Here is a 128,026-nt window from a genome sequence, read left to right as displayed (position 1 = left end):
GTGTTTTTTCCACCTTTAAAGTGGTATTATTGTATTTGATAAAGATAAGCGTTGTCTTACAATTTTTGGTGTGTATTTGTGTATTGAATCATGTTACAGCGAGCAGCGTCTGTGCGGTCGTAAACTGGGCTTGTATTTAATCAGCAGCTGAAGTCATGAATTGCAGGTGCTTCAAAAGCAAACCTCAGAACAGGAAGAAGCTCAAATTTTGGTTGGTGCATTGTACATGAAGTAAAGAATCAATGTACAAATTTTAAACTTCCAAGAGCCTCCAAGAACATGTTAATTTTCAACTGTCAGTGGTTGAGTTTTTTGCTTAAGACTTAATGACTTTTCCAAACTTAGAATTTAACCTTAAAATATCGTTAAAATGTGAACTATAATTACATGTCAAACTCTACATGCGTTGGAAATTTGAGGTGAAATGGTGTCATTTTTGTGTAAAATATTGAATCTAACTTTGTTGTCTCATTAAAGTAAGGAGTATTTTTTGCAGAGAAAAAAAATTGCCACGTGTCCGTCTTTCATACCCGAAATAGTGTACAATAATATGTAGATTAAAATGCCGTAGGTTAATTTCATGGACGTCTTATGTGAAGATGATGAAATACTGGATTATTTGAAGGCCCAAATGTTTCTCAGAATTATCAGTATAATTAGCCTTAAATGTGCCAAATACTGAGAACAGACATTGCAATTAACGATGTGAAAAACATGCCTGTACGTATATTTAAAATTTAGATTAGGCTTACACGTAGCTGGATGTACCTTATCAGATACACAGGTATACAGACAAAATGCCACAATACATGCAAAATTAAAACATGCATGATTAAATTGTGATCTTCATTTGTTTCGGTATATGTCTAAATTGCCAAACATACACACCTATAAATTGTCAATTCTACTCAGCCATTCATGAATGAATTACAATACTTACATGTACAAGTCTGAATTGTCAGAGGTGTGCAGGTAAATTACCAATTTTATGCAGGTATCCCTGAATAAATATGCCATGTTCATGAGTATCGGGATATGGCTGATTGTTCAAACATATGTGGAAAATTAATTGTCAATTTACACAGGTATGCAGGAATAAATTGTGATATCCATGTGTGCATGGCTGAATTGTCAAATACTACATATGTGGCCATTAAATTAACAATTTTACACAGGTATGCATACATAAGTTGTGATATTCACATGTATACTGGTATGTGGCTGAATTTCGCGAACACATGCACCTATAAATTTTTCAATCAATTTTTCACAGGTATGCACAAATAAATTGTGATATTCAGGTGTACACTGGTATGTGTCTGAATTTGCTGAACATACAGCATGCTCCTGTGAATTGTCAATTTTACACAGGTATGCACAAATACATTGTGATATTCATGTGTACAGACAAATTGTTATTTTTACACAGGTATGCATGAATAAACTATAATATATCCAAATGCATCTGGCTGAATTGTCAAAGAAGTATGCAGAAAAATTGCTAGTTTTACACAGGTGCATGTAATGTTATATGTACAGGTGTACGCATGAATAAATTGTCATGTTTATGAGGATTGAATTAAAGTCTGTGTGTATTGGTAAAATACATATAAGCCATATTTAAATGTCTGTATACATGCATAAGCCTAAAATGCCATATCTAACTTTGTGTCTTATCTGCTATACTGTCATGTTTATTTGTGTACTATACGTCATATACATGATTAAATTGCCGTATACTTGTATGTGTGCAATTGGTAAATTGCTATATATGTATGTGTGTACAGTGGATAAATTGCCTTATACATGTATGTGTACAATTGGTAAATTGCCATATACGTATATGTGTACAGAGGATAAATTGCCTTATACATGTATGTGTGCAATTGGTAAATTGCCATGTACGTATATGTGTACAGTGGATAAATTGCCTTATGCATGTATGTGTGCAATTGGTAAATTGCCATGTACGTATATGTGTACAGTGGATAAATTGCCTTATGCATGTATGTGTGCAATTGGTAAATTGCCATATACGTATATGTGTACAGTGGATAAATTGCCTTATGCATGTATGTGTGCAATTGGTAAATTGCCATATACGTATATGTGTACAGTGGATAAATTGCCTTATACATGTATGTGTGCAATTGGTAAATTGCCATATACGTATATGTGTACAGTGGATAAATTGCCTTATACATGTATGTGTACAATTGGTAAATTGCCATATACGTATATGTGTGCAGTGGATAAATTGCCTTATGCATGTATGTGTGCAATTGGTAAATTGCCATATACATGTATGTGTACAGTGGATAAATTGCCTTATGTATATATGTGTACAATTGGTAAATTGCCATGTAGGTATATGTGTACAGTGGATAAATTGCCTTATGCATGTATGTGTGCAATTGGTAAATTGCCATGTACGTATATGTGTACAGTGGATAAATTGCCTTATGCATGTATGTGTGCAATTGGTAAATTGCCATATACGTATATGTGTACAGTGGATAAATTGCCTTATGCATGTATGTGTGCAATTGGTAAATTGCCATATACGTATATGTGTACAGTGGATAAATTGCCTTATACATGTATGTGTGCAATTGGTAAATTGCCATATACATATATGTGTACAGTGGATAAATTGCCTTATACATGTATGTGTGCAATTGGTAATTTGCCATATACATGTATGTGTGCAATTGGTAAATTGCCATATACGTGTATGTGTACAATTGGTAAATTGCAACATATACATATATGTGTATGGTGGATAAATTGCCTTATACTTGTATGTGTACAGTTAGTAAATTGCCATATACATGTATGTGTGCAAATTGCCATATGGAAATAAGTGTTTACATACTTCCGTAAATTCACAATTTTAAACTTGTAGGCGTATATGTGGTGCTTTGGTAAATTATCTGATTTTAATTCATACACCTGATCAGTTTGCCATATAGAAGTACATGTACCTGTATTAGTAATTGTCGTTTTTAAACATTTGAGTATATAAACCTGTAGATAACCATATTTACAGTTTCACATTTGTACAACGTATGTGTGATGTTTTTTTACAACCTATATAATTATATGCGCTTTATGTTGATCTTGGTGAGGAATCTCCTTATTTTATTCACTGAACTTTCTGAAAAATGCTCTGTAAGAGTAAATATTTCATTTTCTCATAGTTTGATCTGTAGTAGTGTTTTTTGGATTCTGCTGTTGCTCAAGTCATACTGTCATCACTCAGTCTTCTTTTTTCTTGCCTTTTCTTTTTTTTTTAATTTACTGACCCTTATAATATGGCCAGTTGATATTCAATCAAATTCTTCCCATTCCTCAATTTTCATTTATTTTCTTTTTTCCTTTTTTTAAAATTCTCATTAAAGCAAGAAGTATGACTCAATATAACTGTCAATATATGTGAATGTAATATTTACCTGACATTATTTATTCATGGGATTTGTGAGTGACGTCTGATGTGGACAGAAACCTTTCTGAGTTAATCAGCCTCTGATGAGTGACATCACAGGTTCAAATCCAGCCCCTGCTGATTTGACTGTGGCTTTAAGTCAGGAGGTTTATGACGAATACCAGACAAATGATGGTTTCTTAATGACTTAACCAAAAGTCTGTTGTCTAAGTGATGCTATAATGTATTATGTTATTAGTGTTATTTTCCTGTTAGTCCTATGAAAGCTTTGTGTTGAATTCATAGGATGTGTGCTATATTTAACAGAATAATCTGCTATAATAACAGAATACATTCAGCTTGCTATTATGGAACAGATTGTGTTTATCTTGTGCGCCATTTTGATGCTTCGGCATAAGTATTATTATAAAATACCATACAAGAAGTGTTCTTATTCCTTCCAAAAGGCTTTCTTTGTCACTAACATGATTTGTAAAAGTGTTGTAAAGGATAATAAATAATATCCTTGAAGTAATAAAGATGTCAGAATTGAAACTAGAAATGCATGTTTGTATGCAAATTGATTGGGGACTTGAAGAATTTGAAAAAAAAAACTTGAAAAAGGTCTTGAAAAATTGTACAAGTCTTTATTTCATGGCACCTTATTATTTATATAAGACTTAACTCACGCTGTACTTGTGTAAAATTATTTGGAATTTTGTTGTTTTTAATATTAAGTATAATTTTAACTCTTGTCCGTTTTTAAACATGGAAGCGTATGACACTTATTTAACCTTTGGTATATGCTGTTAACTTGAAGATGTGTCCCAGTACATCAGCACTCATTTACCATTTTTGTCATTCGCTTCAGGTTATGTCCTCCTGGTAAATTACGCATGTAAATTTTGTTTTTCTGCTCTTACTAATAGATCTTATTGTCCCAATTTTAAAACACAGTTCTAAAGTCAGTCAATTGTAGATGCGTCAGTGTCAAATTGTGCCCATTTGATAACAGCTATTGATATTCTATTACTGTTTATTTTGCTAAACTCGGATTAACATTCAGTATTTTGATTTCCGCATAAGTTTTGGTTTTTGTTCCAGTGTTTTGTTTCAAAAACTGTTTTCACGGATCATTATACTATATGACGACAGCTATTATTTTCTTTGCATGAAAGTTTCTTCTTGTCCCCATGTCAAAGAATTCATTTAACTTGTATACAGAGATGTACTACTTATGAAGAAAACAAAAACGGGCATCATACTTGTAGAAAGTAATAAAAGCATTAAGAGAAATAAGAACAATTGTCTTTGTCCTTGTTACATTTCATCGAATATCGTAAATAATTAAACACGAAGGAGTGAATGGTTTGTGGCCATATATGAAACCCTGTTGTTGGTGATGTCGTTGGACTAAATTACTGTTACTGGGGGTATTTCTTGGAGATTTGTACAGGCATCGTATATATTGAAGTCTTCAAAGTGGGCCTTTAGCTTACGATGAAAGATCTATATATTGATGGGATCTTGAAGTGTCTGAAAACAAGACAGTTTATCGACGTATTGGCTGTTTTATCTTAATATTGTGCTTTTTTTCAAGCTTAAAGAGTTGATCGCCAGGATGCAAAGACGGCTGAACGACTCTAACACCTCGACCCTGTCGAATTTCAAAGAGCATCCTTTCGATTTGTGCGCCTTCATATTTAATTTTGATTTAGAAGATAAAGCTACGTTGGCTGGGGTGATTAGTTTCAGGGCTTTAGAATGTATAAATTTGTCCGTCTACACAGAATAATGCCATCAAAATGAACTTGGGCAAATATCTTGCAAACCTGCGAAAAGATTGAAGAATTGCAGTATGAGCAAAGCGAGCGTTGTAGACCTTTATTACACAGAATGTATATAAGCTGTCAGCCTTAGCAATCGTCGCTATGTCAATGGATACATTCGCTACTTTATTCTGAATTACAAGTTCATATTAATCCATATTAAGCTGCTGTAGCAGTGTCCTCGATCCATTTTTTGTGGGACTTCAAGCACTTTTACATCTGCCAAGTTCGACAAAAGCGTTGTTCGAATATGGCGCCAGGATTGCTAAGTTGCTTTAGATTTAAGTCAATCTTATTTTCAAAAGAGATTATATACTGGACTACAACTGTGTCTCAGTGTAGGATTTTTTTTATTTTGATAAAGCATGTAGCATGAACTTTCATGACAAAATCCAAAATTAGTATGTGAGTTCAAATCTAAATTCAGAAACCCAATATAGAACAACTTACGACAACCACCTCAAAGAATGGTACTTGTTGCTGCCATGAACACCCAATGGCTCCTTGTCGTCATTTAACTGAAATAATGTTAAGTACGACGTTAAACCCCAGGTATGCATGTACATAAGTACATACTTACGACTTTGTCTGCTTGTATAAGGAATGAATGGTTAGGGTTTAACGCCACACTGGCAGTATTAGACATATCGCGTATATAGTTTTTACTTTTGACATGAGAATGGTAATATCCAAAACTGGAACAATAAAGGGCACATGACGCTTTTGAAACCAGTTGAAAAAAAAACGTGAAAATTCGAAAACACACATCACTATAATTCTTCAACTTTTTCGCATGTTTTCAAGGTGTTTATTCAAGCAAATTCTGAGTGTATTGCTCTGAGTAGACTGGTAAGATTTTACCTTTTGCGAAACCCTGAAACTGGCCAATCAAACCACAGTAGTTTTGTCAACAAAATCAAATTAATAAAATTGCACTGAAAGTTGCTCTTTTTGTATGCAAAAAGGTTGAGGAATTAGAGTAAATATAGGCTGTATATACCATCCTGATATGTATAAAAATATCTTCAAAACATTTTACAACAACAACTCTGTTAAATAATTGAAATAGCGTGCACTGACCAGAAATTCCACCAAACATCAATTCACATAGTTACGAAAGAAGCCGAATGAAGCATAGAAAAAAAATCGGTGTCAGTATATTGTGACTGGGTGGGTGTCGTCTGGTGTCTTTGGCATGATATTTCAGTGGCGACAGCACTTTGTCGGCATGGACTCTGTCATAAGGAGACACTGTACATTTACACACACCTAAAGACCCCTCGTCGTAATATGAAAAATTGCTAAGTACGACATTAAACCCCATTCATTCAAAAAAAAAAAAACCCGATGGTTATGCCCTCACAATATGTCTCAAAAGAGAGGGGACTTTTCTGTTGACTTCGCCCACATGACTGAGCTGTAAGTTAGTCGCCTTTTATGTCAAACTTGCCTAGAGGGGTGAGGCTCTGTTCCTTTCATCCAGGACACTCAGAGGGTGGGTTGATAGGTCCCTTTATAAGGAAGTACACACATAATACGGTTGGGTGTGTCGAGTTAGATTAGCTAAGAATGGAACAGGCCGCTTGCTTGTGGCTATAGACTGCTGTGATTTCGCTAACAGAAAACATTACATTCCCCCAATCCATCTTTGCCTGCTTTGTCAGATTTTGTCAGAATCCTGGTTATGAAATGACAAGTCCATGACGTCATCGACAAAGTAATTTGAAATGTAAACCGCGTATATGCGCACATTTTACTTCGCTAAATTCAGAAGCAACCATAATACACTTTGTATGTTTCATCAAAGATATTTGTCATAGGTCTTGACCACAGGCCCTTGTAAAGATCCAACAGGTCAAATCATACTACTAGGGCTATATGCATATACACTACACAGATAGCACGCGGTCGCTGTGAGTTCAAATCCACCTCATGCTGGCTTCCTCTCCGACCGTAAGTGGGAAGGTTTGTCAGCAGTCTGTGGACGGTCGTGGGTTTCCGCCGGGCTCTGGACGCCGTCGTATAAGTGAAATATTCACCAATCAAAAATAAATAAATAAATAAATAAATAAATAAATAAATACACAGATAGCAGTATCTAGGCGACGAAACATTCGTGTACCAGCTATCAACCAAAATGGACGCTCCTGGTCAGTAATCGCTAGGCCAACTCCCAAAACGATGTTTTAAAGATATACTTGTCGGGTTCTAGATTATGCTGACACTGGACAACCAGTCCTGTTTCCTTGCTCTAACCACTCTGTGATGAGCACCAAGCGAGGCAGCAACAAGCCTATGTTTTGACCCGACCCGGGTTTCATACCAAATCTTCGAGGCTTCGCTCCAACCATAAGGCCACCGAATCGGTCACCTATATCTTAAAGCAGTTATTGACCACAATCCAGCGGTTTTCTACTACATGACAGGGTGGTTTCCTCCCTTCCATAAAACTGACTGCTTTATCCCTTATTAGCTGGAATATTCTTGGATATTGCCTTTAACCCTAATCAGCATGGTAAATCTTAAAATCACATAAAATATCTGTTCTCATACAGTTCTTAGGAATTTGGGAATCTGTGTGTTGACTAGCGTTGTTTTCGACATTAACCCTCGTGTTAATTCAATGTGCTGTCTCACTGGCAACGCCAGCCCAAAAACACCAGGCGTGAGCCCGAACAGCAAGGAAAGTCTTTCCTTTGTATTTACTGATTGCCTCTGAAGCGAAAGGAAGTATTACAAAAGTAGCAGATTATGATAGGCTTAGAACATGAGGCATGAAGAATTTGAGAGCTGGGTGGGAAAATTCCAGATAACGCCAAACTGAAAATTTATTTGATTGGTGTTTTCCTCCGTACTCAAGAATATTTCACTTATGCGACGGCGGCCAGCATTATGATGGGAGGAAACCCGATGAAGCCTTAGGAAAAACCACGACCATCCGTAGGTTTTTGCTAGACCTTCAAACGTATAGAGAATTGTTTTAGAAATCGATCTTGTTAAAATTAAATTGGTTAAATATTGCCTCTTTGGGCTGTCAAGTGCTATAGGAAAATTCTGACATAACAACTGACCATTGACAACTGAGGAGCCTCCTTGGCCCAGTCGTTACCGTGCTAGAGCAGCACAATGTCCCAGGAGCCTTTCACCTTTTTTCACTTATACCATAGCGGTAGGTGGAAGAAACTGGATTGCTCGAGGTAAACCTCCGACTCTTGGCAAGTTATCGACGAACTATTCCACATGTGCAGAAAGAAAAGCACGAGTACCTACTTGTATATTAGCAATTACGCATAGCGTTTGTTCGTCTTCAGCTGGACACATTATTCTTCAGGCAAACCAATCACTTATGTTTAACAGGGTGATATGTAAAGGCTATCTACCTCAGGGCTGGAGGGAATTTCCCTTTGGTCTAGTGGTAGAAGCGTAAACTCCAAACCCAGAGAGCGCTGGTAAGCCTGTCACATATGTGGTATTCAAAACTAACGTTTCGCTTTCATATAACCAGTATCAATGCTAGACTGTTTAGATTTAGCATTCCAACCTTAAATGTCTTTCTGTCTGTCTGTCTTTTGGCCTGTCTGTCTGTCGGTCAGTCGATCGGCCAGTCCGTTTTTCGGTCGGCATGTATGTCTGTTGATCTGTCGTCTATCTGTTTGTGTAACGTTATCGATTTCAATGGGGATGTCGCATCTATTGCAAATTTCGCTTGTTTTATATATGCCAGAAACTGATGTAATGCAAGAGTGTAGACACATGTACAGCTATAATGGTGTGTTTTCCTATAAAGGAGAAGAAAACATCAAAACGATGCCAAAGTCAAATAACAGAACGTGAAAACTTATTTGCAAATATGGTCTTTAATATTTTTTGTCGATTATTTTTTTTTCAGGGGGAAAGGATACATGTATATGAAACTATTTTTATATCATGGGTACTTGAAATCACCTCTTGGAATATATAGTCTTTGCAAAATATTGTCCTAAATAGAGGCGTGATGCATGTCTAATACATTTATTTGAATGAAGCGTGGTGTTTATGTCCAAACACATGGATTTAATATGAATGATGATAATATTTATGAATATGTCAAAAATATAAATATGATCAAAATCCAGGTTGAAAACATTTGCAGTCGAAAAGGCCAAATTCTAGTGCAGATGTATTTATTAAACATGTGATACATCTTCATTTATAACATTATTACACATTACATTAAGAGGTGGCCCCAAGTACCCACCATACAAAGATTATTTTCAAATGCATTTTTCTCTTTGAAGACAAATCGAAAAAAATATTTTAGACCACATTAACTAACTTTTCCCACTCTTTCATCTGAATTATATGTAATTTTTATGTTTCCTCCACACAAAGATTATTTTCAAATGCATTTTTCTCTTTAAAGGCAAGTCGAAAAAATATTTTAGACCACATTAACTAACTTTTCCCACTCTTTCATCTGAATTATATGTAATCTTTATGTTTCCTCCATACAAAGATTATTTTCAAATGCATTTTTCTCTTTAAAGGCAAATCGAAAAAATATTTTAGACCACATTAACTAACTTTTCCCACTCTTTCATCTGAATTATATGTAATCTTTATGTTTCCTCCACCTTTAAAGATATGACTCGGGTTTCCTGGCAGGCCTTAATGCGCACTGCTGTGTAGGGTAATTTAACGTTGGTGTGCGTAGGACTGTATGCGGAGATAAGCAGAGTTTTACAGTGTAATAAAATAAGCTGTTAAACTGTTTTCGCGTAAACACTGTACAAAACGATGTATACCGCAGATTACGTCTCAGTTTATTGCCTTTGTCTGTACTTACGTGTATATGATGTTCGTGGTATAACCTGTAAACAGTGTAACAGAACAGGCTGGTAATCTGTTTTCGCATCAACACTGCTAAATATGACATATACGATGGATTGCGTACTTGTAATTTCCTATGTGAGCTTTATAAAGTATAATAAAATAGGATTAAACTGGCACCCGTGGCCAAGGGGGAATAATCCTGGGGTCTCGTACCATCGGTCGCTGTGAGTTCAAGTCCCGCTCATACTGGCTTTCTCTCCGACCACACGTCTGTCAGCAACCTGTGAATGATCGTGGGTTTTCCCCGTTCCTCACCCACTTTTCCTCGATAATGATGGCCGCTGTCGTATAGGTGATATAAACGCTGTTCATTGTGATATACCGATAGACGATTTATTTCTAAGTCTCTTGCTTTCGTTTGTACTGCCGTATATGTCACGTTGGTGGTATGAGTAAGTAGTTTTACCTGGCAGACTTTACAATAAGGAAATTACATCAGCTTAAATTGCACAATAAATTAGGGTGTAGGGTGTCATTATAGAAGAAATGTGAAGGGTATCGTGTAAAGACTGTAAAATACTAACGTGTATTACAGAATCATCCTAATGTTTGTATTTATTTATTTGATAGGTGTATTACGCCGTGCTCAAGAATATTTCACTTATAGGACGGCGGAAAGGAAACCGGGCAGAGCCCGGGGGAAACCCACGACCATCCGCAGGTTGCTGAAGGACCTTCCTACTTACGGACGGAGAGGCAGCCAGCGTGAGCTGGACTTGAACTCACAGCGACAGCATTGGTGAGAGACTCCTCGGTCAGCAATGAGACGCCTTACCGAAGGCAAGTAATCCGCCCCCGCCTGAGTCATTATACTGACTCAACCAGTAGTTGCACTATCCGCTTCATGCTGTACGACAAGCGAGGAAGTTGGAACCTCTTTTAAAGTCTTAAGTGTGGTCTTAAGACTGACCCTGGATCTACCGCTCCCGAAGCGGACGCTCTACCAAATGTGCTATCAGGGCCGGTTCGAGTAACGGATCGATTTGCCCTGTGAAATAAACGACACACAGATAGAAGCCTATACTTACATTACGCCATAAGAAAAATATTATCGTATTTTTGTAAGCTACACATCCGGTAAGTTACAGACACAGATTACAGCGTCTTTTCCCACAGGGCTTGTGTTCGAGGAAGAATGTCATCAACCACTCTCAGTTGGCGGAAAAGAGATAATGAGAATCTTTAAGTCACAGTCACGTGACAGGCTTGCAACTGTGATGGCTAGATTTGAACGGTATGGGTTTGACTGTCAGAGAAGAGAATAACGAGAGAAGATGAGCGTGTAGAGGTAAGTACATCTAACGTTGATATCTGCCGTTCATAATTCCACTCTAAATATGATCTATGATTGTTGGTTTATTAGTTTGTTCATGGAACCACCTTGGCGAGGTGATTAGCGTGCAAGCACAGAACATTAACCCAGAAGCCTCTGACCAATGTATCAATGGATCGCTGTGAGTTCAAATCTAGCTCATACTGGCCTCCTCCTCGGTCTCTGAATTAAAGGTATTTTAGCCAGCAATCTGTTGATGATCGTGGGTTTCTTCCAGGTTCTGCCCATTTTCCTCCCGCCATAATTCTAGCCGCCATCATATATATGAAAACCTTTTTAAGTAAGGCGTAAAACACCAATAAAATAAACAAATAATTATTTATGTAAATTTTGTCTCACGTGCAACGCCATTTTGGGTCATATCACAACGGATTCCCGTTATCTCTGACGGGTTCCAAGCAACACCTATATATATTTAATATATGATACTGCCTCACCGGCGGAAGCACCATGCCAAAAGACACCAAACATGACACCCAACATTTAAATCAGGTTTAAACTTGAAATTCTTACGAAGTCACACATTCCTTGGTTAAACTTAATAGCATGGCGGGACGCTTTCGATTTTCTCAGTCGGCGCGATTTTGCGTACGTTGAACTGCGATATCTCGGTTAAGCAACATCACAAAAATAAAACAGTTTGCTATTTGAACTTTATGTGTGATAAAATTTATCGATGCATATTTACATAAGGTCTAGTGTTGTCTTCTCTTCTATATACAGCTTTTATAGTCACGTGGTGAACTAACCAAACAAGGTGGGAGTGAGTGCTTAGGGTTTAACGTCGTACTTTACAATTTTTCAGTCATATGATGACGAAGGAATCCTTAGAGTGCATGTGATGTGCCTCCTTGTTGTAGGACGGATTTCAACCGCTCTTTTATCTAGTGCTGCTTCACTGAGACGCCTTACCGAAGGCATGTAAGCCCGAGCCATTATACTGATATGGGACAACCAGTAGTTGGACTATTCCCTTCATGCTGATCGCCAAGCGAAGAAGAATAAAAAAAGGAATCGATACATGTAAAACAGTATGACGTTTTTGAGTTCAGCTATCAATATAGGTTAGACTAATTTAAATATCATATTGTTGACATGAATAACCACTTTGCTAAGATAATTAATAATATAAATGCCCGAAGATGTAGTCGTCTTTCTGAATGTACGCGCAAATATGATGTAATATTGTCATTTAACAGCATAGCATGTGACACTGATAAACCTGAACATAAAAACATATGACATTGACAAACCTGAACACAAAAACACGTGACGTTGATAAACCTGAACACAAAAACACGTGACGTTGATAAACCTGAACCCAAAAACACCCGTGTAGTATGAACATAAACTTGTGTTCTTTCCAACAAAAGTCTTGTTTCAAATAAAGAACACTGCAATCCATACCAAGAGATTTAGACTTAAGTGAGACTTAGTCTTAACTTACGGTTGGCACTAATATTCCTGAATTTAGAATTAAACTTACGAAAGTCATGAAAGTTGACGACAATTAGTATTAAAATAAAAGTATCCTTAAAATGAGTCAAAAGTTCAGTGCCGCAAGCTTGTTTTGAAGATAAGGCTACGTCTGACTTAAGCTTAAGATAGCTTCGTGATCCTGCGGCCAGGATCATTACATACCATATCAAGAACATTGTACTTCATACCAAGAACTTTGCATACCACAAACCAAGAACTTTGCATACCACAAATCAAGAACTTTACATACCATAAACCAAGAACTTTGCATACCATAAATCATGACCTTTGCATACCATAAAGCAAGAACTTTGCATACCACAAACCAAGAACTTTGCATACCACAAACCAGGACCTTTGCACACCACAAACCAAGAACTTTGCATACCACAAACCAAGAACTTTACATACCATAAACCAAGAACTTTGCATACCATAAACCATGACCTTTGCATATCATAAACCAGGAACTTTGCATACCACAAACCAAGAACTTTACATACTATAAACCAGGAACTTTGAATACCACAAACCAAGAACTTTGCATACCACAAACCAGGAACTTTGAATACCACAAACCAAGAACTTTGCATACCATAAACCAAGAACTTTGCATACCACAAACCAGGAACTTTGCATACCATAAACCAAGAACTTTGCATACCACAAACCAAGAACTTTACATACTTTAAACCAGGAACTTTGAATACCACAAGCCAAGAACTTTGCATACCACAAACCAAGAACTTTACATACCATAAACCAAGAACTTTGCATACCATAAATCATGACCTTTGCATACCATAAAGCAAGAAATTTGCATACCACAAACCAAGAACTTTGCATACCACAAACCAAGAATTTTGCACAACATAAAGCAGAAAGTTTGCATACCACAAACCAGGAACTTTGTATACCACAAACCTGAAAGTTTGCATACCACAAACCAAAAGCGCTTCATAGCGCATTCATAGAACATTCCTTGTATATCATAACAGGAACAGTGAACGGTATATTACGTCAAGATCACTATGTTTCGCGTCAAGAATTATAACCGTCAAGCCTTAATTCTCCGATAAGAATACACTCTCAAAACTCTTTTGTGCTAACTACTTATTTCTTCCGGACCTGTCAAGGTGGATCGTATAGCGATAATACTCTATAATAATCTGTATATTATATCATATCATATTCAACTACGTCGTACTCAAGGCTGTCATAGCTGCTCTGAGTCAATCATCACCTTACTTTTGGGTCACATGACAAAAGTACTGGAGGTGAAAACAAAGCCATTTTAACCCAGGTGAGATAGACTTTGAAGACAGTTTTAACATAACAAATGAAAAATGTAGCTTTTACATAAGAAATTCTTTCTGATAAAGTAATCATGTATTTAGTCTTCAGATAGAATGATTTTAATGCCCTGTAATACTTTAAACTTTAGGAATCAACAAAAATTCGTCCATTTAGCTCTATGCTAATTATCACCTCATTGCGAGGAACCCAGGTGCTCGAAATTGTGAATTTGATGCACATGATGGCGAACTTCTTTACTGGGAAGCCAGGCTGGACTCATTGCCGAATCGAACGCGTCACCGTTTGTCCGAAACACCAATCATGTAAATCCGCTCAACACATGTACATGTATACCTACGCTCCGTGAAGTAAATAGTTTCGTTTCAAGCTTGACATTGATATGGGTTGAATTTTTAATCTGTTAAATTTAACAGAGAATGTGTTGCCTGGGTAATGCTAGAATGTGTTCTATTATTGCAGCAGATTATTCTGTTAAGTATAACACACATTAATTAATTAAACACAATTAATTCAGCATAAATATTCTATTACACTAACAGGTTATGTTGGATTATGTTGAATTATGGCATTATAGAATTACAGAATGTATTCCAACATCTCTCAGTCGGAAATAATGTTATGACGAAAATAGTGTTGAAAGCGACGTCAAATCTCAGGTTAAGAGAAATAAACTATCAATTTATCCAACTCTCGCCACATATGAGATAGTGAGGTACTTTCAGACTGCCGCCCTATATGTGGGGCCTCCCTGGCTCAGTTGGTTAGCGGGCTAGCGCAGCGTAATGACCCAAGAGCCTCTCACCAATGCATTCACTATGAGTTCAAGTACAGCTCATGCTGGCTTCCTCTCCGGAGGTACATGGGAAGGTCAGCCAGCAACCTACGGATGGTCGTAGGTTTCCCCCCGGGCTCTGCCCGGTTTCGTCGTATAAGTGGAATATTCTTGAGTACGGCGTAAAACACCAATCAAATAAATAAATAAATAAATATATAAGTGTGAAAAATCCTTGAGCATGGCGTTGAACATTGGTCAAATAAATAAATTTATCACATAATTTCTCCATGTCGGAAAAAGCTATAACAGTAATACATAAATTTCGAGGCCAGATATTTTTCTTGGCACGTGATGCCCTCGTATGTATGTATATAATTCCTTTTAGCTTTACTTTGTGTAATTTATCTTGTCTTGCCTTGAAGATACTCACAATCAGTTCAGCTAAATGTAAATGACTGTATGTATTTCGTACAGCTTATTGCTGTATATCACAGCAAGTTAAAACGCGTTTATTTGTTATAACGATTAAAGGGAAAGAAATTAACCCTAAAATTATTCCACTGCATGACCTTATTCTTAGCTTAAAGTAGGGTTTTTAATATCAAATTTGCTCTTTCATGAGTAGCTAGAGATCAGAAGAGTCCAATCAAGCCCAACATGCAGTAAAAACACGTGACATTTAATTCTGTCAACAAAAGTGCGTATATTTTCAGATTAAGTCTGTTGTGGCCTTTCTGCACAACTTCACATTATTTTGACAGTTTTGTCCGGGGCAGTTTATACCAGTTAGACAGGAGATCCGCTGAATTGAACCCGGTCTTGGACAGAGCATTTGTATATCCCCCACCGACGCTCCGAATAACTTCGGGCCTTGTGGACAAGGTACGGTCCAGCATGTTCACACCTGGGCATTTGATCAGTCTATAACATTAGTTAAAGACCACGTGTCCTTCCACTGGCTAATAAAAATACAAATACAACGATAAAATACCTTTTCTCTTGCACGTTAGTAAAGGAAATTGAAATAAAACAATAAACAACTATTTTACATTAGTAAATGAGCAACATGCAAAAATACAGATATATAATGTTTTGACATTAAGTTAAAACCTAGTACAAATACGAATAGCATCCGTTTACAACAGTAAATAGACAAAATACAAATACAAAAATACATCATTTTTTCGCGCTGCATGACGAACTAACAAACTAGTTTACCGACATATTATCATTTTACACTGGCGAATGTAAGTCATTAGAACACAGTAATGAGAAAATAAATACCGGAACTGAAGCATTTTACAAATATAAATACAGAAAAATACAAAAACAAAATAAGATTCTGAAACAATCTGTAGACACGTACCAAAATACAATTGTACAATTCAATACAATACAATAAAATACAATGCAGTGCATATGTGGTACATCATTGACACAAATTGTTTGATTTTTATGAACTTCCTACATTAAAATGCATTTACTCACTGAGCCAGAGACATTTCCTTATTCCAATGATTTGGCAGAGGTATAAATATCAGATTGATAAAAACAGATTAGACAACTAACGGCCCAGATTTTAGCTTTCAATTTTTTAATGTAGGTAGACACATTTCCCTATAGGCATACTATCCCACAACGTATGGATTTGTTTTTTGTATGTAAATGACGCGGTGGGACCAATGGTAAATGGCTTTTGCCTTCTGGGCTATTTGACAACGTATTTCCTTGATGATAAAACTGAACATGTCACAAACCGGAAATCATTACTCGGAAGAACAATATACACCGTACACATTATTCAAACGACAGCTACAATGTGTCTATATTAAACTGATAAACAATATATCATGTTTTGATTTGCTGCATCGGATATCTGAGTCTCCAAATGATCATCAATCATGCCTGGCACAATGAGGTATAATGCTATTAATGTGATCGAAGTCTCGTTTTTCAGGCCAAATACATAGCAGATATATTTATTTATTTATTTATCTAATTTATGTTAATCGATAAATTTGATAACTTTTCACTTATGCCATGCATGGCGAGAACAAATTGGAAACCGGAATGCCAGGGTTAAACCACCGACCTCTGGCAAGTTCCTGACGATATTTTCTAAATGCGACTCACAGATAGTCCATATCGGAAGACTACAGTGGTATTCAATGAACATCATATAGACTGCTCAGAGGATTCCACGAGCGTCGTCGACTGCTTATTGCCACCAAGGCCCGATAAGCAATATAGAGGCTGGGAAGTCTGATACTACCCTGTCCAAGGCCGGGTTTGAACCCGCACCTCTTGTGTACCATAGTGATTGAACAGCAAGTATCTTAACCATGCACCCCGAAGTCGTAGTGGGCTAAACTTCCGTGCGGTATAGTTCCAGTTTGCTTCTTTTCCTTTTTTAAGTTTGTGGGCGTAGTTGAGTTCATTTATTTGATCAAGAGGGAGCCAATTTGAAAACAGCACATTTCATGATGGTAACATATTGCAATCTAACCCAAAGTGTTAACGACTGAGGTTACACAGGCTATTGGTATTTTGGGGGAGCCATCTAGAGGTAGTCATCTGAAACTCTGTGCCCTGCCCTTTCATGAAATTTAGCGATTTCAAATACATGTTATGTCCATCCTCTTGAAACGCCCTGTATATTCTCCGCAAAACAAGACGCATCGAGACCATTATCAGGCATTGTTACAGCTGTCGTTCTCTTCCCTTTAATAATGCGTGTTGTGTAATAAAATGTGTTGTGTGATCAGTACTGCGTGGCCATCATGGTCGTGTTTGCCCCTCACACCCATTTATCTTAGAAGCAAGCGAAATAATGCAGAAAACAACAATGTAAACATCATAAAAATAGATCCGTGCCCGAGACCCTTGTATATTTGACCCGACCCGATCGAGAAAGAGAACACGAAGAACCACCGACATGGACACTCAGAAATTCTTCATTGATGCATGATCTTAACCATCTCCTTTCGAACACTTTTTCTTCTTTTTCTTTTACAAAAGTTTTTTATTTCCCCATTTTACATATATTGTGGAGAGTAGATATTACTAACTTTTGTACCTCTCAGCAAGTTTAAAATGTGGACACCTCCGAGAAAACGTTAGGAAACATTTCCATCGTTTAGAAAAAAAAACCTTCCACCGAGGGTAAAACCTTTCCACCCTGGAGAAGAGTCATGTCACCCCACCGAGAAAACCTTTTTACCGCGGAGAAAAAATTTTCCACAGCGGAAAAAACATTTCCACCCGGGAGAAAACTTTCCACATCGGAGAAAATCTCCCCATCCCAGAAAAAAAACCTTTCCATGCCTGAGAAAAACTTTTCCAAGGCTAAGAAAAACCCTTCCACCGCGAGAAAACCTTTCGACCACGGAGAAAGCCTTTCCACTCTGAAGAAGACCCTTTCCACCCCTTCCACGACATGTCAGTACCACATATCCTTGTTGGCTCATTACTATAGATAATAATTAACGTCAAATGACCTGATTTACTAATCACGATACTATTTGCAGACGAAGAACAGGTGCACATACGGTTGGCAAATCGATTGTGTATATAAATAATAAAGGCTCTTAAAGTACAGGTGTGGCCTATTTCGAGTCACAGTCCGGTGATGGCTCGCGGAGGTAAACATCTGTAATTTGACGTCAGTACTATCAACATAAAACCGCGCGTCGTATTACCTACATGCAGACTGACGCAGTATGTCATGAACCCTATAAGGTTTCCGACATGTACGGATTTCAAAGTTTATAACATTTCAATAGCAGCAACACTATCCCCAAATGTGGCCATCACGAAACGCGCCACAATGATGCGATTGCGGCATTAGAGGAGAAGATTGCATGTAGCAACAGTGATCTTACGAGGCGATGTTGTCCACAGGCGTGCATTTTTTTAAAATGCGCATGCGTCATTTATAAAGTACCCAGCTAATTCGCGCCATATTATGTGATATGGGCACTCTTCGTCCGTTGCCTCTTGTCTGGCCTGTATTTGTACTTTACACACCATAGATATGAGTTTTTGCGAGCATAGGTGTTATTTGGGGGAGTGGAAAAGGAACGGTGTGTCGCATAGTACAGTTGTCGCCATGATACCCAAGGAAAAACACATAGCCAGTTTTTCAATGTGTGTGATTAGGTATATAAGGCTTCATCATGCTTGGGCTACAACTCCTGTTGCTTTGCCTGTGCAGTTTTAATTTTGGTGGATGCATGTACCTGTACATATACAATGGTGACGTTTTGTCGAATCATATTTCTTTATACCTACACGTGGTTGCCATAGCATCATGGCAGCCAAGAATGGTTTATTCACTAGGTAATTAGACATGGCTGTTTTTTTGGAGGATACATATATCTGTACATGTACATACACAGAGAGTTGACGAAGTGTCATGCCATACGTTTATCTATTACAGCGGTTGCCATGGTAACGAGGTTGTCGCCTCCCACTCACCCCACCTTCCCACGTGCATATCAGGCTCAGTACAATTCGTCAGAACTCATAAAGCTCTATCCCCGATGCTCATACTAGTATTCATCAAGACGCAACCGGCATTCTTTTGTACATTTCAGACTACAGTGTAGATCTGAGATCTGTTTCATTCTTCCCAGCTTATAGCTTTCAGAATTACAGATGTGTACTCTTCAATTCATTGAACGGGAACTCTTTTCGAGTGTATGTTATTCCCGTATAAGAAGGTGATATAAATAAAGAATTACTTTTAACGATAATGGGGAACCAGTTTTCGTCGCATATACAGTTTTGACACTTTCAGAGTAGCGCAGGCGACAAGACCGCGTTCCAGGTCAAGTTGGTGAGATGAATCAGAGTTGTTACTGTGGAAGCTAAGCTCCGAACATAGCCGTCCAACCTCAGAGCTAGTTTCAGAGAATATTTGTATTTGTATAATCTTTGTACATCCGTGAAGTCCGTGTTTACACCTATAATATTAATGAGACTAACGGACTTGTGTACCTGGTGTAATGAGTCAAGTCGCGTACTCTTCCACGCACACACGCAAACACATAGCCAAATACAGAGAGGCACGTAAAACAAATATATTCAAAAAAGTGCAGACCTTCGTAGAGTGCAATACCATCGTGCAATTAACTGCAAATAAAAAGCTTTCGACCCAATTCCAGATATAGAGCATGTATACAAGAGGCTAGGAGCACGGTTGACGGGGGGGGGGGGGGGACAAAACTGGGTTTTTTTTACTACAATAAAAAACATTAATACAAAAACGTTATGTATACGTTAAATATAAGTCAGTCACGATGAATACAACTTAAAACAGTTCTAATTATCAGGCTCTTTCTTTGCATATGCCGTACGTGGGAAGGTCTGGAAGCAAACTGCTGATGGTTATGGGTTTCTCCCCTGGCTCTGCCCGGTTTCCTCGTACCATAATGCTGGCCGCCGTCATATAACTGAAATATTCTTGAGTATGGCGTATAATACCAATCAAATAAATAAATAAATAAATTCTTTGCATATGTTATTTGACTGGGATTATCCTATCTGATCTCTGCGATGTGTTCAGTGTTACAAGGTACTAAATTCGAGCTTGATAACACTGACCATACTGTACAGTAGAGCAAACGGAAGTGCATGGAGTAATCCATTGTCAGCGGATTACGTCCCGACTGATAAGCCTGGGGCGTGTCTATCCCATGTATGAACCAAATTCTAAACCTTTACTTTGTAAAAATATGTATTTATCGGTTTATCGGTGAATTTATTTATTTATTTATTTGATTGAATATTAAAGAATATTTCACGACGGTGACCAGCATTATGGTTCGAGGGAAACCGGACAGAGCCCAGGGAAGTGTTATATGTATATATGTACAACATATCAATGTGTAGAACTTGTGTTGTTACGTGTCACTAACGGAAAGCAATTTTGGTATGGCTGATTTTACTACACACAGCCAAGTACAGGCGACTGGCTAAAAAAGATATACCATAGTGTGCGCTGCGTCAAGCAGTTTTACACATGGCTCTGTGTAAAACTCTGTTACCTATTTTGGTCGGTCGGTCAAATTTTAGGCGTCCTACCTTGTAACATGGGTAACTCATTTAACGAGGGCATGCACTTGAGAGCAAGACAACATCGCAACGTTTTGTTGAATGTTGAAGCTATTGTCATGGCAAGATGCCTGGTATCAGGAAATCGTCCCAAGGGGCATTTGCAGTATATGTCCCCTCGGGAACCGCAATGTCGGTTTCCATCACTGTTTGTGAATCGCACGCGTCGCCGTTTGCGTCATTCGTTGGCGGATCAGATGTCTTTGTCCAGTTATGGTATGCATGCATGTACGTTATACAATAACTTATATAACGATGTACATATATATGTACGTCAATAACTTGCCAAAGATCGACGGTCGACGGTTTACCCACACACTGACCGCAGTCGTAAAGGTGAAAAAGTCTTGAGCGCTGCGTTTGGCAACAACCAGTTATATAAAGAGACCTAAAACTCATAAAGAGCTTGTTTGGTCCAGTGTGGTATATACAATGAAGATATCATTAGATATCAAGTGACAGGACAATATGCATGTAGGCCTGTAAAATTCCAGTAATATCATTTTCCAAACTTTTCAGTTTCCTTGATCTTGATGTGTAAGTAGACACAGCTGGTCAAGTGATCTAGATCACATAAAAGCCGCTTAACATATCAAGGATCGAACAGACTACAAATTTTAAGGGTTAAACGATTTATTAAGGAAGTAGGCCAATATGTTCTTTTGAAATGTATTTGTTTACAGACACACATATGTGTACAAAAAAAGAAAAGTTGCTTTTGTGATCACAAAAACCTCTCCAAAAAAACAATGTCATCAGCGCAGATGGTCAAATTTCCTGTCTTAGGAAATCGATCGCAAATATCTTGATCGAGTGTCTGTGAGCGCACTGGTACATTGTGACATAGCAAGGTACGAGTATCAGTCCTCAGCTCGGCACGCCCGTCTACGTAGGTTCAGGGTTAGTCAGTCGTCCAGCATGAATCGGTAAAACAGTCATATCTTAGATGGCTATAACGTGATATGAGGGCAAGCCATGTTGACGGGAATTTAAACCTACGGCACTTGGTTCTTTTAGGTAAGATGTTACTTTTTTATTCTATGAGAAAGAAGGGAGGAGCGCCTTTTCGATTTTTGACTTTGTACTACCATTGTCTGTGGTCTGAACATTATTATAACAAGTTGTACAGGATAGGTTGTTTGTTTTAGGTGACAAAAGGGCGAGACCAATAATTAAAGGGGGTTGGGGCGACGGTATCATTGCACCCCATCCACCCATCCCCACCTCCTCTCCTTTAGGGTAATAATTATTAGCCTGGAACAATTGAACAATTATAAAAATACACGGCCAGTTGGATAAAAAACATAATGTAGGCCAGCATACATATTATTGGTTTTGGAATACCTTGATCTATGTATACATATTGTGAGTTGCGGATTTGATATGTATTGTTTTAATTTCTCATTTTTACACACCGAAAATTACTGCCTGGGTTTGTATAGATCCCGGGTCGTGGATATCTTGTATAAGTGTAAAAGTGAAGAATTTTAGACACAGAAGTTTAACAAGACATAAATAGGCGTAAAAGTTACAAATTTGTGCTGTGTACTTTAAACATTCTATCTCTCTCTCTCTCTCTGAATGTGTGGACAATGGTATAAAACAGTTTCAACAAAAGATATGCATGCGTAAGAGTGTACAAAGCGGTATCAAACCCGGATCCGGGCATACCAAAAACTTTAAAAATAGTACTTGTTACTGTCTAGCATGGCACTCAACAATGTGAGGTTAGAGCAAGGAAACAGGACTGGTTGGTCCGGTGTCGGTATAATACGACTGGGTGGGGATGTCATGCGTGGTGTCTTCGGCGTGACACGTCAGTGGGGCAGCACATTGGCGGCATGGACTCGCGCTGCCACAAGTAGGCACAGTTTATGTACACACACCTAATGACTCCTCGTCGTTATATGACTGACAAATTGTTAAGTACGACGTAAAATCCAAACAATACATACATACATACATACATACATACATACATACATACATACATACATACATACATACATACATACATACATACATACATACATACAAAGTTGTACGCTGCAGTAAAGACAGACGTTAGTGTGTACTAATTTGTACACAATTAGTTCAGACAGACTGACAGACACAGTGGTGTACAAATTCGTACGCAGTATTTTAGACGATCTTTACAGGTGTAAGATGTGTAATTGCATGTACACGTAAGTTTTAACTTTACATACGAATAGAAATTTAATATTGTTATTTACCTTGATATCCATGGAAGACGGCGGCAAACCATTCCGCTTTTACCTTGATGACGTCATGGCATTAATAGAAACGTCATCATGCTCTTGAGGTAGCCTACATATTGGTGGCATTCGGCTATATGTAAATGGTTCATTATGTAGATCATCTGTTTTGATAGTTTTGAGGACCGGTGTGAAATGGCCCAGATGTTCTGTTTTGGAAAAATATTCTTACATTTACAGGTCAGGTTCAAGCTGGCTTCCCGATATTTGCTATCATTCTATTTACCCTGGCACATACTTGTATATGGCATGTTCTTGAGAGGCGCGTAATAACATACACTCTGTGATGTTCAGTGTATATTATACAGTAAGTTCATATGGTGGATACACAGTGGGTTAGCACGCCAGAGCGGCGCAACGACCAACTCATACTAGCTCCCTCCCCGGCCGTGCGTTGGAAGGTCTGTCATTACCCTCCGGATGGTCGTGGGTTTCTCTGTCCGGTTTCCTCCCACCATAATTTTGGCCCCTGTCGTATAAGCGAACAACGTAAAACACCAATGAAATAAATAAATAAATGAATTTGGACAAAGGGTGGGGGTGGGGGGGGGGGGGGGATAAGATGGGCCGAGGTCGTTAGCACGCCAGCACAGCGCAATGAATTGGAAGGCTCTCACAAGATCAGCTCGTGCTGTCCTCCCCGTGCCCTTTGGCCGAACTTCCTCCAATCATAATTCTCTACGCCCTCATATAAGTGAAATATTCTTGAGTATGTATGACATAGAACACGACAGCGGCCAGCATTGTGATAGGGGGAAACCAAGCAGGGCCGGGGGGCATCCTACGACCATCCGCAGGATGTTGACAGACCTCTTTGACTGATTGCTTGCCTTTAAACTTTAAGTGGTGGCATGACACCAGCAGGATGGCGGCTGGGAGTGGTTTTCTTCTACGTGTATAATGCAAAATGGCCGTGACAGCTATCTGGATTTCTCTGCCATTCAACTTTATCCATACAAACACCTTATCAGTACTGTCAACAGATAGCATGCAGACTTGGACAGTGGTATGACATCAGGGCCCGGTTGTTCAAACCTGGTTTAAGATTTAATACCAGATTTAACTTTAAGCCAAGCCTTCAGTTTTGTACTTAGCGTAATATAAATTGCGTACCAGTATATTAAATACGAACTAAAACTGCCGTTGTTGTACTTTGAGTTTGGAAATCTGCATTGGCTGCTGAGATTGGCTAAAATTTTAAGTGTAAAATATGACGTCATACCAATTTATATACTTTCGAACAACTGGGCCCAGTTGTTCAAATCTGTCTCAAAACTTAATACCAGATTTAACTTTAAGCCAAGTCTTCAGTTTTGTGCCCTGCATAAAACTTATTGTGTAATAGTATATTAAATATGAACTAAATCCACTGCTGTTCCATTTGGCCTCCATTTGATTGCTGGGTTTTGTTTGGATAGTAAATATGTACTAGTAAATAATACCAGTATTATCTAATACACTATTGAACAACCGGACCCTGGGCCCAGCGATTGCTTTCTTAGCTATGTGCATAAATCTAAATAGCTGTTTGGCCTGTAACCATCGTCTGTTTCCAGTCGCTAATATTGCCGATTATTCTAGCCTATTTTTTTTAGAGAGTCGCGTATATTTAGGTGTCTGCAAAATCTGTCATACACGCTACCAAACTTGCCTTTTGTCAGTGTCACGTAACAACTCAAGCTCTACACATTGATACGTTGGACGTCCATGTTATTACAAAGAAAATGCAGTTAGAATACTTTTTCTAATTCATAATGGCAAAGTCCATAGGCCTAGTTTTGACACCAAGAACTCATTTCCTCTTGTGACGTCATAATTATCCAAAAACAGGTTGCAATCTTGACAATGGGCGTGGAGAGTAATTTGCTTTACAATAGCTGCACCAACATGCGGTTTGAACAAACTCCACGCAGTAACACAGCCTACACTACTGTCTCTGCGCATAACTAGATCGCTTTAATTTCCTAACATCCATTTCTGAAAGTATACTGCCGTGAGATCATATGCTACATTAGATAAAGTAAAATTCATTTATCATGGTTATATTATATTATCTTAAAAAGTGCTACCTCAAATACGGCAGTTTCAGAAACAGGGTTTAAAGTAAAGTCGACGGCAGTTAAGGTAACCTTTGTCACCCTGCTTCAAAACATGTTGAATAACAGGGTTGGCTTTTCATCTAAAAAACATTTCAGGAACATGGTTATCTGGTATATTGTTACTCTCCAGCATTCTCTTATTTTTGTAAAAAGTATTATTTATCTGAATATTTGGACACGTTTCGAACAGTATGTAAACTTATTTTCTTCATGACATTAACTGACGACTGTTACAGCGGTATGTACCTGTACAGAAAACGTGCTATTGTCAGTCCGGAGGCATGGACCTCAATGGCCTATTTTTTATTTTTATTTCTTTGTTGTGGGGTTAATGTTGCTTTCAATATTATTTCGATTATATCCCGAAAGCGTGTCCTTGCATTGACACCGTCAAGCAATGCCTACATATTCATAGCGCTGCCTCACTTAAATACCATGTTGAATTCACCAGACCTGATAATCCACCCTGTCACAGTGTATATTGAAAAAATGTTTATGAAATAGGATTACATCACAGTATTTTTAGTAATTCTTCACCTTTTTATGTCTATTAAATTGGAATTAACAGCAGGTATTCATTTTTAAGCATTTACATAAAGATTTGGAATAAAACCATAAATGAGCATGTGAATTGATAAGGTACTGGTCTTCATCGGTTAGGTGTGACCATTTGCCAACTATCACACTGTTTTTAATCTCTGATTTTAATCTCTATGTTGTTGTCTTTTTGTAATAATTCAATGCTACCTCACTGGCACAACGCATACTGACCACGCACAACAAACAGTCACGCTTGGCCAATATTAGCTTATCATTTAGCTCTTGGTAATAGTGAGAAGTATGGCTAGAGGTTTTAGACACTGTCATCAATGTATTTAATCTTAATCCAGTTGAACATAAAACTATACCGTAGTCATTATTTACATGCTTCATTTTTGGTTAATCTGGAATAGCGAGTCGTAAAGCGCTATCTCTATAAGGTAGCTTTAGGCCGTCTTTTCGTATCTGATATTGATTCAGTCCATGAAATTTTAACATGTTTTTCACATTTCACATTGATTCACAACATTTTATAAAGCCTGGTCAATATGACGCTCATACTTTTTAATAGCTAGGTCTGCCATAGTTAGACAGGGTATTTTCAGCACGAAAAATAAACAAAGAAATGTTCAAGGTACATGTAGTATTGATCCTTGCTGACTCGAAGGTTATTTATTTATATATAACATCAGTTGTGTCACTTAACGCTTGCCTGCATGCCAAATCGCTGCAAGCATGTTATAGGCTCACGTAGCCTGCCCGATAGGGCAGCTACTTTTTCTCGTTACCCATTTTCGCCTTTACAAATAGATTCAACTGGTAATGTCCGATGGATTCCGTGCGATACATCCAGTACGAGAAGCCGGGTACAGGACAGTTTGTATTTTTCACGTCAAATCCGTTGCTAACGAGAAGCTGCAAATTTGTCACCGTTTTCTAACGAACATTGCTCCGAAAAATCCAAACAAAGGTAAAACTACCGGTTCTCTGTCATCTGATCGCTATAGGTTGTATGACTATAGCTCAATTGAATTGAACATTGAGGCTTGTTGGATTTCAACAATATTTCGACTCGGGAATGGATTTATACTCACGGGAATGGTAATAAAGGTCCTTTTCTCTTTATTGCACACCAGCAATTGGCGTGTCCAGCCGTTTCAAAGTCGATTTAAATGCCAACTTCGTCCCGCAAAGTGCCTTGCGGAATGGACCTACAGGGCTTTTTAACTCAACGACTAAACGTTGAGGCAATTATTAAATTATAAAGCGAAAAGAACGGGAGTTCGACTTGGAAGTTTGTAATAGGTTAGGTATCCCGTAAAATGTCAGTGCCGCTCATTCATGCACTTTGGTAAATGGCGGTTCTCAAAAACATCGAAAACATAATTTGTGTAGTTTAATAACGACTGTGTTCTGAGTACTGCTAAACTGTATTCTGTTATTATGCTCAAATGTACACCGTGGGATTTACGTGATACTTGAAGAGCTAACCCAATTATCTCCGTTCTGTAAGGTGTCCTTCACATTATTTTAATAATTCCGTCTGATTTCTCTAAGGACTGAAGTAAAACTTTTAAAAAAATTTTAGTCACATGACCACGATATTCTGTTTTTGAAGCACATTATTCTGTTAATTATATTTATTTATTAATTTGGTTGGTGTTTTACGCCGTACTCAAGAATATTTCACTTATACGAAGGCAGTCAGCATTGTGGTGGGTGGAAACCGGGCAGACCTTCCCACATACTGCCGGAGAGGAGGCCAGCATGAGCTGGACGTGAACTCACAGCGACTGCATTGGTGAGAGATTCATGGGTCATTACGCTGCGCTAGCGCGCTAACCAACTAAGCCACGGAGGCCCCCTGTTAATTATAGCACACATATTCTATTACTTCAGCACAATGATGTGACTGTACTAACAGGACATTATTTAAATATGACACAGTATTACACGCTGCAATAACAGAATACAGTCTAACTTCACTTAAACAGTAGACTTTCTGTCAAAATCAAATGGTTAGTTTGTTTAGTGTTAAAGATAGGATTTCAAAACTTTCACTGAGCGAACCGACTAACAAACAGAAGGAGGAACAGAGCTTCTTGTTGCAGCTAAAAATGGCAATGATTGATCGATAGACCGAGGCCCGTTAGCAGAATTCGATATTTTTAGCACTTTCTGCTGATTTACAGAAATTCAAAGGACTTCATAATGAAACGTATCATTATGAACAAAGAATCTGAAGTATGTGTAGAAAGAAATTAACGCAGAAAACAAAACATTTTACACAAAACTGATCAATTTAACTGAAAACAGCGAAAAACGTTTTTTTCGCGGTGTAAACTTTTTCTTGGCAAGGTGTGCGTTTTCTCCGAGGTGAAAACGTTTTCTCTGCGGTGACACTTAGCCTTGATCTGAGACATTGGCCATCTGGGATGCTGAGTCTAATGCTTCAGATCATGCCTAAGTGTCACGTGGGTTTCCACAGCTGAGAAAACATTTCCACCGCGGAGAAAATGTTTTCGCCGTTTTACACTGTTTTTCCGAAGTTTATAGCTGAATGGATCATTTTTGTTCAAAATAGTTTTGGGTGTGTTAATTCCCTTTTCCATAAAACTCTTTGTTCCTGATAATAAGCTTTCATTAGAAAAACCTTGAACCATGGTAAATCAAGAAAAATTTCCAAAATTTCGAATGACACTAACAGGACCACCTTACTGCACCAATCGTGCAGGCAGGTACTTCTGCCATCATGCAGCATTGCCTGATGCTATAACTCAGCTAAGGAGATATTACTGGTTCAGCAAAGTGGCAGACAACCACACAATGGCGTCTCAGTTTACAAAGTCCACATTTCGAATTTGTCGATCGCACATATATTTCTTAACCAAATCACGCACGCGCATTGATTTCGCCTAGAGGCTCGAGACTTCTTACGTCATATACTCCAACGCAGGCACGTGATAGTTGTACCCTGCGCACAAGAGGACAATTCATACAAAAACACTGACAGTTGGCCAGATGCTAGCAAACACTTGATCGACCGACAGTGTTCGTAACAGTCAAATGACTGTGTACTTAATAGACAAATGACTTTGTCCATGTAGCTCAGGACATGATATAAATGATGGTATCAATGATGGCACAATGCTAGTCTTATTCCTCACAAATTCCTTACAAATGTAGACAGTGTTTATATTTTTATTGTATTTTTTAAGTAAATTTGTTTTGAACATTGCAAATTATCTTTGCTCTCGTTGGTTAAGCTGCGGCTTTAAATTAAGAAGTCTGTCAGTAACCTTGCGAAGGGTGGTGGTTTACACCGGGTCGTCTGCTTTTCCCTGCCGCTTTCTTTGATTACTATTTAAAGGCATACTAAAAAACAATTGATTTTTGCGATGACGGTCAGTTTTATGGGTGAACTAAACTGGGGTGTCCGGGCTAAACCATCGGATTTTGGCACGTTAGTGACGTTCTTTATCATATGTGATATAAAGATATGCACGTCATCTTGGTGGGACTGTGCATTCGGTGACACAAGTGCAGTTACGTGCCCATAGTCACCAAGGATCCGCGAACAGTGAAGACTTAGAATCTACACTACCACGGTCAAAAACTGGATTTCATTGGCGTGAGTGACTGTCAAATTCTACACCGATAAATCTAAACGCCGGGTTATATATAAGTGACATATAGTTGGGTAAAATGTTGTTTTTTTCTGAAGTGCTTACCAAAGGCGTGGCACAGTAGACTACTGTCACATCTATTCCAGAAAGCATTGCGCATGTCATTAAAATAGACATGTTCGTCCAGGCTCTGCCCGGTTTCCTCCCACCATAACGCTGACCGCCGTCGTATAAGTGAGATATTCTTGAGTACGACGTAAAACACCAATCAAATAAATAAATAAGATAGACATGTTCTAGAGATAAGCTGTATGTATGTATAGGAAATGGTGATAAGCTATGATAATTTAAGCTTCTCATCAGTTCGAAATATAGGCCTACACATATGTAATGGTCTCATAAATTCAATGCCGTGATTATATACCAAAAGTTTGTGGAATAATCTGCGGATTAATGCGTGTAATCTCATCTGTGTGTCGACAACGTATAAAGAGTAGTGGGTCACCTCGACAACGTTCTGGCGGACTTGGTAATTTTCTTTCCTCCGCCATTGAAATCACACAAAAGAGAATTCCCCTAGAGGCCTATGATCTCGGAATCCTGTATTATTAAATATTACTGGAATAAATGATTTCATTTCCTGAGCGGATAAATCTGTGGTAATGTGTGTAATCCATCTTACAAGTCGGAAATTATGTTCTACAGCTCTAACGGCATTACAGATTAATGAACTTGAAAGATATTTGTATACGTGAATACGAATGATTCATCATTGTCACGTGCGTGGATTTATATCGTGTGAGCGAACCTCTTGAGCAAAGTACGAGACAGATGGAATGATTTTGGTCCCATCGGTAAAGCAAGTACTCGTACATTGCACACGCAGATTGGACAGGAAATCTTACTACCTTAAAAGAGGAAGTTGTAACTTCCTCGCTTGGCGTCCATTGTGAAGGGGATAGTGCAACGACTGCCTGACCCGTACCAGTGTTATTGCTCGGGTGGGGTGGCTTACGGTAGTGGTACATGCGGAACTTAATTTATGGACCTCTTTATGTCACCTTATTTCTGCTCTTTTATTTGGAAAACTGCAAGGTGGTGGGGAATCGTTGGGAATGTGTGGATTTGTAAACATCACCTTATTGATTCTTGTTCGATTGGTAAAAATCCAAGTCGTTGGTAAATTTGAAACTTTTGTGAACATTTATACGTCAGCTTATGTATCCTTATTTATATGGCAAACTGCAAGTTGGTGATAAATTTAAAACTGTACTGACTTGTTTAAATCAGTTTATTTATGTTTTGTTTATCAAGGCAAATTGGTGTTGTATCTAAAACTGTAGTAACTATAGTTTGCGTTTACGTGGTAAATGTGAATATCGAAACGCCGATTTCTTTACCTTACTTTATTTATCTTCTTTTACTTGGCAAACTGCGAGTTCATTGTAAATATGAAAAATTATGACTGTTTTAGGTTTTGATTTATTTATTTATTTATTTGATTTGTGTTTTACGCCGTACTCAAGAATATTTCACTTATACGACGGCGGCCAACATTATGGTGGGAGGGCCCGGTGGAAACCCACGACCATCCGCAGGTTCCCCACATACCCATTGTAATTCATGATAACACTTATTTAATGCAAGACAGCCTATATAATTACTCACACAAAAGGTGTTTTGCCAAAGAAAAACAAGAACCACAAAGAATAGAGCTCTTGCTTGATGTGCAACCTGTTTTCCGTGGTGACATCGTTAGTTCATTTTACTATGAAGGATGCCTGACTTACTTTAGAAATACGGATTTTAAATTTGTCAAAATATGACAAAGTTGATAACATTATAAGGTTTATTTTTACATATGAAGACAAACGTTAACCAAAACGAAACTTTCACAGCGCGTGGAAATACACACACAAAAATTTCAGTAAAAATATTTTTCTGGTTAACGTTTTATGGCCATGTAACTTTTATTGATGATTCGACAAAGTTTTATACTTTTGAATTTGAAATTCACATAATTGTGGTGGGATTTTGAAATTTACAGTTTCTTATCGTACCTCTCTGGTGCCGATTTTCCGCCATACCGTACCAGGTCCTTTATGTGTGAATGTGTACAGACTTTCGATAAATACTTTAGAGCTTCTAAACCATGGCATCTAATTTGATTGGTGTTATACGCCACCGTGGAATCTAATTTGATAGGTGTTATACGCCACCGTGGAATCTGATTTGATTGGTGTTATACGCCACCGTGGAATCTGATTTGATTGATGTTTTACGCCACCGTGGAATCTGATTTGATTGGTGTTATACGCCACCGTGAAATCTGATTTGATTGGTGTTATACGCCACCGTGGAATCTGATTTGATAGGTGTTATACGCCACCGTGGAATCTGATTTGATTGGTGTTATACGCCACCGTGAAATCTGATTTGATTGGTGTTATACGCCACCGTGGAATCTAATTTGATAGGTGTTATACGCCACCGTGGAATCTGATTTGATTGGTGTTATACGCCACCGTGAAATCTGATTTGATTGGTGTTATACGCCACCGTGGAATCTGGCCACAGACCCCCATTAATTTTCCATAAGCGACAATGTTAACGTCTAGCGCTGTAGCTCAGTCCCAAACATTCCGTGGCCAATAAGCTTTGGTGCATACCTGGCCCAACCTGTGAGAAACAAGCCATAAAAATCTTGACATAGGTTGACCGTCAAAATCTGGACCTTTCCATGCCGGCAGCTGGGAGGCGTGCCTAGCAACGCCAAGGAGACGTCACACGCAGCCTCATCACTACCTCACACCTTGTGTCCTCTCGCCCAGAATTTCAAACTTTCACCAATAAAGCACATACCTCCTCAAAGTTTAGACAGTTTCCAGCATTTTAATACCAAGCATGCACCTGTACACCAAACATGGCCGCCTGGGAGCAAAAAAAGACTTTATGCCCTAAAATACACAGAACTACAATCGTAAAACGGAAGTTGTAATGGGGGTCTGTGTCCATCTGATTTGATTCGTGTTTTACACCACCATGGAATCTGATTTGATTGGTGTTTTACGCCGCCATGGAATCTGAAGCAAGTATTATATTGTAATGCTTTAATATTCGTAAATTTATGATGTCAAGCATTTATTTTTTTATCTTATTTTTCATCTCTGTTATATACCCTATTGACGTCTGCTAAATATACACAGAAACTAGTAATCCTTGTACATTTCGTTTGTTCCAGACACACGATGTCAAAGGGAGAGAAGTCAACTGCGTTGTACAGACCAATTCTGAGCGAATCGAAAAACGTGTGCGGGATAAGAAATCTCAATGAATTCTACGAGTGGATACGAGGAAGCCACACCCCGACATTTTCTTTGGTCACCTATAGAGATCACCCGATTCGTACTTCTCATCTCCGCTGGTTGCACTATCGTCCTGTTCAACACACTCATCATCATCCTTATCGCCAAGTACCGGAAGCTGCGCACATGGACGAACTGCTTGCTTCTGAGCATGGCCGTGGCGGACCTCCTTGTCGGAGTTCTGAGCATCCCCACACATCTGATCGCTGACGTCAGCTTACTTGGCAAGCACATCATGTGGTGTATCGTCCTTAATATACCGACTGTGATAATCCCCACGGCCTCCATAATGTCTCTAATTGCCGCCAGTGTTGAGCGTCTGCTCGCCATCGCGTCCCCGCTTCGCTACCCTCTGTGGATTTCTCGAAGACGGATTCTGATAACAGTTATTTTCATTTGGGTGTATTCGGTAACGCTTGGATTGTTGCCTGTTTTTGGTTGGAACAACATCGAAGAACGCCGAAAAACAAATCACCCTCTACGGGACTGTAATTTTGCGGCCGTCATGTCGGGGCATTACACTGGCCTCTTTATCGCCGGAAACATATTTCCGGGCATGGTTTTTCTACTTTGCTTGAACATTAAACTCTTCATCATTGTCAAGTCTCAGCGCAGTAAAGCGCCTTCCATTGGAAATATTTCTCGTTCGGGCAGCGTGGCGGGATTAAACGACGGAAGGCAAGCACCGCATGTTCCTCAAACTCCAGTTCAAAGAAGCAGACGAGTGGTATTCATTCTCCTCGTGATATGTCACGTGACCATTCTGTGCTACATACCAGTGTGCGTAGCGTTCGTGGTGGACTACCAGTGGTTTACTGTGACCACAATTACGGAATGGCGGGCACCTTACATCCTCTACGCAATTGGAACCTTTCTTGGCGCCATTAACTCTCTTGTAAACCCGGTCATTCTCGGTTTTGCAAACAGAGAAATCAGGAAACACTTGAAACTCATGTGTAGGCTGAACCTGACGAAATCGGACTCGTCCAACTCTATGTCCCTCATTATGTGCAGTGCAAACCGGCAACTCTCTTAGCAGTACATGTAACAGCGATTTTCAGTTAGTGTATAATTACGAGCTCAAGGCTGGTCAGAGCGACATGCATGTATTTCTCGAAACTGTGAAAGCTTACCCATATCAGTTCAGTTCTAGAAGTGAAAGGTATACCCTAATTCTTCTATTTTTGGGACATCTGGTCCTTCCTTTTTAACCAATATACATGTAATTGCGGCGTGAATATTTAGTTTCTTTATTTTCACAAGGTTAATCTAATGACCAACATCTTCATATCTTTACTTTTGCAAAAAAAAAAAAAAAACAACAAAAAAACAAAAAAAAAAACTGGGAGAGTGACAAACTTCTGTCCTAAAAATTAGAAGAATCAGGGTAAGTCTCATGTTTTGTTCTCCAATCTGGCAACCGTCCAAGATAAAACCATATAAAAAACACTCCAATGTTATCGTTTGAGGGACTAATCCTGTCTATTAATATTAAAATTGTTAAGAAGAAATGTGGCGGATCAAGGTGATTGCATTTTATTTTGGGCTATGAATGCTTTAATAATGCCAGCGAATCATCAGCTTCATGTTAGATTATTTGTGTAATAGACAGTTTAAGACTCGCATATCACGAAGCGCTGCTTCACAAATTCGTTCAAAGAGTAAACACATGTATGTATGTATGCTTGGGGTATTTTTGTCGTACGGCGACAAAGAGTTATTAGCTTTGTGTACATATACTGTGTCTTTATTGTGGCAGGGCGTCCGTACCGCCAAAGGGCGGTACTTTACTGAAGTATCATACCGAAGACACCAGACATGACGTCCCACCCTGTCGCAAACCACCCAGTCATATACTGATACCAAGCAAACCAGTCACGTTTTGTTGTTCTAACCTCACCGCGCCAGGCGAGGCAACAACATGGAACATTTTTAAAGTCTTTGGTATGACCCGATCCGGGTTTGATCCCGGATCTCCCGACGTGGAGGATGACTCTCTAACCATTGGGCTACACAATTAAACGGTAAACGGTAATGTAGGATTTTATAACGCAATAAACGACAGTTTAGCTAAAAATATATATTTCTATTTAATATAGCTAAAAACAAAGGATTCGTCAGGTAATAAAACTTATTAACTTTAGTGTTTACGATCTTTATTAAATTTAATCTGGATTAAAGTTCATTTCATCTTGTATAGTGCATCAGATTGATATTCATCAATTTTATTTGTCTGATTTACAAAAGTTTTATTGTTTTCAGTTATACGATGGAGGTCGGTTTTACACTCCTAAAATTATCTGTTTCATAGAAAGATTTTTGTCTGGGTGATGCTAGAATGCATTCTTTTATTATATGTAATAATCTGTTAAATTTAACATCCTATTAGCCTAATATAAATAGATGTGCTATATTTAATGAATGCTGTGCTGCATCAAGAAAATACATTATCGTATCACTCAGACAAAAGGTTTTCTGTTAAATTTAACAGATTATTGATTATTTATTTTTTTTTTTTTGAGAGCATGAATGAAAGAAGCCACCGGGGTTCACGAGGAAAACCACTCACCTTTGTCAGTTTACTGGCTATCGTTTGCTCGTATGCTCGTATCAAAGAAACTTATGCTATATAAATAGCTTTGGATGAGCCAGTCTGGATACAGCATCGCCTAAGCTGAGCCAAACAACGCCTATTAAACATATTCTTAGCGCACACCTCAAATTCCAGGCCGAAACACCCGTTTTCCAAACAGATCCATTTAACGATTCTGTTATCATGCTCGCCTGACGACCAGTATTGTCACTATTTGGTGCCAGCGTACATGTAGATGCATGTAGGCCTACACACATGTACTATAGGTCTACAGGTTCTGTGCCTTGCATGACAGTAAGCTTCATTACGTTGCATTGGTCGAAGGTATATTTTACACAATTGCTGGCTTAACAAGCATTATAATATGATAGTGGAATGGAAAGCTGGTGTTTTGATTTTAAATCGGAAATGTTCTCCGGGTATGAATATGCAGAAGTAGCCTACATAAATATTTTGTATACGACGATTGGCTCGGGATAAATGGCGCCGTGTCACCTCGTACTATATGACCGTCAAGCATCATCTAGGCTAACCTGCCCTTACTGTGCACCTATACAGCAGCCCGAGTGCCGTTTCGTTTACACAGTGTAACAGATATTCAAAGATTGAATCCTTGTTTCTAATTATAATCATAAGCGCCCTCTTATTCACCCTGTCCTACCTCAAGAAGCAAAGCCAAGTAATCATTATTTGGCTGTTGCTAGAGCTTCAGGCGTTATTATGACCTCATACTCTCTGCGTTGCATTACTATGACGTCACAATCCCTCCATGTTCTCATCAGGGTCTCGCGAATTTCAACGTTGAAACGTCATTATTATAGATACGTCATAATGGGTAAGGGCGTTACCTGGCATCCATCTTGAACATAGAGTGGCGAGCCAGTGGACAGCAGTTAAGAGCCGTTCGTGTTTAGATTATATAGGCCTACCTGTCTCATACGAAATCGGCTCACTGAATTGTCACTGAGAAAGCCAGGTATGTTTATGGTTTCAAAACTTTGATTTATCATCTTCAGATGAGAGTTAGCCTTTACGCAGTTAATTTCTTGATCATGGGTTGGCCGTCGCACCACGAAATGTGAGACAGTACAACAACAACGTGTATGTTACAGCATGTCCACATATAAGAAGGCTTGCGTCTAGGTACAGCCTGAAATATGTTATTTACATTGCAGCAGTATTCAACCTTACAGCCAGCTGAGCGGCTGCATGGTGAGTATTTAGGTGTCGAAACAGACATTCGTTTACCAGTCGAAATATAGACGTAATAGTCAATAATTACAAGACCATTTTCCAATACAACGTTCAATACAATGCACCAAAGATCTTTAAAAAAAGGTGATGATGGAAAGAGAGAAGGAATGTTATAGGCACATCCCACATTCCACATATCGTGACATTCTGCACGTCATCTCATCACGAAAGAACTAAACAAGTATCGAACTCGTGTACCACATACATTTCCTCATACCATAAATTATGGTATGAGGAAACTGGGCATTGCCCGGAGGAAACCCACGACCATGCGCAGGTTGCTGGTAGACCCTCCCACGCAGACGTTTTATGTAATATCCTTGACACACCAGTTTTTGCATTTATAAACTTTGGTGTTGACTGAAATCTTCCTGTCCAGTTTACGTGCAACTAATCGTATTGGACCGTATATTGCAAATCGTTTTGGTGTAGACGCTCTTCTACTGTCTCTTTTACTCAATGGAGTCGAACAACTGGTATTATCAAAAACAACGCCATCGTATATTGCACGACGAGTGTGCCTATAGACAGAAAATGGAAGCACGCACCTGTGATTTGATCAATCTGTGTTTTTACTCTGTTGCGTTAACGCAATCGCTAGTTTCCCGCAGATCGATTTGACGAGCAAAATTATAGAAAACTGAACTCTACCACCTTGTGTAGGCCAATCATATCGTATGATTACCTTTATACTAGATAAACGCTGTTCCACAATAATCTGAAAGTGCGTCAACCCAAATCACTGTAACATTCTCCCGGATGATGTGAACTCTGGTTTATGCCATTTCTGTTCCTGGTTCTCCCGGGTGATGTTAATTCTGGTTTGAGTCATTGTGTTCATAGTTCTCCACTCAAAGGCGTTTACGATCCATTCGCTGAACTTCCAAAAACACAATCTATTACAGAGTAATAAACGTTAAATCATGAAGACGGCTTTGATTCAAACCACTTTAACCAGGAATGCATGGTTGCCTGGTTGGACCCATTTTGCGTCTCTGCGATACGTTGTCACCGGTGTCAAACCTAACCTTCAGATGAAACGAGTTTTGTGGAAATGTACTCATTACCATAGTGACACACAAAGTGCGCACATTTTCAATTACCAGGAATGATTCATTGTCGACCACATGCTGTTTTCACTCCGTTATACTTTATCTGTGCTGCTAAGTTGGCTTTTATAGGAAAGCAAATTTTGTGGAAATGTACACCGGTGCTCGTTGTGAGAGCGGCAACACAATGTGTGCAAATTGCGTCAGAAGTACACAAGAACGGATTTTCTAACTTTTTACAAAATATTCGTTCAATTCAGCTGGAATAAAGACTTCTTCGCAGAAAGGGCTGAACGTAAAATAAATTGCCTTCCTCTCCAACGTGGGACGGTCTGCCAACAAACTGGAGATGGTCGAGGGTTTTCCCCCGGGATCTGCCCAGTTTCCTCTCACCATGATACTGGCCGCCGTCGAATAAGTGAAATATTCTTAAGTACGGCGGAAAACACCATTCAAATAAATAGATAAGTCAAACAAATTGCAATGAACAGCACTGCGTTTTTCTTTTCTGCTTAAAGCATTGTACTAGGGGGCATGTAATTTGTTACTTTTTAAGCATTTACATGAACGGTTAGAATAAAACCCTAACTGGGGTAAAATGACAAAAGGCCGTATTTCGCCGGTTATACCTGTGACCATTTAGCCAATCATCACAACTCTGGTTTTACTCTCTACGCTGCAAGTCATTTACACTTATAGTCTCTAACACAAACCTACCTGAATAGATTACTGTGACCTAACATCATTTGCACGTAGCCTTGAAAGATTACCGTAGAATTTACCATACACTCCACCCATTAGTAAATATGATTCCACAAAAGCCATTGTAAACAGCGATTTGCGCAGTTTGTCAAGGACTTTCAGTTAACATTAGTTAGGTCTGTTGACCTAAAGACAACAAAATTGCAATGATTAAATAACCACCTTAAATAGCTCTGAGCGATTTTAAGTAGGAACTCTCTGAACCATAAATTTAACTAGCTATCCCTTAATTTTTTTGCAAGAACCCAGGTGTAAACAAACTTTGTGTCATGATAAACGTACAGAAGCCGCAGCTGCAGAGTCTTTGCAATATATATATGATGAAAGAGTGAGTGAGTGCTTGGGGTTTAAAGTTGTACTCAACAATTTTTCAGTCATATGACGACGAAGAAATCAACCAGTCGTTGCACTATCCCCTCCATGCTGAACGCCAAGCGAGGAAGTTACAACTTCCTCTTTTAAAGTCTTAGGTGTGACTCGATCAAGGATTGATGCTGGATCTACTGGTCCAGAAGCGGATATATGATAAAAGATTTACAGCACAAGATGAAAGCAGGAGCAGCGACGACCGTGTGGAAATTGGCAAATTAGACAGTTGACCGATGAAATCCTATTATCAGTTTACCTCGTTAGGGTCTTATTCTAACTGTTCATATAAATGCTTAATACTAAATTACACGCTCTCTAGCAACATGGCTTAAGCAGAATTAGGTAGAAAACAATGCAGTGGTACTAATTGCAATACATTAGACGTCACTGATCTAAAATTGTCAGGGTTTGCGCACCACTTCTGTCCAAAAACAACCCTAATCGGCGGAACTAACAGACACTATAAGGGCCGGTTTTATACACCGTACACTCACAAAATTAATCTGAGAATTTTAACAGAGAGTCGGTTGTCTGAGTGATGCTAAAATGTACTCTGTTATTATAACATAACACTGTGTCATGTTCAACATAATATCCCCTTAGTCTAATAGAATCTTTATGTTGAATTAATAGAATATATTTAACAGAATAATCTGCTGCAATAGCAGAATACATTCTAGCATCATTCTCAGACAACAGACATTGGTAAAATTAACGGATAAATTTTTTTAGAAGTAGAGGTAGCTAAACGCGTCCTTGATTGTCAGACCAAGCAGCACTAAGGTATAAAGCTACCTACAGTTTGTGAAACCGCTCGTGAAGCACCAGTAATAGATTAGAAAACAAGTTGCCACGATCCCAACAGTAGCTCTAAGGCCAAAGAAAAAACAAGCAGCAGTCTTTACAATGCCAAGGTTTCGACCGCTAAAACATCCATCTGTCAAAATGGACCGGTTTCACACACCGTGTACAGCCCAGTTTACCTGTCCATAATTACCATGGCAACTTTCACAAAACTTCGTAAGTCAGATTTCCTGTAACTTCTTTTTTTTTCAAAAGACTGTATCTAGGTTATACTACCTTAAGGCGACGTCAGTTACAAAAAAAAAGTGATTTACTAAGTTTTATGAAAGTGGACCTAGAACTTGTCGCTACTAGATGAGATTAATCAGATTGCCGCAATAGGAAACAATACATGTTTGACCACTAGCTTGTGAAACATTTGAATATCGAAATGCTCTCTTTACAAACCGTTGTGACTCAAGTCTGATGACACAGCGTTATATGTGGGAATTGAGAAAAGCCATTATGGACTGACAGAATTCATTTTTGATTTTTATAGAACAAGACATATTTTCATTGTCTGAATTCGTTTTGTGCCATCGACGCATCTCATACTTTGTCATCATGTTGATGAAGCCTCACAAATCAATCAAACCTCACTCACCCGAATCCTTGTGGACGGCCCTAATATCTGTAAAGCCGTTTCACTCTCCAAATGAGATTTATCGCGGTGTTGGTGATATTACACAGTGGAATAAATGTTTTTGTGCATCAACGACATTTATATGATCTATTTATTTTGTTTTACAGGACGATGACGCAATGAGACAATGCTGTTCTGAAATATGTCAATAGGTCGATGAGAGAGTAGAGAACATTGTTTCGAGTAAAATACAAGTTGATGAGCCTACACCGTAAAGGTGCATTGTTTGATACACCCGAGCACTAACATTTGTCTTTGGTGAAGAGCGGTTCAGAACCAGTGTCGAAGGCAAGTTTACCGTCGATTCCGACAAATTCAAGCTTTTATACACTTCCGGAACAATTCCATTTTCAAGATCAGTCCGGAGAAGTGGACACAGTTGACCTCGCGGCACGAAACACATCCACTACAGCCCTGACCTTTGACCTCTGGCAGTTTAGCCGTTCTCTTTGAAGATTTTATGACGTCTTCGGGACTTCGTCAAGAACAGAAGTTGTGATTGGAGAAGAGGATGGAGAGTGAATGGCACGTAATAGCTAGGCTACAGTCATCGAACATCGCACGAGGTTTCAGCAAGTCATGGCGGAGGCTAGTGGAGAAAATGCCCGAACAACGCTTCTCCATTTTGCACTTCTTGGAACGGATATTCATGGCCTGGAAGCGAACGAGCTGGCGGAACGACGAGCTGGAGAACGTGAAGGCCATCAATGACGTGTACCGACTTGGCTGCTCCGTTGTTGTTGTAGTGGTATTGTATGTCCGTCTCCTTTCGCGGGTGATCTACTCTCTGGTCTACCTCCTCATCTGTTTTCTGATTGCCGTGGAGAACGTTTTGTCTCTCCTCGAGACAGTTCCAGTCTACACCCTGGAGTCGATTCTCTACGCTTTCAGAGTCAGCATTTTCTACACCGCCGAACATTTCATTGCGGTCCTCTTTATCCTGTCTTACATCAGCGTCATTTATAGAGATGACCTCTCGGAGATGAAAGAAGTCTTCCTTAGGTTTGCCGGATTATGGTACGCTCCGCAAAACATTGATTCCCAACCCGCCAAATCCGAACACAGCAGATGTATAATTTGCCTGGAAAACCGCAAAGAGGTGGCGCTTCAGCCGTGTGGACACGCGCAGTTTTGCAAGACCTGCACGCGTCGCCTGACGTCGACGTCGAAGCAATGCCCGGTGTGTAGAAAGGACATCAGACAGACAATGAATATTTACATTTGAAAATTGTAAAATCTTAAGTCCTAACGAAAACTTAACGATGAGTATTAAAAATTGTTTAGGATAAGTCTGGTTGCTTTAACTATAGTTATGTTGACGGCTCCCGGCAATCCCAGATTTGTACAGGATGAACAATTTTGCATGAATTGCAAACGATATCTGTATTAATGTTTCCTATACACATCAAGATAAAACGGCATGTCTGTGTACAGATGGATTAAATGTTTCCTTCAGCTGATTTATTGTCTTCAGAGTTTGATATTTTACATATACATATATACCGTAAGTTTAGAGAAGAAATCGATTTCGAATTCCTTATGTCCTAAACAGTCACCAAATGCACATAGGCCTATATCCATATGCCAGAAAAAAATATTAAAAATTGATAACCATATTAATTTGTAATTATTCAAATGTTCTGAACGTACACGTATTTTAACACAGATCCTTAAATACAGAAAATAGACACTTTCCATGGAAATTCCAACAACTTCATTTAAAATTTCAACATGTTTGTACAATCCATGGTTTACCGAGAAATATCCTTACAAATGCCTGAACTCCCAAACCCATTTCAGTCTATCATGCCTAATCACCGCCTTGTCCCTCTGGATGGATTTTAAACATCCACTAAGAAAGAATATTGTGAATCTATTCGTATACAAGCTGTCAACCAATAAGGACGTTCAAGGAGCCCGTTTTCGCAAAGCGCACGTAACGTTACGTGTGCTTTGTGAAACGGGCCCCAGGTCAATAATCGTAAGGTCAATTCTCAAAACGACGTATAACACAAACCACAAAAAAACTAAGAAAGTATATGAAGTACGAAAATAGGACGGAATAATGAAAAAAGAAGCAGTCAACAGTTTTCAGTGATGTTTGAATGACGTAAGGTATGTGCTAGGTGACTAAGTGAAATCAGTGTTAAAGCCGTGTACCATGCTAGAATGTCATTTGTCGATAACAAAGTATGTATCTCTGTTGCGCGTTGCAAATGTTCATGTATCCAACGTGGCGATCTAATTCAACACGGTGAATATATTGCCCCTAGCCCCGGGTTAAGCGGAATTTGACGCAATCATGAAGCAGACCGCCAGATATTCTGGACGCTCTGATGCTCATGGACTACGGGGAGCTTCCAGACCGAATGACGGAGGACACCGAATGACGAAGGACAAAACCATATGGGCACATAATGCGCGGTACTTAATATTCAGAAAACGAATTGAGAATGGCATCACAAAGTATGAAACTGATATTATCAAGAATAAAATTGACATCACATGTTCCCCTTTCTGCATTATTGTAAACCAAACATTACCATGGTGAATAGAAATGAATAAAGTTCAATGAAACAAATTCGTAGGCATCAATGCGCCGAAACAGACATTTGTAGACCAGCCGTCAACCAAGTTGGACGTTCCGGACCATTTTCGGAGGGTAAGTAGGACTTTCTTACGCATACATGAACGTCCTTGGGAAGGACCTTAAACCTCAAACATGTCCAAAAGCATTTAAGAAGACAAGTTTATTTTTTCGTGGTGAATTTGCACATATGTCTGATTTTACAGAAGCGTTTCGTTTCCTTATAAACCAGCAAGGTATATGTATATATCGTTTACATTGTTTTTCTGGGAGCAAAATGTTACCAATATGTAACTATGTAATGAAGGTGAATATCGCCAAAAATGTAAATTCCAGATGAAATAACCACAATGCCATCAGCCAACGAAACGGAATAAACGTCTTTCTAACAGAACAAGCATCTCACAAGCCAAACTCTATTTTTCTATAACCGTATAGTCCATGTCTCAAACGGAAACTGGCATCTCCAAACCGAATGAGTACGCCTATCTACCAAACGCAATAAGCCTCTCTCAAAACAAACTGGCATCTCCAAACCGAATGAGTACGCCTCTCTCAAACCAAACTGGTATTTCCAAACCGAATGAGTAGGCCTATTTCCCAAACCCAATAAGCCTCTCTCAAACCAAACTGGTATTTCCACACCGAATGAGTAGGCCTCTCTCAAACCAAACTGGTATTTCCAAACCGAATGAGTAGGCCTATCTACCAAACCCAATAAGCCTCTCTCACATCAAACTGGTATTTCCAAACCGAATGAGTAGGCCTATCTCCAAAACGCAATAAGCCTCTCTCAAATCAAACTGGCATTTCCAAACCGAATGAGTAGGCCTATTTCCCAAACCCAATAAACGTCTCCCAAACCAAACAAATAAAAAGTCTGTGAAACAAGCATCTCCCAAGCAATGTGCATGTAAGTGCATATGAAAGAAGTAATTTTGGCCGAAGACATAGAGGGAGCATTTAGGCGACTCAAAAAGGGAAACCAAACCGGTATTTCCAAACCGAATGAGCAGGCCTATCTCCCAAATCCAATAAGCCTGTCTTAAACCAAACTGGTATTTCCAAACCGAATATGTAAGCCTCTCTCAAACCAAACTGGTATTTTCAAACCGAATGAGTAGGCCTATCTCCGAAACGCAATAAGCCTCTCTGAAATCAAACTGGCATTTCCAAACCGAATGAGCAGGCCTACCTCCCAAACAGTGATCACGGCCACCAATGGCAATGGCAAAATCACTGAGGTCACGTTGATTAGACAGCAAGTGAAGACAGAAAACACAAATTTATATAGGTGTATTTATGCATACGCATTATCTAAAGCATGCAAAACATATAGGTAGTTTGATTGTAATCGACACCTGTGACAATGTTATTGAGGACTGCTGATTAAGCAGTTCCGCGCGAGGACATTATTCTCAGGCTATTCGAGCCGATGTTCGCCGCATAGGCTCCAAGGGTCAAGCCTGTCTAGTGGTGGCAGTGATGTCATGCGAGCGTGGAGAACAGCACATGCGCTGTGAGGTGTATGTACCAGGGGAAACGCCATGCCTTGATGCGAAAATAGTTCTCGATTCCTAAGTGAAGTGGCCTCTGTTTCTCTGACAAAATTGTTCGGCGAAAGTTGCTTCTTTCACAGAGCTTTGTTCGGCAGAACCTTATTCGGTTTGGCAAACGTTTGTTATAGGATTGGAGGAGACGTGTCTGGCATAGGAGATGAGAAATGTTTTCATTCGGTTTGGCTTATGTCCCTTCGATTTCAGAGCTGTTCATCCAGTTTGGGAGATGTTCAATCGGTGCGATGGATGTTAATTTGGTTTGACAGATTTTCTTTCCGTTTGAGAGATGCTCCTTCCGTTTGAAAGATGTTCATTTGGTTTGACGGATGTTCATTTGGTTTGAGAGATGCTCCTTCCGTTTGAAAGATGTTCATTCGGTTTGACGGATGTTCATTTGGTTTGAGAGATGCTCCTTCCGTTTGAAAGATGTTCATTCGGTTTGACGGATGTTCATTTGGTTTGAGAGGTGCTTCTTCCGTTTGAAAGATGTTCATTCCGTTTGAGAGATTCTTATTCAGTTTGGGGGAATTTTCCTTCGGTTTGGGAGACATTCCTTCTGTTGTCAGGTGTTTCATCTGTTTGAGAGATGACTTTTAGGTTTCGTAGGTATTCAATCGGTTTGACGTATTCATTGACAGATTTTCACTGGGTTTGATAGATGGTTATTTGGTTTCGTGGGTGTTTTAGAAGATACTCGAACGGTTTGAGAGTTTGGGTTTGCGATGTGGTTGGTTCTATTTGGCCGTGCTCGTAGGGACTAGGGCCCCCCTCAAGCAAACTCTTACCTGCAGTCATGGTGCACCAGTATTGCATATCTATGCTTCCACAAGTCAATACACGACCATATGGTATTGCGCAAAAAACGATACACATCGATCATGCGCTCAAGCAAATCCAAAACAAAGTGGAGTTCCGTGCTAACGAGACAATAGCCAACGACCACGTGCGTTTATTCTAGATCTACTGTGGTTACATCCCGTTGAGTTCATCTCTGACGTCTGTTTATTTGTAATGTAAACAACCAGACGATGGCTAGCTCCACTATAGGTGTGCAAAATCAGCGATTTGTACCAACTGAGCAAGTACCCTGTTTTTTTTTTGTCCGGTACAATAAAACATATAGTGAATAAGGGGAATGGATATCAGGAATTTTCAGCATTCGACAGGAGATATTCTCACTCCTATCACTTCTCTCGAGCTGACAATTCCTCCTATCCCATCCCTCAAGACGCACTATCTGTATATTGGTATTGCGTCAACACGGTAAATTACAAGTAGTGTTATGTAAAACAGAGACCAAATATAAATGATTTTTTGGGGGGCATTATTTACTTATTTATTTGGTAAGAGCGTAACGCCGTGCTTTTTTCCCTATATATTTATTTCATTCGTGTTTTACGCCGTACTCAGGAATATTTCACTTATACGACGGCGGCCTTGCTGGACTTGAACTCACAGCGACCGCATTGGCGAGAGGCTCCTGGGTCATTGGCACCTCCCAGGCGTGTTAACTCCCTCGGCTACGGAGGCCCCCGAATATCGTTCTAAGATGAATAAAACTTAAAATCAGGCAAAATATGCAAATCAGTCACTGGCGAAATTGTTGGTCAATTACCTCATGGTTTATTAAGGAAGAAGGAAGAGCCACGAAGAAAATCCTTGTCTAGCTTCAATTTTATTTGCAATATGAGGTCGAGTCTCGTCCTCCTGTGTTTTCACCACAGGATCTATATAATTATATATATATATATCACATCGCTAACCTATACAGGGACTTCTTACGTATAAACAGCTTTACAAATTTGACATTTGAGTGTATCCAAGGGCGAAATGTCCTAAACTCAGTGAAAGACTATGAATGTAATATGTACACGTGACGTCGTAAAGGGGCATGTTGCTCCTACATTAATTAAGCCTACTGCGAGGAACGTTTTTGTGCCAAGTAATTGGGATGGAGCTCAACTGTCTCCAGAGTTGTCCTTCCTGATTCGCCTCCGCGGACATTTCCGACAAGTAACCCGGTGTTAACGTTCACTTAATAACACCTACAGGCGATTTGCAAAATCACCACTGGATTTGGATAAGCACCCATCAATAGCAAAGGTACATTTATTTATTTATCTGATTGATGTTTTACGCTGTACGCAAAAATATTTCACTTATACAACGGCGGCCATCATTATGGTGGGAGGAAACCGCGCAGAGCCCGGGGGAAACACACGACCATCCGCAGGCTGCTGAGAGACCGTCCCACGTACGACCGGAGAGACTAAATAGTGCATGGCATCACTGACAATCAGCTCTCAAACACAACCAGAAATTAGAAAAACCTTGCGGCGTAAAACTCGCATTATAGAACAACCTAATTAGAAATGAAACTAAAACAGTTGATACCAGACAAAAACTTTTCTCTTTGCTCTGTGGTAAAGTCGAACGAACCTGCCATTCAGTGTATAATTATAGACAACGCGATGTCTTTAAATTCTTAGTTTCGAGCATCTAGGTTCTTCTCAAGGCAGACAGATATGTGGGCGAAATGCTGATTTTTGCCGATTCCTAAAGTTCAAAGTTCTTCATGACAATGAAACTATCACATTTGAAGGCTAAGCACATTCTGATTACTTTCCCCCGACATAATTTCTTACCATTAAAGCTGTATTTCTCATTTTTCATGCTTCAAATCTTCTTCAATACCTATCGCTTAAATTTGCTTCGTTTTTAACTCCAGTGCTTTAGTCACATGATCAGAGAGTGTGCTGATGATTGGCTTAAAGCAGCTATGACATCACTGCAAAACTATGAATACACAGTGTAACAGTTTCCCTTAATGCAAAACAGGGTATCTTGAACTGCTAAGAGTATCTACCCACAGAAAGACTGTACACAGAACACGGATGTGTGACTCAACCATATATCCTTAACACTTACTGACTGACTGGTGTATTTTCAGATCGCATTTCATTTCTGGCTCTCTTAAAAACAGGGCTATCAGCCTGGAAATTTACTAGTCAGGAATGTTATAACGCGCACCTTGTCGTCCTCAGGAGTTGCCTCCCTTTGCACCAGTGTTTAATGTATAACAGGGAATAATGTGATAATACTTTTTAAGGATAAGCACAAAGTAAAATCCAAGATCTTTCAGTCAACTAGCTTAAATGCAAATAAGTATTTTGGGGTGACAAGGAGGTGGGGGGGGGGGGGGTGAGCCTATAGAAGAAAATGATACACAATGTTTGTTTTCCTTTTGCTACTTTTCTTTTTTTTTCTTTGTGAAATGCACACAAAGCAGATTTGCGCTTGTATAGTTTAATCAATCTGGAACGTCAATACTTGTTTTTATCCTGTTTACAGACAATTCAGAAAACAAAGTATTAATCACAAGACATTGTAAAACATTTTCAACATCCCAAGAAAATACAAGGACACATTCAACAACGAAACAAACAAAATGGAGAAAATGAAGGAAGGTGAAGAAAACATTTTTTCCCTTTTTGAACAGCAAATTTTTCAGTTACATGGAGATAACAAATCACAAACTTTGTACAAGTTTTAGGCATTAAAACTTTTCTGATTCAGAAAAAAAAATGTACCTTAGTTTTATCAAGTCCTGAGAGTGCTTTAATAACAAACCGTTAAGTACTATTACATTCCTGGCACTAAACTGTGAGTGCCAAGCACTATCACAAAAACACTTTATACAACTGTGCAACAAACACTGGCAGCTTCCAGAAGAGGAAAAAATAGCAACTGGAAACTTCCACTTCACATTAAAGTGAGCATGTCTATCTAATTGATACAACTGATTCATATTAATTTTGCACTAATTTATAGCACAAATGCAACAAGAACTATACAATTGTATTAGTGATATCATACAAAAACAATTTCTGAAAGAAAAAAACAATCTGGCACTGTTGCAAACACAGTCAGGCACTACATGTCACAAATACATTTATTTCAGCAAAAACACAACTGTGCTTTGATCAACATAGAGAACCATGGTCTAATTACTGATGCGAGAATTAAGACACTATAAGACATCATAAAACTTGACATAAATCTAATGAACACGTCATTTGGGTTTTTCTTAAGGTACTCTTGGACAGTTTCGATGGAAACTTTAAACTTTGGTCTTGCATTGGCAAAAAAAACAAAAACAAAAAAAAAACAAAAACATGTGAAAACAAATAAATGATATTTACAAATTACGTGAAACAGTATACAACAAGTGCATCGCCATAGCAACTAGACAATATTAAATGATACATTCTGTAAGCTGTTACCACTACAAATTGCACTTAGATGACCAGTCAAATAGGCCCAAACCCACATTTATATCACCAATTCATGGCTCCAAAAGTAGGGCCTTACCAATCCAAAACCATTGGCACCAATAACAATTAAGTGTTTCTTTCAAAGTGTTTTTTTTTTCTTTACTTGCAAGTTGCTCACAAAATGATGCATCAGCTTTCGTTCATCTTGAGACCTTATTAAGTCCTTGCAGTGGCTTTTTTTTACCGCTCGGTTGATATTTTTTTCGCTCACACAATGGAAACTGTGGAGGAAGAAAGAATGGACAAATGCACATCACTGAAAGTATCACACCTTGAATGTAAAGGACAAGATAAAATAAAATCTTCATCATCATCATCAGCTATTACAGAGCAGATTGATCTCAAAATAATGTTACTTATTCATGAAAAAAAAAAATCTTGAATATACAGGGGTTCGCACGCTTGAAGGCCAAAAAAATTCGAAGACTTTTCAAGTACTTTCAAGAACTTAAAATAAAAAAAAATTCAAGTACCTCAAACGACAGTCACAATCTCCGCTTTCGCGTACAAAATGCAACAACAACCGCAGCTTGAATACGTTTAGGTCATTTTGTAAGCGTGGAACAGCCATGTCGTGGCATTCGACCGGTACGCAGCCTTGTGTTGATGCCATAACCTTCCGTCGGTGCAGACATCACTGATAATCAGACAACCCATCATTGATTCTTATAACTTTTCCACTGTCCGTCAGGATAAAAAGCGCGGCTTAAATTGTTTCCGCACAACGCACGTGTTTGTAAACTGTGCCACTGTCAGTCACGAGTAGTCCAGGGCGAACTTGCCCATACTGGAAACATCCATACTTCGGAGACACAATCGGCAGTACGCCCGATTGATAATACTGGCGTCGCGCACAGGCTAGTCCTTGGAATCTGAGAACTGCAGCCATTCATCGCTAAAACGACAGTTTTAACATCTCTAATGCTATTTTTAACGCACCAAATCGCTCTCAATGACTATAGCGTAAGTTCTCACCGCCAAAACAAAATATGGCGATCTTAGCGCCCTCTGGCGGAGAAATGGAAGTCTGTAGTGGCGCAAAACTATGACCGCGTACATACCACTGGCGGCCGCTCTAGGTGCATGCCCACTGCCAGTTGATTCACAGATTCTTACCACCGAATAACTTTCTTCTCGTGACACAAACAAAATCAAGTACTCTCCAGATGAAAATGGTCCAATTCAAGCACTTTCCAGTCCTTGAATCACCAAAATATAATTCAAGTACTTTCAAAGTTTACAAGGACCCGTGCGAACCCCGAATATACTTTAAAATCTGATTAAATAGTTTGAAATCTTTGCTGGGCTACTGAGGTCGTTATTAAATGCATACTGTTAGGAATCACAGACTTCTCAGGGATACTTTTGAACCTTTACATTTGGGCCGCGTTACAATAAACTTCTGGTGAAGTGTATAATGTAATGTATAACAGATGTAGTTTATAAACAGCTATTCTAACCACAAATACAAGGCTTAGGGCAAAATGATTGACTGCTTGGTGTTTAACAAGAATCTCCAGCACTTTATAAAACACTTGACACAAAGTGCTCTTTATATCGATAGGCTATGTATTTGATCCAGATTTCATGTCAGCTTGCATGAAGCTGACCTCACCTGTCATCTCACACCATGAAGGCCCAAGCTTCTAGCCCTTTGAGAACAAAATCCTCTGTAGCAGTCAGAGGGTCATTGTCGTACGTCTCACAGCGATTGCTTCGGCCGTGGTACAAGTCCTCGTCAAACCAAAGTCCAAACACACCCCTGGTGACAAGAACAACAACAACACACAAGTAAATCACTACGTGAGCTTCCACCAAAAAAAAAAGGCAGCTATGTTGCTCACTAAAATACATGTAGCATAACACTTTCACATTTGAAGTCACTGAAATATACATGTAAGAGAAATTTCATTGGTGTTGACGGCGGCTAGACAAGTACGGAACATCATTCTGCGCAAACAATCATGATTTCTGCAAATTCTTTATGAACGCGATCATGTTTGCATTTCATTTTTATCTTCAGAATGATATTAATTTGCTGATTTGGAGTCACAAATACCACTTCTGACAATGGTTCATCTAAATTATCACATTACAGATTCTTTAAAGGTGGAGAAAACATAAAAATGACTAAGTTCAGATGAAAGAGTGCGAAAAGTTATTCCTATTTGTGGTCTTCAATATATTTTCTGAATTTTCCTTAAGGAGAAAGAGACACTCGAAAATAATTTTTGTATGGTTAGTATTTGGGACCACCTTTTGGTAGTTATAGTCTATGTTTAATAAATGAGGATGTAACACAGGTTTAATAAATATTTTTGCACTAGAATTTGTTCTTTTCAGCCAAGAAATGTATTAAACCTCAATTTTGATCATATTTATATTTTCAATATGTTCATAAATATTACCATAATTTAGGTTAAATGCACATGTTTCGATATAAAGAACAAACTTACATTCAAATAAATTTATTAGACAAGCATCACATCCTTATTTAGAACATTATTATGCAACAACGATAAATACCAAAAGTTGATTTTTTTTTTTTTTTTTGATTGGTGTTTTACGCCGTATTCAAGAATATTTCACTTATACGACGGCGGCCAGCATTATGGTGGGTGAAAACCGGGCAGAGCCCGGGGGAAACCCACGACCATCCGCAGGTTGCTGGCAGACCTTCCCACGTACGGCCGGAGAGGAAGGCAGCATGAGCTGGTCTTGAACTCACAGCGACCGCATTGGTGAGAGGCTTCTGGGTCATTACGCTGCGCTAGCGCGCTAACCGACTGAGCCACGGAGGCCCCAATACCAAAAGTTGACTCCAAATACCCACCATACAATAATATTTTCAAACACACTTTTCTCTTGAAAAAACAATCCAAAAAAAATCTAAAAAGATCATATCCGCAAATAGGTTTTGACGTTCTTTCATCAGAGTTTGGTTTCATTTTTATGTTTTCTTCTCCTTTAAACAATATTTTTTAGCATTTTCTCAGAATTCTAAAGTCACTATGTGTCTATGACAGTACATGATCTGCATTCTTGTTTTTCTACAAATCTTCTGAAATAATTACTGTATTTCACAACCAAATTTGGTAAGTAAAAATGCCCTTTCACTAGCACATAAAGGCCTGTAATGATACTTTTCCTGCCAAAGTTTTCCAAATAAGAAATAAATCAAACACACCATAAAAACTCTTAAGTGGCCATATAGGGTGGATGAATCGATCAGAATAAAGAAAAATGTGTCCCCTGAAAACTGCTAAACTGCTAAAGGGGCAATACAGTAATCCACACAAAGCTGTGTTTAATTGTTGATAACAGAACTCACTGTCCAGCTCCTATAGCCAGGCTATCCCTGTTCCCTTTGATGAAAAAGTTGTTTTCCCCTGTCCACTTGTACACCTGAAATGATGGAAACAAGCGAACCTAACTAAAATCACAGGACGTTGATTTCAAGGTCTAAAGTCTAAGGTCTGACTTCATTCGGGAAAGAATATTACCTATTTCTGTAAACACAAAAACATGACTTTAGAAAAAAAAATTGCAGGACTGTTTTTTTCTTGATTGTGCAATTTTACATCCATATATAAGTTTACATAGCAAATCACAAAACTGGGCTTAAGGCTAGGGATTAGTGGTGAAAACCCTTCGTGAGGATTATTGATGAAAAACCTTTCATGAGGATCAGTGGTGAAAACCCTGCATGAAGATTAGTGGTGAAAATTTTCCAGGAGCATTAGTGGTGAAAATCCTTTATGAGGCTTAGTGGTGAACACCCTTCGTGAGGATTAACACCTTTTTATGACGATTTGTGGTGAAAATCTTTTGGGACGATTAGAGGTGAAAACACTTTGTGAGGATTAGTGGTGAAAAAACCTTTGTGAATGTATAAAATTTCACATGTTTTTTCACCAAGTTAGTACAGCAGGGTGATTAATTAGATAAAAATTCCTCGAATTTATAAGTTGTTTTACTAGAGGTGCAAACTGTAGGTCCTGTATAAACCCTGATTGGCCTATCTTAGTTTCTTAGCATGTGTCAGCATTTACAGTATGACAACATATAGCAAAAAGATCCAGAAAATACAGCTTACAGACTACCACAATAGTTGCATTCAACAGTTAACAGGTAAACATGGACACAATAGTGTATATCTAGTAATTTAATGTAGTAATTCCCTGCCTAAGGTTGGGATTAAACCCTCATCTTGGGTGCTTTTGCTGGTTGGGTGTATCTTGCCTTAACACCACTGAGTCAAATCAGGCTCCCTCAGTTTTTATAGTAGGACTTACACAGAACTCGGGGGTGAACGTGTAGAGGAAGGACTCCCCAGTGCCATAGAAATGTTCGCTCATGGTGAGGGGACAGGCGACCAGCGCTCCAAAAACCTGAGGGGGGAAAACCAAGACAAAGTAAGTGTGACAGCTATATAACAAGGCATTCAGAGAATACTGTTAGCTCACCTGATTGAGCAGTTCGTAAAATGGCACAATGTTCCAGTCATGTGAAACGTTCAAATATTGACCTCTAAACCAAAATACAGAAGACTGATCGACACTGCCATACACAGATATTATTCTGAAATTACACACTGCCAAGATGTTGCCATTAAATCAACAAGAAAAGACCAAAGTTATTATACTGTTTCAACTATGACTGTTTATTGAATATGTAAGGATTGCAGAGCAGTGACTTCATATGTTATGGAGTTGTAAATCATTGTGGTGGTAAAAGACCTTGTGGGGGAGTTAGTGCACAAAGTGATTGCAGAGGTCTTTGATATGCAAATCACGAATTGCAATTGGCAATCCATGTACTATGGGTGGCAACTGCAACCCTGTGAATGGGTGAGAGGAAATGTTGAGCTATGATGTTAAACACTTCCTTGGTCTTCAATAGGTAAATCACTACCAACGATTGGCAATTTGTGTAATATCGGTGGCCACTGCAACCCGATGACTGGCCAAGAACTTTACCCAAACTATACACTGCTACCCTCACCCACAGCACCTGATTCCCCTCTCACAATACCACTTATGTCATACAGGCAAACTAATAAATTACATGTAAACCACATGAAGTAAGTGTGAAATTTATGTAAGGCTAAATCACACATTAATCATTAGTGGGGCTAAACCACAATACCCTTCCTGGAAATGTGTTATCAGTACTATTTTCAGAGCATTTTGACCATTGCATAGTTTTGATTGTTTCTTATTTGCTTTCTTTTAAATTAGCTTGTTTTTTTTTCTCCTTAATTTAAAAAAAAAAATTTTTTTGTTCGCTTGCATTTGATTTGTTCGTTTTTCATTGCATTGTTTTCATTTGTTTGATTGGTGCACTTACACTTCTCAAATCATGGAGGTAACTACTGCAGATGACCCAGTTTTTTTATTTATTTAAATTTTTGTTTATCCCCATTCTGTGACATGGCATATAAGTGAAAGGCAGGCGGTAGCAATAGAACTTCATGTAACTCCACACAAGAAAATAGCATTGACTCATTATTAAAACTAAGGCTCAGAAAACAACGGAATTATTGGATTTTTAATTGGCTGTGTGGTGCAGTTTTAGAGTTTTCATTGGCTGTGTGGTGCAGTTTAAGAGTTTTCATTGGCTGTGTGGTTCAGTTTAAGAGTTTTCATTGGCTGTGTGGTTCAGTTTAAGAATTTCATCGTTACTGTGAATGCTTCATTTCAACCCGGCCCCCAACACATAAGAAAACTTTTCAAAGTACCAGCGCACAAAATGTTCTGGAAAAGGAAAGAGAATGACGTCTTACACTTTGTCCTGTGTCTCCACAACCAAACGGATCATGACTACACAAGGAAGCAGCACTGACCCTTTACTGCGTCTTCACCACCAATAGGACCATGACTACACAAGGAAACAGCACTGACCCTTTATTGCGTCTCCACCACCAATAGGACCATGACTACACAAGGAAGCAGCACTGACCCTTTATTGCGTCTCCAACACCAATAGGACCATGACTACACAAGGAAACAGCACTGACCCTTTATTGCGTCTCCAGCACCAAGAGGATCATGACTATACAAGGAAACAGCACTGACCCTTTACTGCGTCTCCACCACCAATAGGACCATGACTACACAAGGAAACAGCACTGACCCTTTATTGCGTCTCCAGCACCAACAGGATCATGACAACACAAGGAAACAGCACTGACCCTTTACTGCGTCTTCACCACCAATAGGACCATGACTACACAAGGAAGCAGCACTGACCCTTTATTGCGTCTTCACAACCAATAGGACCATGACTACACAAGGAAGCAGCACTGACCCTTTACTGCGTCTCCACCACCAATAGGATCATGACTACACAAGGAAACAGCACTGACCCTTTATTGCGTCTCCACCACCAATAGGATCATGACTATACAAGGAAGCAGCACTGACCCTTTATTGCGTCTCCACCACCAATAGGACCATGACTACACAAGGAAGCAGCACTGACCCTTTATTGCGTCTCCACCACCAATAGGATCATGACTACACAGGGAAGCAGCACTGACCCTTTATTGCGTCTCCACCACCAATAGGACCATGACTACACAGGGAAGCAGCACTGACCCTTTATTGCGTCTCCAGCACCAACAGGATCATGACTACACAAGGAAACAGCACTGACCCTTTATTGCGTCTTCACCACCAACAGGATCATGACTACACAAAGAAGCAGCACTGACCCTTTATTGCGTCTCCAGCACCAATAGGATCATGACTACACAAGGAAACAGCACTGACCCTTTATTGTGTCTCCAGCACCAATAGGATCATGACTACACAGGGAAACAGCACTGACCCTTTATTGCGTCTCCAGCACCAAGAGGATCGTGACTACACGGGGAAAAAACACTGACCCTTTATTGCGTCTCCAGCACCAATAGGATCATGACTACACAGGGAAACAGCACTGACCCTTTACTGCGTCTTCACCACCAATAGGATCATGACTACACAAGGAAGCAGCACTGACCCTTTATTGCGTCTCCAGCACCAATAGGATCATGACTACACAGGGAAACAGCACTGACCCTTTATTGCGTCTCCACCACCAAGAGGATCATGACTACACAGGGAAACAGCACTGACCCTTTATTGCGTCTCCAGCACCAATAGGATCATGACTACACAGGGAAACAGCACTGACCCTTTATTGCGTCTCCACCACCAATAGGATCATGACTACACAGGGAAACAGCACTGACCCTTCATTGCGTCTCCAACACCAATAGGATCATGACTACACAGGGAAACAGCACTGACCCTTTATTGCGTCTCCAGCACCAAGAGAATCGTGACTACACAAGGAAACAGCACTGACCCTTTATTGCGTCTACACAACCAAACGGATCATGACTACACAAGGAAACAGCACTGACCCTTTACTGCGTCTTCACCACCAATAGCATCATGACTACACAAGGAAACAGCACTGACCCTTTATTGAGTCTCCAGCACCAATAGGATCATGACTACACAGGGAAACAGCACTGACCCTTTATTGCGTCTCCAGCACCAAGAGGATCGTGACTACACAAGGAAACAGCACTGACCCTTTATTGCGTCTCCACAACCAAACGGACCATGACTACACAAGGAAACAGCACTGACCCTTTACTGCGTCTCCACCACCAATAGGATCATGACTACACAGGGAAACAGCACTGACCCTTTATTCCATCTCCAGCACCAACAGGATCACGACAACACAAGGAAACAACACGGACCCTTTATTGCGTCTCCAACACCAATAGGATCATGACTACACAGGGAAACAGCACTGACCCTTTATTGCGTCTCCACCACCAATAGGACCATGACTACACAAGGAAACAGCACTGACCCTTTATTGCGTCTCCACCACCAACAGGATCATGACTACACAAGGAAACAGCACTGACCCTTTATTGCGTCTCCAGCACCAATAGGATCATGACTACACAAGGAAACAGCACTGACCCTTTATTGCGTCTCCAGCACCAATAGGATCATGACTACACAAGGAAACAACACTGACCCTTTATTGCGTCTCCAACTCCAATAGGACCATGACTACACAAGGAAACAGCACTGACCCTTTATTGCGTCTCCAGCACCAAGAGGATCATGACTATACAAGGAAACAGCACTGACCCTTTACTGCGTCTCCACCACCAATAGGACCATGACTACACAAGGAAACAGCACTGACCCTTTATTCCATCTCCAGCACCTACAGGATCACGACAACACAAGGAAACAACACGAACCCTTTATTGTGTCTCCACCACCAATAGGACCATGACTACACAAGGAAACAGCACTGACCCTTTATTGCGTCTCCAGCACCAATAGGATCATGACTACACAAGGAAACAACACGGACCCTTTATTGCGTCTCCAGCACCAATAGGATCATGACTACACCATTGCGTCTCCAGCACCAATAGGATCATGACTACACAAGGAAACAGCACTGACCCTTTATTGCATCTCCAACACCAATAGGATCATGACTACACAGGGAAACAGCACTGACCCTCTATTGCATCTCCACCACCAACAGGATCATGACTACACAGGGAAACAGCACTGACCCTTTATTGCGTCTCCACCACCAATAGGATCATGACTACACAAGGAAACAGCACTGACCCTTTATTGCGTCTCCACCACCAATAGGATCATGACTACACAGGGAAACAGCACTGACCCTTTATTGAGTCTCCAACACCAATAGGATCATGACTACACAGGGAAACAGCACTGACCCTTTATTGCGTCTCCAGCACCAATAGGATCATGACTACACAGGGAAACAGCACTGACCCTTTATTGCGTCTCCACCACCAATAGGATCATGACTACACAGGGAAACAGCACTGACCCTTTATTGCGTCTCCAGCACCAATAGGATCATGACTACACAAGGAAGCAGCACTGACCCTTTACTGCGTCTTCACCACCAATAGGATCATGACTACACAAGGAAACAGCACTGACCCTTTACTGCGTCTTCACCACCAATAGGACCATGACTACACAAGGAAACAACACGGAACCTTTATTGCGTCTCCACCAACAGGATCATGACTACACAAGGAAACAGCACTGACCCTTTATTGCGTCTCCACCACCAACAGGATCATGACAACACAAGGAAACAGCACGGACCCTTTATTGCTTCTCCAGCACCAACAGGATCATGACTACACAAGGAAACGGCACTGACCCTTTATTGCCACCAAGGCATAAGAAACAATGGAATCATCTGAGCTATACAGTTTGAAATTTTGCTCATGTTGTGATAGCTGTATTTTTATTGTCAGAAAAACGTTCAAAGTACAAGTACACAAAGAGTTGAAGAGACTTTCTTTGACAACTGTTACAATCAAGTGAATGGAACAGCCAATGAAATAAGGTCTTACATTGTGCCCCGTGTCCTCCACCACCAACAGGATAGGTCCTTCCAGCCCGATCATGTGGCGGTAGAGGGTCTTCAGACTGAAGCCATTGGTCTCTGTGCTGTAAACAAGAGTCCAGGGGTAACCCACTGCCCTGCCGGGCAGTACCTTACTGATCTGAAAACAAACACACAGTAATGAGTGCCTGGATTTATAAATATCAATTTTGGATCCCGGTATTTGGTGGTAAAATTCCTGGATCCTGTGAACCAATGAGTGAGCTTCTACCAATTATGAACTGTATACAACAATGCAATGGCCATTTGACAACCACGCAATTTTAGCCGTTTCTGACCCGCTACAGGGGCACGATTGAAACGGCAAACAATCCAAAACTAATGGTGAATTTATATGTTTTACTTTGGCCTGCTCAAAAGCTGACCTTTCACTTTGCCAGTTGATTAAAAGCAGGCCTACATGTACTCTTTTGCCAATCAAAGGCCGGTGTGAAAGTAAGTGACACCTCTTAGGCTCTTTCACCACTGCTTACAGTAGGTGCGAATGTCATCTTCTTACATAGTGATAATCCATCTCCTGTTGTTTTGATCTCTGATCCAGATTACGAGGATTGCCGACACCGCAGACACAAACGAGGGTTATAGCCACTCTTGATTATACCTGTTTGAGGTGCTTGAGTAATTTCGGCCTTATTATTACTCGGAAAATGAAAGAATTTTCAGAGGTTTTTTTTTGTCTTTTTCAGTATTTCCTTGATTAATTATGCGACGGTTATTTCCCGCAAACCCATCTTTGAAGCAAATCGACAAAAATAAATTCCAACAAACAATACACACTTTACAGTACATACCTCTGCTAAGAATAGGCCTTGTCTTTTGTGTTTGTATGCCTATATATGTTTATTTTTTATGTAATATTTGTTAGTTTCTTTCGTTCTTCTAATATTTATTACAACCAACAACTGAACATGCATCACCATGGTTTATAACTGTTTTATTATACAATGCATATCTCGGATCAGGACACTGTATTTTAAACATGTAATACTATATGTATGTACCAACAATAAAATCATGATCAAAAATGAACCTCAAATGAAATTAAACTTTCTCTCTCTCATATAAATATATTCATATCGATATATCATATATACTTACACGTTCACTAAATTACCGGTCGCTAAAGCGGAATTGAACTCAATACCAGGTTATCGTCGGTGTTTAAAATATAAATAAACTTAATCTGGACCAGAAAAAAACTTAATTTTGAGTTTTCCCTTTGTAAAAATTTGGACTTCTATGAACCTCTGTGAGTGTTTTTCTTTTCTCTCTGTAATAAACAAGTTTGAATAAGTTGAAACCAGGCTTGTTAACACTGTACATATTAAACACACACAGTGCAGACTACTTCCCAATTTATACAAGGACCAGTAGGTTTGTAGGTGGTTCAAAGTGCTTAGAAAAAACCAACGCCTTTTTGACTGACCAAGTCAAGTCAATGAAATGAAAGTTGTTAAAGTTTTATTCTTAAACCCTGTATCAATATCAGCTCCAAACCAGATTGTGGGTAGCAAAAGCGCTATCCCCCCCCCCTCCCCCCACACACAAAAACGTCTGACATGCAGTAAAACCAACATGTCCACTACTGGCCACCATACCTGTGAGATATGTTCCTCAGTGAGGATAGCACTGCCTCCTATCAGTTCTGGCAGAGGGAGTGGTTCGTACACGTCGATAGAGCGGCGACGGAACTCTTCTCTGTTTACAATCTGCGAGGAGTAAGATACGAAACATGAACAAATACTGGATAATTTTCGTTGATTTATTTCCATAGTTTATTTATTTCATCGGTGTTTTATGCCATACTCAAGAATGTTAAGCTTAAGCAACGTCGACCTGCATTATGGTGGAAGAAAACCGAGCAGAGCCCAGGGAATTCCACAACCACCCACAGGTTTCTGGCAGGTCCTTGTTTCATTAGTGCTTTTTTCCCTACCTGTCAGTATATAACTTATGTGGTCGGTATGTACTTGGGGTTTTACGTTTGTACCTAACAATATTACACTCATATTACAACAAGGAGTCGCTAAGTGTGTGTACATGTACATATACCACCTCTCCTCTGTGGCAGGGTGAGTCCATGCCACCAAAGTGCTTCCGCCTTTGAAGTATCATGCCAAATTGTTTGCGGGATGCTATGACTTGAACACGAGACAGAAACGATTTTAAAACCCAAATGTGAGGGAGGCCAGGAATTGAAACGCAAAAGCACAGTTTTAAAATTTATTTAGTTATTTATTTGATTGGTGTTTTAGACCATACTCAAGAAGATTTCACTTTTTTGAAGGCGGCCAGTATTATGGTGGGAGGAGACCAGTTTTAACACACCCTCAGGAGCTACAAGTAGGAACTCCTGATTTAAGCCAGCAAGCATTACTGTGAAGTATGTAATTACGCACATTATGTAAATAAATAAAATAAGGCATTTTCAGGTATCCACGGAAACTTCATTTAGTGCAGTCTTTTCCTAACAAAAGAAGGTTTCATTGACAGAAATTGTGTTAGGTTGTTAAAAAAAAATGGCTAGAAACGTAAGGAAATTTGACCACAGATATTTTAAAATCTAGTTTTAGAAGACTTAAAAACTCAGAGGAATTGTTATTTGTCTTTTTACAGTAATTCTGACTCACCTGTCATCCATGACCTTCCATCATAACTTTTATACATAAAGGTCAGATGAATTCAAAATCAAACTTATCTGTGTTGTTATACAACACTTAGATCATGGAGCTGGTACAACTGTACAGCGGCTATATACCAGAACATTTATTTTTACTGAAAACTGGCCTGTAAAATCTTCCATTCAAGAAGCCATAACTACAGAATTTTTTGCTTGGACAGCTCTATCAGTTACTTGGTTTTGTCTGTCTGTTCCATTGGTCGAATTGTTCATCGTACATGCATGTTTTAATATGCACCATTCTCTAAACAAAGAGCCCTGAATGTGAGATGACAATGAAGTTTAACAGGATGTGCCAGCCATAGTTAATTACAGCTTGTTAATATCTAAGGGAATGTCTTTATTCTTATAGGGTATGTGAACCTTTATGTAATATGACACGAAACCTGTACAGTATTTGTGAATCTTTCCTCACCTCCCAGTCTCTGTGTATCCTATGTGCAGATGATGGCCCAAAATACTCGTCAAAAATGTCCAGACCTTCGTCTTCTCCCACTTCGGGGTCCTCTTCGTCAACGACAACAAATCCACGAGAGGCTGGGTCAATGTCTCCCTCGTCCCCATACTTATCGGGTGACCACTGGACAAAGAAGGCGTATAGCTGGTCCACTCTGTCAAAAACAGAAGGAAACTTTTCGTACTACCCTAATTCCTCAACCTTTTCGCATATCAAAGAGCAGCTTTCAGTGCAATTTATGCACACTTCTTTTGACCTGTTTTTTGGAGACAAATTTTCAGGGCTTCACAAAAAGTATAATTTTATCAGTCTACACAGAATAATGTCTTCAGAATATACTTGAATAAACACCTTGCAAACGTGCAAAAAGGTTGACGAATTCCAGTATATGTAAATATGCAAAACCAATGCATGGTTAAAGTTGATTTTCAAACTTCGAGAACATCAGCAAACAAATATTTTACAAAAATTAAACAATTACATGTATTTCGAGCAGTCATTACACATAAACCATCAACCAATCAGAGTCAAGGATGTAGTTTCTAAACTTATCTGGGGTTCCACAAAGTGAACCTGTACACAATGTTCACTCAGATAATATTTGGAACAGTTATTGCACAGAAACAAAGGCCGAAATAAAATACCTGAATCAAAATGCACAAGTACAGCTGACTGATAAATGACTAGTAAATTCAAAATATTTGAAAACAATAAATAAATACGTTAAAAAATAACTAAAATAAGGCATTTTAGGTATCCACGGAAAATTTCATTTAGCGCAGTCTTTTCCTAACGAAGGAAGGTTTCACTGACAGAAATTGTGTTGGTTTGTTAAAAAAAAAAATGGCTATCTAATACAATGTAAGAAAATTTGACCATAGATACTTTAAAATCTAGTTAAAAAAAAAAAGTTAAAATCTAAGAAATCAGAGGAATCGCTATTTGTCTTTTTACAGTAATTCTGACTCACTTGTTTCTTGGAATGGAGAACCAGTATTCAGGTTTCTTCTTCTTGCGACTGTACGACTCGATAGGCCCAGTACTGTGTACCCGTTGATGAATCGGTTTGCCCACACGCAAACATAAGTACAGGGGAGGGTCATCAGTACGCACTGCAGGCCGCGGAATTAATTCTGACCAACAGAAAACAAACCAGGGTTAGCATAAAGTGATTCTCTAGGTACATGTGCACCGGGTTATATGTCACATAACATGTAGCCAATTTTTTTTTGTGTGGACATTATGGTTTTATGGTTCCATACAAATGCTACAACAACAGCAGAAGACAAAGAATTATTTATTTATTTATTTATTCATGTATGATACTTGTCAGTTAGATAAAAAAAACTGTAGTGCCAGGAATAAACCACTGGTCTTCTTACACGTGCATGTCCCTGACAAACAGCCTGACTTCACACTCCAGATGAATCAGCTGGCAATCCTGATTGGCCCAACAGGCCGATCAGCTGTTGTCAGATTGACAGTTCACAAATGTATTTGAAGGAGACAAATACTTGGTTTATGTATTTATTTGATTGGTGTTTTACGCCGTACTCAAGAATATTTCACTTATACAACGGCGGCCAGCATTATGGTGGGTGGAAACCGGACAGAGTCCACGGGAAACCCATGACCATCCGCAGGTTGCTGGCAGACCTTCCCACGTATGGCCGGAGAGGAAGGAGACAAATATCCTTGAGGTAAACAATGTGAGTTTATAACAAAATGAGCCCATAACACAGAAGATCAAAAGCAGGTGCAAATAATCCCAAATTACTTTGCTCTCGCTGTCAAGAATTAAATTTGCTCATACATATGATTTTACAATCACTTTTTCAACAATTAAGTTATTACAAAATATAAATCAGTAATGTATCAAAATGCAAATGGAAATGTACACGTTTACCTGTGACATATTAAACTTTACTACAAGAAAACATACTGAGTCTACACAAAGCAGTTGTTATACATGACAATTAGTTCAGTTGGCACCACAAGTCAATGGTACACAGCACCTCTATCCAATAACAATAAAGCAGCTGCATAAGTGTGGCAAATACTGCACAAAAAATGATGTAGATGTACAGCCTGGAACGTGGTATAATGATTACGTGAGAACACACAACAATGCGTGGATCTGGGCGGTCAGTTTATAAGGACAATAAAAGTAGCAGGAGAGAAAAGCTAAAAATACAAGAAAGCAAAACACGAAACATCAGCTGAATACAGCTCAAGCACAAAAGCCAATACAAAATTCATTTCAAGTATTCACTTTTATTCAAAATAAATTTTGCATTTACCTGCTAAATTGCACACAAACTTAAAAAGAAACCATACATTTAGACAAAAATGAGCTGAATGTCAATTTTCAAGAGCAAATTGCAAATTTACCAAAGGTAAAACATTCATAAATTCATTTATTTTTTTTGTACTGTTTTGATAAGAATGGCACAGATCAGCTTTTTGTGCTTGAACCCCTTTTTTTGGTACCCATTGGGGCCCATTTGCTTTAATCAAAGGGAGGCAACTCTTGTGACTCACAGAACACTGTATTGCCATACATGAACAATGAGCATTTACACATATACATCATGTATGATAAACATATGTACTTGTTGTACAATTGCACAACAACTGCAGATTGTACATGTACAATTACATGTACATTACAGGAGTGTGCAGCATTGGTTCCGTTATTCAATAAACATAGAGGGCACTACACTGATCCAAGACTTTTACAAAAGTTGTGCCCCTTTGATCTAAGCCAGAGAGCCAACAAATATCCAGATGTGCAAGGTACATCAAGAAGATCCAGGCTGAAGAAAAAGTTCAAATCAGGTGGAAGCCTTAAAACTGTACTTGTCAGAGATTAAGCTGTCAAATACGATATTGCTACCTTAGAAGTTTCAAATACATGTCATGTCCACCCCCAACAAAGTTCTCCAACTGTAAAAACGCACTTACAGAAACACATGCATGTACAATACTTTGGCTTTTCTGATAAAAAATTTAATCACATTTCACAGTTTTTCTGATAAAAAAATAATCAAATTTAATAGTTTTTCTGATAAAAAAATTAATCTACTTTCATAGTTTTTCTGATAAAAAAAAAAATAACCAAATTTCATAGTTTTTCTGATCAAAAAATTAATCAAATTTCACAAAAAAACCCCTCTTAAGTGGCCTTACAGTGTAGATAAATCAGCCAGAATCGAGCAAATTTCGCAATGTGTCAAATAAAAACTGCTAAACTTCCAGGTGAAATATAATACTTCTGAAATACAGGGCTCATGTTCCTGTTAGCAACAGATGCATACAGTATATGTATCCATACTCCACAGACTCAATTATCTGTACCTGGTGTACATGTAGATGTATGACACAGCTAAGCCACAACAACTAGACTGCAGGTATTGAGGAGCATGACTGTGGAATTCTAGAAGCTAGAATCCTACAAGTGTGCCAGTGGTGAGCTAGCAGTGTGCTACTCAGAGCCTTGTAACAATTAGGCACAGTGGCAATTATTTTTGTACACAATGTAAGCGGTGACTTTCTTGATACAAAAAATTTCTTTCCAGTAGAGGAAATGTCTTTATTTTTACACGAGAGTGCCATGTTCTACATGAACATTTATGTTCATCAGACAGGTGGTGCCTGCTTCAAGTAAATTTATTTTATTCAAAAATATTTAACACCATATATATATATATATATATATATATATATATATATATATACATATATATATATATAGATACACACCTTTCTGTGAGAAGGAAATGCACCAGAGTGCCTGTCATAATGCCCCCACTTTTCACTAGTGTAAATCAGCCTTTTCAACCGCCAAAGTACTTTTTCCAGGCAAATTTATGCATACAATAATTGTAAAAATGATGCCCAAAAAGGTTTGTTTGTGTCACTATATATGCAAAGCTTCATTAAACTGTGAAAAGTATTTCTCTACACCCCTTAGTCCTCTCAGAATGTTTCAAAATATGGGTCACAGTGGTGGTTGGAAAGTTTGAAGAATTACGTGTAGGTTGGTTGCTGACAATACAACCCACCTTACTTACACATACAGTAAAGTCAGCACCCTCCTCAAGTGTTAGTCATTCAAAGCCAGCTAGATGCAGAACAACGCTGCAGTTGAATGGCTCTCTACATGTACCTACCTTTGAAGTAAGGTCTGCTGGGGCCATCATTAAAAACATGTTTGCTGGGCGTAAACTGACTGACATTCTAATAAAGTGCCCTGTGGTATAAAGCTTGTATTCCAACATGGATTTTGAGAGGTTTGATGAGATGTTTCCTTTCAATTTTCTCTCCATCTTAATTTTATTGAAATACCTATCTTTTTCACTAGCCAAACAAAATAAAGAAGAAAAAAAGAAGACAATATAACCATTTCTGCCCAACAAAGAACTTTTTAAGAATGGCCTTGTTCAGAATGCCAGCATGTAGGCTTTTTATATTGGTAACTGACTATATTCATACAACTTTGTAACTCCAGTTTTCAAACATGCAGCTCTTTTCATAGATTTATATCTGATATTGCACTGTTAACAAAAAAAAGTACAGGTATGAGAAAACTGATTTTAAGAAGATTAGTAATTAAAAGTGGATCCAAAACATTTTCCAAACTTCTCATAAAAGGCCACCATAGCATTCGAATTTTAAGCAATCATTTTTTGGCAGATTTGCATCCATGAACTATCATTTTGCACCTTGTAAAAATTGGCCCAGTTTGGGCGCACACTAATGAGAAAGTCATGGAAATGCTGGTGGCTTTGATGAAAAGTAGCCTAGAGAAGTTCGAAAACACAGTATGCAATTCGGGACCATGTGACATCAAAGAGTTCTGAGCTGTATGCAGCATTTGGCCATCTGACATCAAAAATTGTATATGTTTGTGAGGATTATGCCTTTGTTTACATGTCATAGCCATATCTAGAGTCACTTAAGTCCTGGAGAAGGTTTGGGCTTCCAAACTGTTGGCCACCAAAACTAAACAAACAAGTAAATTAACGCCAAATATGATGGTTTACCAATAAAAAATTCAGTTTTCATACGAATTTCCTTCATTCACAGACTTAAAAGCTCTCAGAAAGCATCATTTCAAGTTACCTTTTTAAAATGTCTTTATGCACAGTCACAATGCCAGCATTCCAATCAGTTTGGGATCAGAACATTCAATGTTTGTCTAGATATGGCCCTGCATGTACGCGTGTAAAATTCACTACATTCCTAGTTTCTCATGACCCTGATTATGAAAAGTGAGACGTTGAGTGTGATAATTGCTCATTTAATTACTCATTAATAATCTTGAAATCAAATATGTATGTAAAGATAAAAAAGTCCATAACATTAAAATGCCCCTAAGTACATACATGTGTACCTAAGTTGATCAAGAGAAACAAACAATTAATAAACAGTGGCCTTATTTGGTTTTTACCCCGTACTCAATATTTCACTCACACAACGGCAGACAGCATTCTTAGGCCGAATTCGGGCACCAGTTCCATGTACATGTATAAACAGATTGTCCAAATTTACTCCAAATTAAAGAATACATGAAAAGGAACTCTAAAACAAAATTATGTTTCCAGGCCAAATGAAGACGATAACCCTCAGAATTTTTGTAAAAAAAAATTCATTTTGGAGGTATTTTTTTTATCTATTAATTACCCCTCTATATTATGCATTTTTTCTGTGCACATTCAGATTTTTCTGGAAACTACGTCATTGCTGATTTTCCTCTGAACTCGGTGGTCAGTGTCCTGAGCCCGGTGTTGACGTCACCGCTGTAAGCTACTTGATTTCTTGACAGACTGTTTGGGCATTAAAACTGTAATTTAAAGCCATTTTTAGCGAAATCTGAAAAGTTTGTTTGTACTGTTATATGTTATTACACATCATAATCTGCATATTAAGAAATAAAACCAAAGCGTTTCATGTAATGTATCCTTTAAGGCTTCTAATGTTTTATAAACACAAATGCACATTTGTCTGTATGCCAGGTATTATTAGGTTACATTACGCCTTTGCATTTTAATTCAGTACATTAACCGTGCCATGTGACTGAACATTATAACAGCCCTATACATATTAATGTACACTTAGATGCCAGATACGACCATAATTAATGTACACTTTGGTGTCAGAAAAAGCCATCTGACATGTTTAAATTAACATACACTTTGATGTTGGACAGCCAACCAGTACACTTAGCCATCTAAAATGTCTAATTAATGTACACTTTGATGTTGGACAGCCACAGTCAATGTACCCTTTGATGTTGGACAACCAGAGTCAATGTACACTTTGATGTCAGAAAACGTCACCAACATGTTTAACATCTCTAACAAATGTAGACTTTGGTGGTAACCAGCCATACTTAATGTACTCTTTGATGTCACACAGCTTTCAAGAAAACAAACACAATCCATAAGTACCCAGCAGCGGCATGACTGGAGTTCCGTAAGGAGTGACCCCAGCAGTATCTGTTGAAAACCAGTTTCAAAGCAATTAATTTAATGGCAACTTAGATTTGGCAGCAAAGATTACCAAAGAGCTCTCCTGTAGGAGACATGTGAGAGTGCCCAACTTCAGCTCCATACATAAAGTACTGAAGTCGTGAATTTGGTAACTTATGGTAATAAATATGCACACAGAATCAATGATGGAACATTTCATGAGGAATCTCCTTTACTCATGTGACCAGAGAATTTAAAAGACAAATTAAGTTGATGCAAAATGGGGCTTTAAATGGATCCATTCCAACAAAATACATTCTACAATATCGTCATAATATCATTCGCAGAATCAACATAATTACATCAGCACATGGTTAGCGGAAATTAAGCCATATCATGCTAAATTAAGTGTAATTAATTGTACACTTTGATGTTGGACAGCCATAGTCAATGTACCCTTTGATGTTGGACAACCATAGTTATGGATACTTTGATGTTGGACAGCCATAGTCAATGTACCCTTTGATGGTGGACAACATAGTTATGGACACTTTGATGTTGGACAGCCATAGTCAATGTACCCTTTGATGTTGGACAACCATAGTTATGGACACTCTGATGTTGGACAACCATAGTTATGGACACTCTGATGTTGGACAACCATAGTTATGGACACTTTGATGTTGGACAGCCATAGTCAATGTACCCTTGGATGTTGGACAACCATAGTTATGGACACTTTGATGTTGGACAACCATAACCATAGTTATGGACACTTTGATGTTGGACAACCATAGTTATGGACACTTTGATGTTGGACAATTATGAATTTTGTAATTTATGGTAATGCTCAATCCTAAAGATATAATCTACTCGTATCATCTGCCCATCCTACACGCATCTTGATTGGATGTGGGGCAGATCCTGCGGCCATGATGGGCAGCCCATGCGCAAATGTTGGTACCATCCTGATTGGGTCTTACACAGATCTTGATTGGCCGGTACATTTAGTGTTGTTTAGACCATTTTACGAAATTTAGCCTTTGCCTACACCTTACCAAGTAAGTTTGTTTACCTGTGAAGGTACGCATGATGATGAGAAAAGCATTAGTGAATGGTCTATCATTAACCCTAACTCTCACTCATTCAAGCTAGTAAAAAGGTGAGCTAGTCCACCTTGAAAACTTTTGCAGTGTTCAGTGAAAACCATGCAAAAAAACCATACTTAACACACACACACAAGAGCATACTAACCTAGGCCTGTGAGATAGGAGGAAGAGAAAATCAAACAAAAATCACAACAATAGATTCGTTAGGAAACATCTAACTGATCAATGCTGGAATACTCCAGTTTTAAAACTGTGCTTGTAAAAAAAAAGCTGACATTTATACTTTATTTGGACTAAAAAATGAAAATGAAAGTGAAAGATGAATAAAAAGTAAATTTGACTGCCTTGTGTAATTTACATGTACAACTGCAAACATGCTATAGTTTACAGAGCATCTGCTCTATGCTTATTTCAACCTAAAGTTTTGATATACAGTATAATAAACTTAAAAGTGTAGAAATATTTAGTGTTTCTGACCAAACAGAATGAAAAAAAAACCCTACTCAGTCCTTCTTTACATGTTTACATGTAGAGTCTCATCACAATATGTATTTTCTATCTAGCTACCATTAACTCTCTGACTTCCATTAATTGTCTACCTGACAACCATAAACTGTCTGACTACCATTAATTGTCTATCTGACAACCATTAACTGTCTATCTGATTATCATTAACTGTCTACCTCATTGCCATTAACGCTCTATCTCATTACCATTAATCCTATATCTCATTACCATTAAATTTCCATATCATACTGCCAGGTTACCATCTCCCTACAATTTCACTCACCTTCTATTGACTGGAACAACTCGGGCATGTCTCCTAACTTGACAGCATTTTCCACATTAACATGTTTGTCTGAGCTCTCCAGGCCTTTGTCCATGGCCTTGACAGGGGTGGCCTCAGTTTGACTAGTGACACTGCCGTCAACTTCTGTCTCCCCTGGCGGAACTTCGGTAATATCCTTGACGAGTTTATGATCATCAGCTGTGCTGCGAAACAATCCTGTAGCGTAATTCACAAAAGCACTAATATGAGGGGAACTTGTAAATGAGCCGAACGACGAGGAACTCCGTGCCTCGACTACCTCCTCCTTGCTGAGGTCAGGCATGGGAATGGGGTCGGACTTGGAAGGCGCACGCTGAAGAGAGGTTTCTTCTCCCTTCTTGCTCTGCAGTGCCAGCTTCCTCAAGAGATGAGTACTGGAAGTACGTAATGTTTCCAATTTGCATGTGTTCTGTGAGAGAGCGTGGGACAAACCCTGGGGTGCAATTTGGTCTTCGGAATGTTCCTGGTGTATTTCCTTCTGAGACTGTGTAGGGGAGGAGGTGACAGGCTTATTCTCAGAGACCGGGCCTTTGCTGTCCTCCTTCATGTCCAACAACACTCTTTTGTCCAAGAGCGAATCGTCTGTCACATTTGTCGAAAGATCTGTGGAGCAGGAAGTGTACATACTTGTCTCCCCTGAAATGTCTGCGTGGGTGCCAGTGCCTGAGCTATCGAGGGTGATCTCGCTTGACTCAAGATCTAATTCTCTCAAAGTAGTTTGGAGCTGTTGCAAGGAAGCTTCATGCATAGCATCTCTGAAGCTATCATCGAAGCAATTGTCAACAAATACTAAAGGCCGCAAACCCAAATCATCCTCGGCCTGATTTTTGGTTAGGTTACCTTCCTGACCCAGTCTCACATTACTTTCACTTTCGCTTTCATTTTCAGGCTTACTGGAGCTCACTGAGCCACCATCATCTTTTACCGCCTTGCCTTCTGTGCTCACAGGCATTTGACTAGACATCCCTGATTGGCCAGGATCTGTGGGACCCTTTGTAATACTGGCATCTGATTGGATGTCTTTGCCTCCTCCAGTTGCTTTCTGCACAGTAATACTGGGATCTGATTGGTGGGTGGTGTCTGAGTCTTTGCTAGCTCCACAAGAACACACACTTCCCGCCTCGGACAACTCGCTCTCGACTGTAGAGGAACGAGGAGGTTTTGAAGTCTCTCAGGGCTGACTTTGCCCTCCATGTAACATTTCACCTCAGGAATCTCGTTTGAGCATATTTTGGCCATAGGACAGTCCCTTCCGTGGTAAATCTCACGCCGCGGGGAATCAGTAGGATGCTCTTCCCTGAAAGCAGTAAACAAGCACACTATTCACTTATATATTAATTTATATTTTCATTGGTGTTACATGACATGTTTCAGATTTTACCTTTATAGGACAGTTGAAAGTAAAATCGATGGCCTCTTCATTAATTCTCTAAAAAAAATCCCCCCTCTCGTAACACAAAAATGAAGCTGACATTACTTAAAATTAACTCGATGGATCTTTCCACAACACTCCCAAGAGGGGTGGTTACGCTAGAGCCGACTTAATCATAATCTCTTTCCAAGATATTCACACCAGCAAACTTCATTACCTCAGGAGGGAATTTCAAGTCATAGAACTGCATCCAGTGATAACTGATTTATTTGATTGATGTTTTACGCCATACTCAAGACTATTTCACTTTTACTATACTACTGATACTTTTGTTAAGATATCAAGTATCCTTCACGCAGATACATACAAACAAAGTGAAGTTTTACGAATTAAAAATACTGAAATAACTTTTGACAGATTATTATTATTGTAACATGAAAAGATTGAGAAGAAGTTAAACAGTAAAAATTAGTCTGAATAGTGCGGATTGACTTAATCAATCACAGAATCTCAAAAATGTGCTTTAATATATTACAGAAAATGTATAATACTCAACTGAGAGAAGAAAAAAAAAAAAAAAAAACACTACTCAATATTTTACCAATACTCAGCCAAATCTTCCCACAAGATAATGTTTGAAAATGGAGGAAGACAGCTGCAGATAAAATGCAAACAAAGGCTAAGCGATCGGTTCCAAGAGGAAACTGCTTCGTAAAACTGTACTCTAACTCAAAACTCCCCTATTACTGCAGACTTAGTGGCTGATTATTGTTCAATACCATGCTGTAGTGATCAGTTTTTATCTGTGGAGAAAACCTGTGTGCATGGAGTAAACCACCAACCTTTGGCAAGTTGCTGACAAACTTTTCCCCATGTGACCTACATATACATGTTTCCACATGACGTGATATTGGTGGAAGGTAAGTGATCTTAATAAATATTAGACTATGCAAAAGAGTAACACAGTCCACTTTATGACCCCATGGATAGTGAGGACTGTGCAAAATGAGTGTCACAGTCCACTTAACGTCACTATGACCCCATGGATAGTGAGGACTTTGCAAAATGAGTGTCACAGTCCACTTAACGTCATTATGACCCCATGGATAGCGGGGGCAATAAAAGTTGTACTGTGCAAAATGAGTGTCACAGTCCACTTAATGTCACTATGACCCCATGGACAGTGAGGGCAATAAGTTATACTGTACAAAATGAGTGTCACAGTCCACTTAATGTCACTATGACCCCATGGACAGTGAGGGCAATAAGTTATACTGTACAAAATGAGTGTCACAGTCCACTTAATGTCACTATAACCCCATGGACTGTGAAGGCAATGGAATCCACAACAAATGGAATTTAACATGTCATATGTTTTCTTAGAGCTCAAAATAAAGCTGGAAAATGACATCAAAGTATTAACACCTGTCTACATCAAGCGCACTGTCCTGTAAACAGAGCATAAATAACTACTGCTGTTTCTCATATGTAATGAACTATTCCTGAAATGGCAGAACTCAGGGTTTTGCTGTACATCAGTGAACATCTCCATGTGCATGACACAATGTTATGCTTTAAAAGAAGAGAATAAGAAATAAAACTAAAAAAAACAACTTACGCCTGTCCTTTAAGTTTCATGGCCGCGATATCATGATACATGGCAGCACTGATCACGGTGTCCATGGGAGCCATCATCCCATACAGCTCTGGGCCATGTTCTATCACCAAGGGGTCGGATACATTAGGGTCAAACATGATCGCATTTGGGGTCACTAGCAGAACTCCATTTACCACTCCCTGAAAACCCAAAGTTAAAGAGGAATCGGTTGCCTTTCTCTCCATCAAACAGCACCATATGATCTTCAAAATCACAAGGGAAATCCGTTGAATTGTACATCTACTTTTGATCTTCTTTTTTTAGAGTTTAAATAGCCAACCAAAGACAACTCAGTGACACATATATCTGCTTCATGACTTTCTAACAATTATCACAATTTGATGACATCTAATATCTTTCTCATAACCTAAAACTGGTTGAATCTCTAGATGGTCATGAGTTTCCCAGTTCCTATAAGTGAAATATTCTTCAGTACGCCGTAAAACACCAATCAAATAAATAAATAAATAAATAAATAAACAAATTTGGCTATAATTGCAAACTCAATTTCTTTCACAAAGGTAAGCATTCCTTTAAAGGAAAAGAAGAGTAATAAACTTTTTATGAACTGAAATTCCCTAGAATACAGATAATGTTTTCAATCCCATTAAAAAAGCAAGGTGTTAAAAATGGGATCACTTCCAGGCCTTGGAAAGTTACTGGAACAGATATTGTGTGAGTGGATTATCTCCCATGGATTGGAACTCTCTAGTGCTCTGGGTAACTCTACTGCACAACTATGGCCTAAATTATGCACAAAATAGGAACATGAACTTTTGCCAGAAAGATTTATTTATCTATTTACATGACTGGTGTTTTATGCCATACTCAAGCATATTTCACTTACACTCCAGTGGCGAGTATTTACAGGTAATGTTGGGAGGAAACCGGGCAGAGCACAGGTGATGAAGATTGAAGGCTGTAGCAACAAGATTGGCCAAAAATAGGACATCTACTGAGAAACTTTATATTGCCTACACATTGCTCTCATTTATTTACAAATGGTCGTTTTATTTTTTTTTTCTGTTTTTTTGAAGAAATTATTGTCACTTCATCAGGTGACAAGTTTTCTCGCGTTCTACAGGTGATCCATCACTAGCATAACTAAAAAATCCAAAACTGAAATAAAAATTAAAACCAAAAATCTACTTTTTAATTTGGTCTTATCTTAATGTTTTAATGATTTTCCTCTGTTTTCAAACCTCCTGTAAATATGTCTTCAACAGGAAACTGGCTGAGACATATTCATGTAGTCTACATTTTCCACGAATTAGATGATCTTCAAGTTTTATTTTCATTAAATTATACCCTCCGCTGGAATTCAAAAGAGATTTACTACCCCTTTAAAACAAAACTCACTGATCGTAAGATGACTCCCCTTTTTTTTCTTGACAACCAAAATGTTATGGTTATTCTTTATTTGTCTTTTCCTTTAAAGGCAAAGAACACACTACAATGAAGTATATGTCAGATGAAAGACTATTAAAAACCGTCCAATAAATTGGTTTGATTTATGTTTTAAAATTTTTTCCGACTGAGTAAAATCGCTGTTAAAACATTAAATTCTATGGTGGTCCGTAGTGAACTAGCGGGTATTGGAGAGGTCAAATCCATATGTTTTTGCTTGAAATAGTTCGTTTTGAGGTCCATTTAGCAGATGTGTTCATACCCAGGTTGCTGGCAGACCTTCCCACGTATGGCCGAACAGGAAGCCAACATGAAATGGACTTGAACTCACAGCTATCCAAATGCATTTTACTAAGCCGAAAAAATACTATAAAAAGAAATCTAAATATTTTTATGGACAGTGTGGTTTTTTATCTGACACATGCGTTAGTTATTCTTCTTAGATGACCTGATCCACCTGGACATACCTGTCCGTCAGTGATGTGTTTCACGTTAACCTTGATGAACCTCTCGTAGCACTCCTGGTCAAGCTCTTTAGCCTCCTCCTCAGAAAGCTTTCGTGGAGGCAAATCATCCGTGTCGGGGAGTGATGACTGGGACGTCTGTCGTTCAACATGACCTGGGACTTTAGTTGGCGGGCGGTCAGCCATTTTTATTATTGGTACATCCTACCAAAAAAGAAAAGGACAAATTTGATTTCTTTCTTTACACTTGTTTGATTAAGGAATTAAAAGTCGTACTTAAAGAGACCATGATGGAGATTTTTAGCAAAAATATTGAACAGCGCAAATTCAATAGCCCAAACAAATACCTTTCACAAAGTATCAGCCTCGTTTGTGCTTTGTTTCTGTTAAACTTAAACTAGGTCTAAGTTGATAGTTTTTCTCTGGACAATCTATGTTTCTTCACTCAGAAATTGTCATGAAAAAGTGAAAAACATGACAGAAAACCCCAATCTAATAATTAAATACATTTATTTTGGACTAACCATGCCAACTGATCAACTAGGGCACTTAGTTCTACTTACAGGGAAGAGAATCTTGCCTTGAAAATCAGCTGAAATTTCTTCTAGTTAACTGATTAGTTTTGGCCAATTTGGACAAAGATTTTGACAATCCTGAACTCAGTTGAAAACTTTGATCAGTGTATATGTACTGTAATTCTTCAATTCATTAGCTGCATTGTGTTTATTGAGGCATTTTCTGAAGGTGTTATTCGTAAACTGATAAAATTATACTCTTTCTGAAGCCCTCAAATTGACCAACCCAACCAATGTAGTTTTGTGTCAAGAATCAACTTAAAAAAGTGCACAAATTGCACTGACAGTTGCTCTTCCTGCGAAAAGGTTGAGGAATTTGGGTATTTATGTTCAGACTACAGGAGTGCCACATTCTTCAGGAAATCTTTAAGTCTGACTGTCAAGAACCGGAGTTGACCCACATGCGGTGCGGATTAGCAACCTAAGCCTTCATGAAGTTTAATGATGGGGAGAGGGGAGGGGGCTAATATCCCATGCCGTCCTGAACTCAGACTGTGCGGAAGTAACCAATGGGGGAAATTTTAAATCATTCTCAGCAAGTTATTTAACGGGTTAAAAAAAAAAAAAATTTTTCGATGACCGAGGGATCCAAGCTTCAGAACACGTCAATGGCGTGTCAACGTTTTAATGACGGTGTAGATGGACTCATGGGTGTATAATTCCCCTTCTCTCAGTCCATGCCAGAGGAGTTTTACCCTATGTGGCTAGGACCAGTATCCTGACCAACAGAAGGGATTACTGCACAGCTGGGGGCTGATCGCTCTCCCTTGACATCTGCTCGAGGATCAAGTCGGCTAAAATTTACGGCCAGAAATTTGTGGCTAAACTCTACGTGAATTTACGGTAAAATATGAACATGAGAAGCTAGACCTTGCAGTTTCGCATCTGCACTGTTACAGAGGAAATTACTGCAAGTTTAACTCTAGACAATCAACAATATACAAATAGAAACAAGGTTTTGTGAGAAATCCACTATTAGAGTTGTCAGGAAATGAGAGCCTCAGATAAACAAAAAAAAATAATTCAGCCATCATTAGAAAAAATGCATTTTGCCTAAAGTTTTTTCAACATTTTTCAGTTGACTCCTTTTCCTATATTCTAACTGATTCCTCCACATTACAGGGCTAAGACCCTTTTCTTTAAGTTTGATTGATTTCTTTCAGAAAAACAAGTGTTTACATCAGAGATATAATTTTTAAGCCTTTTATAGGTACTTTTAAAAGTGCATTTTTACATTAAAAAAATAATACATGTTGGTTAGAGGTTCTACAAGTATATTTGGTTTTCAATTGCTTTTTAAAAGAATTGTTTTTTCTATTTTTCTCAAGCAATATTAATTTTGTTAAAGCCCCTATTAGCTTAATTATAGCCAAAACCTAAAAAGAAAAAAATCTCTATAGCGACTGACCCTATTTTTTTTTATGATAGTACATTGATACAGCTAACAGAATTTTTTTGGAAGGATCACCTTGGCCAAAAATTAACAGGTATAAAAACGAAAGAAGTGTAACATTCTAGATATCTCTCTGAATCAAGAATGCTACAACCAATGTTTGATGTATTTACATGCTTTCTAGTGAACAGTGAAAAAAAAAAAGCAGTCAAAATCATTCAGGAATTTGTGAAAAATCATGCTTGTGGCTGTCCACACTTTAATCATGCTTGTGGCTGTCCACACTTTAATCATGCTTCTGGCTGTCCACACTTTAATCATATCTGTGGGTGTCCACACTTTAATCATACCTGTGGCTGTCCACACTTTAATCCTGCCTGTGGCCATCCACACATTATTCATGCCTGTGGCCATCCACACTTTAATCATGCCTCTGCTTGTCCAGACTTTAATCATGCCTGTGGCTGTCCACACTTTAATCATGCCTGTGGGCTTCCACACTTTAATCATGCCTGTGGTCGTCCACACTTTAATCATGCCTCTGCTTGTCCAGACTTTAATCATGCCTGTGGCCATCCACACATTATTCATGCCTGTGGCCATCCACACTTTAATCATGCTTCTGGCCATCCACACTTTAATCATGCCTGTGGCTGTCCACACTTCAATCATACCTGTGGCTGTCCACACTTTACTCATGCTTGTGGCCGTCCACACTTTAATCATGCCTGTGGGCTTCCACACTTTAATCATGCCTGTGGTCGTCCACACTTTAATCATGCCTGTGGCCGTCCACACTTTAATCATGCCTCTGCTTGTCCACACTTTAATCATGCCTGTGGCTGTCCACACTTTAATCATGCCTGTGGCTGTCCACACTTTACTCATGCTTGTGGCCGTCCACACTTTAATCATGCCTGTGGGCTTCCACACTTTAATCATGCCTGTGGACGTCCACACTTTAATCATGCCTCTGCTTGTCCAGACTTTAATCATGCCTGTGGTTGTCCACACTTTAATCATGCCTGTGGGCATCCAGACTTTAACACAATAATATACATGTACACCTAACTCACCATCCTGGGTTTGTCTTCCTGGGGTAGGAAAGTGGCGGGTGGGCTGGGCACAGGGGGTGAGGCTGAGAGCTCGGACCCGGAGTCATGGTTAGGGTCGGGTACATATATCACCTGAAACAGGTAAGCAAGAATGACAGGTAAGCAAGAATGACAGGTAAGCAATAATGACAAGTAATGACAAGGACATACACATGAAAACACTGATTGGTAAACCCCATAGTCTTAGCTTTGTCTTTACTCTCTGCCTTCTACAGGTTTCTCTATAAGTTACATAAACATACACAACTTTACTTTAGGAGGTTTATTAGGCCTGTTGTAAACAGAATGGGGCGTTACATCCAGGCTCTTCTGTATTAATATTTCATGTACATTTGTGTGTGAGCGAGCGAGTGAGTGCTTGGAGTTTAAAGTCGTATTTAACAATTTTTCCATCATATGATGACAAAGGAGTCCTCAGAGTGCATGTAATGTGCCTCCTTGTTGCACGACAGATTTCCACTGCTCTTGTATCTAGTGATGGTTCACTGAGACGCCCAAACGAGGGCAAGTAAGCCACCCCACCCGAGTCATTACACTGATACGGGTCAAGCAGTTGTTGCACTATCCCCTTAATGCTGAACGCCAAGCGAAGAAATTGCAACTTATTTGTGACCCAACCCAGGACTGACCCTGGATCTACAGCCTCCTGAAGCAGACACTCATGTACCTTTGTGAGTATAGTGTACATGTACAAGTAAACCCTATCAAATAAGTACATACATATCACATACATACAGCCCCCCCCCCCCCCAAAAAAAAAAAACCACATGTAGTAATTTACACTTTTATTTATTCATTCCTTTGATAGGTGTCACGCCATACTCAAGAATATTTCATTTATATGACGGTAGCCAGCAATATGGTGAGAAGAAACCAGGCAGAGCGTGGAGGAAGCCCACAACCATCCCCAGGTTGCTGGCAGACCTTACCACATACAGCTGGAGAGGAAGCCAGTATAAGCTGGACTTTATCTCACAGACAGCACTTTGGTGAGAGGCACCTGGGTCACTGCACCATGTTGGTGTGCTATCCCCCTTGGCCACTATCCTCTTTTACTGTACCAACATCAAAACATTCCTGCAGATTTTGTGGGTAGAGATAAATTAGAAATGGGTGATTAATTGTAGGTTTTCACGGAGACATTCCAAAGTTCAGCATACAGTGATGTAATCTGTATAAGTGGCGTACAGATAAACAGATACAATGGCCCACTGATCTTGCACAGTCCATTGCTATGTAGGCAAGTGAAAAACTGTGTTGTAGTTGTGCAGATAGCATCACATGTAATCAAAAGTAATGAAAGTCACCCACATAACTGACACGCTTGTACAAATACACAAACGTATCAGCTAAGACAGAACTGACATCTGATACGCTCTCCATTCAGAGACCTGTAGTCAACCTGACATCTGGTTGTGCAACAGCTAGCTGATATTCCATCACTGTGTTAATCTGACTGACATAGTGCAGATCAGCACAATCTAGGGAGCATGAAATGTCCATGCATTTTATAACACGTGTGATCAATAGAGTGTGACATGCCAGTCAATTTGTTGTAATTCAGAAACAATTGCCACCATATTTAATATCAATACAGGGACCTCCGTGGCTCAGTTGGTTAGTGCGCTAGCGCAGCGTAATGACAGAGGAGTCTCTCACCAATGCGGTCGCTGTGAGTTCAAGTCCAGCTTATGCTGGCTTCCTCTTCGACCGCACGTGGGAAGGTCTGTCAGCAACCTGTGGATGGTCCTGGGTTTCCCCATGGACTCTACCCGGTTTTCACCCGCCATAATGCTGGCCGCCATTTTATAAGTGAAATATTCTTGAGTACGGCATAAAACACCAATCAAAAAAAAAAAAAATAATAATAATAATAATATCAATGCCAACATATTACATGTTTCCACACATTTTTCTTTTTTTCTATCAATAATTTTTATTACCTATAGTAACAGTCATCATCAGGCCTTTGTTTTTGAGCAGCTGTGTGATTTCATCCTACACATGCCATTTTAACACACCTTTTAACCATGGGGTATGAGTGAAACAACACTGTGTTTCCAGTTGCTCTAACATGGCACTGTCCATGGCCATATAATAATTCCTCATTAAAATTGAATTTATAGAATTAACAGGCATGTCAGAAAAAAAGGTCTGTTTTCATCCCGCTCAGGTTGTATTATTTGTTGTCTTTAATCTTCTTTAAAAATGAAAACTGGAAAATATAACATTTAAAACCGTCAAGGGAGACAACCTATACACACCTGGCCTGGGAAGATCATCCGAGAGGGGAGCTTGTTGAGTTTGGCGAGCTCTGATGGCGTTGTGTCAAACTGAGCTGCAATACTCTCCAAGGTATTGGACACTTGTACCTGACAACAACAACATGAAGTGCCAATTTATTCTTTATTTGATTCGTGCTTTGCACAATACTCAAAAATATTTCACCTATAGAACGGCCGCCAGCATTCTGGTAAGAGGAAACCGGACAGATCCTGAGGAAAATCCATGACCTGTCGCCATAAGCAGGATGTCCTCAGGTCTTTCTACATACAAATGAAAAATGAAGCAGCGTGAGCTGGATTTGAACTCCTTACACCAGCAAGAAGCTCCTGAGTCATTGTGCAGCAATAGAGAGTAAATGTATGCAAATATGTACATGAACATGAAGTACACAGAGCTAAAATGAAAGCTCTACAAAAAAGTAAAAATAATAATAATAATATATTTTTGATTGAATTCTTCAGAACACTATTAAAGGCATAATCCATGTTACCTTACCACAAGACCTGTACACTTCAAATGCAAAACATCACGGAGCGATCTTGGACTTTAGTAAAAATTTCAAATCACATTAAAATTGTTATATCTGATGTAACAAGGTCAAAGGATTCCTTGACAACGTAAATTCTGGGTAAGTTGTTGTACAACAAATTTCGGCTATAAATAACAGAAAGAAACATACCAAATTTACTGATCAAATACTGACTAAAGTCACAAGTCAGACTGTTTCACGATCCCGGACCCCAAGTTTTTACTAAGAGCAAGCAAGAAAGCCTGCACATAATATCATATACTGAAGAACAGATAATTATTGATAATTACATACTTGCTGGAAGGTCAAAAACTGGAGTTTGGAAGTACATGCATGTAACAAAATAGCAAAACACAGTCTAGGAAAAAACTAGGCCTGTTAAAAACACAATCTTAGTTTAAAACTGGGGCTGCTATGTACAGCACATGCCATCTTGGTCAGAAACGGTGGTTGTTAAAATTAACACAATCAGAAACTGTGGCTGTTAAAATTAATATAGAAATTCAGTTAGAAATTTGATCTGTTAAAACTCAATCTCAGAAACTTGATCTGTAAAACTCAATCTCAGTTAGAAATTTGATCTGTAAAAATCAATCTCAGAAACTTGATCTGTTAAAACTCAATCTCAGTTAGAAACTTGATCTGTTAAAACTCAATCTCAGTTAGAAACGTGATCTGTTAAAACTCAATCTCAGTTAGAAACTTGATCTGTTAAAACTCAATCTCAGTTAGAAACGATCTGTTAAAACTCAATCTCAGTTAGAAACGTGATCTGTTAAACCTCAATCTCAGTTAGAAACTTGATCTGTTAAAACTCAATCTCAGTTAGAAACGTGATCTGTTAAAACTCAATCTCAGTTAGAAACGTGATCTGTTAAAACTCAATCTCAGTTAGAAACGTGATCTGTTAAAACTCAAACTCAATTAGAAATTTGATCTGTCAAAACGCAATCTCCAACAGAAACTGGGAAAAGACAATCTCCAATAAGGTTAACATTTAACAAAACAGCTTACCCCCATTTGAAGTAAACTACTTAAGTACGTATACAGAATTATTCTCAGTTAAAAACTCGAGTTTAAATCTTAAACAAATTTCAAAGTCACTAAGGATCTTTCCAGTATACATGGATACTAAGACACATGATTTACATGTACCTATGCAATGTACATGATTTACAGGTACCTATGCAATGTACACGACTTACAGGTACCTATGCAATGTACACGACTTACAGGTACCTATGCAATGTACATGATTTACAGGTACCTATGCAATGTACACGACTTTCAGGTACCTATGCAATGTACATGATTTACAGGTACCTATGCAATGTACACGACTTTCAGGTACCTATGCAATGTACACGACTTACAGGTACCTATGCAATGTACACGACTTACAGGTACCTATGCAATGTACATGATTTACAGGTACCTATGCAATGTACATGATTTACATGTACCTATGCAATGTACATGATTTACAGGTACCTATGCAATGTACACGACTTTCAGGTACCTATGCAATGTACACGACTTACAGGTACCTATGCAATGTACATGATTTACAGGTACCTATGCAATGTACATGATTTACAGGTACCTATGCAATGTACACGACTTACAGGTACCTATGCAATGTACACGATTTACAGGTACCTATGCAATGTACACGACTTACAGGTACCTATGCAATGTACATGATTTACAAGTACCTATGCAATGTACACGACTTACAGGTACCTATGCAATGTACACGACTTACAGGTACCTATGCAATGTACACGACTTACAGGTACCTATGCAATGTACACGACTTACAGGTACCTATGCAATGTACACGACTTTCAGGTACCTATGCAATGTACACGACTTTCAGGTACCTATGCAATGTACATGATTTACAAGTACCTATGCAATGTACATATTTACCCACATGTATTGTAATGTCCCACTTAGTGTTAATCTCCTGTTACACCTGTAGTTTGCATAGTCAAACTTTTCCCTCTGTAGTATTACAGCTAACAGACACATCCAGACATTGCACACTGGCTCGGTTATAACTTCAACAGATTGACTGCAAGGTCTGCACTGTGAATTTGTCAACTCAGTCTGCATATAAATATATCCATGTCACAGACCATAGGCCCTTGGATGATTACAACAACACAAACACAACAACAACAGCAGTGGGCGATCAGGTGCACATCTGGCACAGGTGTTGGACCATTCACCAGGCATTGCCTCTACAGCTGTTGTAATAAACACTGCTGTGATATTAAGATGATATAATGAGCAAAGAATTATATTAAACTTGTAGACCATCTTACATGCACAGATAAATAAGTTGTGTAATTGATTTATTTGGTTTGGAGCTTGAATTCAGTTATCTACATGTACAGGTAAAATGGAAACATTTCAATCAACATGTAACCATTGATACATGTAAATAATGCATGTTTCCTCAGTGAAGTGGACAGCAGGAGTAGTATACAACATATACATGTGTAAAGTCAGATCAGAGTCTCAGAGACACATATGTTAACTGAACCAATGGGCCAGCTGTTCTTGTTCGTTCCCACGGCGAACTTCAACATGAAAATGTACAGTATAAAGTTTAAAATCCTGAGATAGTTACCTGGATATTCACATACATGTATCTACTACATGTAAGTTCACGGAAATGATGTCAATGAACAACATGTGCAAAAATTGACAAACGAATGAGTACTTTATGAGGATTTATTTATTTGACTGGTGTTTTACGCCGTACTCATGAGTACTTCACTTATATGACGGCGACCAGCATTGTGGTGGGAGGAAACTGGGCAGAATCCAGGGGAAACCCACAATCATCCGCAGGTTGCTGGCTGACTTTCCCCCGTATGGCTGGACAGGAAGTCAGCATGAGATGGACTTCAACTCACAGCGACTGCATTGGTGAGAGGCTCCTGGGTCATTACGCCACGCTGGCGCCATGAAGGCCATGAAGGCCCCCCACTTTATGAGGAAATCCAAGTCGTGTTGCAAAGTAAACAAATCTTAATAAGATCTCATTTCATACCATGTCATGTTTCTCAGACTTGACTTTAATATGGAAGTTGGTCCACATCTATTGATGGCCACAAGACTATATACTGGATAAGTACAGGCAAGATTTAATACTCAGGATAAATAAGAACAACACTGGAAATCTGATTTAAATGCATATTTATCTGATCCATCAATGACCTAGATTAGTAGAAATGCCACTGACATGAGCCTACTGGCTACATGTACAAGCTAATCTTTTCACTCTCTCTCTCTCTCTCTTTTCTTTCTCCAGAGTCTACAGGGGGTACACTTCTGGTCAACCCTCTAAGAGAACCCCTCACCATAAGCTTGTTGGCTAGTCACAACACTTATCACCCAGCTATACGTACTTCACAGTATGGTAACAAATTTTAAGAAAGATGAGGTTTCACATCAGTATTTTTTTTTCTTCAGTCTAGCCAAAACAACAGGAAAAAACTTAATAAACAAAATAATAAACAAAATGTGCAGAATGATATAACTGTAAGGCATTACGGCATGCCAGGTTAGTCTTGTCTATTTACAACATTCTTCCAGTCTTACTGTTTAGCTTTATTTTAATTATCTGGATTTAACAGAATCATTGTCATTATTAATAACAAAAATCTCTGCAAATTTAATTTTCAAGCAGTTTTATTCTTTGTGAAACTTTCATGGTGACAGCCTTATGTTGCACCTGATTATGCTTCTAGTATCTTTGCTTAATATTAAAACTGCAAAGCACTTTACTTAATTTATTTATTTATTTGATTGGCGTTTTACGCCGTACTCAAGAATATTTCGCTTATACGACGGCGGTCAGCATTATGGTGGGTGGAAACCTGGCAGAGCCCGGGGGAAATCCACGACCATCCGCAGGTGGCTGGCAGACCTTCCCACGTACAGCCGGAGAGGAAGCCAGCAGCTAAAGTTTGATATGTAAAAAATTTATATTCAGAAGCACATAAAGGACATAAAATGAGCAATGCTTCTGATACAGTTTGTTGGTAAGCAATTAACCAAACTTCACCTCAAAAAAAAAAATAAAATAAATAAATTAAAAAAATATAAAAAAAATTTTAAAAAATGTTCTGTAGGTGGCCTAGTAGGTGAATGAATAAATCAGAATCAATGCAAAATGAGTTACCTGAAAAATGGTAAATATTAGGTGAAATACCGTACAGGTAAATATTTGATTATGATATTAACATTCTCACCTGGTACTCGATGGTGCCCTTGGGCTGCTGGCGTTTCACCTTCTTCTCCGATGGGGCTTGGGGCATTTCTGAAACAGACGAGAGGATAGTTTGACGAATAAGCTCCTGGATATTGTGGAAACGTATCTGTGGATCCTCCCCGGGTTCGGCCATTTTGAAAGTCAGGGTGTACATGTCCATCATGAAGAACAAATCCGGGAACTCACTCGCTGTCTATGTTCCGTCTCAACCAGTTGTTTCTTCCGATTACCAAAAAATAATATCCTATGGCCAACAAGGGTTCCACAGCAACAAGCTGCTGACAAAAAGTCCTGAAAACTTGAAATGTTCTTTCTACTGGATACATGTAGATTTAAAATGGATTAATATATTACGGAGAATGTCCTATCAGCCAACACTACAAGAAATTCTAACGAGGTGATGGCAAAAAGCTTTCTTACATGAAGATCAAACCAGCTTGCATGAAGATCAAACCAGTTTACAACGAATCAAACGTCAAGCGAACTGCATACAAATTATGACAAAAAATTTTCGTTAAAAAAAAAGCTTGATTATCCGGATAGACCATGAGAGAGACGAACTGAGTTGTATCCTCAGAAAGACTGCAATGTTCAGTAGTTCCACAGAATATGGAATTCAGACAATTATAGGACTTGCTTACATGCCATGCCTTCATATGTTACTCAAGACTATCATCCCCTGGGTACCTACATGTACATATACACATTATGCTGTCCCCGCATGGCCCAATGCTTTCCACCCTTTAACCACTGGGTGGGCATTTCATAGTGAGATACAGTGTATACAACAACAAAATTTTATTACAAATCATCGGACTAAAATCCATAGCATGCAGCTGTTGGCCATGGTCTAGAACTCAGGAAAAATTATATATGCCTTCAAGCAATCAATACACGCAAGTGTATGTATGTCACACTGTGATCTCTCACTCTGTAATTCTCAACGATGAACACATGTGTAGACATACTTGTATATATCAAAGATGAAGTATATGTAGGCCACCATCACTATCTATATATATATTGTACATTGTAGAAATGTCGATTTTCAAATCTCAATTTTCAAGTTCATATTTTTGACACCGGACGTCGTATATACACAACTAGGTCAACAAGAAACAGTTATGGTTTAGATCTCGAAGTTTTGGGGGGAAATTGTTGACAGAAAAGCTTAATTCCAGATACACAAAGACTTGATCAACATGAGTGTGTGTGGAGCGTCCTGACATCATTCTAGCAGCCACGTTGTTGTTGTTGCTGTCCATAATCCAGGGAAACAGCTTTAAACTCCTGAAGTACACGACTGTCAACCGCAGTTTTCATCAGATTCACCCACATTCCAATGTGTGTCATCTCATGCTCATACAGCAAAGGACTGGAGATAAAATTAATCCTTTATCTTGTGATTTAACATCTGTGGCTTGGTCGTCCAGGAATTTTGTCGCTGTTGTCATTGTTTCTGACACATTTAACCATATTCCATACGTGTAAATTTCGCTATGAACTACCGGGACACATATACATGTAGCATATGGCTCATTCGTCACATGATCCTAAATATTTGAACTCTGTCATCCTCACATGCCTGAAGTTCCGCTATTAAATTCCATGCCTCCAGAAGCACTCACATGCTGAGAGCGCCTACAAGGTACTCACAAGTCCATGGGGTTATCAGCAGATATCTGGCGTCACAATTTGCCAGCCGACAATACATGGGCTTGATCATGGACGACAAGTCACCTGATAGCGATTCTTGGTGACAGTGCTTAGTACCTAGCGATCAAGACATGCAGAACTAACACAACAACCCTAAATGACCCTAAATTTTGTCCATGACTAAACTGCATATTTGTCCTGAGTCAGAGAGTTCTGTTGATTGTAGAAAGTTGTTTTAAGGTTTGTTAGGAACATGGGATGATATTCTACTGGAAAATTGTAACTTTCAGCACCAAAAATAATGTTCTGTGACATTTATTTGCCTATAAAAATGCAGTTTTGTAGAGTGTATAAATTTGGGCACTCCTTGGTGAAATACAATCTGCATGAACTGTCAGACTCTAACATTATAGTAGTGTTAGATCAGTACACTGTTCTAATGTATTGTACCCTGAAGTTTAAAAGCTATACGTCTGTTTTCTACATGTAGGTTCATACAAAAAGGCAGTATCTTGTTTGCTTGAAGTTTTCTGCCTTATTTGGTTCACATCATGAATAATGATAAGTATATGTGTTGCACAATACACAGTGCTGCCTCAATGGAACACCATGCCAAAGACACTAAACATGAGGCCAAATCTATGGACATGTCACATACAGACACCAGTTAACCTTAAGTCTGAACCAGCCAATGATCTGTTTGGCACTCAGTTCGGCTCCATGGGACATCCACATATAAAGCCAGACGCCTGAAATTCTTTACAAGCTGACAAAAAAAAATTAGGCACATCATTACATGGCTTTAAACAGATGTAAAATGTCTGTCCTAGCTGCTACCCTGTCCAGCAGATGCCTCCATTATCCACTAGCGATTTCAACAGCACCCAGGATGGAAAGTCAGAAAGTACATTGACTTTGCCAATGTTTAACTGTTAGACAGCATTGAAAGTCGTGGTATTTTGTTACTGTAAATTTTTAGTAGGTCACTACCAAGCTGTACATACTGCCTCCAACTACCCTGTCTCACCTGCTGGTTTATCAGGGGACACTTGTGGGCACAGTGTAAGCCTTACTGTCCTCATAGTCGTTTACTGTTTGAGGTTCTCGCTCTACAAACACATCTGCATAACTTCAGTCAGTCAGAAATTTACCTATTTATTTATTTGACTGGTGTCTTATGCCATACTCAAGAATATTTCACTTATACGACGGCAACCAGTATTATGGTAAGAGGAAACTGGGCAGAGCTGGGGGTGAGGGTATGGGGATAGGGGGGGGGGGAACCCACGATCATCTGCAGGTTTCTGAAAGACCTTCCAAAAAACGGCCCAAGAGGAAGCCAGCATGACCGCATTGGCGAGAGGCTCCTAGGTCACTGCCTTGTGCTGGTGTGCTAACCACGTTGGTCACTCATTTAGAAATGTGAATATATGCTAAAACATCCTGAGTGTAATGTGATACTGAAGTACATGCCATTTGATTTTGTTTATTTATTTTATTTGACCGGACATTTACGCCATACTCAAGAATATTTCACTTGTATGACAGTGGCTAGAATTATGGTGGGAGGAAACCAGGTAGAGCCCAGTGAAAACCCACAACGAGGAAGCCATCCTGAGCTGGACTTGAACTCACAGAGACCGCACTGTTGAGACGCTCCTGGCTCATCACGCTGCCTTAGCGCGCTAACCAACTGGGTCACGGAGGCCCCCAATTTGATACTGCATTGTTTTGTCTGTGAACTGAAGGCCTTGCGCAAGAATACTTTTCTTTGTAAACAGACTGAGTGAATCCCTTTTGATATAAAGATATTATTTCTATGATAATTATTATGTAAAATAGGGGAACCTAATTCCTCAACCATTTCGCTTATGAAAGAGCAACTTTCAATGCAATTTATGGACACTTCGATTTTCAATTTCGAAGACAAAACTACATTGGTTGGATTGGCCAATTTCCGTGTTTCACAAAAAGTAAAAATTTGTCAGTTTACACAGAGTAAAATGCTTTCAGAATATGCCTCAATAAACACCTTACAAACATGCGGTAAGTTTGAGTGAGCGAGTTAGAGCTTGGGGCTGCCTGAGCCATTATACTGATTCAGGTCAACTAGTCGTTGCACTATCCCCTTCATGCTGAACGCTAAGTGAGGAAGTTACAACTTCCTCTTTTACGGTCTGAGGTATGACTTGACCCAGGATTGACCCTGGATCTACCGCTCCCAAAGCGGACACTCTGCCAACTGTGCTATTGGGGCCAGTCAAATGCCTTCAGAATATGCGTCAATAAACACCTTACAAACAATGCGATAAGTTTGAAGAATTACAGTAAATGCTGTAAACATGTACAATAGTCTCAAGGTAAATTAAATTAAATCAATATATATTTTTTGGATCGGTGTTTTACGCCGTATGCAAGAATATTTCACATATACGACGGCGGCCAGAATTATGGTGGGAGGAAACGGGGCAGAACCTGGGGGAAAGCCCACGACCATCTGCAGGTTGCTGCAAGACCTTCCCACGTATGGCCGGAGAGGGAGCCAGCATGAAATTAGATCAATATACGGTTGAGGCACATGTATCTACACAAATGTATATCAATGTAAACAAACGCTTAGACACCCTGACATCAAGCTACTTGTATGGCCTTACTGTTAGCCAGGTGAAAACTAATCAATTCTTATCTGCCCAGGTAACTAGGTCATCCTCATAAGGCCCTATCAGCACTGTCACAGATCAAACTGTGCTATACATATATGAGCACCACTGAACACTGCTTCCCGAATAACTAGACGATCTAACGGGTGAAGGTATCGTATTCAAATCAATCACCTGTAGACATGTATGAACTGCAACTGTTCCATGTGCACTATACAGTAGGTATACATATACCTACTTACATACCTATACATGTAAATGTACTGCCCTGTAATTGGACTTCACTGTTATTCATTTTCACAGATTCTCAGAAATCTATTTATTTATTTATTTATTTGATTGGTGTTTTATGCCATACTCAAGAATATTTTACTTATGCGACAGCAGTCAGCATTATTGTGATGAGAGGAAACCGGACAGAGCCCGGTGGATACCCATGAAATTTGCAAAACATGCATGTGTGAATGAAGAAAATTTGCCTAATGTGTCCCCGGTTTTCCAAGTATCAGCAAAGTGAGCATGCAGTTATGAAATCTGAAGGGTTCTTTTTATTAAAACTTTCTGACCTTATGCACATATGTGAGGAACAACAACTTGGTGAAAAGTTTGCAGGGGGGGAAAGAGGATAGGGGAGGTGGGTGGTGGTGTGGGGGCGGTGGGTTGTATGCCTGGACACATTTGTGACAATGTAAAACTGAATTGCATGGAGATATATGAAGCATGTAATGATTAAGGACATGTGCTCAGTGTGTGATACATGTACACAGTTCACACAAAATCTTTCTCACCATAGAAGCACACATATCAAGTGTGTAGGTCTATATTTACATGTGAATGTGGGTCAATGTGACATGCTAAATAATAACGGTTCATGTGACAATATGTCAGCTTGTCTGACACAAATATTTAGAAATCAGAGCCTGTGCACTGAGACTGGGATTAACATAAAACCCTGTGACATGTAGGGCAGTGACCTCTATTCAAGATTATACCTCCAGTCCTGGGCTAATGTCAAATATGTACATACATACTAAATTCTCACCAGGCTTCAAAACAATGTAAATTTTACTAAAAAATATTTGAAAACATTTCCTGTACTCAAGCTTACAGAATATACAAATATTTATAAGTTAATTTTGACACTAGGCTGTAGTACATATATACAACAATGGTTTCAGGTTTTCAAATTAGCCTTCTAACGCGATGAACGCAATAAAAAGCGGTGTACTGAATGTACATGCCATTACCATATGTAAATTTGTGCTAGCGCCACCGATCGCCATTTGCATATTTTGCGAACTTAATTTCAGCTTTACAAAATTATTTTCCGATAATGTTGCCACCTTGGCCAAGCAGTATCATCCTACCATGTTACAAGAATATTTGGTTTCAGAGGCAATTTCCTTTTTATTCAATATTGTGTCGGGGACTGGGACATCTGCACTGTCCATCATCAACCAGAAACTTATGGAAGTTCAGTCTGTAATTGATAATACATGTGCTTCATAGTCAAGGGAAATAACCTACGAAAACCATATGGTCTGGGTGCGTTAACCTATACATGTGTGTGTATTGAGTTGCTCCCCTTTACACCTGCAACACCACGTGTAGTCCTCAAGCGGGAAAAGTTCATGCTGTCTGAAAGTGGTGAACTCTTTTGAGGGGGGTAGGAGAGACTGGGGCTATAAATATTAACTTCGCATTTTATTATCATTTATTTGACTGGTGTTTTGCGCTGCACTCAGGATGATTTCATTTGAATGACGGGGCCCAGCATTATGGTGGGGGAAATCTACAGCCATCTGCAGGCATACCTCCGCAGAGCAAGCCAGTTTGACCTCGAGGATCTCACAGTGACTGCACTGGTCAGAGAGTCGTGTGGGTCTTTTTTTTTTTTTTGGATTGATTCACTGCTTGGCTTTGAGTTTTCAAGTTGTGAATTTTGTTATGACTCTATTATTCTCAAAAATGACTAAAAAAACTTCGGACCTGGTAGGCCACATTGGCAAAAGGGAAAAACAAAAAAGGCTTGTGCTAACATAGTAAATTATTGGCATTATAAGATGAACTGCACTGTTACTAGCAGATAATTTTTGTCACTGAGACAGCCAGAGTTATCCCCCTTTGTCTGTGAGCTTCATGTTCTGGACTTTTCACACAGCAGCATATTTTTCATCATACATTTGTCGTATGATATTTTGTACATCACTATTAATGTACCATTGCCCTATATGTGCGATACCATACAAGTACGACATCTTTGTGAAAGTGGCCCCTGATGTCTACTCATGTATTCAAATGTACCTTACAGGTATTCCATGATTAAAAAAGGTTGACTTTAAGCTCACCTTACAATTTAAAAATAAAAAAAAAACAAAAAAAAAAACAAAGAGGATAATAAATTTTGAATATTCAGACGTTCACTTTTGTTTTTTGAGAGGATGTGTAATTACATGCATCACACACCAGTCAGAAGACTCCAGCATTTGCTCACATAAATTCACACCTGCATAAATGAATGAATGCTTAGTGTTGTATGTCGTACTTAACAATTTTTCAGTCATGAAGTCACACATGTACCTGTACAATATGTAGGTACTGCCCAGACTCTTGATCACTATGTGTAAGTGAGAAGGTCTGCCAGCAACCTGCAGATGGTCGTGGGTTTCCCCCAGCTCTGCTCGGTTTTCCTCCCACCATAATGTTGGCCGCCGTCGTATAAATGAATTATTCTTGAGTACGGCGTAAAACACCAATCAAATAAATCAATAAATAGATAGATTACTACGTGCGTGTATGTCAGGCATCAATCTTAGCACAGCCCTGACATCATAGCAATTTCACGGTCATATTAAACTGTATCTTCCAGGACAAGTGTGACCAAACGAAATTTGAAACTTCCGCAAGCGCAGTTACGACCTTCAAGGTGCTCTCAAGTGACAGAGGTAGGTTTTCTCTTCTCAAACTAAACTGATCACAGAGAGTGATAAGTTGTAAAATGAACTTTGAAAAATCTCTCATCCTTTCGAAGGATGACTGAATTTTTCATTTTTTTTTTTTTTTTTACTTTACATGTATGTGCAGGATACTGAAGAGCCTGGGTTGAATTCGTACATAAATACGTGCTGTCCAATTGATAGTGAAGAGGAAACATGTTAAAATGATATCATACATGTGAAAAAACACTTTTTAACAGTGAAAGAAATACAGCCATACCACCTGTATATATATATCTATATATAAATAAGAAACATTGGGAAAGTTGTGGGTGAAATTGCTCAGGGCTCTGGCTCCTCATACAAAAAGTGCTGGCTGCCATCGTATAAATGTAATATTCATGGGCACGGCATATAACACTGCAACTCCATTTCAAGATTAAACAGGAAAAAAAACCCAATAAAAACCTACCACCATAAGATGCATTTTTTACTTGATCCACTATGATTTCGGAGAATTCGACGTTTTGGAAGAGTCTACTTTTGGAGGACACGAGAAGATTCTACAAATGTACAGAATGGGGACAAGGTAAATACTTGTATACTTAGATACTTCTTGTAAAGCCCAGAAATTGGTCAGCCCAACCAATGTTAGTCTTGTCTCCAGTATCACATTGAACAGCTGCATAAATCACCCTGAACGTTGTTCTTTCATATGCAAAAAAAGGTAGAGGAATTGGGCATTTACACCAGCATTTGCATATGTACTGGAGCAATTGAGTGAGTGCTTGGGGTTTAACGTCGTACTCAACAATTTTTCAGGCAAATGACGACGAAGGAATCCTCAGAGTGCATGTAATGTGCCTCCTTGTTGCAGGACGGATTTCCACTGCTCTTTCATCTAGTGCTGCTTCACTGAGAGGCCTTATCGAAGGCAAGTAAGCCACCCTGCCCGAGCCATTATACTGATGGTCAACTAGTCTTTGCATTATTCCCTTCACACTGAACGCCTTCTTCTTTTAACATACGTACTGGAAACAATCAGAGGTAATCTGACAGAACTTCTGGTCAAGAACTTAATTAGCACAAAACAATTCAAAAGGTCAGATGAAACTTAAATTTGGTAGCAAAGGGCTCTCATCGAGAAAACACATGGATGTAAAACTTCAAATCAATATGTAAAGCAATGAAGTCGTGAATTTGGTTAACTTACTGCGAAGGAAAATCCCCCTTGTGTGATAGCGCTTTATACCCATGCAATCAGTTGTACTTTTTGAGATACCACCCTTAACATTTACCTTAACAATGGTTCTAAGTAATACTCAATACAGTAAGTTCTGAATTTGGTAATTTACAGTAATTAATACGCACACACTGTGTCAATGATGGAGCACGCCCCCTCACGTTATTGTGCTCTGCATGATGTATGCAAAACCTGAGCTCAATATATGCAGTACTTTTTAAGACTCCACTCCTAACATTTTGCTTAATACTGATTCTAAAATACACAATGCAGTAAGTCCTGAATTTGGTAATTTACAGGAATTAAAAAACACAAAGTGAATCAACGATAGAACATCCCCCTCATCTTGCTGCGCTCTAAATTTGTACAAACCTGAGTTCAATATGTGCAGTATTCTTTAAGATACCGTCCCTAACCTTTTGTTTAAGACTTCTGTCCCTGTTATTACACGCGGAAGCCCAGGGTTTGATCAGCTACAGCACATGTATGGCTGTACTTTGTACAGGTGAGCTAACACTGGGACGTTTTCCATACAAATATCACAACAAATTCCCAAATAACTGGACAAAACTGGTAACAGAAACAGCTTGACCAAAAAAAAATAATTAAGAACTGCATGAAGACGACAAAGTAAGAACTATCCTCCCCACAAATATGAGAACAAATCCTAAAAACCCATCAGAATATTGACTTATTTATTTTATCCGATTGGTGTTTTACACCACACTCAAGAATACTTAAAGACGCATATACTTGAGACATATATACATGTACAAAAGTACATGTACTTTCATTTTATAGAGCAAGGGTGTTTATACAAAGTGACATTGTGTACTAAATCATTCTACTGCACAAGGCCCGGCAAATATCTCCCAAAATCAATCTGGTCAGAAGATTTGTTTTCGTAGCCTATTACAGTCAGATATTTAGGTTTATCTCGGGAAAGCGCCATTTCCGCGCCGGAGGGCTGGGAACCCTCTGCCGACACGACGCCTTTAAAAGCTTTGCTTGTGCGCGGCGGAAGCCAATGTTGTTTGTGAAGGCATAATCCAGCAGCGTGATTGCTAGACAAATCAATATGGCTGCCAATAGCCACTTAAAAGCCATTATTGTCACCGGGGAGAGGCCTGCTTGAAGACGTTAGATATCTTCACCTTTCATCCCCTCATCTCCAGCAGAGCACATTAACAAATTTCTGGCTTAAATGCGAGATTATATTTCTGTTATCCAGCGAAAAGGAAATAAACCCTGATGGATGCTGGAATAAATGGAAGTTCTCCGTATCTATGGATGGATGGATAACAGACTCCAAATCTTTCCCACCATTTTGATAGGTCAAATATTTACTGACAATTTCCTTCTATTAAACACTATCAGGTTGTAGCTTATAAATGCATGACTACTGCTGGGATGTGAGAAAGGGTTAATTTTATTTTGGATAACAAAATTCAGAAAATTTATTCCTTTTGACATCACCTTAAATTCTCATCTGCCCACATCTTCAAATTTATTTTTCAACTCACAGCACAATGAAAGGAACCCCCCAAAAAAAGTTTTTTTTTTTTATGGAGCCATTATTATGGATATCAGAATTTCTCATCAGATTGATTTTCCTATGAGGAAAAACACGTGATTACTTATCCACTCAACGTTTGACTTGACAAATTTACGGTTGTTTCTATCCTCTGAGGGACGGTTCATTCAGGTTTAAATGTGAACGCATTACAATAATGCATTGGGGCAAATAAATCGCCAATAAAATAAAATAGAATCAACAAATTACAAAATCTGCAGCAGTTTTCTGCCTACACCATGATTGTGAAGCCTTTTTTTTTTCCAAACAATTTTTGCCTTCTACACACCAGGCAAAATTTTGCAAAAATTTATATTATTTCCAGCAAAATATGGAGAATAAATGAAAGTTATTACTTTGGATCATAAAATGAAACCATTGAATACAATGACAAAATCAATGCAATAAGAAATTTGTAACACCAATTTGCTTATTCGATTATCTCAGTCAAAGAGTTATTACTTCGGATCATACAATGAAAGCAACGAATACGATGCCAAAATCGATCAACTTTGTAACAGCAATTTGCTCATCCAATTATCGAAGCCAAAGATTCTCGTAAACATTTCTTGCCCAATCATAACGTAGAAGACAATTTCTGCATCAATATTTTTTTTACCAAATTACATGTACGAAGAATACACTGAAGTTGTTGCATCAGCAGTATCTGTTAGATGTGCAGCACAAAGTCAACGGCAAATCTGTGGCAAAATTGCTAGATTTATTTATTTATTTGATTGGTGTTTTACGCCGCATTCAAGAATATTTCACTTATACGATGGCGACCAGCATTTTGGTGGGGGGAAAACCGGGCAGAGCCGGGGGGAAACCCACGACCATCTGCAGGTTGCTGCCACACCTTCCCACGTATGGCTGGAGAGGAAGCCAGCATGAGCTGGACTTAAACTCACAGCGACCGCATTGGTGAGAGGCTCCCGAGTCATTGCGCTGTGCTAGCACACTAACCAACTGAGCCATGGAGGCCCCCAAAAATTGCTAGATTATCAACAGCTAGATTATGTACTTTCAACAAAATGAAAAAATAACCCATATCCTATACTAAACTAGTATTGTACTAAAATTTCCTCCAAGATGAGGTTTTTGTAAATTTTCCCCATTTTAAGTTGATTGCAGCATCAAAAATTTACTTTTTATGACAGATTTAAAGGAAAAGACTGATAAAAATCAAAACAGGCATAACTAAATTGACCACTTACAACTATGCACAAATATACTTTCATTTATTTTTTTTTTTAGATTTTGGTGAAAAGGGTTAAGGCGTTCAAACATTTAAATTGTAAGGTGGGCTTTATGGACCATACTATCAGAGTTTAGGAACTCTGATGTCACAGGAAGTTTTTTCAACTCTAATCACGACACTCAATGTTGGAGTAACTATATTCACCCATGAAGAAAACATGACTGAAATAATGTTCCCCAAAATTCCAATCTTCTGGTGAACACCTAGAAAAAAAGATGATGTGACATCAGAGATCCTACTGTAGATACAGGCAGTATGGCTCAAAAAGCCAACTATAGTATTGATTTGAATGCCTTTCGGCACTCTTAAAAAAATCTGAAAAAAATAAAATGAAAGTATTTTTACGCAGTTTTCAGTTATCTGTATGATAAGAACCTTAATTCATATTTTGGCTTTCTTTTACTTTTAACTACGTAATATCTGTAGCACTATACATGTATGGCATTCACACTGATGAAGGGCAAAAAGTGATATCACAAACCACATGGAACTTGATGTAACACACACGAAATGGCTTTGGGCCCTGTCAACCAATGAAGGCCAAGAGAACTGTGATCGCATTTGCAGTACCCTAATTCCTTAAACTTTTTGCAGGCAACTTTCAGAGTGATCTCCGTGTCCTTTAACTTTGAATTTTGAATACAAAATTACAAAGGTTGGGTTGGCCAATTTCAGGGCTCCACAAATGATTATAATTTTTATCAGTCTACACGGAATAATGCCTTCAGCATATGCTTGAATGAGCACCTTGCAAGCTTGTGAAAAGGTTGAAGAATTACAGCAGTACAGATGGGACTAAGACCAGGGCGAGCTCAGTACAGCTCAGTACCTGTAGGTAGGTCAGCACAGATGTAGGCATATATAGGTCATGAATGAGCTAACAATGAACTATATGCAGCTGCCTATTATATTCAGCACACAATGACATGGTCAACTCTGGGTCAGATATATACATGTACATGTGACTGTTAGTTGTCTATGGAGCACTGTTTCTGAAAAAATTGCGCACATTTGTTCACAACCTGCTAGGTCTACACAAAATTACAGGACTGTGTAAGTATAGCAGATATAATGCATCAAACAAAGATACTTTTTTCTTTGTTTATTTCTTTCTTTTTTTTGAAATTATTTTGTACAGGCAAAGAACACCACAAATTTAAGCAGAAAGAGGAGAATATTAAACACTGTACAGAAAAACAGTCTGATTTTCTTTTTATCATTTGTTTTCAACACATTCTATGGTGGTCAATTGGGGCCAATGGGTTTCAATAACAGCACATGTATGGTGGGTATTTGGGACCACCTTTTGGTAGTCATAGTCTTTGTTCAATAATGTCATCAATGAAGATGTAACAGAAGTTTAATAAATATTTTTGCACTAGAATTTGATCTTATCAGCGAACAAATGCATTAAACCTCAATGTGGAACATAGTTAAATTTTTAATGCTGTATGTTCATAAATATTACCATAATTTAGGTTAAATGCATATGTTTCAATATAAACAACAAATTTACATTCAGATAAATTTATTAGACGAGCATCACACCCCTTTTTAAAACATTATTATACAACAATGATAAATGATATTTGCAAATCAGTTTTGACTCTCTTTCATCTGATTTTGGCATCATTGTTGTGTTTTCTTCTTTAAATAGTTTAAATGTCCATTCACAAATATTACACGTGCAACACACATCTCCCTAATAAAATCCATAATTTTTCTCATGTTGTTGTTTTACACTTTAAAACAATAATTCATTTTTTTTTCTTACATGTAAACAGCCCAAATACAAGATGGTAAGAGAATAAAACAGCATTAAAGAGAGTAAATTATTGATGGAAAGAATTGGGAATGTCCTTAATTAAAATCATGCACACCAGGATTAACGTCTCAGGTACATGTGTATTGCATCATCCATGTATTAGTCATCTATACTTTTTTTTTGTTTTCAAATGGGAAAGATTAGATACTGCTCAGATTGTATTAAAATCATGCCAAGGTCTGATTGCCTAAGAGGTGAGGACACCACTGCTTGTACACAGACACATATAACAGAGTCCACAAAGGCCACTGACACATCCCTGTACGTAGAATACTATACACTGGTTCATACAGGAAGCTATACACTACTGCTTAACCAAAAAAGCCTTGAATTTTTCATGCACGCCCCTAGTTGAAACTGAGATCTTACTAAAACATTTAAATCCGCCCCCCCTCCACAGCTTCCCAAACTTTGCCTGCAGAATATTCTTGAACACCTTATCTATTGATTTGATTGGTGTTGTATATTTCACTTATATGACAGCGGCCAATATTATGATGGAAACCCACAACCATCCGCAGGTTGCTGGCAGACCTTCCCAGGGAATAAACACCTTGAACACATGCCAAAAGGTTGAAGAATTACAGAACATATATTTTTAGGTAGAGGATAACACACGTGAAACCTTTCTCTACATTCTCTACATGAACATGTGCGCATGTACATGTACACCATTTCTTTTTGTTTGTTTTTTTTCAAATTTTATATTTCATAATTATTGTTTTACGTGAAGAATTTTTCATATATGGAATATTATTATGGTTGGATCAAGTAACCCGAAGTGCGCAGAGTAACACACACCATAATCATTTATTTATTTATTTATTTGATTGGTGTTTTCAAGAATATTTCACTTACACGATGGCGGTCAACATTATGGTGGGAAGAAACTGGGCAGACCTTTCCATGTACGGCCGGAGAAGAAGACAGAATGAGCTGGACTTGAACTCACACCGACAGCATTGTTGAGAGGCTGCTATACATTTTTCTGTTGGAAATCATGGTACCAGTACAAATAATGTACAGTATTTCTTCTGATTTTTGGGACACCTGATCTGCTCATTGTAGCCAATCTACAAGTAACTGTAGCAGAAATATTTAATTTCTCTTTTCTCACATGGTTAGACCATCTAACGAATAACATACTCATATCTTTACTTTCCCAAAAAGCTGAGAAAGAAACGTAATATTCCGCTTTAAGCACTACTAATATCTTTCCCAAGAATTACAGTAATTTGTTTTTTTTGTTGTGCATGAGGAGAAAGGGGGTGGGGGGGGGGGGGGGGGGGGGTGAGAAGATCTTATTTTTTTTTCTAAAAAAATTTAGAAGGCAATTTTTTTCTGTATAAGCGAGACCAAAAGTCGACAAAAGATCGAGACTCAACAAAAACTTCAGGATATACATGTAACCCTGCAAGTACTCATGCATGTAGAAAAACTCCATTAAATAACTTTAGTTATGAACCCATATTTCATCGGGGAAAAAGGGCAACAAGGTGTATGGTAAACCCAGCTCTGACGCTATATAGAAGCCATGTACATAACGTTCACAAGAGAGTCGCCAGATTTGGGGCAAAAGCTGAAGAGAATCTTCAGGAGGATATTGATTCTTACCCATCCACTGACACTTCATAAGAAACGCTACGCCCAGCCGACTGCAGCCACCAGTAATTAGGTCACATGACTCTCATGACCAATGGTTAGCAAGCTACCCACAATATTTTGGCTCAGGCCATTAGCCTGTGTTATACGTGACTTGCTTTAGCATATATTCCTCAAGCACTGCCAAAGAACTCTTGTACTCTCTCCCCCTTCCCTCTCCAGCCAATTCCCTCCCCAGGGGAGAGCTCTAGGTTTGCTACAAAGTTGACTCTTCTGCATGGAGGAGACAAATTGAATAAGCTCCCTTAACAAGATAACATGGTTACGGGCAGACTGTTTATAATAAGGTACCTTATGCTGACAATCACCGTATAACTGATATTCATTACACTGGAAACTGATTATTGAAGTGGATTACAATGTACATGTACACTGTTGTCCTAAAATATTCCTGAAAAAGACAAAAAATTGTCACTAAAATATAACTTTTTGGTGCCAAAACCTGCCTGTTTCCAGTAAGATATCACCATACCTTCCACATTAAGCTCTCTAAGATCAACGTAACTATAGGAATTAGGACAAGTGAGGAACCTCGAGGTAGTGATGGGCCAACTTTTCAGGCAAAATTCACCATATTTCAACCAAGGAAGATGCTGCCTCAAATAAGATTTGAACTCATGGCAGTCTTTTCACAATTCACTTTTATTCAGAACCATTCTAGCTTCTCTTCTTTTTTTTTATCATCATGACCAGAAGCAATTCAACCCTGATATACTGATGTATCTATACATGCACATATGTATGCCTAGGGTTCTGGTCAGCAGGTCAATATCTGGCCAAGGGTCAACTTAATCTTGTTTGCCTTAAACAGTCACATAACAGACACTGTACACAAATAAACTTGACAGGCACCTCTGCAAACATTCTCTGGAAAAACTCATACCAAGGGTTCAATACTGTGCTTAAAGTGCAGCTTAACCTCTAAGCCAAACTTTTCTATATCAATAGGGATATATACAAAAGAATCCATTTTGATTAGAGGTTACAAAGTGCAGTGTGTCAAACAGAGGTCAGCCGCCTGCTGGCCACCAATTGTATCACGCAGGACGGAAATGAGAAGCAAGATCATCGTGCGGAGCTCGCATATATATGTATGCATGGAAATGCAAAAACTCAGTGAGGCAATCAACCACTGTTATTTCCTTCTGACCAGACATTCCGTTTGTTCTCCTAGGCTGCTATTTACGCGATTTTGGGTCAGTGGTAGAGTAGGTCAATTCACGTCTACAGCTCTCCATATTAACCAAGAGCAGTGGAAATTACCTCCAACCTCCGAAGAGCTCCGTTCACTTGGCACTAATTCAATAAGGTGAACTCTCTGGAGAATCCCGAAGCACAATGCCCAATCGCGGGCTTCTCCCCTACCAGCCAATAACACAACAGGCGGACTAAGGAAAGGCCATACTGAATACGAAGCTATACAATCTGAAATTAAGCGCACTTGTCTAAACAAGATACATTTGTATCTGGTACCACAGCATACGGTACAGACACATGTAAAACATGCTCCCTAATATGGCAGTGGTAATGGTTGGCTAGGCTACACAGTTGAATATTGATATCAGTGGTATGGTATTGATATCAGTGGTATGGTGTTGATATCAGTGGTATGGTATTGATATCAGTGGTATGGTATTGATATCAGTGGTATGGTATTATTACCATAATAGTACCTACAAAAATGATGTCCTCAACCATGTTTAGTAATTATTTCTTTGACGAACATTTTTTTTTATTTCATTGGTGTTTCACACCGCACTCAAGAGTATTTCACTCATACGACGTCAGCCAGCATTATGGTGGGAGAAAAGCGTGCAGAGCTCAGAGGAAATCCACAACCATCCGCAGGTTGCTGCCAGGCCGCAATTCCCATGTACGGCAGGGACTCGAGGATACATTTTGTGTTGAATTCAGTATGTAAATACATGTATGCATTCAGAAGTACACGATGCTGAACATTTTCAAAGTGATGCATTTCGTTTCATTCCGACCGATTCACTCATCTCACACGTACAGTACCAATTAAGACGTTTAATTAAGTTTAAGATTAATTAATTTATCAGAAAAACTGATAAACTGGTAGCAACAAAGGTGTTGTGTTAAGGCCTTTTATGCTCTTCTTGGAGGGTAATCTTAATTGCCATACTTCAGACGAAACACAGTATTAAGAAAGGTAAGGTATACCCAGATATCAAGGCATGAACATTTTGCTGGGTGGCACAATTAACTACTGCGAATTTGTGGATGTTATGTTTATAAATATCTTACGCTGACAATCAGCTTTTTAACTGATATCCAGTACACGGGTAACTGATTTACTGGAGTGGATTACAATGTACATGTACACTGTTACACTAAAATATCCCTGAAAAAGACAAAAAATTGTCACTAAAAGATGACTTTTGAAGCTGAAACCTATCTTTTTCCAATAAAATATCACCATACCTTCCAAATTAAGCTCTCTAAGATCAACGTAACTTCCGGAATTAGGAGAAGTGAGGAACTTCGAGGTAGTGATGTGCCAACTTTTCATGCAAAATTCACCATATTTAGACCAAGGAAGATGCTGCCTCAAATAAGATTTGAACTCATGGCAGTCTTTTCACAATTCACTTTTATTCAGAACCATTCTAGCTTCTCTTTTTTTTTTTATCATCATGACCAGAAGCAATTCAACCCTGATATACTTATGTATCTGTACGTGCACATATGTATGCCTAGGGAGCTGGTCAGCTGGTCAATATCTGGCCAAAGGTCAACTTAATCTTGTTTGTTTTGTCTATAAATAGTCAAATAACAAACACTCATTTATAGTTTTTGTCTACTGCTAGAACTTAATAGGTTTATAACAGCTCCACCTTAATATATGCATGATTACTAAAATACGAAAACTAACATCCCTCACTATGTGAATATACTTCCGAATAAGCCATTACCATAAACACCATATCCACACAACCCATTACATGTGCATTTGCATAAAAACTTTTCTTTCATATTTCATGGGATAATAACAACTCTGGGGAATTCAAAACTGTAAAAAGCAATTCCTGGTTTTGGTTGTTTTTGGTTGTACAAGTCTCCGCAGGGCCATCTGAACACCACACCAGATAACATTTTACACGTAAACACAGACTTGCTGAAGCTATACAGATGCTGGCCTCCTCAGAGACATGACAAATACCCCTCTCAAAACAGTCATCAATAAATGACAATAACGACCTCCCAAAATCAATACAAAATGGACGAAAATCAAATTTTGTGGAATTCCCGACGGGATGGTTTAGCGGTTCCTTTTCGCAGGAGTTGGCTTTCAAAACCAGTCTGGCTTGTTTCTTCCAATGCTTGGATTACTTGACATTTCAGTTGCAATGTTCGACATAACATGTCTGTAAATGATGGCTGATTTACTTACGACCCTTAATTATTGCAATTTTTTCCAATTTTTAGCAAGATATAAAACCTTGAGTACAGATGCCACTTTACTTGTATACATACAAGTATGTCTATCTCATTCGATTTGGAAAAAGAAGACCAAACACTGGTACATTTACAAGTGTAAGCATTTAACGACGTTTTACTAAGATTTCTGGCCAAAAATTTACATTGGCTAATTAAATCAAATTATCTGTAAATGAATTTACCAAAGACTAGCTAAAATTAATGCCTTTTTTTTCTGAAAAACATCTGTCATTTTTTTTTTTTTTATTATTCTTCAGGCCAGACTCATGTACCAATTTAATCGGGGAACTCGTAAAACTCCTCGCCTGTAACAAAACGGTCCAAAGCTATGAACTCATTTCTTCTCTCCTTTATTACGTCACAATTATCAGTGTTTGCCGGCTCATAAAACCTATATGAGTTACACACGCACTGCAACGTCACAGAGGGAAACAATGTGTTCTACCGTCATTTGTACCTTCTGCGTAGCTCGTCCTCGAGTCTTCCATTATGCACATACAGTGAGCCTGAAATGGCTTCGTCTTCGCCAAAACCAGCGGGGAGGCTTGCCCTTGACCCATAAGTCTGATAAATAATTGGCTAATGTCAGTCAATTTCGCAGTTACAAATGAGAGTTTATTGATTATGAGAAGGCACACGTTGAGGTCGAGTGCCAAGGGCTCCCATCGCAGACTACAGTTCTTACAGATACCATACATACTGTCCTCATTAGAGTGCACGAGCCTGACAAAAATTTAAGTCATCTAACATGATTTAAAGGCGTGAACCATGTTAGATTCCATTAGCAGATGCTGCGAGTTCAAGTCCAGCTCATGCTGGCTTCCTCTCCGGCCATAAGTGGGAAGGTCTGTCAGCAACTTGCGGATGGTCGTGGGTTTCCCCCGGGCTTTGCCCGGTTTCCTCCCACCATAATGCTGGCCGCCGTCATTTAAGTGAAATATTCTTGAGTACAAAACACCAATCAAATAAATAAAATCAAAATTACATTAGCAGACACTGTAAAATAATATCTGGAAGTGGCCAACGTACAACAAACAATCATTTCTGGGTATGTTTCCAAAATTTTGAATGTTTGCGGCTGTGTCATGATGTAGGTTCAATTTGAGTCCCTCAGCATCATTTTGTGACCTTGAAAACTAGAGAATGACCAAGCAGTTTGACCTTCCTCTGAGTCTGAGAGACTGGCTTCATCATGGACGTATTGGTTTATACAGTATTTTGTACGCTTTGGTCACTGAACCTAATACATTTGGCTTACTCTGTGTTTAAGTTAGCTGTCTACTTAATTAGATATGCACTTCATACATATACATATATATATGTGTGTGTGTGTAGGTGATATGTAAGTGGAAGACAACTGGTCTTCAACATTAAAACTGTGGAAACAACCAAAACATGCACCGCTGTTCATTTATGTTAACTATCGCGAGCAGTGAGAATAGAACATTCCCCAAATTCCGGAATAGAACTCAGAGATGATGTGTCTCATTGATTATCATCTTATTAAACCACCACCTGCTCAGAGCAATTAATTTCTGTTTTTATAAATCACATAATGCTGGAACAGTTATCCATGATCTGGAGTTCTTCAGGTAGCTAGTACAACAATCATTTGGGTGACTTCACACGTGTCCATTCATATGTTAAACAGAACACTATAGTTTTCCAAAAGCTACAGGAGGTGGAAAAATAATTTCCTGTTTTTGCTGGTGTATATTTGGGATATAACTGGTAAAGTTTCCAGCGACTAGTATAACCTCTTCTTTAGACAGAGACAATGTTATCTGCACACCAATTCTGTCCTGTTCCAAATATTGGGTCTCTTTGAAAATACTGTTTGACGCAGAACTTTGTCCATGTCATGGGCCTTGGATCACAAAGAGATCTTACAGACTGGCAACAGTGTAAATCAAATTTTTAATCCTTAAATTAAGAATGTTCCTTTCCGTTATTTTTACCGAGAATTTATGTTGTCAGGCAATATTTTAACATCAGAAATAACAATTAGGAAGTGATCTGAAATTTTGACTTAAGTTAAAGATGGCTTCGAGACCCTGGGGCCTGATGATTACTGCAGCTAGGCTTACACGGGCCGTACACGTATACCCAAGACAAATTTTAAACACACCATAAGACGACGAATTAGATCTTCGTCCCCTATCTGTCCATTTAAACATGTTCTCACCAGAATACAGCTGCATTATCCAGACAATGGCATTAAGACATAATCATTCATTCATTCATTCATCTATTCCCTTAATCTGTCCATGTAACAGCTAATGATTATTTATAACTTCAGCAATGGCTGGTTATGTCATGGCGAATGACATCTCGTGCTTGCAACCGCAACACATTATCATACAGATGGGTGCCTAGTACACATAGCTGTGTAATACCAGCAGAATTCATACATTTCAAAGTTCCTACCTTCTACTATAGCACGATTCTTACATGTACATAATGCCTGTTTATAAATATACTACATGCTGGACATGTATGTACTAATCAAAACTGCAAGTTTTATACACAGGTACAGCTGACAATTGAGAGGAAGGAACCTATCAGCAAGTCAACAATAACTGGACACTCAGCGCTGGAAGGGTTTGATTTTAATCAGAGTTTCATGCCCAATTTAAGAATTTTTTTTGCTTAACTGGCAGCCAGGTTCAGGGGTGGAGAAAATTAACAAGAGTGAACACCGTAAACCACTATCCATCACAAAGTACATGTATGTTTTGAAATCATTTGACTGTAATTCTTCAACCCTTTTGCATGTTTACAAGGTGCTTATTCAGGCATATTCTGAAGGCATTATTTTGTGTTGACTGATAAAATTATACCCTTGTGAAGCCCTGAAACTGGTAAATCCAACCTATGCTGTTTTGCCTCCGAAACAGAATAAAAAATGTGCATAACTTTGATCTTTTATATGCAAAGAGGCTGAGGAATTAGGGTATTTTGGAAAAATTCTAAAATAATAAATCAAACTAATTTCTTGGACAGTTTTTAATGGTCTTTTATCTGAGGTATACTGCAATGAGGTGTTTTTGTTGCCTTTAATGCCTTCTAACAGAGTTTACTGGTCTTGGAATTTGAGGCATGCTATCATACTCTCACGCCTTTGCCCTCCTGAAGTGTTAATACCATGTACAATTATACCTGATATAATCATGTGGCTGGGAAGTTTAAGTGTGAACGCACATGGGTATAGAACTTCTCATCTTCTCCACAGGATGCGATAAATCCACATGTGCTTATAAACAACCAGATACTGTGCTAGATGTTAACAATACACATGACTCCTCCCACCTCCCCTACCCGACCACTCACCCACACACCCACCTACACTCGCATCTCCTCTCGTAGTTTTTTTTTTAGGAGGGGGAGGGTCAAGAAAGATACTCTTATATACTGAGTATAGCTAAAACCTTCTCGCAGTGTAATACTCAAACCCAATTCCCAATTATAAAGTGAAGATGCCTACTTAAAGTTCAAAATTTGTAAAGTCTGGTGAAACTTAAAAAAAAAAAACCACAAACTTACATGTACATAGTGTATGGGTAGTTGTAAATCAAAATCCACCACTATAATCGTTGCCAGAGGGCATACAAACCAAGCCCTGAGTTCAAGGTCACGCAATCAGTCAGTGTCATAGTTTAAAGAGAAGCTTACCTGTTACTTTGGGGCTGGGCCGTAAGCCCTCTATCACAGATATGGAGATTTGCTTCTGGCTCCCTGATTGGCCGTTGTGAAGGGCGGGGCCACTGCTTGGTAACAAGCTCCCCGTTGTCACATTGTCATTGGTCTGGGCCTTCTGTCTGTAAACAACAACATCAAGAACAACCTTGTACTGGACATCAATATACATATAAACCTGGACCTCATCATCACACCCTTCATTACCACACGCAATCCAACATAAACACAGTCACAAATATGTGCCCCAAATTTTTTAGCAATCATGTCAATGGACACATATGTTCATATACAAACATAAACTGGTACATTCTTAACTTTTTCGCATGTTTGCGAGGTGTTTATTCACGTACATTCTCAGAACATTATTCTGTGCAGACTAATAAATTTATACTTTCTGTGAAGTCCTGAAATTGGTTAACCCAAGCAGTGTAGTTTTGTCTCCAGAATAATAAAAAGACCAAGGACAATGTATTGCAACTGTATTTCATGCAGCATAAACTGCCATGTACATGTACACAGCATAATCACTCTTCAATAACACCGGCCCTGACAGAACAGTTGGTAGACATCGGCTTTGGGAGTGGTAGATCCAGGGTCAACCCTCGGTCGAGTCACACCAAAGGCCTTAAAAGAGAAAGTTGTAACTTCTTCGCTTGGCATTCAGCATGAAGGGGATGGTGCAACAACTGGTTGACCCGTATCAGTATAATGGCTCGCACGGGGTGGGTTACTTGCCTTCGGTAAGGCGTCTCAGTGAAGCAGCACTAGATAAAAGAATGGTGGAAATCCGTCCTGCAACAAGGAGGCACATTACATGCACTCTAATGATTCCTTCGTCATCAGATGACTGAAAAATTGTTAAGTACGACGTTAAACCCCAAGCATTCGCTCACTCACTCTTCAATAATAAAATGGCAAGCTGGAAAATTTGCCAGTTATTATGTCCTGGAGCAAAAGAAAAATCCCTTCCAGGTTGGCGTACAGAACGCTAATCTTCCAACATGATAATACTGAATAAAAAAAATATGGACAGCTGCAATTACAGATAAAAAAACTCCCAAGAATTCCTGACTACGTCATGACAATAATCATATGATATGAACACTAGCAGATAAGCTGTGTCAATCCAACCACTCAAACATTTTCCCCATAAAGCACATACCCATACAGGTATCGAAATGGTGCCGCAAGAATCTGCCTCATGTACATGTACGTATACCCCATCATGACGCTTGGAAAACCGCCTCAGCTCAATTCCAGCCAATCAGATAGATATCCACAGGTGACAATTTAGAGGTGAAAATCCAAGGTTAATGACAGCCCGTTAACGACTTGAGGAGGTACACCAGGTCATCCGTACACATAGTTCGATGTAGCACTCATTTGGAAGCTGATGCACACAGCGCACAGGTGTTATTTACCCTCCGCTGATAAAAGGCAGCGGAAAAATCTGGATTCTACCACATACAGGTACATGTGGCAAATATGACTAATGATCACATATCCTACCTGTACTGTGACTAACGAACCGCTGATGACAGGTGAGCTCATGGACACTTATTAATACCTATTTCCCACCGGTTGTCATCCCCCAACTATTGCATATGTCAGAGGGCTAGCTGTCCCATATGCTACTGTACCAATGTAAACAAAAACACAGCGGTCCTAACACAAAACTTTTCAGGTGATCAAAGGTGAAGGTCACCAAGCACAATTAACTCATCTGCCAGCCAGACCCAGCCAGATTGTTTATCCTCACATCTGCAACACTGTTTACTTTTTCAGGGTTGTACTTTGCTTTCCCTTTTTTTACTAATGCATTTATATCATGCAGTCTCTCCACTAATCTCCTTATCAACCATACAAGCTGCCTCTCTGTCCCACTGCGCACTATAAAGGCCAACCATGCTCTAAATAACCTTAAATTCTGACTGCATTAAAAAAACCAAAAAAAACCCCACCAAAATCAACTATAAAATATGCATAAATTGCACTGAAAGTTGCTCTTTCATTAGCAAAAAGGTTGAGGAATTGGGTACTTATTTTGCTTTATGATGATAGTTCAACTGCTCTTAGAATTACATTTTAAGGCTTATTTTGAAAGTTTGCTGCCTTCCTTGAGGGAAAAGTAAGATTCAATCTGAACTAAAGATAATTAATATTTCATTTCACTGTAAAATTACACTTTTTGGTAAGGATCTTAAGTCAAATACAGTATACCCACTAGTGTACTGTTGCCTGCTACACCAGGGAAAGTCCCAAACAAAGTTTACTAATTTTAAAATCTAGAAGAGTTGTAAAACAGTTACCATAGTGACACAGCAACCACTTGTGATTTTGGAGCAAGCTTGTCCTCAATGTATACATATATGTATACTTATATTTGTACAACTGTGCACACAGGGGTCAAAAAGTTCAAGTTCTTAAAAGAGTGATTGACTCAGCAAAAACCGAGGTCAACTATTTTATTTTTTAAGGGGTATAATATATCAGATTCCATTTATAAATAATGGACCTTGTACACATGCCTGAAAATGTTAAAGCAAAAGACAAATAATACATATCATTTAAAAAAGAAAAAAAACCATAAAAATATAATACAGCTGATTATTATTATTATTATTATTAAAATTATTATTACACTGAATCATCTGAATGTCTGAAGTTACGAATATTTGCTTGATACAGCCGTCCGCTCAGTGCATGATAAGCAGTAATGAAGTTTTCGGTTCACACTGATCTGGGCAGGGCAATTCTCTTCCACCCCCAGCTGTTGTAATGAATGAAGTACTATAATGTCTATACTGTCCCAGGAAATTAATCAAGGTCTTAAACAACAAACTGAGTGCTCTTCAAGGAGTGAAAATCCAAGATGTCATCAATGTTTCTCTGTTCTCAAAGCCCAGGTTTGACAGCGCCTCATTATACTGTGTTATGCAAATGCGGGGTCCTTTTGTATTACTTTGGGTTAATTGACTTTTTACAGAGGTCAGTGAAGGTCCCCAGGTGTGCTCTGTCAATAGCTGATAGCAAGGCACTGTGCCCCACCCCAGGGGTCTACACTATGACATAAAACCAGGCTGACCTGGTACAGAAAATGAAATAACAGGTCAGGCATCACTGTGCAGCTCAATTTCACAATGTCATTGTGGTCACCTCCAGCAGAAGATCGGATTGACTGTATCTTACCCCAAATTTACAAAAAACAAACAAAAAAAAAAAAAAGACAAAAACATGCTTTCACAGGTAAGTAAAAGGCCACAGAGGTTTCCAGTAACTTTGAGCTAAGTATCCTGGCTGCTTCGCAAACAAATGTCCCTCAAACAAATTTTCCAAGATCACTAGACCAATCACAACCCGGTAAATCGAGTATATATTGATTCTTTTTTTTGACTGATGCAGTCAAAAACATTTCACTTATATGACGAGGGGCCAGCATTATGGTGGGAGGAAACCCATGACCATCGGCATGTTGCTGAAGACCTTCCCTCATACAGCCGGAGAGGATAAAATGTGTTCTGAGTATTTTAGGTAAAAAGTATATATAACACTATTTCTGCTTACACCACTTATATAAACATACATGTAGGCTTCTGATACCCAGACTTTACAGTAACCCTCAAAATGCTGTGGACTGCGAGAAATGAAGACGGAAATTAAGGACCAATTTTTCCTACAGAGAATTGTTTTTAGAGGCACACAAAAGCCCCATACTACCTGATTGTACATGTATTTATTCACCATAATTAGAAAACATGTTTACAGAAAACAAAGCATGGCGGGAATAAAGTCACAGAAGGCTTGATCTATCCCAGGGAAGTACAAGTATGTAAGATGGCGCTGGTTGTAGGTGAATTATATGTAAATAATAACAAAGTAAACGTTTTACATATTAAATGTAAGAAAATCACAAAGCATTGTCACGTGCTGATTGTGTAAAAAACATCTTCTTACCTGAACAAGCGAACCATTCTTCGATCTTCACTGCTTGGAAATGATTGGGTGATAACAAAGAGCCAAGCAAAACCCATGTAGCTAGGCTATAAAGTAAGTGGCCTTTGTGATTGGTTTATTCCTATTTACTTGCCCAATACCGGTTTTCTGTCCAATCAGGTCTACCAAGACTAAGCCGCAACTCTGCATATGTAAATTTCTCCTATAATAAACAAGCCCTATTGTCCTTTCACAGAAATCTCCCGAGATCCACTCAGAACTTTCTGGGGAAAGGTATGTCAGTTTACACGGGGATTAAATTAACAACAATCGACAACAATTCTTTTGTTGTTGTTGTTGTTGCTTAAAATGATCAACACAAAAATATACTGATCAGCTACAGAACAAACGGGATGAAGACCGATGATTTACCATTGAATGTCATCTCCTACATGTAACTGGTGAATACAGCACGTGTAAAACCCGAAAAGTCCAAAGTTAAAACGGCAGGGTTAATTCCCTATAGCGATAGGTCATACTCCCATTCTCACACAATCCTGTGGCTCTCGTGAGATTTCACCAGAAGTTGAATGCTGCTTCCATGTGCACTCAGCTAAAAAGGCAGTTAAAACCAATCCTACAGCGCCAAACGGTACAAGTAAATTCCCCCCTGGTGTATTCAGCTGATAAAAACTGGACCCTACACCAGAAAAGGTATATGCAAATTGTCCCAGTGGGATGTATGCATGGTCAGCTGCAACGTACATGTAGAGATCTGGACTACAGGCATGCGCATGTCAATAAGTTACATATGGGCTGACCTCAATTCCAGTTTTACACTTATTATAAAAGCCTGCACTTTTGGCTGCATGGATCCTCTCCACTGTTACACTCCATATACAAACTGACCGAAGGCCCCAACCCTCTCTTGACGCCAGTCTAGTGGTAACTGGCTAGCTGGTAGCACAAGCTGTACATCTGTATTTGCATTTGAACATGTGGCCTTGTTGTTGTGCACCAGACCTATCCATACATGTCATAGCCTATCAGCTCTGGTGCATGCATAACCCCTGAAGCCTGTTGCATAACCAGGTACCGTTACCATTACATCATATAACCTCAGCCTGGCCCAAGAATAAATTACACACACAAGCAGTTTACCTTCAGTTCCATGGTCAGTGGTCAAGCATGAAGATTTACAACTTTTAGCTACATAATTTACATGTATATGTTATAAACCTTTACCATTACCATTACATCATATAACCTCAGCCTGGCCCAAGAATAAATTACACACACAAGCAGTTTACCTTCAGTTCCATGGTCAGTGGTCAAGCATGAAGATTTACAACTTTTAGCTACATAATTTACATGTATATGTTATAAACCTGTCCATAGCTGGCTCTTCTCCCCCACAATGTCACGCTGGTGAAGTTTGTTTTTTTTTTGTTTCAAAACATGAGAAGATTTCATCCACAGCTGGCATATTTGTGCAGTGTTAGGATTTACATCTCTATGTGGACATTCAGCAGAGGGCTAGCCAGATACCCGTCCACCTGTTCAGCTGGGGGATGGGAAAAGGGGAGGGGGGTGGACAACTGATGCTATTTGGACACCCCTGTTTTCAGCACCTTTAACATGAGAGATTGGAGAAAATGAAATCTGGACACCCTACTATAACAAATGGCCTCAAAAAGGGATGTTTGGACACCCACAATCAGATTTCTGGCCAACCCTCTGATTTAAAACGTATACGTGCACATGTTTGCAGAAGGCTACAACGGGACATTCTCTTCAGAAGGTAATAAACACGAAAATTAACCAGAAATAAAAATGAGTGCTCTGAATGAACTTTTCTGCAACAGACTAACAAATTTAGTCCAGTGTGAAATATTCATATTAATGATATGAATGTCGTCTGCATGCAGGTTCCTATATATTCTCTTGTCACAATATGGCTGAAATATTGCTGACGTGGCGTTATGCCATGATCATTTATTCTCAATATTTTCTGCAATAGAAAATCCTTTTACAGACTATTTTAAGACCACATGTCTTGAACCATTCATACTGGGTTGTCATGCTTGGAACCTGGGATTAAGATATATTTATTTATTTGACTGGTGTTTTACGCTGTACTCAAGAATATCACTTATATGACAGCGGCCAGCATTATGGTGGGAGGAAGCCGGGCAGAGCTCTGGAGAAACTCATGACCATCCGCAGGTTGCTGCCACACCTTCCCACGCCTGGGATTACGAGACGTCTCTTAATCTCAGCAGGAACATATAAGACTGCAAAATCAAAACAGCGCCATCACTTTCTGGTTTCAGGTTGAAAAATTATACCAACCAGTAAACTGGAACACATGTCTATTTCTTTATGATTTCAGCTGATGTTCATACTGATTGGCTAATATTGCCTGTTTTCATGTTTTAACACAGAGTTCAGATGAACACAGCATACACCCCAACAAATGCATTTGTTTGAAATGTATACAAGAATATGAGCAGAAATGTGGTGAGTATAACCCCTGAGGGTAATCTTTATGGGTCTTGATGATAGGTATGTGGTCACCATGACAACCATGCAAGTGTACAAATGTGTCCACCAAAAATGAAAACTTTTATGTGGGAAACATTTGGCGTTGTAACCGAGACACAAAATCATTTCTATTTATATGGTATATGTAGTATATAACGGCTATCTGGTTACCATGACAACTGCGGAATGGACATATGTGAGTCAAGACACCTCGTCACCTGTGTATTTATGTATCCATCAAACAGTTGTGTGGAAAACAGTTGGAGTTGTAGCCTGGACACGAAATCATACCTATTTATATAAAACACATGAGGAAAATGGCTACCTGGTTACCATGACAACTGCGGAAATGGACATATGTGAGTTGCGACACATCGTCATCTGTGGATCTTTGTATCCACGAAAAAAATTCAAACTATGTGGAAAACTGTTGGAGACGAAATCATAACTATTTATAGAGTATATATAGGGAAATAGCAATCTGGTAACCATGACAACTGCGGAAAAGCACAAATGTGAGTCATGACACATCATCATTTGTGTATCTATGTATCCAGCAAAAAATAAAATTCTCTGTGGAAAACAATTGGAGATACAACCCGGACACAAATACTGACTGACAAGAATGCTGTAACATAATACTCTGCTCTGCTTAATGGTGGGGTCGTATAAAGAATGAAATTGTATACACTGTGTCTACACTGTGTTGGTGTTTTGTCCATGAGGGCGTTCAGAAAGAGCAAAGTGTAAAATTTGACAGTTATCCTCCTTAAATTAACTATACATGTGTATGCATGCATGCTTTGGGTTTAACGTCGTACCTGGCACTTTTTCAGTCAAATAGGAGAAGGAGTCCTTGGGTGTATGTACATATACCGGTACTGTGTCTTCTTGTGGCAGGGCGAGTCCATGCACGCCGCCAAAGTGCTGGTGCCGCTGAAGTATCATGCCGATGACACCAGACATGACACCCCACCCATTCACATTATACCGACACTGGGCCAAACCGTCCTGTTTCCTTGCTCTAACCTCTTTATGCTGAGCACCAAACGAGCTCGAAACAAGTATCATCGTTAAATTCTTTGGTATGGCCCGACCCGGGTTTGATCCCAGGTCTCCTGACTTCAATCTTAGTTATTAAAGAAAACTGTACATTCGGTTCTATTGACCTTTCAAACAGCCAAAATTCCATGCTGCCAGACTCTTAGTATATTTATGGTAGCAGAGAATGCAAAAATATGGCTTCAATCCAAGTTTTGACATGTTTGACCTCAGCAATGGCATCGAGTTGGCTGCCAGTAACATCATAAGCTGGTCTAAATTTAAGTCAGGGATTTTGTGTCAGGGCCCAAATGACACAACACATGAGTTAACTGTTTATTTCGTTGTGTAAACAGGCATGATCTAACCTTGAGTTCAAGAGGAGGCTTTTCCTAAAAACTGACACCAGATGAGTCCTACATGTAGACCTTAGTTGAGTTACATGTACCGTGTATAACTGACCACAGATATCAGTGTTTTCGGGAACTAACAGAGGCTATTCCAGCCATTTTTGGCAAAAAATCCATATTTGCTGATCAAATTTACCAAGAACAGTTCAAATTATTATCCTTTCACTGAACATCAAACTCATACCTGTACTATTATACTATTTTTATAGTTTGAAAAAAGTCAAAATGGGTCCTGCTTTATAAAATTTAGAAACCTTTGTACTGATTCTGAATGGTAACACATGAACAGAAGAGGCAACACTAGACCCAGTGTTTACCTGTGTGAAGCAATGAAGTCACATCTTGTTGCTTACATTCCGTACCAAGAACAGTACAGTACTTACAATACAATGGCTTTCAACATTCTGAATGGTAACACATGAACAGAAGAGGCGACACTAGACCCAGTGTTTACCTGTGTGCAGCAATGAAGTCACATCTTGTTGCTTACATTCCGTACCAAGAACAGTACAGTACTTACAATACAATGGCTTTCAACATTCTGAATGGTAACACATGAACAGAAGAGGCAACACCAGACCCAGTGTTTACCTGTGTGCAGCAATGAACTCACATCTTGTTGCTTACATTCCGTACCAAGAACAGTACAGTACTTACAATACAATGGCTTTCAACATTCTGAATGGTAACACACGAACAGAAGAGGCAACACTAGACCCAGTGTTTACCTGTGTGCAGCAATGAAGTCACATCTTGTTGCTTACATTCCGTACCAAGAACAGTACAGTACTTACAATACAATGGCTTTCAACATTCTGAATGGTAACACACGAACAGAAGAGGCAACACCAGACCCAGTGTTTACCTGTGTGCAGCAATGAAGTCACATCTTGTTGCTTACATTCCGTACCAAGAACGGTACAGTACTTACAATACAATGGCTTTCAACATTCTGAATGGTAACACATGAACAGAAGAGGCAACACCAGACCCAGTGTTTACCTGTGTGAAGTAATGAAGTCACATCTTGTTGCTTACATTCCGTACCAAGAAAAGTACAGTACTTACAATACAATGGCTTTCAACATTCTGAATGGTAACACACGAACAGAAGAGGCAACACTAGAACCAGTGTTTACCTGTGTGCAGCAAAGAAGTGACATCTTGTTGCTTATATTCCATACCAAGAACGGTACAGTACCTACAATACAATAGCTTTCCACATTCTGAATGGTAACACATGAACAGAAGAGGCAACACCAGACCCAGTGTTTACCTGTGTGCAGCAATGTAGTATCTTACATGCACTTTGAAAAGTATACCTTTTTACCATCACACTTCAATGTAAGCAAACTCGTACGTGTTGAGAGAATCGAAAGTGATGCCAAGTTATCGATTTTCACCATTCCTGCGCGAGTTTCACATATTTCTGTTACCCAAGAATATGGCTGTTCCTGCTGATGTTACACGCCTTGAGTATGAGATGCCACATCATGCTTTCCTGTTTCTCTAACCTGGCGCTTCCCATAGCTTCATAAGAATTCTGGATTAAAAGCTGATCTTATTAACGGTTGCTGTAGACGCTTTAGGTCTCTTTCCACTTCTCTACTGAAACAATTAATGTTAAATTATTTGTTGTACGTGGGAAGGTCTCTCAGCAACCTGCGGATGATCGTGGGTTTCCAATGGGCTGTCCCGTTTCCACCCACCATAATGCTGGCCGCCGTCGTGAAATAGTCTTGAGTAAGGCGTAAAACACCAATCAAATAAATAAATAAATAAATAAATTATTTGTTGTCTCTTCAAGTATTAATCATGCGTCGACTGTTCATATGAGGAGTACAAGTGCCTAGCAGGAAGGAACACATCTGTGAAGATTAAAAATGGAGCAAGCCTGTCAAAATGTGGGCAGGACTGAATTCAAGTGCAGAGACGATGAGTTGAAAATAATCACTCATGTGGCTTTAGATGTACAGAAATATGAAAAAAAAAAACAAAAACAACAAAAATAGCCAGCTTTGTAAGGTTCAAAACAGAACCAGGCAAAAGATAGATTTATCTTAGCATATATAGCATATATGCAAAATGGAATTATTGAGTACGGTACGTGAACAGTTTATGCTTCTAAATTTGGAGGTTTTCTGGCAACCATCAGTTTACTGGGCGATTCACAAAATAGTTTATCGTTGGCAAATAGAAGTATTTTTAATACATGAGGTGGGAAATTTACTCTTCACCTTCAATTTTTGGATTGATTCCGAAAAGAAAAGTTACACTGGTAAATTTAAAAACACTGCACAAGGTTAAAAGAAAAAAACAAAGGTGCATGTATTACAGAGAAATTTAAATAACACAAATACTGAACACCAGATCTATGGACTATACCTTAACTGCTATATTATGCTGCTTATATGCTATTCTACATGCACTGCTTGCACTGGACTCACATACAGCGTTTCTGTTTTTTTTAATTGTATGACACTGATTACATTTATGAGTGACAGAAACCAGAGTTCTCAAAATAAAGCACCTACAATCATCTTGATCCAGACTGAAAACTGTTACGTGTAAGAATTACGTGTACAAGCAACGAGTGCGGATTTGAACCTGCGACCTATACCACTTAATACCGGGCTGAACACTGCACTGGCAGTCCAGGTATACATATATTATACATGACAAAACAGGTCAGCAAGAAGTGAGATTAGGAAGAAAAAAAAAAAAAGAAAAGACAAAAAAAATGTCCATTTCATCTGCACAGTAAGAACCACAAAATAAATAGGTAATTCACTTTAGTACTTGCTGGAAAAAGACCTTTTCACCGTCAGCGGCATGATGTCACAGCTCTGCAAACTTCACAATGATCGTCACACAGGTAAACTTTACAGGTAACACTAATGTCAAGGGCTTGATACATGCACGAGCGCAGGTAGGGCATCATTGACTCCACAGGTCAAACATGTACAGATGGAGTTTGGACGAGGGGTCAAAGGGCAGATAACTGAGGTATGGGGTATTGTCTGTCTATTGCACATGTCAAAACTTGTGTTATAACCAAGTGGGAGAACCAAGTATTCTGGTAGGAATGTATCAGGTCAAAGTATATCTTCTAACTTCCTGTTTAAAAGAATAGATACCTATAAATAGTTTAAAGAGGTTGTTTTAAACTGTATATTTCCTCATCAATATGAACATATGTCTGTGTGTGTAGGCGTCTCATTTTATGTACACAGGACTCGTACACGGTCTGTGTGTACGTGTGTGTAGGTGTCTCATTCTGTGTACACGTACATGTAATATAGCACACGTACACGGTCTGTGTGTATGTGTCTCATTCTGTATACACATACATGTAACATAGCAACATACCTGACAACTGAGTTTTTATTCACGAAAATCACACCTGTATGTATTATTATATCATGTTTTCGTCTCGTATTACTAGGAAATACATATAAGTGGAAACTTCCCAAATACAGTGAAAAATACAGAAAATATTCTCCTGGGGGGCTTCTAGTGCTGCTTCACTGAGACGCCTTACCGAAGGCAAGTAAGCCGCCCCGTCTGAGCCATTATACTGATACAGGTCAACCAGTCCTTGCACTATCCCCTTCATGCTGAACTTCCTCTTTTTAAGGTCTTAGGTGTGACCCGACCCAGGATTCACCCTGGATCTAACGCCCCCCCCCCCCCCCCCCCTCCCGAAGCGGATGCTCTACCAGCTGTGCTATCAGGGCTGGTATATATATACAAGCGGATGTCTCAGGCCATAGCAGTATTAAACATACTGTCGTGGATTTACATACACATACCTATTTCAACCTCTCTATTATGTTTCAAACGTGTGACAGTGTGGGAGTGTGAGGGCGCGTCTGAAATTCCACAGCCCGTGTACAGTTACAGAGATTGTGTTAGAAAATCAAATGATATTATCTCTCTTCAAATGTAGATACATGTACACCATAATACTGTACAGGTATACATACATCTACCAGATGCCCTATCAATATACATGTTCAGGCGAAGCCGGAAATCCTAGCGCCTCAATATTAAAGGAGAAGAAAACTTTAAAAAATGACACTATAGGCTGAAAAGAACATATTTTTTTCTATCTGGTGCCTGCTGCATAATTTTGCGATTTTTCCTCATCATACATGTAAAGCCTGAATACGGCAAAGCTGGCATAAATCGCTGAGTTTTTAGCCATACAGCATAAGGCATAGCCTGCAATCAGTCTAAACAACATACAAGTAAATGAAATAAACCCATGTTTCAAAGCAATATGATTGGCATTTCAGCATACACTAACCTGTCAAATTGTAAGCTTGGAACAAGAATTGATTGACTGACTGATTGATTTATTTGATTTGTGCTTTATGCCGTACTCAAGAATATTTTTCACTTATAAGACGGCAGCCAGCAGTATGGCGGGAGGAAACCAGGCACAGCCCGGGAGAAACCCATGACCATCCGCAGGTTGCTGGCAGACCTTCCCACAGGAACAAGAATTGATTTTGATTTGTGCTTTATGCCGTACTCAAGAATATTTTTCACTTATAAGACGGCAGCCAGCAGTATGGCGGGAGGAAACCAGGCACAGCCCTGGAGAAACCCATGACCATCCGCAGGTTGCTGTCAGACCTTCCCACAGGAACAAGAATTGAAGACCTCATTTCACAATGACTCTTTCCATACAGTACATGACGTACGTATGCTGGAGTGCCACAAGGACACCTTCTCATTCCAGTTGGTTTAATCTGATACTTATTTTTTACATGTTTTCATAACTAAAGTGCAAGGGTATTAAAATTTACACGTACATGCATACAAACAGTTCGTCTAATGTTTCACGTAAACTGACCCTAAATACAAGATTTTTGTAAAATAAATTTTGTATTTAAATACAAAGTACCTTGGAAATGAAATTACAATTATTACTTGTATATTGATTGGTGTTTTATGCCATATTCAAGAATATGTCACTTACACCACAACAGCCAGCATGACGGTTGGGCGAAAAACGAGCATATCTACAAGTTGTAGGAAGACCATAGAAGGTAGAACCGGAGAGGAAGCCATCATGACCTGGACTTGAACTCATAGCGAACTCACCGGTGAGAGGCTCCTGGGTCACTGTGCTGTGCAAGCACACTAACCACTCAGCCAGTGAGGCCTCTACATGAATACACCAGCATGAATACACTTGTACCTATATAGGAGACATTTAACAGTAATGTATATCTACATGTTTTTATATCTGTGGCCTTGCTTTCCTCGAGACAACCTGTGAGACAGAGAGAGATTCACAAGCCTGTATGGCCTGCTCAACCTTCTGACCTCAAATAGACATCCATAAATAGATCACTGTGCCACCTATCCCCTGATAAGTAAAGGCCACACCTGGGAAGCTAGAAGCATAAGGCTACAAGCCACACTTAATTGTGCATGAGGAAATCCTGGTATGAGGTCAGCATTCCCCTACATAGAGTGAATGCATTATAAATAATGCAAGTGTAATATTTGTTTCCTTATTTATTTCAGTGGTGTATTACATCGTACACAAGAATATTTCAGCAGTACGGCGACGGACACCACTGGCACGGTTATGGTGGGAGGAAATAGCAAGTATACAAGGTGACAGCTATTAAAAAAAAAAAAAAAAAAAAAAAAAAAACATGTTTGCGATGTTACCTGTGAAATCAGCAAATCTAGAAGGGTAACACAGCCTGACTGATACGCCAGATGACATGTACCTCAGCAGGACTTACTTGTATGTGGCTATAATATATTTAGTCTCGGACTTACACATATTTCTTCAAATAAAACAAGACAGAAATAGCCCAATCCACAAATATAATTTTTTACAATCGCCATACTCACGAGGTACTTCATTTATACGATGGTGGCCAGCACTATAATAGGACAAAACCGGGCAATGCCCTGCGGATATGCCTGTTATTCCCAAGTTCTTGCCACACCTTCCCAGGTACAACAGGAGACAAAGCCAGCATGAGTTCAACTTCAACTCAAAACAACTGCACTGGTGGGAGGCCCATGAGTTAATGTTTCACACTAGCACATGAAAAACTCTGCCATGCGTGGGGGGGGGGGGCTACGCATGTTCATGATTCATAAAGTACTTAAATGGGCCTTATATTTCAGCTTGCCAGTCAGATATGTCAACCAAGCACTGTAGTTTGCACTGATCACAAAACTACAGAAACATCGTTGACTGGATGGACAAGTACATTTTGGTAGCAACTGTAACTGTATGGTTAATCAGATGCGATGTTGCAGCATAGTTATACATCTCTTCATTATTGCCCTTGAGCTCACATGAGCTACAGATCTTGGGTAATGTTGTATGTTTGGTAATATGGCCAGGGTTGGTGTCCATCCGCTATAGGTATAGCCTTTGTCACTAATCATTATTGTTTTGTTGTTGCAGCAGGCCAGTCCCTGGTTACTGTTTATTACATAGTATCACCATTCTCTACCGCTGCAGGGGTGGGGAAATAAAGCAGCCATTATAATAACAAAAGTTTTAAATGCAAAACTTGACTGATGCACAGGTGAAAAATCTTTTTCCATGCAGTGCTAGTTCACATGAATGTGTTTCATAGCAGTGCTAAAATTACACTTTCAGAAATCATGCAATACCATAGGACAATGCCAAAAATAGCACAGCATCGCATTCAATACCATACCAATGTCACTCTGACTGCTGTCTGACGCATTGTGTTGCTGGATATGTACACTGTTCTGTGTACACATTAGAAACGATCTTCAATAAAAATGACAATAACTTAAGACATTGTCAAGACTAGGTTGATGCTTCTGATTAGTGAATAAGCCCATTCTCGGACGTTCACTCTGACAAACTGGTTCCTCAATGAACCGATGTCACTTTACCATGTGACAGCAAACCCAATTTTAAAATCCCCATTATGATTAATTTTTAATCAAGAGATAATTTTGAGACCTGCAATGCATTATCTTACCATAATGTGAAGGAGTTTTTAGGAAAAGGGTTCTGTTACGTGGTAGAGTGCTGTCAATTCACTAAAGATAGCATCTTCAGCTCATAATGGACTTCTGAGAAGGGGGTCAGCAACTAATTAACAAAGGACAGAGAATAAAATACAACTACAACTTGTAGCACACTTACGTTTACATACCTGTGTCTGCAAACGTAAAACAACGAACAACTCTGCTTGATCACTGCATCAAAACAAGTCTGAAGTACTGTGTCATCGCAAGCAGACGATGTGCAAGCACGATACTCACACAATATAGAACCTCAACTGCAGACGATGTACAAACAAGATGATTTCCACGTGTACACCAAACGGGGGAATCCTAAGCGCACTAAGGGGGTGGGGGAGTTATGAGATACGCAAACCTATGACGTCATTGATTTGGTAAATGAAAACAGGAAGTGTTGATTTCACGAACATATCAACAGAATAAACATCAAAAGACTGGGGGGAAAACTTACCGCAAAGCGTTTATTCCCAGTCGTTCAAGAGCCCTTTCTTTCAAAGACGGCTTCCTTTCCATGTCCGACATTCTTGCATTGTGTTTAAGGGATCAATGTGGCTAGGAATTTGGCAAACTATGAGAACCAGCCCGTGCTTGACAATCGGCTATTATTTGGGAGCACTTCGATTTCGAAACGAGGGTCAAATTTCCACATGCCTGGCGCACAACTGATATGGTTATATTCCATTCCCTGCACTGTATCAAAACAATACAGATGCAGTTCCACGCTGTGGCGCTTTCTCTTTCAAAATGTGCCCCAATGAGTGTTTTTTACGGGGGAAACACTTGTCGTCCTGCCTTTTAGTCTTGCAGACTTGATTCCACTGTGCGCGGTTGTAGCCATTTTCCTGTCAATAACACATCACTTGTTTCCGTTTGCTGGCGAAACACCTCAAGGGGAGATAATTCCCGACAAACATCTGTGCCATCAAAAATATCATATTTACCCCCCTTTAATTTATATCACCCTACAATTCCCAAACATAAGCATAGTTTTTGCAATTTCATGTCAGATATTAATAAAAACGCTCTCTTACCTTTTGGATTTTCTCGACCATACTCCTCGCAGTGGTGAAAATCGCCATCTTGTCTGCCGTTTGGTTACTTTTAGTCTGTAATACAAGCGAATTATTCGGGAAATTCACAAATACAATGTGTATTAGCCTATGTTGAAAAAATATAGATAACAGCGTCTTCGTTTATCGGTGGAAATTGTAGCAGTTCTATCCATTCAGGTGAAGAAATAGTTATCCATAAGCGATATTTTACAGACTTAGTCACAAATGTACATTCTAAATTCCTGTGGACGAAGAAGTGAAAAATCAGCGCAAAATTTCTGAATTTACATAGGTGTAGGCGTACCCATGTGTCTGTTTTAGATATTCGTTAATGATCATGGCTTTACGTCACATCGCCTATATCAAGCAAGGCGACGTGTTACATATATTTAGACAAGGAAATCTTGTTTTAAAATCTCGTTCTTTCATACTTTTGTAGGTGACATAACCAACACATAAACCCCTCAAGTAGATGTAGTTAAAAGCACGCAGACCTACCCGAAAAAAAAATAATACCGGTAATAATCTGTTAATTTTACTGGACGTTCTGTTGCCTGAGTAAAGCTGGAATATATTATAACATAATATATTAGTATACAATATACTATGATGGCAACATAATACGCCGTTATTCTAATACAGTGTTGGTTTTCCAGCAACCTGCGGATGGTCGTGGGTTTCCCCCGGGCGCTGATCGGTTTCCTCCCACCATAATGCTGGCCGCCGTCGTATAAGTGAAATATTCTTGAGTACGGCGTAAAACACCAATCAAATAAATAAATACATAAATAAATAATACAGTATTTATGTTGAATTAAGTATTGAACATTCTAAGTATTCTGAATTTTGAATACAGATTATTCTGCTTCAGTCATCCATTCTACCATCCCCCAGATGATGATTTTGATTGCTTGTTTATTTATTTGATTGATGTTTTACGCCGTACTCAAGAATATTTCACCTATATACGACGGCGGCCAGCAATATGGTGGGAGGAAATCGGACAGAACCCTGGGAAACACACGACCATCAGCAGGTTGCTGGCAGACCTTTCCACGTAGGACCGTTTTTGATTGTTGTAATAAACGCCATTTGACCACACCCAAGAGTTGATCACTGATATTTTGCGCGTGTTTGAAACAGGAGGTGCCGGGCTAATCCTTTGGCAAGTTGCAGACGGACTGTCCCATGTAGGCCTATGTGACCTTCATATGTGGAAGGCAGGTGGACATTACATTACGCACTCGGCCACACGAGCGTCAGAGCGGGGCGATTTAGTATACCGTTCAGGCACAGTGAGTGTTATAGCCTACAACACTACAACAGTACAAGAAAACCTAGATTTAATAACATTTATTATGCGTGGTGCAGGTATTGGATATGTCAAAAATTTATTTGCAACGGTGTGATTTTTTTTAGCAAAATTTGTGAAATATGAGACAGCTATTTACACATGTTGAACGAGCATAGGCTAGGTGTGATAAACGTTAGTGAACATTCAACTTTCCTATTTCATTTACCTTTCCTGTTAAATGTCAGTGAAGATGACTGTGTCAAACTTGTACACGGGAGGTAAAGATAACCAAAGACTGAATAGGACTATATTTAACTATGTTCAAGTACAGTATTTCATAATAATTTAGCAAAAATTTACAACGTATTTAAATTGTATTTATAATATTTTAACTATCCGATAACCGCACATTTCAAAACTATATCATTAGTAGTACATCAAAGGAAATGTATATTTCAAATATTACACTGTATTTCATATGTACTTTGTAGATTTGTGAATGTAACCATTTCATTTGCAAATGTTTACCATACAGTGGTAACTACTTGACAAAGAATATTTATATTTACCAAGAAAAGAATACCAGGCTGAAGAAATTCACGAAATACTGAAATAAACATGCATGTACCGACAAATACCCAGTAGGCTGTATAGTGTACCCGATACGTTTGCGTTTGGGGAAATGTCTAACCCAAATCTTGATTACTACAATAAAGGCATCGTACAGTGTCCCAGCTGGCTTTAGGCTCTGATATGATCCGCCATACATGTAGATATAGATATAATTTTGACACATATGAGGTAGACAAATATTTAAGACATTTAGATTACCAGTACCAAAAAAAAAAAGTAAAGCTTAGGTAAAATTCTCACCTGTTTGGAATAAAAACGTGGATAATTATTATTAGATACTCTGCCATTCAATGAGAAAAAAGTCAGAATTTATGTCGGTATGTATGTATATGTATGTATGTTTGGGCTTTTACGTCGTACTCAACAAATTTTCAGTCATATGATGACGGGGAGTCATTAGTGGTGTTTACATAGATACTGTGAGTTCCTGTGGCAGGGCGAGTTCATACCGCCAAAATGCTGCCGCCACTGAAGTATCATACCGAAGACACCAGGCATGACACCCACCATGTCACATTATACTGACACCGTGTCATATTAGACACTCTTCTATTCAATGAGAAAAAAGTCAGAATTTATGTCGGTATGTATGTATTTGTATGTATGTTTGAGGTTTTACGTCGTACTCAACAAATTTTCAGTCATATGATGATGGGGAGTCATTAGTGGTGTCTACATGGATACTGTGTGTTCTTGTGGCAGGGCGAGTTCATACCGCCAAAATGCTGCCGCCACTGAAGTATCATGGCGAAGACACCAGGCATGACATCCACCATGTCACATTATACTGACACCGTGCCAACCAGTTATCTAGCCTCTCAGCACTTGACAAATGGCAACAAGTACCATTTTTAAAGTCTTTGGTAGGATATGACTGAGGCTTGATTCCTGGTCTCCGGACTTCGAGGCGGACGCTCTATTTGGTCAGTTCATATTAGTTATAAAAGAGATAAACCACGGGATCGCATTCAGCCTTGAAATGACTTTCTTAAAATGAGTTTTAATCAGTTTACACATAATGTGTATTTACCTTGCTTTTTCCTGGACGGAAAACTTGTCCGGCATAGCTCCGGCCATTGCGGTGACCTTTGAAGTCCCCGCTGATTTTTAACCGGTAAAGTCCTTTGTGTCTAAACAGTCCCAAACTTGACTCCTGAATTAATCTGTATGTAGTCTACTAACATGGCGTATGTGTACTGATGTTAAATCTGTCATAATGTAGGCCCCTACATACCATGTATCACGTTACACTGGCCCTTCAATGAATTTTAACTGGTGTGTCACGACACAGGTAGATCTAAGTGATCAGCACACCTGTAAGTAGACGTGATGTAGGTTTCAGTCAAGTATACGTAGATGTGGACAGGCGAGCAGGCGTGCTTAAGGATCACATCTTATCTCACAACACGTTTATCAGATGACCGGGCGAACGAGGTCCCACAATTAACTCTACGCTATACATCTATACTAAAAAACCTTATCTGTTAAAACGACAGAATATATATGCTATCTGAGAGATAGAAGACTAAATTTTTTAACAACTGCAAACTGTACTCAGTCAATCAAAATCACTGTGGATTTGAAATTTCCATGAAATTCCAAAAAGGAGAATGAATATTTTAAAATTATACTTCTTATTAAATTAAGGCGCAGCCAACGCGTGGGTCGATTCGACGAAGCTAGTTTTGGATTTGAGTCAAACTTTAAAATATGATTTTAGAGCTTATTTTTGATCCCTGGAACTTAAAATTTTCAACACCTCATCAATGTTATCAGAAGGCAAACCGTGTCAGAATTTTAACTTCCATTACTGAAAACTAAACACTGTGACAAAGTTTAAATTTTGACTTACAGGATTAGTGTTCAGATTCATCATTTATTTATAATTAGCTAACTCTGTACATAATGTTTAACTGAGTGTAAAAAAATATTGAAAAAGGGTATATTAATCTCAATAATACGGCACTTAAAGTGGCTAAATAATGTGGCTGGTTTTATGCATTTTTTTCCGTCAACACTCGGTATTCTCCGCACAATTACGCTATAGAAGTCCAACCTTTGTGAGCTGTCAGAGCTTCGCCCTTTAGTTCAGTGTTAAAGGAAAGCTACAAGCGTGACAACAAGCATATCGAAAATCTGAAAACTCGGAATCTGAATTCTGGATAGAGATGTCAGTGTAAAAAATCGGAACTTCAACATCGTCTTCTGTAAGTTCAAATTGGCATGGCCGTATATTTGCTTCTGAGTAGCTACAATCCATCTCAAGAATGACATCATTTTGGTACTATATCTTAGGCCAGCAGGACTTGGGTTGGCCATCTATGACGTCACCCGCTGAGCCGACTGGAGATCGGCTAGGGCAATAAATCTATAGTTTTTGGTGGATTTAAAGTCATTATTATTTTTCTCAGAAGCCCTCCCGGAAGTACACTGTTTAAACAGGTTATAATCTTTATACATTAAATAAGGCCAGTAACTAAATATGGACACTGGCTTATCCTTTAACTCTGCAATATCTTTGTTGAATTGGTCCCAGGACACGAGGTGAGAGAAAAAATCATGTCTTACATGAAAAGTGTGGACATTGTGACACTTTCGTCAGGCAGTGATTATCTAAAGGTGTAGAAAACATAAAAAAATTCATAAGTTCAGATGAAAGAATGCGAAAAATTATTTGTAAATGTGGTCTCCAATATATTTTTCAATTGTTCTTGAAAGACAAAAAAACATAATTGTTGAATAGTGTGTATTTAGGAACATCTCTTGGTATATATTGTATTTGCATGATAAGTGTCATGTTTGGTGTCTTTGGCATGATACTTCAGTGACGGCTGCACTTTGGCGGCATGGACTCACCCTACCACAAGAAGACACAGTCTACGTACACACACCTAATGAGTCGTCTTTGGCATATCACTGAAAAATTA

The 128,026-nt window shown here is 38.9% G+C and overlaps 2 protein-coding genes across 2 annotated transcripts; one reads left to right on the top strand and one right to left on the bottom strand.

Moving 5' to 3' along the window:
• Nucleotides 1-22,058: 22,058 nt before the first annotated feature.
• On the top strand, nucleotides 22,059-34,330 carry LOC135464105 (adenosine receptor A1-like). Its single transcript, XM_064741596.1, has 2 exons — nucleotides 22,059-22,160; nucleotides 32,926-34,330. Exon 2 carries the CDS (start codon nucleotides 33,015-33,017, stop codon nucleotides 34,083-34,085), a length of 1,071 nt encoding a protein of 356 aa, XP_064597666.1. The 5' UTR covers nucleotides 22,059-22,160; nucleotides 32,926-33,014; the 3' UTR covers nucleotides 34,086-34,330.
• A 14,557-nt stretch (nucleotides 34,331-48,887) lies between these two features.
• Nucleotides 48,888-122,951, bottom strand: LOC135464215 (oxidation resistance protein 1-like). Its single transcript, XM_064741719.1, is given in 18 exon segments — nucleotides 48,888-49,263; nucleotides 50,658-50,804; nucleotides 52,374-52,447; nucleotides 53,338-53,433; nucleotides 58,482-58,634; nucleotides 60,133-60,243; nucleotides 61,630-61,825; nucleotides 62,642-62,804; nucleotides 68,124-68,171; nucleotides 70,044-71,035; nucleotides 71,038-71,379; nucleotides 73,073-73,251; nucleotides 74,986-75,186; nucleotides 78,027-78,137; nucleotides 80,330-80,437; nucleotides 85,149-85,216; nucleotides 107,119-107,264; nucleotides 122,572-122,951. Coding segments are annotated over 17 exon segments (3,198 nt in total). The 5' UTR covers nucleotides 122,643-122,951; the 3' UTR covers nucleotides 48,888-49,263; nucleotides 50,658-50,665.
• Between the last annotated feature and the right edge of the window lie 5,075 nt (nucleotides 122,952-128,026).

This window comes from Liolophura sinensis, chromosome 3 (genome assembly GCF_032854445.1).
Source record: "Liolophura sinensis isolate JHLJ2023 chromosome 3, CUHK_Ljap_v2, whole genome shotgun sequence".
Taxonomy (NCBI): Eukaryota; Metazoa; Mollusca; class Polyplacophora; order Chitonida; family Chitonidae; genus Liolophura; species Liolophura sinensis.
The sequence above is the reverse complement of the archived record's forward strand: the minus strand, read 5'-3'. Positions and strand labels throughout refer to the sequence as shown.

Excerpts from the sequence above, each read along its gene's own strand:
- LOC135464105 (XM_064741596.1), top strand. The coding sequence starts at position 33,015 with ATGAATTCTACGAGTGGATACGAGGAAGCCACACCCCGACATTTTCTT.